This window comes from Peromyscus californicus, unplaced genomic scaffold (assembly GCF_007827085.1).
Source record: "Peromyscus californicus insignis strain IS unplaced genomic scaffold, ASM782708v3 Scaffold_7__1_contigs__length_154581171, whole genome shotgun sequence".
Taxonomy (NCBI): Eukaryota; Metazoa; Chordata; class Mammalia; order Rodentia; family Cricetidae; genus Peromyscus; species Peromyscus californicus.
This window is the reverse complement of record NW_026294595.1, coordinates 3,595,152-3,739,330: the sequence shown is the minus strand read 5'-3', so window position 1 is coordinate 3,739,330 and position 144,179 is coordinate 3,595,152. Positions and strand designations below refer to the sequence as shown.

Genomic DNA, 144,179 nt, shown 5'->3' with positions numbered 1-144,179 from the left:
ACGGTGTCTAACCAAAACCTTGTGTCTGGAGACAGCGCCCCACAATGTCTAACCAAAGCCTGTGTCTGGAGACAGTGCCCCATGGTGTCTAACCAAAGCCTGTGTCTGGAGACAGCGCCCCACTGTGTCTAACCAAAGCCTGTGTCTGTAGACAGCGCCCCACTGTGTCTAACCAAAGCCTGTGTCTGTAGACAGCGCCCCACTGTGTCTAACCAAAGCCTTGTGTCTGGAGACAGCGCCCCACAATGTCTAACCAAAGCCTGTGTCTGGAGACAGCGCCCCACGGTGTCTAACCCAAAGCCTTGACAGTTCTGATAAACCAGAGAAGCATCCTATTAGAAATGGCCACATCATCAGGAGGATGGAATAACCGTGAAGTCAAGGTCAGCATGGGTCATCCTCCTGATGACTTTTTATGTTAGTTTTCACTTTTCATGTAAAACCTGAATCTTTTAAGAAATTTTAGTTAGTCCTCTTACAAGCTTAGGAAACAGGATTAATGACAGTAAATGGGCTTATTATTTTACGTACAAGTGTGTTTCCTACACACAATAGCAGATGTGTCTATTTCAGTTGATGCAAACAGCTGTAGATGAGGGTTTAGGTAGAAAGACTGGCCGAAGTTGGGAGTGGGGCGATGGTTCAGTGGTTAGAGCACGTGAAGCTCTAGTGGAGGACTCCAGTTCTGTTATAATGCAGCACCACACGGTGGCTGGCGGCTCACAACCACCTGTCACTCCAGTTCCAGGAGACCCAGTGGCCCCTTCTTGCCTCCTAGGTACTAGGCACACATACTCCCAACAGGACTGCTGGCGCCACCTATCAACATTTATGAATTAACCACACAGATGCAAGGTTTGCATTCTTACGTGGAGTTAAACCAGTTTAGTAGCTGTAGTTCTGGCTCGTTTTTCAGAGACCTAAAAGAAAGATATAATAAGACATAAAATTCACAATGAGCAATACTGATGAGCTCCAATAGGCTTAGTATGGAAGCTGTGCAGCCCTGCAGCCTTCATGGGTTTCCACAGTGCTCCTGCACACTCATCTAGTTCAGGGAGAATTTGAAGTTCCCTCAGCTTCCTGCCATCTCACTTCCAAATTCACCCCTGGCTCTTAATTGTCTGGTTTGTCGTTTGTGTTGTTTGAGTCAGGGTCTTACTAGTAGCCCTGGCTGGCCTCTCAGAAATCGGGCTCCCTAGCCTGTCCTGCCTTCTTCTTGTTGTTTTTGTTGTTTTTAATGGTGGACAGAGATCCATTTCCTTTCCTCTCTGAGCCTTAAACATCTTGTTTGCTGAGGAGTCTTCATCTGAGACTTGACAGTAATATTCACGAGGGCTTCTCCGAGACCCTGTTTCCCCACACGACATTGTCTGGGCACTCGACTGCTGCTTCTGGTTTTTTACTTAGAACTTGAACTTCTCCATGAACTTAACACTTGAATATTCACCTGCCTTCTGGAGGTCTTGAGTGTTTTACACACCATCCAGTAAAGCGTTTACATCATCATCATCTCACCTCCAAGTTCCTCCTTTTCCAAGATTTCCATCTCATTAAACCTGTCTGCACTGGCAAGTCCTAACGGTGGGGTCGTTCCTGGAACCCACCATCAAATCCACCATCAAGTCCTGCGGTCAGCCACCTCCATCCCCTGCCACTGAGTCTTCAAGCCCTGGTTGTCTCTTTCTGAGCTATTGTGACAGCTTCTTTTTTTTTTTTTTTTTTTTTTTTTTTTTTTTTTTTTTTTGGTTTTTCGAGACAGGGTTTCTCTGTGTAGCTTTGCGCCTTTCCTGGGACTCACTTGGTAGCCCAGGCTGGCCTCGAACTCACAGAGATCCGCCTGGCTCTGCCTCCTGAGTGCTGGGATTAAAGGCGTGCGCCACCACCGCCCGGCTCTGTGACAGCTTCTTAATTGCCCCACTTTGTGTGTTTTAGTTATGGTTCGGGCAGCGTCCACGGCCTCATGCTTACTAAACAAGCACCCACCCGTGAGCTATAGCCCCAGCCCGGAAGACTTAAACATTTTCGTAGGATGAAAAAAAAAAAAAAACCCTCAAAGGAAGTAAATGTGAAGAGCAGAATACAATGATCTTCCATATGCCCATCTTGCAGAATCAGCAGGCTGCTCCCTCTCTGCCCTCCTTCCATTCAGTCCCCAGATTTCTGCTTGGCTTCTGCAGCCCCGAGTTCACCATGTCACTGTTCAGTTTCACAGTGTCAGTAGCTTCAGAGAGTTCATTTGAGCAGAGTTGGTGAAGGGATTGGGCAGCCATGGAGCTGGGTTGTGCCATAAGATTATATCAAAGGCAGTGTGTGACCAAGACATGGCACTCAACTCTAACTCTGACCACCATTGCCTTTGGGTGGTGTGTATTGGTGTGCTGGTTAAAGAATCCAACTCTAGGGAACTAATAGTAACAGAAGGAATTATTGTTGGAGCATATGAGAGTAAATACTTTGCCAGAGTGGGGCATGGTGGCTCACACAATCTCTGAGTTCAAGGCCAGCCTGGTCTACAGGGTGAGTTCCAGGACAGCCAGGACTACACAGAGAACCCCCCAACCTGTCTCAAAAAAAAAAAAAAAGAAAAAAAGGAAGAAAAGAAAGAAAGGAAAAAACAAAAACAATAATTTACATGCCAGGAACTCTATTAGCCCACTCCCTGTCCCACCTTCTTCTGAGTGGACACTCTTTGAACGTTCATATCTTTGCCAGGGGGAGGGTTCTGCTGCATTTGAGTAGCTGAAATACTGTCCTCCCTTAGCCCTTGCTGTCGAGAGAGGAAATATGCTTTCCTTTTTGTATATCCCAGGCTGGCCTTAAACTCACTTTGCAGCTAAGTAACATTGAACTCCTGATCTTGCCGCTGAGCAGCAACTCTATTCCTTCTTAGTATGTTGCTTCCATGCACGGACCAGGTGGACCTGGTCCTCTAAGGTGTTATAAGTCACAGAATCATCACGAGACACAGCACCCGGGCCCAGTAAGCATCAGAAAGTAAAGCTACTGCTCACTACTGTGGGTTCCCATGACAGTCCCCCCCAAATCCACGATTCTGTGGCTACTGCAATCTCCTGACAGCTCTTTATTATTATTAATTCTTTTATTTTTGAGATTATATCTAGCCGGACGGTATTGGCACATGTCATTAATCCCAGCACTCCGGAGGCAGTGGTAGGCAAACTCTGTGAGTTTGAGGCTAGCCTGGTCTACAGAGTGAGTTCCAAGGTGGCCAGGGCTACACAGAGAAACCCTGTCTCAGAGAGAGAGAGAGAGAGAGAGAGAGAGAGAGAGAGAGAGAGAGAGAGAGAGATTATATTCTATATCATTTTCCGTTTCTCCTTCCTCCCTATATACCCCCTTCCTGCTCTATTTCAAATTCATGGCCTCTTTTTTCATTAACTTTTGTTACATGCATATATATAGTCCTAAACATAACCTGTTTAGTCTGTATAATGTTACTTGTATGTATGTTTTCAGGGCCGACCAATTGATATCGGATAACCAATTGGTGTCCTCTTCCCTAGGGACTATTTCTCCCTCTCTCTCTCGGCATTTCTTATTTGTGTGTGGTTCTTTGCGGAGGGTTGAGGCCTTGTGGTAGCCACCCCACCCCCACCCCCCGCCATGTCTGTTGGTGTCGTCCATGCTTAGGCAGCCATGTTGGTGAGACTTCATGGCTGTGGCTCCTGGTGGTCTTAAATCAAGCCTTGTACCTGTGTGCTTGCCCAGAGCTTTCAAACAGACAAAGTTCCCAGGGCCTAAGTTCTGCCTCCTGCTGATATATTCCCCCAGCAATCCCAACCCTCCATCAGATAGGGCACTCCACCCATATGCTCATTCTTTGATATCACCAGCATGCATTTGTAAAATGGCTCTGCTTTAATCTGACTGAAGGAAACATGGATATATGGGTACTCCAAGCCTTTTAACCAACCTTTTCCTCAAAGGACAGGTCACACCATATTTTTAAATAAAGACTTACCAGCACTGATATGACATCTGCAGTTTCTTTGTACTTAGGAGAAATGAAAAGCACTGTATTATTTTGAAATACATACAAAGGGTTTCCACAAGTCTTATTAATTAATGTTGCAAAATATACTACTAGAAGTACATTATTGATTACATTATTGATTGACCAAATAATGTAGTAAACATAATAGGGATCTTTAAATTGGAGCCTCATGTCCTGTATATTCATTTTTTCCCTTGCCATGCTGGAGACTGGACTCAGAGCCTTGTTCATGCTAGGCAATGTCCCACCACCAAGCTAGAATTTCCTACATCTTAAGAAACAATGTGTCCACTACCTAAGAATTCTTAGAGACAAATAAATGAGATTAATTTCTGTCATTGGGAGAAACTTGTTAATTTGCTAGGAAGTCTTTTTATTTGTTTCACATTTATGGAGTGAATAAACATTTTGTATCTTACAAATGGCGATTCAGTCACCAAAAGTAGTATCTCTTTCTTTAAAGATGTCGCCTGTTTCCAAACAGCAGTTTCTCTTCAACTGTTTTTAGTGAACATCACACTGCCACAGTAGGTTGTAGCTTCACACTGCTTCTCCTTTTTTTTTTGAGACAGGGTTTCCTCTGTGTAGCCCTGACTAACCTGGAACTCACTCTGTAGACCAGGTTGGCCTCCAGCTCAGAGATCTGCCTGCCTCTGCCTTCCGAGTGCTGGGATTAAAGACATGTGCCACTATGCCTGGCTAACTGAGCATTTTAAAAAATCTTTGATATAATTAGAAACTAAGGATAGGGACAGAGGGCTCTATTTCTGCAGAGCCATTCAGGTATAATCTGTAATGTTTGGATTGATGCATTCGGCTGCTGATTTACTTAAGGGGCAATCCCATTAACTTTCTGACTTACCAGGTTCTTATCAAATAGAAGAATACAATATGAAGTTTTCACAGTTACCTGAAATGGTATTCTTTATACAGGGCATAAAGAAACATTAACATCAATAGCAACAGGATTAATATTTTGTATCTCATTCTTTTCCTGGAGGAAAAAGAAGATGAAAGTTGAATGAGTATAGTGCTGTCTAAAGAGTAGATACAGAGCAGTGATGAACCCTGTGTACACAGAGTAAGCCGTGGGGAACCCGTGTATGCAGAGTAAGCCGTGGAGAACCCGGTGTATGCAGGGTAAGCCGTGGGGAACCCCGTGTACGCAGGGTAAGCCATGGGAAACCCGTGTACGCAGAGTAAGCCGTGGGGAACCCGTGTACGCAGAGTAAGCCGTGGGGAGTGTTTAAGTTGGAAGCCTCTGCTTCAGCCTCACTCACTCCCATTCAAACCCGTCCCCTCTTAGAAAGCCCAACAAGTGGCTCCTCCCCCAGAGCTGCTCAACTGCCTACAGGGTATTTAAACTGCCCCCCAGAGAGTGGCCACGTGTTTCTTTCCCCATATCTTCTCCGGGCACCAGGAAAAATCACCCGGGAGGTTTTTTTTGCCAATAAACCTGGTTGTTCATTTTTAATACGACTTGATTTGGATTACTGCGTCAGCAGAGAGACTTAATATCGGGGTGCGGAAACCTTTCATCTTTGTACATTGAGTTTTCCCCATCAGCCCCAGGCCACATGGGAAAACCACTCCTCTCTTTACACCCACTCTCCACAGGACTAGGTCGGCTTTGGGCCTGGTAAGTTACAGTTCCAAGACACTGCCTCTAGGAGTCCAGGACCCCTCTCGACTTTCGGGGTACCCTGCCAGGGCAACCTGACCCATTTACAGAGCAAAGACCGACTTTGCTCAGTGGGACGTTTTGTGCAGAAGACGCTCTGCACAAAGGCACATCACACACCCACCCACAGGACCCAAAACCCAGTTGCAGTGGACACATTGTTTAGACTTTGGGTTCCGGCACAGCCTTGTGAAATAGGCAGCTGCGGGTCTAAGCCAGACCCCCAAACACTCTTTGGGTGTCTTTTACAAAAATCTGTTCAAATTGAGGCTATCTGATACCATACGTCCTGAGTGCCCAGTTTCCCTGTGCACTAAGTGTAAGGATTATGTCCTTAATTACATCACCAGCGTGTGACAGCATCCCAGCCTAAAAAGCGGGTGTGTCTTCTGTGCATTCTTTTTCTCTCTTTTCCTCACTCTCTCCTTCTGTATTCCCCCCTACACGCGGTCTTCTCTCTCTCTCTCCCTCTCTCCTCTCTCTCTCTCTCTCTCTCTCTCTCTCTCTCTCTCCCTTTCTCCCTCTCTCTCCCAACAGAGCTCTAGAAAGGTAACCATGGCTCGTGACTCTCCTCCAGCACTCTCCTCCGTTGGCATGGCCGCGTGGGCAGCGGCCAGCCACAAGCACCACCGCTTAACCAGCACTAAAGCTGGCCACAGTATGCTCTCGATAACCAATCAAGATGGCCACCGCAGGGAACTTTTGAGTTTACCATTGTCTGTGATCTTGAAAATTTTTGCTGGCATGGAGACAAGTGCTCAGAATTGCCCTTCATCCACAGTTTCTGGGTTCTAAGCTCCTGTCCTTCCTTCTCTAGCCAGTGTCCCACGGTCCAGGTCTTGTTGGCTAGGGTCATGGCACCTCCAGATTCCCACTCATCTGGGGACCAGGACCCTGAACATTCCACCCTGACCATGCTGCTGGAGACACTGGCTCCTCCCCCACTCTCCCCCCACCAACCCTGCCCACCCATCCCCCTCCTACACTGCCACAAGCTCTATTCAATGGCCAACATTCCTCCCTTTATCCACCCCTCCCCACTTTTTCCTCCTCCAGGACAAAGGTCAAGGACCTACTTCCTGCTCCTTACCCACTTTCCTCTCTTCCCCTCCTTCCCACTGCCCCTCCCTACCCTTCAATGTGACAGCCTATGCCCTGGTCCCCATCCACACACTGGCCACCCCCCCCCCCCCCCCAACCCCTCTCTGGTGTCTTCTCATACCAGGTCTCAGCAGACTCCTGCCCTCCTCAGCTGCCTCCAAGAGGTAGCTGGAAAGGAGGGAATTGTTCAAGTCCATGCCCCCTTCTCCCTTCAGGACCTCTCACAGATGGAGAAGCGGTTGGGTTCCTTCTCTGTTATCCTTCTGTTTATATCAAGGAGTTTTGTTATCTTTCCTCTATGTCATCCAGGCCTCCACTCTCACTCCTGAGGAGTGAGGTCCAGTTCAGGCAGCAGACAGTATGCAGACCAAACCCACCTAGTGGACAATACACTCCCTGGGTGACATGGCGACACCAGCTACAGAACCCTCCTGGGACTATCAGACAGGTCAAAACTGCCTCTAGAGGAGGGACTTCATGGTCTGCTGCTTCCTTTAGGGTATGGAAATGGTCTCAGACAAAATTGTTCATTTTGATAAACTCTAAGAGATTATGCACAGAGCTGACAAAAATCTAGCCATTTTTCTAAGTTGATTACAAGAGACCATGGTTCAATATACTCGCCTTGACCCAGCCTCCCCAGTGGGAGCCACGGTCCTGGCCGCCCATTTCATTTCTCAGTCAGCACTGGATATTAGAAAGAAATTAGAAAGGGTGAAGGAGGGTCCCCAAACCCCCAAACAGGAATTGGTGAAGATGGCTTTTAAGGTGTTTAACCTGCATGAGAGGAGGCAGCTGAGTCTTCCCCACGGGCTCGACTGCAACAGAAGGCTACTCTCCAAGCCCACACCTTGGCACCTGCCTTGAGGCCACTGGCGCCCCACAAGGGGGACGGACAAGGGAAGCCCATGAGGCTCCACCCCGCCAGAGCTCAGCCTAAGTCAACTCTACCAGGAGCCTGCTTTAAATGTGGCCAGGAAAGCCACTGGTCCTGGTACTTCCCGGATCCCTGGCTGCCAACAAGGCCATGCCCTGTCTGTTGGCAGCCTGAACACTGGAAATCAGAATGCCCCTATTGTTAGGATTCTGCTGCTCTCTAGCTGCATGACCACACATGCACAGTTTGGGAGTTAAGCAAAGGGTCTCGCATCTTACATCATCAGTGTACGCTGGTGACTACATGTGCACACGCTGTGTGGTCACACAATCAGCGTATGAGTGGTGTAGCTCCACAAGCCTGCCTGTGCATGTTCACCAGGAACCCTTAAAGAGCCGTGACTCAGACCTCACCCTCTCTCTGTTCTGTTCTGTCTCTTCCCCCCACCATCTTTCCTTCTCTCTGCACATGCTCCTTTCCCAGGCCCGGTTCTTTTGTCCCCCCCACCCCCACTTCCTCCTAATAAAGCTTTGAAACTGATACTGGGTTCTGTCATGACCGTGACCTTTCTGCACAGTAACAAGCACTGTAACTAGCGCCACTCATTTCCTTGGTGCCATGACTCAGGTTCCGGTGCTCTGCATCTGAAGCTCAGCGTTGGAAACCTATATTGCAGTTCCTGCGACTGCGGCTCTGCTTTTTCCATTTGCCCAGCTGCTGGACCACTCTGCACACACCACACATGCTGCCAAGATTGGTGAGTCCCCCGCCATTTCCAGAGACTGTAGCCTGAGCTATATTCCTTGTGCCAGACCCCCGGGGGGTCCCCGGCTGCGTATCACGACACATTCTATCCTGATGAAGTATTGGAATGCTGTCTGGGCTCCCAGGGGGTCCTCCGGTAGGTACGCCCCAGCCCTTACCCTTATCATGATGGCAGTTCAGGTAATTTGTGTTGTTAATGCCCGTCCACAGACTGCCTATTCTCAAGGAAGCTTGAAATAGGAGCCTGGGAATCCCGTTTGTTATTTTAATTTTTTATTTTTTCTCTCTTGGCTGCAGCTATGGGACATGGGGGCTTCCTTCTCGTGGTTCCATTCCTCCTCTGACAAGTGCCTTAAATATCCCCAGATACCAGTAAATTTGGCTGCATAACGGCTGCTTGAACCCTGATATTTCATGGGAATTATCTAACTTCTGCCAGCGAATGGGCAAATGAAAAGAGTTACCTTATCCCTAAGCTTTCTACCTAAGCTCCGAACCCTTCTCCATTTCTGATTCTTTCTTAACCTTAAATTATCACCTCTGTCTTTTGCCTCTGGGTTTTTCTCATTCTCTTACTTCTGTAAATCTTACTCTTACTCTGTGGCTTGCTATGTAGTTGGCGGGCCCCTGGAGTCCTCCTCCTTCCTCTCTCATTCCTAGATCTCTCCTCCCAGATTTCTCCTTCTGTATATCCTCTCTGCCTGCCAGCCCTGCCTATCCTTTCTCCTGCCTTGCTATTGGCTGTTCAGCCCTTTAGTAGACCATCAGGTGTTTTAGACAGGCACAGTAACACAGCTTCACAGAGTTAAACAAATGCAACATAAGCAAAAGTAACACATCTTAAAATAATATTCCCCAGCACCAAGCTCTCCATTGAACTCAGGTTATCTTGGCCCTCCCTCCCCCAATGGCCCACCTCCAGGCCACCCCACACTCTCCTACAGGACTAAGCCCTTTCGAGCTCCTTTATGGAAAGTCCTTCCTCTTCAATCACCACCTCCTACCCCAGATGCCTCGACTGGCCAGGCACCTACCCTACCTCTCCATTCCGAGGTCCTTTCTCTGTCCACATGCTGACAGGTATTTCCCAGCCTCCATGCCAACAAACCCAGCTGCTCCTGAGCCCACCCCACTCTCCTCAAGGGACTGAGTACTCCTCAAACTGCTATATCCTGAGTCTCTAGAGCCTGATGGACAGGACCCTACACCATAATCTTCACCACCCCTTCATCTGCCAAGCTCCTGAGACATTAATGCTGGTACCATCGCTCTAGGCTCAAGCGGTCACCTAATCTAGAGTACATGATCTGTTCAGCAACTGGGACCCTCCGCCCTCCAGTTTTCCAAATTGTCCCAATGAAGGCCTGTCTGCTCTTCTGCCTGGCTCATCCATCTTTGCCAGCACAGCCAGGGCACATCTCCATTCATTCCTACTGACAATCTCCACTCTTCCCATGGCTAGTCCCAGTCATAAGGCCGGTGACAACAAACAACGCTCCCGGGTGATTTTTCCTGGCCCTCAGAGATGAGACAGGGAGAGGAGAAACCACATGGCTGTTCTCTTGGAGGCAGTTTAAATACCTTGTAGGCATAGTCTTGAGCTGGTCTGAGGGAGGAGCTGCCACTTGGCAGACTTTCTGAGAGGGGGTGAGGTTTGAAATGGGAGAGAGTGAGGCTGAATCAGAGCTTCCAACTTAAACAGGGAACCCCGTTTATACAGAGTAACCCATGGGGAACCCTGTGTACACAGAGTAAGCTGTGGGGAGCACAGTGTATACAGAGTAAGCCGTGGGGAACCCGGTGTATACAGAGTAAGCCATGGGGAACCCGGTGTATACAGAGTAAGCCGTGGGGAACCCTGTGTATACAGAGTAAGCTGTGGAAAATCCTGCTTCTCTATGGCTTCATCCTAACGACGCTGACTAGTAGTTAAAGCACGGTGGCTCCTTGGATGTCTATCTACAGAAAAGCACAGTTGTATCAGTGGACATGCATACTGGTTGTTTCTGAGTTAGATACAAATTAACTGGTTTCATCCAGCCTCAATACATTTGTATTTTCTAAACTTCAAGAGCTTTATCTTAGAGAAAACAAAAGTTAAAATCCTACTTCTCAGCCTAAGTCACACTGTGGGGTATCAGTTCAAAGAACTATTTATGAAAATACTTAGGTACATTAGGTTTGGGCTAAGGGCTACTCAGGCCATGCTCACCTTCAGCAGCCTCTTTTTCTACTCTCTCAGCTTCTGTAAACGGAACAACAGAATACCCATATTGTGACTGTGAGTCTGTAATACTTACTGCATCAAAAGAGGTTTACCAAGTACACTTAGCTAAAAGGGGCTACTGGTGGTACCTACCGTATGATGGGTCCACATTAACCAAGAGGCCAACTCTTTTTCCTTCTCTTTCCATCCAGAAATCAGAGGCAACCTAACTACACCCACATATTATGAGCTACTCACATGTCATAGGACCTGTGAAGTCTACAGAAGGGTGTGGGCCTGAACTCTCTCAGAGTCCTTACTATGCTGTATTTCTCTGACACTTACAACTCCCCTAATGTCTTACCTCATTGTCCCCCTTGAGTCCTGAATACTGAGACTTTCCAACTTTGAATCTGTAGACTTGTACACTTATAAAGCAAACTGTTAATTCTTTTTAGTCATGGCATTGTGACAGTCACAGCAAGAAGGGTACAGGGACTGATGGCACTATACGACTTACGCTCCTTCTCAAGAGTAATTGAATATAAAACTGGTTTAGGGTGCTGCCTGGAGGCTCAATTATAATGTATGGTTATCTGTACATTCACCTTGGATTTTAGCCTGCAGTTTACAAAACCTAGCCAAGCATGGAAGGTATCCCTGTAACCTCAGTACTCATGGAGGCAGAGATGAGAGTATCAATGTAAGCTTGAGACCAGTCTAGAATCCACAGTGAGGTCCTAGCTCAAAAAACAAACAAAAAGGCCTAGACCCGAGTTCAGTCTCCAATACTCACATGGTAGAAGGGATAACCATTCTTCCATGTTGTCTTCTGACCTCCACATATGTATGTATACACATGCCCTCCCACATGCATAAAGAAATGTAATAAAATGCTCCTCCTTTTTAAAGACAGTCTCACTGTGTAGCCCTGGCTGGCCAGCAACCACTGTGTAGACCAGGATGCCTAGAACTCAGAGAGTTCCTGCCTCTGCCTCATGAGTGCTGGGATTAAAGGTGTGTGCCGTCATGACAAGTGTGAAGTCTTTCTTAAATGTTACAAAATTATCTTGTTTAATCTACCCCAAATAAAATTATCTGTGTACAGAAAAAAAGAGCTAGCTGTCACTCAGTTCAGTTGACATTAAGAACAACCTCTCAACAACTATTTTGCTCAGATCGTGAAATAATTCCATACAAGTTCTTCATCAGACCCTTCACTTTCATGGAGAAGACAGATGGAGAATCTTAAAAGAGAAGATGGTTTGAAGTGTTTGAAAGTTAACCCAGTGTGTTAGCTTGTCACTCCACGCTTTTGCATTTTGACTAGTCCAATCTTTGGAATGTGGAGGGTTTTGTTTATTCCAGGCTTTGTGGGTGATGATGTCATCAGTCTCTTGATGATGAAAGAATCAGGTGGTTGTGATCTTAACAATTCACGTGCTGGAGTTTATTTTTCATAACCAGAAGACTAGATTTTGACTGTTTTTATTTAAAGGTATTTGTTTGAGAATTTCATACATAACTACTGTGTTTACATTGTTCCACCCCTCTAATGCCTTCTGTCTCTCTCCACACTCCCTCTCAAATTTACAATCATCTCTTCTATAAATAAACATATATTTACATATGTACGTAAAAATCTACTGAGTCTACTTAGTGTTGCTTATATATACATGTGTTTATACATGTATAGGGATGACCAGCTGGAATTAGATAACCTAATCCCTGCAAAAAGACAGATCCCCCCTCTCAGCAGCTATCAATTGCCTCTGGCTCTTCTAGGGGAGAGATTTGTCACACTTTGGCCATCCATGGTGGAATGTTGACTGGTATTGTCATTATATAGATCCTGTTCAGGCAACCACACTATTGAGATTTCATGGGTGAACTTCCCGTCGTATCTAGAAGACATTTTTCTTGAAGCAGGCATCCCAGTCCTCTGTCTCTTATAATCTTTCTGTACATTCATCCATGAAGTTCCCTGAGTCTTGCGTAGAGCAGTTGGGGCTGGGCACCATGGTGTGTGTTTTGGCCCATTGTGCTTCTCTGTAATAACATCCGTCTGTTGAAGAAAGAAGCTTCTTCAATGGGTGGTGTGAGATGCATTTATCTGTGGGCATAAGGATACACATTGAGAATATAGTTAGAAATTAGATTGCCTTGGGGAAATAGCATTAGTAGGTTTTCCTAGAGGATCTATGACCTCTCCAGTCACAGACAGGTTTACAGAACAGGCATGAACGAGAGTTTTATTGAACAGGCCTTAAGTCCAATTAGACAGCTGTTGATCACCCACAAGGTAAAAGTGCTACTGTTATACCACCGGGAGTTGTTTATTGTCAAGGTTCTCTAAAGAAACAGAACTGATAGAACTGTGTGTGTGTTCATCCCATTGGTTCTGTTCCTGTAGCAAACCCTTATTGTCTAAGTCACTGTTCTATTGCTGTGAAGAGACACCATGACCACTGCAACTCTTATAAAGGAAAGCATTTAATTGGGGCTGGCTTACAGAAGTTTAGTCCATTATCATCAGGGCAGGAACATGGGGGTGTGCAGGCAGACACGGTGCTGCAGAAACAGCTGAGAGCTACATTCTGACTTGCAGGCAATGGGAAGGGTGACCCTGGGCCTGACTTGGGCTTTTGAAACCTCAAAGCCTGGCCTCAGTGACACACCTCCTCCAACAAGGCCACACCTCCTCATCCTTCTCAAATAATGCTACTCCCTGATCACTAAGCATCCAAATATACAAGCCTATGGGGGACATTCTTGTTTAAACCACTATACTGACTAATACACTTGTCTTTGTGCCTCTTTGAGTCAATGTGCTGTTTCATTCAGAAAACTGTAGATAAGATTTTAGAGGAGATAAACAAGGACTTTAAAAGATTTACTAGAAAACATTGTTAAAATGAATGAACAAGTAGAAATTCTTAGCCATGCAACAGAAATTACAAAACCGATTGACATTCTAGAACTTTAAAACATGTATTTAAGCTAGGCATAGTGGTACATGTCTATAATCCCAGCACTTGTGTGGCTGAGGCCTCTAGAGGATTACTATGGGTTCTTGGCCATCCCAAACTACAGAGTGAGTTTTAAGACCAGCCTGGGCTACATAGCAAGACCCCATCTCAAAAAGAAAACAAACAAACCAAAAGTGAAATAAAAATATTATTGGGTTGCTACAAGCCACAAAAATATACAAGTAGAATTTCGGCTGATTATGACAAAGCTAATACCTGGAAGTAGCCAAGAGCCTTCCAGAGCTCAAGCTGAGGCTGAAGGAGCCTTGGTGATATTTGGCTTTTGATTATCAGCCATTTTCTGCTATTTCTTGTGTGCTAGTGTAGCTTTTCCATCATTTATGGGGCACCATTTCCCCTTTACCAAAGGAATATTTAGATAACCTGTGCTAACAGCTATGCACAGCCAGAACCCCAGTTCAAGCCTCCCTGTAATTATTGTCATTGGCAATATCCAGCCAGGTCCATCCCCAGACAGAGGAAAGTACCTTATCAGAGATACCTCTGAACTCTCTAAGAACAGACTTAAGCATCCAGGCTACCCATTTAAGGCCTGGTGGATGTGCCAATTAAGCTTAACTTCCTCCTTTCCCAAATCTTACCTCTAGTTCCAGATCTCCCTTTAAGTATCACCAGAGGCATCTAGCTGTACACAGGTTGCCTAGTGACCAAGCACACTTTCCCCCACCCTGCAGAAAAATGGCAGATGGCTTGGACAGATAGGAGCCACAGGAAAAAAGAAGACAGTTTTATTTTCTCCCATTGACCTAGCAACTTATAGATTCTTAACATTTTCTACCAATCACGTTTAAGATTATAGTTGAGCACATAAGATCCCTCTTCTTAGATATTACCCGAATTTAGCCTTTAGTTAATTCATTTCCCCATTAGTTACTTTCCTTTTGGGTTGCAAATGATAATTGACAATTATTGCCTCTCTGTGTGATTCTTATCACCCCTCTGTTTGACCCTGGAAGCCTGGCTTTGTGCTGCCAAGGGATTACTGCTTGTAAGTGTATATATACTGGGATTCCCAGGGCACAGGAAGACGAATAAGAAGATTTGGAAGAATAAATGACTGAACTAAGAGCCCTGTGTGCTGAGATTCTATTTCCCGAAAATAGTCCTCGAAGTTTGCAGTTCTCTCTCCTGAGCCCCTGGGATGTATAATATTAAGACTGGTTCCTGTAATATTATACAAGACTGGGTAGAATTACCAACTGACTGAGCCACAAAGAATAAGAGATCAAATAAAAGGTCAATGCTAATCATCTTACATGAAAAAGAGGGAAATAATTGAGAAAATAACAAAACAGAATTCCTGATCTGAGATAATTTTTAAGAAATGTAGCATATATATATAACTGGTTTCCTAGAGAAAATGGAACGGGCCAGAGAGATGGCTCAGTTAGTATGGGTGCTTGCTGCTAAGCCTGAAGACCTAAGTTCAGTCCCTGGGACCTACATGGTGGAAGGAGAGAGCTGATTCCCCCAGGCTGTCCTCTGGCCTTACAGGCACCCACACAGATACATAATAAATATGATAAAACAATTGTTAATTAAAAAGAGAAAATAGAGCAGAAATCAAATTTAAGCACATTTTTTCCAAATTTATTTATTCTCTTTAATTGTACACTATTTATTAACATAATACTTTTATTTATTATTTGGGAATTTCACATCATGAACTCTGATCACACTCACTTCCCAGTCCTCCCAGGTCCACCCCACACTTGTGACCCACCCCCCCTCCAAAGCAAAAGAAGGAGGAGGAGGAGGAGGAGGAGGAGGAGGAGGAGGAGGAGGAGGAGAAGAAGAAGAAGAAGAAGAAGAAGAAGAAGAAGAAGAAGAAGAAGAAGAAGAAGAAGAAGAAGAAGAAGAAGAAGAAGAAGAAGAAGAAGCAGAAGCGTGGTCAAATGCCCAGTGGCCAGCCCCTTAAAGAACACTGAGCCCTTCCAGACCCACACCCACCAGAAGCTGTCAACCGTGAAGAGCTACACTTCAGCATCCCTATCACAATTTTGAAGAGTTTTTGTCAATAACTTTGTGTCTAGATTGTTTCTTTTGGGGGTTGGGGGTGAGGGAGAGGTCATCACCGAAGACTTCTGTTTTTCATTCTCAGCTGTGTCTGTCTTGTTGTGTGTGAGTCTGTGGAAGAATTAGGGTCACTCCAGGATGAATTCAGTTTAGCAGCAGCAAGGGAACTATCTTCCAGTGAACTGACTGCCGTTGCTTCCCAAAAGGCCTTTTTTAATTGTTTTATAATTTACACCTCTTAGCACATCAGTTTCTACGTATCTGAACCCCTTATCTTGAGTTGTGTGAAAGAACCAAATGCCCAAGCAATTCTCAGTCATGAGAACTCTTGGTGTTCCAAGTCCTCTGGTAACCAAGTTTTTAAAAGGCTCTGAACCCTTGGGAAGAACACAGATAAGAAGCAAACGCTTCAAACGTAAGGTAACAATCACAAAAGGTGACATCACAGAAGGCAGCTCAAAGCCCAGATGCTAACACTGCAGAATTCAAGCCAGATGCAATGCTCTGCAGGATCTCCTGCTGCATGTGAGCCTGCAGTCACCAATACCACTGCAAAAGAAGCTCCCGTGCTCTTTGCAGTCAGCAGCAGCATGGATCAGAAACTTCCACATGGTTTCTGGCTACGGCCATGGACATCCACATGACTTCTGATAGCAGCACAGACTACAGATATGTCCATGGCCTTTGGTGATAACCCCACAGCCCTCGACAGCAGCACAAACCATGGACATCAATGTGGCCTCTGGGGCAACATAGGTCATGGACACCAATATGGACCCATCAGCATGGCTTCAGGCAGCCACACAGACCACAGACATCCATGTGGCCTTTGGTGGTAACATGGGCCAGGGACATCAACACAGCCCCTGCTGCAGCAGGACCACAGACCCAACATGGTCCCTGGTGGTAGCTCAGGCCTCAGATCAACAAGGTCTCCTGTGGCAGCCACCCACACAAACTTCAGGCTTCAACTCGGCCTGGGGCAGCAGCATGGGCATAGATACCAGCATGGCCTCCAGGGGCAGCATGGACCATTAAGGTCTTTCAAAGGGGTCCAATCCAGAAAATGGAAGTTCTTCATTCTGGACATCCTGTCACTGCTCAGAACCAGGGCAATCATGTGGCTGGGCAGCGTGTTCGAGGGCTGAGTCTGCATAAGCTCCAGGCTGTACGGCATAGGGATATTGTATGCTCATCGTAAGTGGCTTGTACATTCCTGGCAGCAAAACATCCCTCACCGAGTATTTGATCTTGGGAGATCACAAAACCTCTGAGTTTACCTTGTTGTTCTAAATTTTTTGTCTCTTCTCTCAACCAGCTTTTCCACTGTAACTGCTGGCTATATTCTAGAAGAGCTGAAATTAACTGATGCCAGTCATCTGGAATGATTCTATGTGAGGTAGACCACGAATTTAACATCTGTTTTACGTATGTGGAGTGTATTCCATATGTAAATACTGCTTCCTTTATATTTTTAGTTCCTTGTTGAAATTGGTAGTAATGTATATGTATTATATGGCTCGGGGTGTGTGTCATCTGCTGGCTTCTCATTGTATGAGAGCCATTTGGAGATGTTACAACCTCTATGGTCTTGTCCTTCTGCTTATTAGGTCCCTTGTCATGTTTACTGAGAGTTTATTCCAGGGCTTGCAAACGAGCACCTAGGGTCTGTTCTATGGAGTGAACCTCCTTTCTGACAAGGGACTCCAGATTTCTCATGGAATCATGGAACTTTTTATGTTCCTCAGAAACACATGATTCCATGGACCTTATCTTATCAATTAATGATAATCTTTCTTCCTTATATAGTGTCTGGAGAGTTAGTGTTCTGTCCATTAAATATTCACATTTATTATCAATAAGATCAATTTTCGGTAAAAGCCTGTTTTGTAAATCCTGATCAGCAGATTCCAGAGAAAGAATCTTTTTCTGTAAGTTTTCATTGGTATTTTTAAAAGCAGATTCCAGAAAGAGAATCTTTTTCTGTAAGCTTTCATTGCTATTTTTTAAAGCCTGTATCAGTCCCAATAATGACTCGTCTTTGTTCTTGTTATTAAACCAGTGTTTGAACACTGTGTGAATTATTACAATGAATGCCAAAATGGTACAGGCCAGATATGCCTTAGGAAGATTGTATATTTCCAGGAAGATGTCATTCATCATACAGGCAAAAAGATTTTTAAATTCTTGTGAGGTAATGTTGTTGGCCATATTACAAGAATTACTCAAAATTTGTTAGTCAATTTTAAGGTGTAAAATTATCAAGTACTTTTACTTGAAACAATACGCTTGTTTGCCTCGCTTACCTTTCGTGGTTTTGGGGGGTGTAGTAGCACTTTTCAGCCAACAGGTAGTGTTGGTACAGCTCCAAAGCAGGGCCTGCTGGCGACCTTGGCTGACTGCAGCTGAAGGCAGGAGTCGATGGCGGGAGCCGGAGCCGGCACTCAGGGAGGAGGGGAATGCCGCACTCACAGCGGTTTTTCGCTGGTCTCGGGGCTAAACTGGGGAACTAAGACCGGACTAGCTGCTCCTTTTTTCGGGAATGGAACCGTGTAGGCGTTCCCTGGTTATATGGAACTTTGCAGGTGGGTTTAGGTACCCGCCAGCCGGGGAGGAGACTGAGGGTGGGAGCCACCCAGGCCTTTGGAATTTGCCCCACGTGAGCGCCAGATATTGGTGAAATTATTAAGGCCACTCCACGTAGTTAAAAGAAAGATTTATTTAGTGGGTAACTTACAAATGAAGGGATAGGTAGGTCGCAGGGTCTGGGGAAGGTGTATTGCAGTCCAGCGGTGTTCTCTGGAGCTCTGCTCAGTCAACCTCCACCTTCCAGGGTCCAGGAACAGAGAGAGAGCTGGCCCATCCCGATCTCGGGTCTCCAGGGTCCTCCCTTGGCCCCACCTTGTAGGCGTGACAGTTGCCGAAGCCTCAATGGGGGTTGGAACTTCCAGATTAAAGCTGGAATGGCTACCCACTACACTACACTATTTAAAGACAGCCCAAATTTGATTTATAAGAAGTTATTGGCTGAGAAGCTCAAGAATTTTAACAAATCTCAAGCAATAAAAATACAAAGCTTGAACCAAAACAATAAAACAAAACCAGAAACTGCACACAGAGAGCAATTGCTCTAATGTACAGGCAGTTCCTTTCCAAGCATCCCAGCATAAGGGAATCACACAGGAAGGTTTTAAAACTCCCGATGTTCAAGTCCCACCCCAAGGCAGCTGAATATCAATCTTTGGGGTGAGACCCAGATATGAATATTATCAATCCAGGAAATTCCAAGGTGCAGCCAAGATTGTAAACAAATGCTGAGGGTCCTCTTTCAGAAAGAAAGACAAAAACTCCCTTGGACTGTCTTTGGATTTTGGAGGTAGTGTTCCGCAGGTGTGAACGTCCAACTGCTTCCCATCCACCGATAAACATAAAAGGCATGGACAGGAGATCTCCAACTGACCCAGGCTACAGGCGAGTTACCTTGGCCCGGTGGATGCTGATGGCGAGCATGGCCTACATAGTTGAGTAGGTTTGAGGTCAATGGCACAGGTAGTTGAAGGCTATAGCTCACCTTGACAGAACACTTGAAGCAAGGGCCACTGAATTCCAGTTCACTTCTTTAGTGCTTGCTTGTTAGTGTGTGTTGCGTTGCTACCACACAATACTGGAGTCTGGGTGCTTTACAAAGGAAAAACTTTGTGGCCTCTAGTTCCAGAGGTCCAAGAGCGTGTCACTGGAATCTGCCGAGTTTCTGGTGAGAGCCTTGCAGCGGTTCAACTCACAACAGTAAATCAGATGAACTTTGTGTAGAAGAACATAGGTTTGAGAGATGGAGGGGAATTGGCAAGCTTGCTCGTTAACAACCCACCTCATAGAAACCGATCTCCAGAGCAATGGCTCACTCAGAGAAAGGCAATAATCCCCATTCAAGACCCAACACAACTCAACACTGCCCTATTGGGCTCAGACCTCAATGTGAGCTTTACCCTTGGAGCAGAAGACCAATGTGTCTCTCCTTTAAATCAGCATGGCTATGATGGTCTCCCCTTTCCTCCATGCCTTTTTATTAACTGTAGTATATTTAGAAGTTATTTAAGCTTACTGTTCATTTCACAAGCTGCAGAACACACCTGCAGCTGTCCAAGCAGGACACATGGGCCCTGCCTTTGACCATCAGACTTCTCAGACAGTGTACCCTAAGGAATTGGCACATCCTCCATAGGAATCTTGTGTTGAAAAAATTTAAAAAAAAGGCTGAAGACTGGTGCCCACCAGAGGAGGAACCATCTCCTGGAAAGAGATTTCCCATAGTTCCATAGCATATCAGACAGTCTTCAGGATGGACTGGAGTGGGGACGCTGATGACTGTAACACCTCACCTCAGCCAGGAACACCTAGTCATGCATACCCCTTACTTTCTCTTAAACATAAACCTCATGTCAGAACTCCTAAGAAGGGCTTGAGGGTGGCTGTCACTGGAACTCTTTATTTATTCCTCTTCCTAATGTGGCCACATTGAATAAATCTCCTTCCTGTGATTTTCACCATGACCTGTTCCCTCAGGGGAGGGGGTGAGAAGATGTGTCAATGACACAGACACTGGGAGTGGTTGAGAAGCAAACAGCAGACTCGTTTATTCAGTAACGGGAAAGACCTTACTTACATGACCTAGTTCTTTAATTAGGCTAGTGGGATGTGTGGCCAAGCTTAGCTAGCTGGAGCTGCCAGAGCCCAGACTCTGACCCTAGAAGCAGGTGTTAAACACTCTAAGAAACCCTGATTTATCCGTAGACACCCCGTATCCTCCTGTGCAAGGGGGCTGTGCTCAAGTGTTGCAGAATGACCTTGGATCATGGCTGGAGGGTGTCTGGGTTCACAGTCGGAAGTGGCAGCTACTTCTCCAGGGCAGACACCCAGTTACAGCCATAGAGCTGGTGGCCACACCTACGGCAGCTCTCTTAGGACAGCACCATTTTCAGCTTTGAGACCCTCTATGTCCTTGGTTCTTGCTCATGTCCTGGCTATGGAGATGTGATTAGGAAGCGTTCACAAGTGATACAAAAAAGAATGATACAAAAGAGAGAAGAGGGCAAAGGAGAAGAAAGGTGGCCTATGGACTTGCTGATTTCCATGAGGGCTTCAAACGCCACAGTGATGTCACCCATCACCGGCTCTCACAAGCATGCTAGTCACCTCTCCCTTGTCTTCCATAGATCACTGCACTAGCCCTCCAATCAGCTCCTGTGGGGCTTAAACAGATCAAGGCTGCTCCCGGTCTTCATAACCAAGCTGTTTAGCCAAGACCATAACCTCTTTCCCTCTGGACAGTTACAGCCAAGTCATTGTAAATGTTCTGACTTTTGCATACTTTTCACAGCGGCATCCCTTAAGCTTGTAGGGCTAGTTTCATTTACATGCAGAATTAACACCATTTCTATAAATTTGCCACCTTCAGCAGCACCAAACAGAGAGTGTTTCTAATCCCTTCAGAAACTGGTTATCTTTGGAACCCTGCCCTCTGGTGCCCACTAGAGGGCACTCCTCTGTCTGTGCTTTGGATTCCAGGGAGGAAGTGAGCGCTTCAAGTCCTGATGCTTAATCAGGCTATTCATTTCCCACACAAATGAGATGTTTCTGCTAGTGAAATCTGAGATTGGCACTAATGACATTTCTTGGGGTGGGGCTCACCATCCTGTGCATCTGTGCATTGTGAATCGTTTGCAGTGTTCCTTGTATCTACCCACTAAATGCCAGTAGTGCCCACACTCACACACCAGTTGTGACAAGCAAAAAAAAAAAAATGCAGATATTGCCACTGCCAAATGGCTGTGAGGGCAGGGAAAGGAGCAAGTCCCAAGCTGAGAGCCACTGATTTGCTGATGGGCAAATGCATGCCAGACCTACTGTCCCCAAATCGTCACCAAAACCTGTCAGCTCCAGCTTAGAGCCTCAGCCTGGACATGAGCCACAACCCTTGCGCTCCTCACCTTGGGAACCACAGGAAAAGGGTTCTGTCTGTCAGACTATGAAGGAGGAAGTTGTGGCAGCAGGGACATGAGGCAGCTGTCATGCTGTACCTACAGTCAGGGAGCTACTGGGACTGCACCTGCTTCCTTTCTGTGTCAGTCAGTCTTGGACCTCATATTGACAGGTGCCATCCAGTCAGAGTGGGTCTTGTTACTTCAGCCAACCCAATCTAGTAACTCCCTTATGGACAAGCCCAATGCCTTTTACACTGGGAGTGTGGGGGACAGGACATGCCTGGGCTGGGAAAACGGCTGAGTTATAAATTTGATTCCTGAGAGCCCACATAAAGTATCTGGGTGTGAGAACTGGCTTAAAAGATAGGGAGAACTGAGGAAGACATCAGTATCAACCCCTGGTTTCCAACACACACACACACACACACACACACACACACACACACACACACACACACACACAGACTTCTGAGGCATGATGGGATGTTGCTGCACTCACCCACACTTTTAGTAAATGCCTGTGTGCCTGTGAGATAGGTGACATAAGAGAGCTGGCTGGTGCAAAGGCACACAGCAGCCTGGACCTTGAGGAACTCACAATCCCGGAGGGGTCCAATAAGGAAATCTCATTTAGAAAAGAACGCCTTATTCCAGTTACAATTACCAGATCGCAGGCCTGCAAAGCCCATAGCCAGCGAAGACCTTAGGTAAGGCTGGAGCCAGTCAGGACTGTCCCCAGGGACTAGCTTCCCCTGGCGCCTTGCTCTTTCCCCTACTTTGCTTTACCCTAAAGGTGACTGCCCTAATGTAGCAGTTCCCGAATTTTTGGTAAAGCACCTGAAATTCACTGTTTGGAATACTTGGGTCACATTCCCATCCCTCAATCAGTCATTCCCACACACGAGCTGGAAAGAACAGATGAGCTTAGCCAAGATAATCCCCTCCAAACATAGCTCCCATATCCACAGACATGACGGGTTCCCTAGAGGCCAGACTTCTGGGGACAGGAGAGCCACAAACCCTGGCTGAACACAGGGCAGCCAAACAGTGCCCTCATGTACTCTGCCTCTTACCACATGGCTCTGCCAGGCAATTTCATATGCGCACACACACACACACACACACACACACACACACACAGAGCTTTATAACTTGGGAGTGACAGTCAAGCCTGCTATTTGTGGCTATCTCTGTAATAGGGCAAGTCCAGGAGGTCATGACGGCTTTTCTAAGCCTAAAGTCCTAAAATTCTGTGTCATTATAGACAACCATAATTGATACTTTTGAACATCTCTGGGAGAAAATGCATAATCCATGACCAGACCAGAATATACTGAGAAAATAATTTATTCAATTGTAAACCAGAATTTTTATTTTAAAAATGTTTAAAACATTACCTTTAATAACATTCTAAATTTACTCATTAAGGATTTAAATTTAGATGAATATTTAAAAATCATGAAATTCCCTCAAAATTTCTTCAGCCTTTTGCTACACTTTCAGAGCAGATCATTTCTTTGGTTCAGGACTTCACACATCAAACTCTCTTCAGTCTGGATCCAGCACAACCTGAACGACAGGGAGGTGGGGTTCTTAGCCAGTGTGCAGTCTCCACTTCCTTCTGCAAAGCCCACTCTTTCAGGAAATTTGTGAGGTTTTTTTTGTTGCTGCTGGGTATATGACTTTTTTTTTTTAACACCTGAAGAGTAAGAGGTGGTGTAATGTGGACAAAATGTAAGATGGTTTTTTTAATTGAAGCTCTTCACACTATACGTTGAGAGTGCAACGGCTTTTTAAATAAATTGCTTGAGAACAGAAACAGACGGCACAACTGGAAGACAAGCAAAATAAATATGCACACATGGAAATATGAATATGTGCATACATGGAAACATGAGCCAACAACCCCCTTATACCGATTTGCTTACATTACCATATAGAGCAGTGGTTCTCAACCTTCCTAATGCTGCCACCCTCTAATACAGTTCCTGCTGGGGGATGCCTTTCTGTATGCTGTGGTATATGTTGTTCCCATTGGTTAATAAATAAGCTGCTTTGGCCTATGGTAAGGCAGCTTAGAGGCAGGCGGGAAATCCAAGGAGAGAGACAGGAAAGAGAAAGGTGGAGTGGGAGAGACGCCAGCCTGCTGCCCAAGGAGCAACATGCCAGCAGACCAGTAAAGCCACAGAATATGTGGCAAAACACAGATTAATAGAAATGGTTAATTTAAGATATAAGATCTAGCCAGCAAGAGGCCTGCCATAGGCCATACAGTTTGTAAAAAATATTAAGCCTCTGAGTGATTATTTTATAAGCAGCTGCAGGACTGTGGGACCGGGTGGGACCAGAGAAACTTTTGACTACAAGTTTCTCATGTTGTGGTGGCCCCAACCATAAAATTATTCATTGGTACTTCATAATTATAAATTTTGCTGTTATAAATCAAAATATAAATATCTGATATGCGACCATTGTAAGGGTTGCGGCCCATAGTTTGAGAACCACTTACAGAGAAGTGAAGCTTCTCTCAGAGAAGGGAACTGAACGTTTAGCAGCTCAGTTATGGTGACTGGGTCTCCCATTGCTATAGTCAGTTACCCATGTTGTCCAGTACATCTGTCTGGCTATCACACTTGCATAGTGTAGACAGAGCAGGGGGAAGCAAGGTCACATGATGGAGGGCTTTCTCTTCATGTCAGCCCTCCAGACTGGAACATGATGGGCTGAGGAACCTTGAGGTTCAGAGCAGGTGGTAGGACCAGATGATGACCGAGTGTCTTCTGGCAGAAATCGGGTCCTCTCCTTCCGTAACGCCACCCACTCACCTTCTATTCCATTCCTGCTATTAGTCATTGTCAAGAATGGTGCCTGTATTTACACCTCAATTCAAGCACCAACTCCATGCCATGTCCCTCCAGCACAGCACAGTCTCTAGGTGGTCAGCCCCACATTTACTGGGACTCTGGACATGTGCCACCATGACACCTATCAGCGCTCTCGACCTTCCTTATGCACAGCCATACAATTAAGCCATTAAGCCAAACAATAGCTTAATGGGGTCTTGATGCCATCGGCTGTAAAAAGCCTTTGAGGACCATGTTGGTGTCCTTATACAGTTCTCTTCTGCAAAGTCTCTCTGTGTTGCTTTAGAATCCCCACAACCAGGAAGGCAATGAACCAAGGGGACAGCACCCCCCCCCCACTCCGATCTAGCCCATTTTGTTGCCAAACATTTCTCTTAGCACCCTGTTCTCCAATAGGCTATCTGGCATACTAGGTAGAATGTTCTGGCTTTTTCTTTACCTATGGCAAATCAATTTTGATTTCAGCCTATACAGTATTTCCCCCAAACCCAGAATATATAAGAAATCACTGAGAATTTACATCTGATTACTTACCATAGACTCTTTTTCACATATTACAAGGCTCAAAGTTATAAGGAGAAATAGTATGTGTTTGCCATGTTGGTGGGTTTTGGTTTTGATTTTCAAGTTAAAAATTAACTGTTACTACTTTTTTGAGGAATTAGCCAGAATAATTCTGTCAAATTTAGAAATCTACCAGCACAATTTGAAGTCAGACATTACTTCTAACCAAATTATACTCCTTTGTCTGCCAAGCTATCTTGACATTTTTAATTTCTGAAGGCAAGCCTATCTGATAGTCCCAACAGTACTCTGGGGATAAGACTTTAGTGGGTTTGTTGAAAAGGAAGTATTTGTTAAGGTGGCTTTCATCATGCCACTTGGCTTCTATGTTGTTTTCCTTGTCCTGGAGGATTCCCTCAAAGCACTCCCGGGTGAGGTTGAGAATGCGAGTGGGTGTTCCTCCAAAAATGGCTGCATGGTAATAAAAATCCCCCTGTCCAAATGGGATGTACGCTGCCGACAGCTCCCGCCTCTCATAGGTAAACTCGTCATGATCGGCCTTGTACCACCAGGCCTGGAGCTGAGCTACCAACTGACCCAGAGTCTCCACACCAAAGTTGTCTTGAAAGACCTGATCCACGTCCATGCAGAAGAGGAAGTCGACTTCGTGCTGTATGTGGGCCAGGATGTGCTCCCCGATGGTCTTCATGCGCATCATGCTGATGTCTTGCCACCTCTTCTCAGATTTGATCTCAAACACTTGTAAGGAATGCAGAGGACTCAGGTGTATAAAAGGCATTCTGGAGGTATCGTCTATCATGACATAAAATATGACCCTGTGGCCAACCATGAAGTGCCTGTTAGCAGACTCCAGAAAATCTTCCAAGTAATGCTCAATGTACCTGAAACAGAGAGGGACAAATTTAACCCCACGCTATGACACTCAGATGGTCTGTATTTTGTGTTTAGGAGGGGAATGACTTCTGCACACACCAGTTACGTGTTCTCATGTAGAGGACACATGTTTGTACAGCACCCTGGCTGTTCTCCACCAGCTCGTCTCCCTGTCCTTGAGGAGAGTGGAGCAACTTCTTCTACCACCAACTTTGTAAGAACACCTGGGCAGGCACAGCCCTGTCCTCTTGCTCTTGGAGGCCAGCCAGTCTGAGAGTGTGTTCTCAACTACTCCACTTTGCACTAAGCTCCATGCTAAGGCTCTGTTCTCCTATTTAGAAGCCTGCTGTCAAAGAAAGTGCAGCTCTTGAATAGCCCGAAATGTTGCTACTCCCAGGCCAAACACAAAGTATGTTGCTCAAGTTCACTGAGGATTCATAACATCTTATCTTCTCTGTGTTAGGTTAAGTCTAGCCACCAGCACTGTCCCATCCACTCTGTGGTACAGGGAATGGTGTGTCGAATGTAGATCTACACCCACACTGCGTGGTCATTCTACAAACCTCCCATTGGTTGCCCCAAATGCCAGGGTATCATCCAGACAAATATGATGCTATGAATCCTCCAAATACTTGAACAGTCTCTGATTTCACCTCCGTTTAACTTTTTTTTTTTTTTTTTGAGACAGGTTGTCATATATACCAGGCTAGCCTCAAGCTCACTATGCAGCCAAGGATGGCCTTGAACTTCTCATAGTCCTGCTAGGATTATGTGTCACAGCATCTGCAGTGTCTGGGATTAAACCCAGAGCTTCACGTACATCATGCAGTCAACCACCTAAGCTACAGTCTGGCTGTATTTTAACACTTCTGTCTTTTTATTTTTTTTTATTTTTTATTTTTTGGTTTTTCGAGACAAGGTTTCTCTGTGTAGCTTTGCACCTTTCCTGGAACTCACTTGGTAGCCCAGGCTGGCCTCGAACTCACAGAGATCCACCTGGCTCTGCCTCCCGAGTGCTGGGATTAAAGGCATGCGCCACCACCGCCCGGCTCACTTTTGTCTTTTTAAAAAAGCATTCTTGAGAGCAATTTTGAATTCTGAGCAAAACTGAGCTGAAAGTATTGGGAGTGTCCATATCCCTCCTGCCTAGATGCCCTTTCCTGCTAGGACCACCCACGTTCCAGGTGTTAGTCTGTGGCGGCTGTCACTTCCACACTGATGCATAGTTTATCCTAAGGTTCACTTTGGGAAATGCGCAAAAGCACAATGTCGAGTGTACCCACCGCTGTGGTATCATTCAGAATAGCTTCACTGCCTTAAGAATCTTCTGGGTTCTTCTTTTTCCCTTCTCTCTCCCCCAGCTCCTCAGTCACCAATTCTGTTCCTGACACTATAGTTTTGCCTCTTCCAGAATCATAAGCAGAAGCAGGTCAGAACGGACCTGTCCTAGGGTTATGTTGCTCTGGTGGAACACCAAGACCAAAAGCAAGTTCAGAAGGAAAGAGTTATTCAGATCACACCTTCACATGGTAGCCAACAGAAGTCAGGACAGGAACTCAAGCAGGGCAGGAACCTGGGGACAGGAGCTGATGCAGAGGCCATGGAGGGTGCTGATCACTGGCTTGCTCCTCATGGCTCGCTCAGTCTGCTTTTTTATAGAACCCAGGACCACCAGCCCAGGGATGGCACCACCCACAGTGTGCTGGGCCCTCCCCCATGGACCACTAATTAAGAAAATGCTGGAGTCGCCAAAGAGGAGGAGCCTCAGTTGAGAAGATGCCTCCTCAGATCCAGCTGTAGAGCATTTTCTGTGACAGGGACCAGCAGCGCCAGCACAGGAGCCTTTCCAGATCAGGTTCTTCACTTAGTGACAAGTGACAAAAATTCCTCCTTGCTTTCTGTGGCTTTATAGCTCACTTTTTAGCACTGAATAATATCCTATTGTCTGAATTGACCACAGTTCATTTTTACATTCACCTGTCAAAGGAAAACTTGTTTGCTTCCAAGTTTTAGCAATTATGAATAAAGCTCCTAAATATATCTATGTAGGTGTTTGTGTAGACATGTTTTCAACTCACTTGGGTCAATACCAAGGAATCTGATCACTAGATTATGATAAGAGCGTGTTCAGTTTTGCAAGCAACTGCCAAAATTTCCTCCAAATGGCTGCACTGTTTTGTATTCCCACTAGCAACAAACAAGGGTTCCGATTACTTCACATCTTTTCCAACATTTGGAACTGTCGGGGTTTTTTTCCATTCTAATAAATGAGACATGTCAATTTGACTATTTACTCATTTGAGTGACATTATAGTGATGCTCCTACAAGCTCAAGCTACTTCCCAAGTCATACCAAGGAGACCTCAGAGATGAGAGGCGTCACGTGGGCCTTTTCCAAACCTCGAACTTACACACAGAGAATACGGATCACAGTTAGTTACTGAGCACACAACTAGCCAATCACAACGTTCTGAATGCAGTAATGACTGGTATTTTCTGTTTTGTTTTGTTTTTCTTGATGCTTGGGCTGCTCTTTGCCATTGAAATAAACTGCACTTTTACTGTTGGCATTGGGAAGCCCCGGGTTTCTAGGACTGATTCTTTACATGAGGCAAACACAGCTCAGTGGTAAAAGAGGGCTCTGACATGACCCCATGGCTGGGGGTCAGGACAGACTTCTGTACTCTGAAATTTAGAAAACCAGTGTGCCCTGAAACTTGGGAAACAATACTTAGGGGTGTGTGGGGTGGAGTCAGTGTGACACCCAGTGACATTTAAGAGGTTAAAATACCACAGTTAGCTCCAGGCACTGAAATAAAAACAAAGCAAATCTCACACCTCCCTGAAGGTCCGGATGCATTTCCTCTGCAATTCACTGTTGCAGACTTGCCTAGCTGGGGAGCACGGATTTCACCAGGAGGTGGGAGGGACTCAAGGGGCTTTTTTGTTGTTTTGTTTTCCGTTTTTCTGCAAAGTTGTGGTGGGATGGTGGATAGTATCATAGGACAGTGGGTTCGTTCTGTTCTTTGGGGAACACCAGGCAGGATCAAATCAATGTGCAGTGTGGCTGTCTTATCCCTTCTGTGACGAGGGGAGTTTTGCTGAGTGGAGCCCTGAATCCCACCCCAAAACAACACAATTTTATTCTTCTAGTGAAATGTCCAAACTGCACACCACTGTTTCCCGATGGCATGCCATTAGGCTCGGGGACTCAGCACACTGAGCAATGTTGGAACTTCCCAAAGACAGTCATGGGCACTGGGGGTCCTGTGACAGCCTCACAGTGCCTTCTTTGAGGTCCTTGTCAAAGCCCAAGCTCAGGCCAACCTGCCCCTTCTGCTCCATTTGAACATGGCAGGGAGCTGGGCATCCTGCATATTTTGTGGCTTTTTTATAAGAGGCATCAACACAGAGGCCCAGAGGGCAGATAAAGAGGCACGTCCAGCAAGCGTTCCGGTACGTAGGGGTACTTGCTGCCAAACCCGAAGACTTGAGTTGGATCCCCAGAACCCACACTGTGGAAGAAGAGGGCTGACTCCGGACAACTGTCCTCTGACCTCCACACGCATGCTTTTTTTAAAAGCACACGGTGATTCTCTCAGAAGCCCACACTCTCCAGCATGTCTTACTTTGTTGGTAGCTCTCTCATAATCCTCACTCAGCCTTTCTTAAAACATCCTTAAAACTCGGGCGGTGGTGGCGCACGCCGCCTTTAATCCCAGCACTCGGGAGGTAGAGGCAGGTGGATCTCTGTGAGTTCAAGGCCAGCTTGGTCTACAAAGCAAGTTCCAGGACAGGCTTCAAAGCTACACAGAGAAACCCTGTCTCAAAAACAACAACAACAACAAAATCCTTAAAAATGAAACTCTGCCTCAAAAAAAGAAAAGAAAAAAATTAGAAATTAAACCTAATGTTTTATTTTAGGGGAAAACATTTTATTCACTAAGAAAAAACAAAATGGGTTATACTGTAAAACCAATGGCACAGCTCAAACTTTGGTAAGAATGATTACAATTTTCCTGCATCAAATGTTCTGAATAAGGAAACAGAAGCTGGGGCAGCCAGAACCTGTTTAGTCTTAGCAGGTTCTGCCCACCCAAACACCAGGATCAAATCCTCCAGGATGATCAGGTAGACAGGACCAGAGGAACCCACGAAGGAGCAACAGCCACACATCGGCATGGAGGTCATGGTGCACAGAGCACACTCCTGGAGCTTGTGTAAGCCCCTGTCCATGGCCCTGGGCGTGCCGAGCACAGGAGGAACACTCACATCCCAGCCAGCCAACAGCTGGCACTTGCTGCCTCCCTAGGAAAGCCCTGGAGGTCGGGGAGGAGGGAGCGGTAGGTATGCTGGTGGCTCTTGGATCCAGTGGCACTGAAGACAGTTTCCCTCCCCTCTGTGGTGGGAATGGGTGGACTTACCTACTATTGCTTTTGTTCCTCAGCCTTCATCAGAAAGGAGACAGAAGTCTCCTGTCTAGTAACTCGGACAAAGTAAGGCCTCCGTGTTGCTATGGGTCCCTCACAAACAAGACTTCGATGGTAGAACAAGAGAAAAAACGAAAGGCCAGTCTGCCAGTTTGCTTACTTTCCCACAGCAAAAACCGTCAGCCCCACGGTGATTCTCCGTCTGGCGTAATACTTTTCCAGCACCGCTCTGTCGTAAGTGCCTTCCCACACGATGGGCGCCTTCCACGGAGTCACTGACAAAACCTCCGGGCGGTTCCTGGACACAGAACATGCAGCACCGTGAGTCAGAACCTCTATGGACGGTAAGAGGATGGCCAAGGAAGAGGAGGCCAGCAAGATCCGTGGCAACCGGCCCTGAATCCCGAGTGAAGCTTCATCCCCAAGTGCCTGAATAGGTGTGACATGGGCGTGGGTAGCACTGGGCCCAGGCACCTCTGAAGGCTGCTCCGGCACCTTCTTGGATTCTCACTGTCTATTCATGTAACCAAGGCTGACCTCAAACTCCCTATGTAGCCAAGGATCACCCTGAACTACCAACTCTCCTTTTTCCATCTTCCAAGTGTGGGATTACAGGCATGGACCACCCCTTTAGGAGGTGCTGGGAACAGAACCTACATTCCGTGTGCTTGGTAGGCACTCTACCAACCGATCCACATCCCAGACACCTTTGCGTTTCTCTCCAGGCCCTAACTGACATGTTTGGCTTTTTATTTGTCCTTGGGAATATCATCAGAGCCTAAGAAGACCCTCAGATGTGATGCAGGGGGATGAGCGAAAGAAGTCGGAGCTGAGAGAGAAAGGCCAGGAAGGGCCCCAGACTCGGGGGATGCTGGTGTCACCGTCCTGCAGGATAGAGAGACTCTAGAGACTGCGTGTCCCCTCTCTTCAGCTGGCAGGCTATTGAGACGATGTTCTTTGAGGAACGGGGACTTCTCCAGCAGTCTCCTGCTGAGGGAAGAGAGAAGCCCAAGCCTGTACCAGTCAGAGGGGGAGCTTGTCTCCCTAGGAAGAGGTCTCACAATCCTAACCACTTGTGAAACCACGCCGAAGGACAGGCTGCTGTGGTGACAAGGACAGGTCAATGCTGGGCAGTTAGTTACGCACACCTCTGCCTAGTGCCTAAACCTAAAGGGCAGTCAGTGCCCCAAAGACAGAGCTGGGGGTCACTAGACCTCCTTATGGGCCCCTCTTCCCAATGGACACATCAAATGATCCCTTTCCTCTCATTTTCACTGTTCTCTCACTTTTTTAGAACTTTAAAAAACTGCGTGTGTGGGATGCATTTATGCATGCATGTTTGCATGCATGTTTGTATGTATGTAAGTACGGTGAAGGCACACTTAAGGTTGGTGTTGGAAGTCTTTGTTCACTGAGACAAGCCTCTCAAATGAACCTTGCTTGTCAGTGCAGACTAGTCTAACCAGTTAGCTTGTTCTGTGGAATCCGCTCTCCAGCTTCGAAGCGGTGGGATCACGGCCAGGCTGCCACACCCACCTGGCATTTTACATGGGTGCTGAGAATCTGAACTCATGCTTGCAGAGCAGACCGAGCTTATCCACAGGCCAGCTCTGCAGTCCCATTCTTGTCTCTCTAATTAGTGTATAGTCAGGGTTGCCCTGGGGTCACACTGGTGTTACCAATTTCATTTTATAGACAAGGACGCAGAAGTGCCCAGAAAGGAAGGGACTCTGTGGAGCACAGCACAGCCAAGGCTGGAAAGCAGGACTCTGGCAAAGTCCTTCCCCTGCCTGCATTGTGTCTTCACTAGGAACACAAGAGGCTTGTTCTCATTACTCAGAAAGCTTGATTGAGACCCAGCAGCACCAACACAGGCAGCCAGGCGACAGTGACTGAAGGCTGAGTGCAGGAAGGACAGAAAGCAGCAGCCTAGCAGGGCGGAGTCTAGGCAGGAGTGCAGTGTAGACTCATACTGGATCTCCAGTTCACTTGGGACAGACTGACACACCAGGAGGGTAGGCCCTGGCGGGGCGGGACACACTTTGACCAAACTTACTTAGCTTTGCACAGCGTTTGTCTGACATTTAAACCTAAAGCTCACTGGCTCCCATGCTGACATCCCGCCCGCCATGCGGCCCTGGCCCTTCCGCTTCACAGGGCGAAAGCCACCCAAGCCGGGGAGGTAAGTGGGTCTGCAGGGAGACTGCGACATTCTGATCCTCCCTGCGTGGAGCATGTGGCCCTGCTGCGAGCATGTGGTGGTGGTGGTGGTGGTGGTGGTGGTGGTGGTGGTGGTGGTGGTGGTGGTGGTAGGAGCCAAGAGGAACATCCCCTGCACCTTCCACAGTTGCTGGAGAGCAGAGTGTGCACATAGCTACCATCGGCTACACAGAGCTGATGGGCGGAGTGGAGAAGGCGCCCATCACCAGACTCTGCTCTCTGAGTCTTGAGGTGATCCTGCCCCCCACCCTGTGCTGCCTCTGGCTGGCCTCTTTCTTCCCCAGGACAGCTGGAAATATCTCCTCTTGGTGGAGTGGCAGGGTAGGAAAGACCTACCGGCCACCTGCTCTCCTGGCCACCTGGTGCCTTGGTGACAGCTTGCTTGGAGTCTCCGACTGAGACTCGGCTCCCTCTTTAGCACACCAGGTGTGTCCGCTCGGGCACACGTCAGTCATGAAAGGTGTCACAGTGGACTCTGTACCAACCCTAGCCGGGTTTGTCCTTTTCACGTGCCTGTGACATGTTGTATCCATTATCTAGGCATGAAAGCAAGGTTCAGGGAACTTATTAATTTGACCAAAGACATGTAACTGGTCACAGATGTTGACAATTACCTAAATGAACATGGAGCACTTCCTGTGAGTTTTGGAACCATGTGTTCTTCTGAGGCAGGGTCACATCTGAAGTCAACTGTACCCACTATCTCATTAAGCAATATTATCTGCCAATGGCCCGAACCAGAATCTACAGAGGGTTACATTATGTCAAAGTCATGTGCAAGTAACTAACTGATTCCTATCTAATCAATTAAGAACTTGTAACAGGAAGACTAAGTAGTTTGCCTGAAGTCACACAACTACTAAGTCAGGGACCCGAGACTCGAACCCAGAGAGGCTTTCTCTGGAGGCCAGTGCTTTGAGCCCCAGTCTCTGCTGCTCTTTAGATGGACACTTGCTGTGCTGATAAAATCAGGTTAAACCCCAGATTTGTCTTTGTCCCTTCAGTAGCTACTGTGGCATCTCGTCAGCACTGATGTGACGAGCCTTGTGTCACGGGTGTTAGGCGATCGCAGGGCCCAGCTTTGTGGGAGCTCACTTGTAGAGCCCTGCCCTGGAAGCACATTTAGTCCTGCTGCACTCTGGCTTTATTGAATGACAGGATTTCAAAACAAAAAGGGAAAACAAACATATACACATTCTATTTCTCAAAAGCAGCATTTGTGAACTCCACCTTCCTCATATATCGCAGCCTTGTTTGCTGGGCTGTTAGTTTTGGCTAAGGACATCTCAGTAGCTCTAACCAACCAACTTCCTCAGTCTTGCTGCTGTATACGAGCCACAGTATTACTTCTGCTGTATATGAGCCACAGTATTACTTCTGTTGTATATGAGCCACGGTATTACTTCTGCTGTATATGAGCCACGGTATTACTTCTGCTGTATATGAGCCACAGTATTACTTCTGCTGTACATGAGCCACAGTATTACTTCTGTTGTATATGAGCCACGGTATTATTTCTGTTGTATATGAGCCACGGTATTACTTCTGCTATATATGAGCCACAGTATTACTTGCTGCTGTATATGAGCCACAGTATTACTTCTGTTGTATATGAGCCATGGTATTACTTCTGCTGTATATGAGCCACAGTATTACTTGCTGCTGTATATGAGCCACAGTATTACTTCTGTTGTATACGAGCTACAGTATTACTTCTGCTGTATATGAGCCACAGTATTACTTCTGCTGTATATGAGCCACAGTATTACTTCTGTTGTATACGAGCTACAGTATTACTTCTGCTGTATATGAGCCACGGTATTACTTCTGCTGTATATGAGCATGCAGTATTACTCTCTTTTTAATGAAGAGAGGGAGCAGGCACATATTTAATGTTTCATGTACCAGGAGCTACATACAAGTCTTTCACTCCTACATTTAATCTCTGCCAGCACCTACTTTATGAGTCAAGTGAGGCGGGGAAGGAGAAGGGGACTGAGCCATCGGTGACTTAATTTATACAAAGAGCCAAGCTGAAGTTAAACAGAAATGACACCTAGTCCTTCCCCTTGAGAACCTCTGAGTCCCAGTGGGTGTTCAACCCGCCAGCACCTCTCAGCTGCATGGCCTCTCAGGCCCTGTCTTCTGGAAACCGAGTAAGAATCCCAGCGTCCACTTCGGTTACTTGAGCAGAAAGACAAAACAGCACTATTAAAAATTAATGCTAAATTAAAAATTGAAACATTCCATTTCCCAGCAGTTAATTGTTCAGCTCCATGGACAATCCCAGCATGTTGGCAACCCTTGACTGAGAAGCCAGAGGACAGCCTGGAGTGCAGGTGCAAGGAAGTGGGAGGAAGGCTGAGGAGGAGACCAGCTTCCAGAAGCAATCTGTGCCTGAAGCAACTGAGTCATCAAATCCCACCCCATCCCCCAAGGAAGCCGCTGTGATAGTCAGCTGCCTTAAAAGATCACCACGATAGAGCTCTAAAAGGAGGGAGGGAAACTGCCAGCAAAGCGCCACTCAAATGGCTTCCTTCTGAACGGGGCACGCAGCACTGTGTGACCTCTGGGCGCCGGATCCATCACACAGGACAAAAGCGTCCAGGAATCACAGACCTCCTGGAATAAAGCATTCGGGTCTCTAGGTTACTAGGGTTTGGTCTTCACTGGTATGTCTTTATGCACAGGCACATTAATGGTATCCAAGGGCGAGCTAGAGAAGTATTAAAATTCTGTGAATTAGGCCAGCAAGAGGGCTCAGCAGGCAAAGGCATTTGTGTGGAACCTGACACGTGAGTTGATCCCCAGGACCCACACAGTGGAGGGAGAGAACCAACACCCACAGGTTGTCCTCTGACTTCTACATGAGTGCCTGGTCACATGCACACAAATAAATGACTTAATACTTAAAATTTTTAATAACCACACCGTAGATGGAAGAAAAGATGTGGAACACACACCACCACCAAAGAGCTGATGGCAGCGTGAACGGGGTGGCAGCTGCGGAGTGGAGGAAGGATGTGGACAGGATTTGGGAGCAAGAATTGATAAAAGAATTAAGACCCGGCGGACAAAGGAAAAATTCTCCCAGACTGAGACTGAACTGTTTGCTGAGACTGGAAGTGAGAAAGAAGAGGGCGAGGAGGAATCGAGGAATCCGCGTGGGTCCTATGAAGCACGCAGGGATGTCAGGCAGGCGGGCACAGGTCAGGGCTCAGAAGAAGTGCGTGAGCGAGACTCACCTGGGAGAGTCAGCCTCTCCAGCTGTCCCACGGCAACGGACGGAGGCATGACAGAAAACAGAGCAAAAGAGGAGGTGCCGTGTGGAAATGGCCATCCCTGGCTGTCCAGCCCCGGACCTCATCTCCACAGCGGCCATCCCTGGCCATCCAGCCCTAGACCTCATCCCCACAGTGGCCATCCCTGGCTGTCCAGCCCCGGACCTCATCTCCACAGCGGCCATCCCTGGCCATCCAGCCCTAGACCTCATCCCCACAGTGGCCATCTCTGGCCATCCAGCCCTGGACCTCATCCCCACAGCGGCCATCCCTGGCTGTCCAGCCCTAGACCTCAGACCCATCTAAGAGACTTAGCAAAGAAGCCGTGCTCCCGACTTCCTACACTCACAGTGTCTCCCAGGCAGCTACCCCACTGCCCAGCCTATCAAAAGACACAGACAGGCTGGAATTCCCAGTCCTGCACAGTGGGAATTTCTCCTATTCCAAGAAATAAGTGGACTTGCCCAAACAAGCCCAAGATCCTTCCAGAGGACAAGGCAGCCTTCTCCCTTCCTCTGCAGCTCCTCATCCTGTTCTCCACCAGCTCCTCCAGTGTGAAGACAGAACAGATCTGGTCCCATTCCTCCCCCTGGATGACCTCAACTAGGACTGCAGGTCCCTGCCACCTGTACTCTGACAACACCTCATCCCTGTCTCCAGCTCACACCTTCAGCCAAACTCACCTGAGAGCACCTGAGAGTCTCCATCCAGATGCCCCTTGACACAAAGCATACAGCGCCACCTCTCAATTCCTAAGCCTGTGTCCCTTCACGTCCTTTCCTGGATGCCACCGTAACTGCTCACAAGTCTCCCAGGTCACCCTGGGCAGCTCTGTTCTTAGTCACTAAACGATATCTTTCCAGTCAGTTGATCACGTGACCTTAACAACTGTGGCAAATACTCGTTTTACATCTACTCCACCTTCTCCCCACTTCCTGCCCTTTCCCTCCCTCCTTTTAGTATCAGTACCTGGGATTGAACCCAGGGCCTCATGCATGCCAGGCATACGCTCTGCTACTGAGCTACAGAACCCCAGGCCCAACATCAGGAACTTCCTAATTGTACCATTATCCCAACACAATGCCTGCCACAGTGTTATTGTAAAGCCATAATTTATGGTGAGAAATACAGATTTGGTTGTGATCAAGTGAAGAAATAGTTTGTTATATCCAAACACATACATATATACACACAGAAACAAATTCCACTTATTAGTACTCATCTTTAGTGTGGTGCACTTTGATAGTCTATATCAGTCTTATGTGTACACGTCTGTGTGATATGTATGTACTACATGGGCATGCACACTGCACAGTACCCATGTGGAGACTGGAGGGCACCCCAGGTGCACACTGCACAGTACCCATGTGGAGACTGGAGGGTACCCCAGGTGCACACTACACACACCCATGTGGAGACTGGAGGGCACCCCAGGTGCACACGGCACCCATGTGGAGACTAGAGGGCACCCCCAGGTGCACACTGCACACACCCATGTGGAGACTGGAGGGCACCCCAAGTGCACACGGCACACACTCATGTGGAGACTGGAGGGTACCCCCAGGTGCACACTGCACGCACCCATGTGGAGGCTGGAGGGCACCCCAGGTGCCCACTGAACAGTACCCATGTGGAGACTGGAGGGCACCCCAGGTGCACACTGCACACACCCATGTGGAGACTGGAGGGCACCCCAGGTGCACACTGCACACACCCATGTGGAGACTGGAGGGTACCCCCAGGTGCACACGGCACAGTACCCATGTGGAGACTGGAGGGTACCCCCAGGTGCACACTGCATGCACCCATGTGGAGACTGGAGGGCACCCCAGGTGCACACTGCACACAACCATGTGGAGACTGGAGGGTACCCCCAGGTGCACACTGCACACACCCATGTGGAGACTGGAGGGTACCCCCAGGTGCACACTGCACACACCCATGTGGAGACTGGAGGGCACCCCAGGTGCACACTGCACACACCCATGTGGAGACTGGAGGGTACCCCCAGGTGCACACTGCACACACCCATGTGGAGACTGGAGGGCACCCCAGGTGCACACTGCACACACCCATGTGGAGACTGGAGGGTACCCTGGAGTCAGTCCTCACTCGCCCGTTTTTGAGGCAGGGTTTCTTGCGCTTCTTCCACCCAGCTGCTGGCCCATGTCCTCCCAGGAATTCTCTTGTCTGTGTTTCCCATCTCGATGCAGGGCACCGGCATCACACACACGCTACTGCATCTGGCTTTGCATGGACACCCGCACAGCAAGCACTTTATCCACGCCGACAACGCCTTAGTTCTTATTTTGTTTTAAAAGCCAGTTTAGGCTAGTTTCTGAAAACATGAGTAGGTAATGACCAGAAGTTTGGGAAATACCAGCTAACATATCTTAATTTCTGATAAACATTTGGTGTTTGCTTGTGTAACAAGTTCATTCACAGCCCTGACTCTCTTAGCTCCTCATTCCTACCTCACGGATGAGCTAGTTAACTGAAAATAAAGTTTTCTTGGCCCTCTCCACACCTTGCACATTTCCACAGATCCTATGTGGCCTGTGTGCTTTACCTGGCACTGGCCATTTCCTGTTGCAATTACCATAGTGCTCAGTCTGTTTGGTTCAAGGTACCCAGAGCTCAGTTTCTTAGCCAAAGCCCATTGATGAAGATCCAACAGATGCTAAGACACCCCTTTCCCACCAGTGCCACACTCAGCACTCCCCAGGGTGCCCATCTCCCCCAGCTCTGTGCTTGGTTTCTGTCCTTACTTTGGATTAAACCAGTCCCCTAGCCGAAGCTCCTCAATGCTGTCTCCATTTTGTTTCTTTTCTCTGCCTCTTCCTACGTCCTCTTCTCGGTAACTGTGGGACCTGTGTACAAAGAGAATAGAAGCTGAATGAGGCAGTGGCCGGGCAGGTGGCCGGGCAGTGGGGCTCTTTCACGACTCGTGTCTGGGGAGATGCATTCTCCGTTGCTTACAGCACTAAGCACCGATTCCACAAACTTCAGGTAAGGGCAGTATTTGTCTCTCTTGCCACTGTGCAGGTCAGCAGTTAGTCCAATGACCCTGTAACCGTCGGTTATTCCAGGACATTCCTCCGAGGAATATCCTGCTGAAATGTCTATTCTGAAATTTAAACTCCAGCTGAACTTCACCCTTAACTGGGGGAGGGCACAGGAAGGAGGAGGGAGACGGGGAGACTGACTCAGAATTCCACTTAGAGTCCTGTGAACTGGTGAGATGGCCCCTTCAGTGACACTGTCTGTCACGAAAGCCTCAGAATCTGAGTTTAATTTCTAGAACTCACAGTGGAAAGACAGAATTGTCTCCCGAAAGCTGTCTTCTGGCCTCATATGTATGCTGTGGCACACATGTATCTGCATGCATACACACATCCCACACACACATACATACACACACACACACACACTCATTCACATCCACAGCCACACACATATCACTCATACACTCACACACACACACTCATCACACATATATCACACAGACATATACACATCACACAACCACATACACACACATACCATATATACATATATCACATACTTATCACATATACACATTATACACACATACACACATCACACACATATCACACATACATACGTCACACACATCACACATACACACATCACACACATCACACACACAGAGTAATGGAATGTTCCCAAGTCACTGCCCTTAGAAAATTCCTCCAAGAGTCCTGGGGAAGATGCTACATCTGGCATGGGGTATCCAAGGGAAAAGAATCTATGCACATCATGCCCTTTGTCTGTTAATTTTATTCCTCTATGACAAAATTCTGTCAACACAGCTTCAGCTCATCTCTGTGCCGTTTTCCTGTCCTCATAGCTTTTTTAATTACCTAGTGGATCAGCATCTGAGAAGCTTACACTGTTTGCCAATACAGTCAGTAGTATATGGGCCCACAAGAACTTCACAGCAGAAGACAGCTGAAATATTAAAAGCTAAATAACACCAAATATTCCATGATAAATGGTTTCCTCTAGAAAAATACCTTGAAATTTCTAGGTATAGCTTTAATACATAGCTGAATCTCTATAATATATTCTTGTGGCCTGCAAGAACACAGTACACACAGCACACACACACATACACATCACACACAGACACACAGCACACACATACATCACACACACACATATACATCACACACACAGCACACACACATACACACCACACACACACAGCACACACACAGACACATAGCACACACATACATCACACACACCACACACACATACATACATCACACACACAGCACACACACATACACATCACACACACACACACACCACACACACCACACACACATATATCACACACACAGCACACAAACATACTTACACATCACACACAGACACACAGCATACACACAACACATATCACACACACAATAACAACAGAAATTAAAAACGACAACAAAAGAAACTCCTTGAATGAGTTCAGTGAGCCAGAAAGAGGGAGTGAGAAGGCCATGGCTCTGAGTGTCAGGGACAGATGAATCCGCCCCGACCCCTTACCTGTTGCTAAACCATCTTGGGAACCACCAGTCCTTCTGCCTGCTGCTGTCACCAACCTCTGGAATTCTAGGAAATGAAAAAGAATATAAACACTTCTAGAAAATGAGGCAGTCCCCAGGGGGAGGGAGGGAGTTTCCAATGCTTTTTAAGTGTCAGATATGACACTTAAAGTGAACCTCACGCTGCCAGTTCATAAAACAGGGAGAGGCAGAAGCCTGAGCTAAAAGGGGGCGGGCAGACCCGAGGAGCCTCAGTTGGCCCCTTCCAGGAAGCCTCCAACACCCACCTTGTCCCTGGACCCCTGAAAGATGAGGTGCAGGGAAAAAACAATGATGGGAGCCTTCGGACACATCAGCCTGTGGTCCAGAGCTCTGCTTGCTAATGGAGCGGCTGTGCTAATGACCAATGAGACAGCCGACACGTGAGAGTTTGGGGAACTGGACATGGCTGTAATGAGGGGTAATCCTAAGAAAACCAAAACCAAAACCAAACCATTCACCTTCCTGAGAACGATAGTGCAAGTGTGTGTGCGTGTGTATGTTACAAAGGCCAGTCTGAGAAAAATTTCGGTTGCCCAGTCATTGACAGCTTCGGGAAGTCTGAGGACTGCCAAAGGAGAATTAGAAAACTAGTTAGAGGCCATCTTAGGCCTGATTTGAGATAGTCTGCATACTCTGTCACTGTGAAAGTCTCTGGGATGAGAAGAAAGGGGGAAGTTGGATAAGGTGGCAAGGTAACCCTGAACAGGGATACAGTACTGGGGGGAGAGGGTCCTGCTATGTAGTTCAGGCTAACCCTCCCTCTTGGCCTTTGGCTGAGATGAGAGGCACACTCCACCACTCCTGGCTAAGAAACCCACTGCAGAATTCATCTGGAAGTGTCGTAGATGATTCATGAACCAAAGGCATGGTTATAATAAGTGGGAAACAACCTAAGAATAAAAATCACAGGAAATAGAAAGAAAGGCCAGCAAGATGTCTCAGTGGGTAAAGAGGGGCTTGCCACCAAGTCTGATGACCTGAGTTCAATTCCTGGAACCCATATGGTAGAAGGAAAGAACCAAATTATTCTTGGATCACCACATGTACACACACACACACACACACACACACACACACACACACACACACACATTTTTATAAAAGGAAATATTGGTGGCTGGGAATACCGCTCCCTAGGAAAAGTCCTTGTTTCAGAAGCATGAGGCCCTGAGTTCAGATCCCCAGCACTCACACAGACGTCAGGGAGAGTAGTGTACATCCAGAATCCCAGGACCTGGTGGGGAGGTGGAGACAGAGGATCCTGGGGCAGGCTGGCACTCTAGTGCAGCCAAAACTGACAACTCTGGGCTCAGTGGGAGACTTGGTCTCCAAAATTAAGGTAGAAAATAATAAGAAAGATACTCAAAGCTGCCTTCTGGCCCACACTGTACACACATAGGCAAGCATACTATAGATACACGTGCATATACCACACACACACACACACATACACACGCACGCACGCACGCACGCACACCAACCTCCCCCCTTACACACACTGATTTGGTAACCCAAGTATGTATTTTCACGTGACCTTGGCCATCCCGAATAAAAGTGTCATTTTTGTTCTCATTTTTACAGTTGAGGTAAGGGCTTGGTGGGTTTGAGCATGTGGCCAAGGTCCCTCAGCAGGTAAGGATACAATTCAGATGCAACACCTGGGAATGGATTACACTCAAACGAAGGCTAAGCATGTTACAAGCACTTAAGAAGAATTTGTTCTGAGCTTTCTGGCCACCACACCAAAGACAGGAAAACAGAGCTTAACCTAGCTCCTCCCCCAGCCCCTCCACCTGGATCACAGGTGTGTGCTCCTCCCTCAGCCCCTCCACCTGGATCACAGGTGTGTGCTCCTCCCTCAGCCCTTCCACCTGGATCACAGGTGTGTGCTCCTCCCCCAGCCCCTCCACCTGGATCACAGGTGTGTGCTCCTCCCTCAGCCCCTCCACCTGGATCACAGGTGTGTGCTCCTCCCCCAGCCCCTCCACCTGGATCACAGGTGTGTGCTCCTCCCTCAGCCCCTCCACCTGGATCACAGGTGTGTGCTCCTCCCCCAGCCCCTCCACCTGGATCACAGGTGATCACAGGTGTGTGCTCCTCCCTCAGCCCCTCCACCTGGATCACAGGTGTGTGCTCCTCCCCCAGCCCCTCCACCTGGATCACAGGTGTGTGCTCCTCCCTCAGCCCCTCCACCTGGATCACAGGTGTGTGCTCCTCCCTCAGCCCCTCCACCTGGATCATAGGTGTGTGCTCCTCCCTCCAACCCTCCACCTGGATCACAGGTGTGTGCTCCTCCCTCAGCCCTTCCACTTGGATCACAGGTGTGTGCTCCTCCCTCAGCCCTTCCACCTGGATCACAGGTGTGTGCTCCTCCCTCAGCCCCTCCACCTGGATCACAGGTGTGTGCTCCTCCCTCCAACCCTCCACCTGGATCACAGGTGTGTGCTCCTCCCTCAGCCCCTCCACCTGGATCACAGGTGTGTGATACAACACCCAGCTTCCCCATCAGTCAGGCAAGAATGATTCTCAGATGACACTATTTGAAAAGAGTCCCCTGATCAGACATGAGGGCAAAGCATGTTACTATTCTATAAAGACCAGTCTGGGCACTGGCAGAGTACAGCCCTGACCCCAGGACCCTAGGCATCTGCCTCCCTCTCCTTGCCTCTCTCCTCCCCGCCCCCACACTGTGGCCTGAGCACTCCAGTGGCTGGCACGTAGAGAATCAACTGCAGGTAGGAGACATCTGGTAGATATGAGGAGTTCAGACCACTTACTTTGTGTGACATATCCACAAGAAGGAGCCGTCAGGGCTAAGAGCAAACAAGAAACAAAAACATTTCACTTTATGTTTAATTCTCAGAGAGACTGTCGTGGTTCTAACTCTTCCCAGGCTCCACCTTCCCTTGAGACCAGCGACAAAGGCCCTGGGGTTCCCACAAGCAATGCCAAGGAAGGGAAGGGACATCTGACAATCTCAATTTCTGGTTTTTTTTGTTTTGTTTTGTTTTGGGGATTTCCCCCTCTTTTTGTCTCTTTTAAGGTTGGTCAGCTGTTATGGACAGGAAGGTCCTCTTCTACCACATTCTCAGATGCTGGGCAATGAGGAAGGTGGGAGCATCCAGGCCAGCCATCCCACGCTGAGGATTTATCTTCCCCCAGGAAACAGAGCCTGGGACATTCACCCCAGATCCCTTCTGCAGAGCAGACCCCAAGGGCGCTGCTTTAACCAGCCAAAGCAGTGAGGCTAACTTGATGCCACGAAGGCTAGACCAGGGACTGTAGAGTGTGACCTCTATTCAGTCACTCTCTAAGTACTTGCTGGGCATGTCCTCCACACCCAGTGAAGGGACTCTCTGCAGGCCAGGGCAGATACCGTCCTTACCCATGAGGGCTACACAATGTAACAGAGAAGGCAGGCCAATCACACAGCTACCCGCTGTGGCTGGTCTGGAAGTCACTATGTAGACAATCTTGGCCTCAAACTTGTAGGATCCTCTTGTCTCTGCCTTCCAAGTACAAGAATCCAAGTACAAGTCCCTAGCCAAGGCGTGCAAGAGAGAGCATACGAAGGATAGGCCCTTCTCCGGAGGACCTGGCAAGCTTCCTGGAGAAGGCAATGTATTCTGAAGGATGAAGAGAGGTTCACCAAGGTGAAAAGACACGAGAGAAGAATGTGTGAGAGAAGAGTGTTTCAGAATGAAGTAGCAGAACATCCTAGAAGTGGTTACATGTCTGTCACACTTTGAAACTCACTATCTTTTGCATTCTGACTGGAGGTTGCCCCGCCTATGCCTGTACCTAAGGATACAGTTTCTTTTTTGTAGCCAAGACAGGTTTGCTGGCTCATCCAACTTTAAAATTCAAAATTCTGGAAGAGATAAATCTAGGGGCTGGAGAGATGGCTCAGAGGCTAAGAGCACTGGCTGTTCTTCCAGAGGTCCTGAGTTCAATTCCCAGCACTCACATGGTGGCTCCCAACCATCTGTAATGAGATCTGGTGCCCTCTTCTGTGTACATAATAAATAAATAAATAAATCTTTTAAAAAGAGAGAGAGAGAGAGACAAATCTGATGTTAACCCAGCCCACCAGAACTCCTGGGCCATTAAAACATTCCCACTGTGAAAACAGTCGTCTTCGAGACAGCTCCTATAGTTAGCTGTACAATGCACTTGTTGAAGCTGAACAGAGTTCAGCCAATGTCCCTTCTTAGGGACCTGCTGGGGCTGTGCTACGGAGCTGTATCTCCCTCTGAGGCCATTGACACTGGAGCTTCCAGAAGCAGAGGCGGCGGCACAATAGATTTTAATTCACAGATGAGTTTGATGACTGAGAAACATTTAATTCATCCTGCTCTCCAAAGCCAAGGGGGGCAAGGGAGGGAGAGCGTGTTTCATCCAGGCACAAATGAATCACTAGTAAAACTTAGTATTTTTGCACCAAAGCCAACCACTTGGATGGCTCCTTTAAACCCTAGAAATATTTTAGGATTGCAGGACTTAGGGCTGGTTTCTTGTGGAATTCCTATTTGAATTTTATTTATTTCTCTTTTGTCCTTTATTTTTGTTATTTTTAAATTTTACGTGCATGAGTGTTTTGCCTGTGTGTACTGGTGTGCACCATTTGTGTGTCTGGTGCCCATGGAGGCCAGAAAACAATGTAGGATCTCCTGGAACTGGATTAGAGGTGTTGTAAGTCACCATGTGGGTGCTGGGAATCAAACCCGGGTCCTCTGAAAGAGCAGCCAGTGCTCTTAACTGCTGAGCCACCTCTCCTGCCCTTTCTTTTTTTGAATCAGGGTCTCCCTATAAAGCTGTGGCTGGTCTGGAAGTCACTATGTAGACAATCTTGGCCTCAGACTTGTAGGATCCTCTTGTCTCTGCCTTCCAAGTACAAGAATTCCATGCATGCACCCCTGCCTGGCTTGAAATTTCTTGTATCTGCTTACATAAATTACTTGAGACTGTTTTTGGCTTAATGTGCCTTCTCTCTGGGTTTAGCCTACAGAAAAGCAAGGTACTAGGAACATGGCAAGAAGGAAGAGAATTACTTAGGCAGAAGTTACCTGGATGGTCTGTGGTTTTAACAACCATCCAGGGCTGGGGAGTACAGGAAGGGTGGAATCCTGTTTACAGCTCAGTTCTTCATCTTCACCCTGCTTGGTCACTCAGCTGGCACCAGTCACACAGAATGAAAACAGCCTTTCCATCATCACAAGTCTAGCTGGTTTCATAATTACCTGTTGACATATTCCCAAAACACGACAACCACAGTTGAGACCACCAGCATCATCAGGACTACTTTTCCTTTGACATTCATTCTTTTCTCCTGGGGAGCGGGAAGAAAGAGGGGAAATGAATGAAATAAATCTGGAGTGAGAGACGGCTCCCGGGGCTGGAGAAGCAGCTCAGTGGTTAAGTACACTTGCTGGGTTCAGTTCCCAGCATGCAAATGGTGCTCACAGCCGTCGGTAACTCAGGTTCCAGAGGATCTGATGCCCTTCCTCTTCTGGCCTCCATGAGCACCAGACACACATGTATGAGTGGTGTACATACATACACAAGGTAAAACACTCGTACACATAAAATATTTTAAATAATAAAAATAACACAAGGCCTCTGCCCACATCGTTTCTAACAAGATACATTTATGTGTAATTCACTAGAGCTGAGACATGTGTCCCTGCTCAAGGGCACAAACTAGTCACAGCAAATTAGGCCAACGTAGTTAATGAGACTGCATGCTCTGGGAATAATGCTGGAGCTGCAGTCCCAGCCCCACCCCTGCCCCTGCCCCCGCCCCTGCCCCAGCCATATGGGCGTCCGCAAGTGAGGAGGTAGGTGTTAGAACTGTTAACTGTTAGTTCCACAGAACTCCAGTTACCTCAGCTTCAGAACACCTCTGACTCTGGGGGATGCGTCCCCACTCCCCAGCTCTGTTGTCCCTGGAGTACTGACTACACATTCCGATGCCTCTTTATAACCCAGGCCTTGCCCACTTTCCAGCCCCACCCAGTTCACTCCACCACACACCCACAAGCAAGCAAGCAACTGGAACTACGGGAGGAAAATTGTGAAGAAAGGGAAGCGGTGCTGGCCAGAAAACAACAGGCTGGGAAGTACTTCCGTGTGGAGGTGAGGACCGGCGACGAGGGGGCGGGGGCGTGAAAGGTGAGTGTTGGAGATGAAGACAAGGGGTGCCCCTAAAGAGGTGAGGGCCTCTGCGGAGCGACATCCATAATAGGCTAGCCAGAGAGGAAGCTTTAGAACATAAAACTGCACCTCCAAAATGCTGCATGAGAAAGAAGAGGGTGAGCAGGGGCGGCCGGGGCTCTCGGATGTCCACCAGGAGTTTGGGAGGTACCAGCCTTTGGGGTGGTGAAGAAGAATTGGATCTACGCCCAGAGGACCTGTTCACCTGCTGAGGGGTCGGGGGAGGGTACCAGAACCTTGGCATTAGTGGGGAAAGTCACGGACTATTCTAATGGCCAAATAGAGGGAGCAATTGTATTGTCCATCTGCATGTTGCTGTCCCTATATCAGGACATTCTGACATAACACTTTTAATACCTTACAACACTTGCCTGTGTCGGGAGAAATCGTTCCCGGAGACTTGCCGGCTATCTGAGACTCCAAGAGCTCAGACAGGATGTGCCTTTGACCCACAAATGAGCCAGCCACTCGGGAGCCAGGCCTCTGGCCCATGCACCTCACAAGGCAGTAGGACCTGGCCTTATCACCCAGCGTATCAGACCCCTAACTAGTCCCGCCAAAAGCACTCTGAGTAGATCTTAGCTGCTTTCTCTGCTCTCCTGGCTGTTCCTGTAAACCCCAATTTCCAACTCTCAGTATCACTGTGGTGGGTGGTGCTCCAGAGACCCCAGGAAGAAAGGCTAGGCAGGAAACCTGTAAGAAGGCAGGCTGAGCAAGCCATGGAGACCAAGCCAGAGCAGTACCCCTCCACGGCCTCTGCATCAGTTCCTGCCTCCAGGTTCCTGCCTTGAGTTCCTTCCCTGACTTCCCTCAGTGATGGAGTGTGACCTGAGAGTTGGTTTCCTTGGTTTGACAATGGGGATCACAGTGATGGGGGAGGATGCAAATTTAAGGCCAGCCTGGGCTACACACAGCAAGACTACCTCAAATCACAAATAAGGGCCAGTGAGATGGCTTTATGTGTACACCAGCTGAGAAAGCCTGTGACCTCAGCCTGATACCCAAAATGTACCATGGAAGGAGAGAACTGGCTACGCACATGGACACAAATGTACCGTGGAAGGAGAGAACTGGCTACACACATGGACACAAATGTACTGTGGAAGCAGAAAACTGGCTAAGTGTTTTCCTCTGACCACTACATGTGCATTCTGGCATACAAGCCACTACACACACACACACACACACACACACACACACACACACACACACACGTGCGCGCGCGCGCACATGCCCACATGCACTCACATACACCTGTAATCCCAGAACTCAGGAAGCAGAAGCAGGCAGATCACTGTGAGTTCCCGGGCCACATAGTGAGACCCTCCCTCAGGAGAGAGAGATGAACCTAGCAATGACTTCAGAGCAGTGCCATAGCACAGGACAAATGCTTTTCCACATGTCAGTCTTCACCACTGACGTCCATAAAGCGGGCGGCAGGGAGGCTCTGCTGAAAATGGCAGCTGAGACGGAGAAAGTACTCAGACGCGCGGAGGAGGGGGAACTCTGGAATGAGAACGGCTTATACAAACGGATGCAACCCAAGGTTTCACCACCTATCCCAGCGCAGCCTGAGTGAGAGCTGCTCCAAAAGGAGACCAACTTCCGTTTTCTCTCATCAAGACCTAGGACGCCTGTGCTTGCTGAGAGGCAAGGGCGAGCGTTGGCTTCGAGGCTCAGCTGTGCCAACCCCACTTACCAAGGGTCAAATGCGAAGCCTCTCCCGACCGGAAGGGGCAGGGCACAGCGACAGGGTCACCTGTGCCACCAGAGGCAGTCCAGACCAGCACACCTCCCAGTGCCCACCACCAACATCCTGGTGGATGTGGGTAGTTTTTTTAGACTCCAGGAATTCACATCAAAAGTGACTCTTGAAGCACACTTCTTCGTGGGCTTCACCAATGACTTGAAACCACCTGCCTACAGGCTGTGGCTAATCCCCCCGCTGGCGAGAGCCTTGGAAACTGAAAGGCTGTGCAATGCTAGAAATGGGCACAACATGCTTCCTAGAATCTTCCTAGAAACCCAAGTCCCCAGGGAGGGAAGGGCTGGCTGGCTGGCTGGCCAATTAGTCTTTTAAAACCATTCTGTATTTCTCTCTGGACCAAAATGAGACATTTGGCAGACAATGTGGCCTACAAATCTGTCTCTGTCCCTCAGAACTTTCAAAACTACACTTCTGAAGAGTGGTGGGTGGCAGTGTTCCCTGCCAGGTAAGAAATGAGTTTAACTTCTTTCAGGTCTTGACTCCAAGATGACCAAAATGAAGGAAGAGGAGGAGGAGGGAGAGAAGGAAGAGAGGAAGGGAGGGGTGGAGGGATGGATGGAGGGAGGAAGGGAGAGAGAGAGAGAGAGAGAGAGTGAGAGAGAGAGAGAGAGAGAGAGAGAGAGAGAGAGAGAGAGAGAGAGAGAGAGAAGAAAGGAAAGATTGAACCAAAAAGGGTCTCAGGTGTGTGCAGCCAAGTTACCACACAACTACGCCCGGTGTGTGCCCAAGGACAGGCCATTAAGAAGTTCGTCACTCGGAACACTGTAGAGGCTGCTGCCGTCAGGGACATTTCCTAAGCAAGAGTCTTCGATGCGTATGTGCTTCCCAAACTCCATGTCAAGTGCATTACTATGAGAGCTGTGCCAGCCACAGCAAGGGGGTCAGGAACTGACCTCGTGAAGCCAGCCTGGAGAACCAAACACTGCCACCATGATTCAGACCTGCTGGTGCTGCCCCTCAACCTCCACCAAAGCCTATGTAGTGGCTTCAGATAGGCAGAAGAAAAAGCATCCGAGAAGAATAAAAATGGAAGTTATACTTAAAAAAAAGAAAGAAAGAAAATAAATGAGTTTGAATCATGTAGGAGACCCCTGGGTGATCTTAGCTGGCCCAGTGGTCCAGTCTGTGATGGCATGGGTCCCTCCTGCCACCTCTGAGACCATCTGACTCAATGCTCTTGTCATCTGTGGCTAACTCCATCCTCTGGCCACTCCCAGACTCAACCCTGCAGAGCATTGCTCCCGCATGGGTTCTCGGATGAGCACCTGCACCCCAACTCCTGGAACATATGCTGATGCTGGTGGCATTTCACAAGGCAGAGCCACACTGTGAAGCCTCCACCTTCCTGGCTCCACCTCACGGTTCAGTGAACACCCCTCAGAGAACCTCACAGAGCCACACCAACCAAATAAAAACATTCCTTCCAAACAATTCCTCTCTGGAGTGGATGCTGGGCAATTCTGTTTTCTCCATCTCATATCAGGGTGAAAGGTGAACCTCAGCTGGAAGCTGGATGCAGAAGAACCCTGGAAAAGCCATTATCATTATTGTGGAGAGCAGGGGACAGGCAGAGAGAAAGCACTTGCCAAAGAAACCAAACCTCCTAGGAAGCACTCGCCTCCCTGCCTGCAACCCTGCCACCATGGCCTGGAACCTGCTCTTCTTCCCCAAAGAACAGCCAGGCATGATGAGTCCAGGTTAGCACAGGCCCGGCAGGGTACTTGGTAGATGCACCCATATGTTTGTGAAGTGAATAAACCAATGAGAGCCACCCAGACCCATTAACCACCATGGACTAGGCTACTGGGGACTAGTGGGTTCTTGAATCAGAGACACATCAATAAACAAGGCCACCATGGAGCTTCCACTCCAGAGGCGGAGGTTATAGAGTGCCTAGTAGCAACCAGTGCTACAAAGGCAAACAAAGCAATAAAGTAACAAACTGGATATTGCCTATTGACTGTACAAGCGCCGCGCACGCATACATACACACACACACACACACACACACACACACACACACACACACACACACACACGTTGCTGGTGACAGGACCCCACACTTCACCACTGTATAATCCTCTGCTTAAGACACCATCCTCTGGTTCCCCCAAGCCTTCAGTTATAACCAAAAGTATTAATCCAGCACTATAGGTAAAAAAATTAGATGAGGTGAAGACTGACCCTGGCAAGGTCCCAGACATATCCCCTGGGAAGTTGTTTTAACCAGAGGTTCTATCTCATGTATAATATGGAGACACAACATCTTCGCTGAGGCTTTGCAAAGGTCAGAAGTAGACCATGCCTACAAAGCTCCCTGGGCCAGGCAATCAGCAAGACTCCACAAATGGCGGCCGTAACCATGACAATGTTCTTTAGGGAGAGGTTCCAGCCATGGATGCAGAGCTGTGTTTTCACCAGAGACAAGAATTAGGCCCATATAACAACCCCTCACAGAGCAGTTGGGATGAACCCAAGACCCCAGTGCAAGCTAAGGGAAACCTTGCTATGCCCAGTCTGGGGCAAGGTTGCAGCCAAACATCCCTGCTGATTCTCATGAGTTCCCACATTAGGCATTTGCCAAGATCAGGCAGGAGAAGTGGCCAAGGCCCATCCTTTCCAAAGACCAAGGGAGGCAGAGTTTCACAGTCGATAAAGAAGTCTTTGGACTGGCCTTCTCCTCCAGGCTTTCCCCTCTCACCCAGGCCTGGATGAGAAGCCAGTCCCAGGGCACATCCCTTAGGCACAAGAGCTCACCCTGCTGCCTTGGTCCATGTGCTTTGCCTAGACCGACCAGATGATCGGATGATAGACTCCTTGGCCAACCAATATATCTGAAGTACAGAGGCGGGCTTACCAGGCCTCATGAAGCTTAGGTCTCCGGGTCCCCTCACAAGATGGAGCTTTATTCCTATCAGAGTACAGGTAGGCGAAAACCCAAGCACTTCCTAGAGTAGGAAGAATCCCCTGGAGTCTGGAGGAGTCCCTGGCTAGCTCTGGCAGCTGTTGGAGGCTGCAGGAGGTGGCAAGGAGCTGCCCCCATTCACTTACCCACTGAGGTCCCAGAACCTTGGATAGCACCCAGGAGCCACTTTCTCCCTGCTCAGGGGTCATGACAGGCCAAGCCTCAGTGCTTCCCCGAACCGGCACCCAGACCTAGCTGCCCTACTGCACTGTCAATCAAAGAACAAAGGACTACACTCTCTGGGATCTGCCTGAAGCCACCCCAGGAAGCTGCCCAGACCATCCCAGGTGTGGCACCGCTAACAAACTATGGAGTCAAAAGCAGTTCTGCCCCATGCTTAGTAGTGAGCAATGATCACTCGTGAACTATGATGGAAACCAAATGAACTAATCTGTCTTTTAGTTTTCTTTCTTTTTTTTCTTTTTCTCTTTGGCCTCTCTACTGAGTTCTATCCCCGGGGCAGTAAAGAGTGCACACTGCTCTTTCAGAGGACAGAGTTTGGTTCCCAGAACCCACATCGGGCCATTCACAATCACTGTGACTCCAGGGATCCAACACCTCTGGCTTCGGAAGGCACCTGGACTCATGTACGTGAAACTCACATGCATGGGCATTATTAAAAGTAATAAAAATATCTTTACATTTGCAACCAAATAGAGCAAGTGTGTCATGCAGCTCCACACATCCATTTTCCAGTTTTTCTACTGTTTTATTATTGTTTTCTAAATGTCATGTTTGAAGGACTGGCCTTTTTTACCTACTGTGATATCCCTTCTCATAGTCTACACATTCGCTTCCCTACCTAATACTGTATCTACAACTTTAAATCCTTTTTCTTAAAGCGCCCTGCCCCCCATCGAGTCAGCTTCTAGACTACAGAAACCTGCATCCTTCCTGAGCCAGGCCAGGCCAAGCTGGGCTAAACCATTCTCCAGCTGTCTTTCAATTCCGCCTCAACGAGCCTGTCATGTAACTCTATTATTAATCCCATTTTGCAGAAAAGAAACCAGGCTCAGGAAAGTCAAGCAACCTGCTCCTGTGCTCAACACACAGTGCTCGGGCTGGGCACCTGCCTCCGAGGCCCTGTCAGTCATCTCGGAAAGACTCGAGTCTCTTTAGGCCACTCAGGATCACCACGTTGTGACTGACCCCAAACTGGCCAAACACCAGCTAGGGTCGGCTTCTCCTCAGATCAGCTGGGGGGCCTGACTGGACCCCTCTTCTGCCACTAGCCAGGGATCTCCTGTGTGTTCCTGGTGTGGGGGCGTCCTCACTTGTCCTACCTCTCCACTTCATGGTGGCCAGTGGTCACTGTGGTGACAGAGGCTCTCTGGCTGAGACCAAACCTGAGCGGAGGGGTAACCGGCGCAAGGGCGCTGGACATGCTCAGAAGCCATGGATCTTAATTAAGGTCACAGCGTCTGCCCCCAGGCCTTGTTCTCGGCTGTGGGGAAGTGTCAGGGTTGGGGGGGCATTTTATTATAAAGTCCCCCACGGGGAGAAACACAATATTCTTGGTTCCCAGCACCCACATCACAACTACCTATCCATGGTCAATTGTTACTCCAGCCAGCACACACCATCACAGGCAACACAACCTTTCTAAGATGTGTGCATCTCACTGACTCCACCCCAGTCTCCTTCAGGAAGCCTAAAGCCAGGATCCAGCTACCATTTTTCCTGGCTACCCCAATCACTCTTCAAAGCTTTTCTACAGCAGGAGACATGTTAGGGGAGTGCTGTGCTGTCCCAAGAAGGCTCAGCACTGTTCCACAGTGCCCTGCCCCCACACAAGGCTCAGCTCCTGCCCTGCACTATCAACTCGAACCCCACACAGAGAACTCCGGGCTACAGCCTTGATTGGCACAGCACTGAGCCCTGCCAAGAGAAGCGGATGAAATGGAACTTGCAGCCAAGTCCCTGAGCCCCGTTCCACCAACCCCTGCTTCCAGCCACTGACAAAATGACAACCAAGCTACACAGGGGGCCAGGGAAGGGTCAGGGAGAGAGCGAGGATCCCCCCTTGGTGGCCATTTGGTGGCCGGACAGTAGCTCCTGGCAGCCCAAGGCTGGCAGACAAAAATCCTTTCAACAAAGCACATACCTCATCGTCCACTGTGTTCCCTCCGGAGCGAATGGCAAAGTTCTATTGAGCTCCGGCCTGCGGGAGGCAGGGCCAGAGGAAGGGAAGGTGCAGGGTTCCAGCTCCTGTCAAAAGAATAAACAGCTGTTTCAGGAAGGGGGGGTGGGCAGACAGATCCCGCAGGAGCAGCCATTGGCTTTGTTCCCTCAGCCCCGGGAAATGGGCTGTTGACTCAGAGCGACATGCCAAGGCAGAGCTGGTGCTCTGGGCCGTCCTGACTCCCTCAACGGGAGAGAAACTACAGGGACCAAACCAGGCCAGGACTCACAGGAGAGGAGGTCACCACCCTCCACCTCGTCCACTCCGGGAAAACCGGGAGCCGTGGGGAGTGCAAACATCCTCAGGTCCCACCTCCCAGGGACAGCCAAGGACAGCGTATGAGACAGCCCAGAGCAGAGGCCCGTGAGCGGACATTTGATGAGATGTCTAAAAGTGATTCTGAGAAATTCTGAGAAAGCTCTTCGTCCACAGCCTGACTCTGGAAGCCGAACTGTTTTGTGGAACCGTGCTTCAGAAAATGACATGAATCTCCATATAGAAGTCCTTACTATATAACCTTGGAAAGACCACAGAGGCCCACACCTGCTCCTGAAGGGACAAGGCTTGTCCCTTCCCACCCCACTGGAGGCAATTTAAGGAGGGGGATTTCTGGCTAGGGCCTTTTTCTTTCTTATTTTCCCCTTCTTTTCGAGACAGGGTCTCAAGTAGCCCATGAACCCACTGTGCAGCCAAGGATGGGACTGCTGGCCCTCTTGCCTGTCTGTCCATAGTACTAGGGTGATAGGTGTGCACCCCCACATCCAGTTACGTGATTTGAGGGATGGAACGCAGGGCTGTGTGCATGCTGGGCAAGCCCCATCAGCTGAGCTGCAGATGGCACACACTGGCTCAAGCAGAGAGGTGACACTCAAGGCCCCTGCCTCATTCCCTCCCCAAGTGGCGGGGACACTGCCGGGAAGCCTGGGAACCCCAGATGATGGGAAGGGACCAATGCCAGACAGGAAGGAGTCAAGGCCTGGCTCCAGGTCACTCAGCCTCCTCCTCCTCTTCTCAAAAGGAAGTGTCACGGCTTCCTCCTCTGAGGGCAGGAGCCAGTTGACCCCCACCTTCAGGGACTGGAAGTTCTTCCAAACAGCTGCCTTAAGTCCTTCTGATGACGTCCATTAGACCCACAGGCACACAGGCCTGCGACAGTCATTCTGCTCTCAAATCTACTCCCAAGAGATGAGCATCAGAACATAACACATCCCACACCAGACCCAAGGCCCATCAGAAAGGGTAAGTTACCACCAAGTGCCACAACGGCATCCTATCTGTAACAATGAGAATCAGCAAGCTGCAGCCACGTCCCATCAACAGAAAGACCTCAACACTCGGTACGCAGTGAAAGGAACTGACCCATAAGGACGCACCCAGGGTCGGGCATGGCGGTGCATGTCCATGATCCCAGCACTTGGGAGGGTAGGGCAGGGGGGCAGGGTTCCAAGGCCAATCTTGGCTACATGGTGTGTTTGAGGCCTGTAAGCATCGCAGCTCAGGCGGAAAGGGGTCCTGGCAGCCAGGAGCCAAGGAATACTACAATCACACCACACAACAAACCTCACACAAGAGATTTATTGGGAGGGAATAAAACCAGGAAGGTGGCTGCCTCTGTTTGGGCGAGAAACAGCAGCATACTGAACAGGATACAGAGCTTATATAGAGTTTCTTGGGAAGGGGGTGGAACTTTTCAGGGTAGAGTTTTCCAGGGTGGAGATTGGTGGGATTTCATGTTCAGAGACTGGGCTTTTTACTCTGTAGGGTGGGGAGGGTCCAGCAGTTAGAGCATTCTATGGGTGGAACTTGGCAGTTGAGGTCCTTGGGGAGGGGCCTAGACACTCATGTGGCTCCAGGGGCTTACATTCCCCCCTTTTTTGTTTATTATTGATAAACAACTAGGTCACAGGAAAGGGGGTTGATATTATCATTAGACTACTTCCTAATCAGTGAACTGGATCTTTACCATTGGTATAATCAGAAGTCACTGGCCTCTGGTTCTGGAGCTAGGGGATGGTCATCCTGTAACAGCAACTGATTAAAAGTCTGGTTAGAGATCTTTAGAGTCTGTTGCTGAAATCTAGACAAGAAGTTTATAAGGCAGGGTGCAACAAGCAGGATTAAGAAAAGCAGAGAAAGGAGGTCAAGAAGGGTAGTGTCCAATTCCATACTGGACTGTCCATAAGCCGGTGGCCAGAGCTGTTTCTTACATTTTTGGAGATCCAACTGGAATTGTCGGATCTTGCCTTTTAATACACCTGACTTGGTTGATATAGAAGCAACATTCCTCCCTAAGGAGGAGACCAAGACTACCTCTCTCTGCTGTTAGTGAATCTAATCCTCGCCAATTTTGTAAGAGCATGGTGGCCAGTGAGTCTACTTGGCCCTGGAGGGTAAGAATGGTCTGGTCCACCCGTTGGAGATGCTGGATGAACTGAGAGGAAACCAATGGTAAATAGCAGGGAAGTGGTCAGCCCTGAGTATAGGCACCTAAGGGTAAGTGTTAGCGCTGGAGGGAAAGGTATCTTCTCACACCTGTGTGGCTTTCGTAGTAAAAGTAAAAAAAGCAGAGGGGGGGGGTCCGTAGTGACACTTACCCATTAGAAGGGGAGAGACAAGTGGTTAGAGCAGGTAGAGGAGAAAATAGTTGGGGAAGTGCAGGTGTTTTAGTAAGTAGAACTGCACAGTGCTGGGCCCTAAGAGCTGCTGTGGGAGCATGCCCAAAGGGCATAGAAGATTCTTTTTCAAAAGTTAGGAGATAAGAGGCTTAAGTCCCCTGAGGCTATGGAGGGAGGGTTGGTATTGATCCCGGGTGATATGTTTAGTGGGATTTGACGAGGCTGGTAAAGCTGTCACCCTACACTGACAATAGGGGAACAAGAAGATGTGAGTCCCTAAAACTCTGTCAGGACTGAATAGGTGGCCCCAGTGTCTAGAAGGAGGGAGATGGATCTCCCTGATACTGTGATGTCTATCCGAGGCTCCCAGTGAGAGATGGCAATGGTCAGGCCAAGGGAGCCCGGGCCCCTCAGTCATCCATGGCCAGATCTAGGTCAGCTGAAGGGCCACCTGGGCAATCAACACCCCAATGTCCTTCTTGATGGCACCTTGTATGTGGTCTGGGTGGTTTATGAAGGATCAGACAGGCCCGGGCCCAGTGACCCTCCTGACTGCATTTGAAACAGGGACCTGGAGGTTCTTGGGTGTAGGGAGGCCGGGGAGCCTGGGCAGGTGCTGTGGCCGGTCGAAAGGCCTTTGCTAGCACCAGGTATTTTTGTTTTCAGGCTTTTTCATCTCTCCCATGGTACATCTTAAAAGCCATTGCTAAGACCTGTGCCTGAGGAGTCAGGGGTCCTTTCTCTAGACATTTAAGTTTGGCCCTGGGAGAAGAAGTAGGTCATAAAGAGTTGTTTCCATCTGGGGTCTCAGGATCCAGGTTGGTATACTGTAAGAGGGCCTTTGTAAGGCAGTCTAGGAATTGAGATGGGCTGTCATGCTTGTCCTGGATGATCCCTTGGATTTTTTCATAATTTACTTCTGTAAGGGTGGCCAGGCAGGAGGCAACTTACAAGTTGAAACCTAGCATGGATGCCCTCTGGGGTACTGTAATTCCATTCAGGGTCCTGGTCAGAGACTGCCTCAGTCCTGACTGGGTGGGCAGCCTGTCACTGAGAAGGAAAGGAAACCAGAGAGGCTGGACAGGAAGAGAAGGGACTGTGGGTTGAGGCTTGTTAGTGTGACCAAAAATAGTAAAAGAATCATCTGCTTTGGGCCTCACAGCTAGGAAGAGCTGTTTTTCCTTGGATGGCTTATGTCATATGGTCACTTTTATCAGGATGGGAGTGAGGTCACACGGCAAAGTCCACCCTTTCCAACCCCAGCGAAGATGGTTTTCAGCCACATGGCTGCCTCCATCCCAGTGTAGGGAAAGCAGCTACGATGGCAGAGAGCCACATGTTTCCTTTAAGATTACCTATGTAGAGATTTTTATTTATCAAGCCTGGTGTTACAACTTTAACTCTTTTGTTACAGATTTTACAGATTTTTAATCATACTCAGTATGCTTACAAATCTGGAGGTAAGATTTATACCTTAGCAAAAGTTTTAGAGAGTTAAACCAAAGCCAAAGGTGTAAGAGATGAGCAGCAATGGTCCCCGGTGGGAAGAGTCTGTCCCTTGATTTTGTTTTGCTCTCCTTTCTCTGTCACACAGCAGGTGGCTCTCCTGATATGGGACAGAGGTTTTGGAAGAAACCTTTAACAGTCTAGAGGAAGAGGAGCCATACCCTAACTCTAGAGCTAGATTTTAATGCAAGTGGGACAGCATAAAACAGTCTAATGCCACTCATCCCTAAAAGACAGTCGAGTCCCTGTAAAACAGAATCCAGTAAACTGAGAACAAAGAAGGCTTGGAGACAGGTGATTTCTGAGCTCTGGCTATAGACAGAGGATGCTGCAAGAGGGAGCTGAAGCCCCAGGCAGTGTGTGCCTGGTGTGTGCGGGGTGTGTGCCGGGTGTGTGCACGCTGCTGCTGGCCTACTCCTTTGCTTTCTCCCCCTCATGCTAGGTCTGGTTCCTGGCTCCCACTCCGCGACAAACCTACAGATCCATCTATGGTAATGTAAAAGACAGGGCACTGCCGGGCAGTGGTAGTAGTGTACGCCTTTAATCCCAGCACTTGGGAGGCAGAGGCAGGCGGATCTCTGTGAGTTCGAGGCCAGCCTGGTCTACAGTGTGAGTTCTGGGACAGCCAAAGCTACACAGAAAAACCCTGTCTTGAAAAACCAAAACAAAGAAAAGGAAAAAGACAGGGCATTTACACAGTGTGTGGGTGTGTGTTGGGGGAGACCAAACAAAACAAACAGGCTTGAAGCTGAGAAATAGGGAATGGGGAATCTCTTTCCATTTCCCGATCACTCACAGTATTTGTAAAAGTCTCAAATATTAGGACCTAAGGTGCCATCGAGCAGCCTTCCGGATTGATTATCTAAGGGGTATTGAAGCCAAATTTGATTGCAAAAGTGAATAAATTTAGGGCCCTTCAGGCTGGGCGTTGGGGGAGAGGCTGGAAGTTTTCTAAGAGGGGGAATGAGAGGGTATGGAATACACCGTTCCCATGAAGGAGAGAGAGAGAAGGAAGATGTCACTGCAACATTGTGGGTGTCCCCAGGACTCAGGGAGGACTGAAGGAAGACCAAGCCGTTCAGTGGGTCATCACCACTCAATGGGAGTCAGGGGCTTAGCCTGGCTAAGCCAGTGGAGAGACTCGGTGCCTGGTACCAGACCTTTTGTGGAGGCAAGAAGGCGAGAATGAAAACCAAGCTCTAGAAGCTCTCATTGACAGGAAAGAGTCGGGGGATAGGGTCACAAAAGCCATGAGGGCCTAGAGGAGCTGTGGCCTTACAGCCATGAGGGCCTAGAGGAGCTGTGCCCTTACAGCCATGAGGGCCTAGAGGAGCTGTGCCCTTACAGCCATGAGGGCCTAGAGGAGCTGTGGCATTACAGGCAGCTCCAGGGGGAAGGTGGGAGAAGGCAGGAAGGGCACAACAGCCTGGTTTGGCCTAAGTTAACTGCAGGATTGCAGCTCCAGGGGTGGTGAGATGCGGTCAGGTGAAGAGGGCCAGCTGCAGCCTTAAAGACTGTGGCTGGGGGGACCTATGCCTCCAAGAGCACCACGGGGTGCTGGACACTCAATGGTTACTTCCTCAGACTCAGGGAAACGTTTAACTAATTGCTGCTGCTGCTGGATGGGGTGCTGAGTGATCCCTGAGCCAGAAGGTGAGTCTGTTTCAGGTGGACTGGAGATGAGGGATAGGGTCCCGATGCAGCTGAGACCATGAGGGGAAATGCAGGCACTAGGAGAGCCTATCTGAGTCACAACACCAAATGTAAGCATCACAGCTAGGATGGAAAGGTGTCCCGGCAGCCAGGAGTACCACAAAGTCACACCGCACAACAAACCTAACAACGAACCTCACACAAGAGATTTATTGGAAGGAAAAAAACCAGGAGGGAGGCCGCCTCTGCTAGGGTGAGAAACAGCAGCACCCTGAACAGGATACAGGGCTTTTACAGAACTTCTTGGGAAGGGGGTGAAACTTCTCAGGGTGGAGCTTTCCAGGGTGGAGATTGGTAGGACTTCATGTCCAGAGATTGGGCTTTTTACTCTGTAGGGTGGGGGAAGGGTCCAGCAGTTAGAGTATTCTGTGGGTGGAGTCTGGGAGTTAGAGGTCCTTGGGAAAGGGCTTGACCACTGATGTGGCTCAAGGGGCTTACAAGGCCAGCCTTGGCTACATGAAACCTTGTCTCAAAAGCGGGGGAAAGGTAGGGCCAGGGCATGAACTGTATGCTTCCACTTAAAGTTCTATGCAAGTAAAATTAACCTGCTGTTAGAAATGGGTATGGTGGGCTTCCAGGGGTGGCAAGTTTGATCTGGGTAGTGCTTACACAGACCTGCCCACCCGATGAGGACACACAGTGGGCCTCATTAACAGGCTTTTTCCATGTGTATGTTAAGGATAGAAAATTCCAGAAAGCTCCCTCATGGAAGCTGTGTGCACTCTCGGGCACCATCCCCCTGCCTCACCCCTGAGAGCCCTGAGATCATGGGTAGGCCCTGCCTCTTCCTCTTCCTGGATTCCTCATGCAGACTGAGCCCCTTAAGAGGATGCAGCTATGGTCTGCTATGGGGCCAAGGCCGCTGGGGTAGGGAGAGGCAGCAGGGTGGAGGTGAAGGGCTGTGCTAAAATAAGCAGGGTCTCTTTAAATGTTTGCAGCGCTGGGGATGGAATCCCAGCAGAGCTTTGTACGAGCTAGGCAAGCTCCTCACCAACTGAGCTACACCCCAACTCCTCATGGAGGTCCCAGAGGATCCCAATTCCCCTACACCCCACAACGTTGCAAGCAGCCTCCCTCCTATACCTCAGTGAACCCTCACCACCACCCTCCATGTGGCCTGCAAGATATTCCCCACCATTTTCATAGATGAAGGGAGAAATTCTGAGGGTCAGGGTACCCAGCTGGGATACTTCCTTCCTGGGGCCTCCTGGGCATGCTCTCCAGGTCAGCTGGTGTGCTCAGTGTGGCTGGCAGATGCTACTCTGGGGGAGGGGTGAGAAGTCTTGCCATGCCACACTGTCCCTCTTGAGAGGTCGGCAGCTGCTACCCCAGAGTGGGGAGCCCTAGCTTTGTTCCAATTCACTTCTGGCCAGGAAACATGAAGGCTGATTCCCACCCACTTACCTCTGTGGGAATGTGGGGATTAAGTGTTCTTGGCGGAGAGCACCACTAACACAAGGCTTGCTAGCTGTCATTTGTATAATCCCAAATCTCCTTGGGACAGTCACAGAAGACAAGTTTGCTGAACAAGGAGGGTGACGTGATTTGGTGGGTTTCTTGTCTTGTGTGATGGGGACATCGACTGAGGGGCTGTACCATGCCAACCGTGGCTCTGCCCCGTGGGCCACGCTATCCAGGGAGACTCAAACCCCTGTGCATGTACTGTCTGTAAAATGGGAACGGTAAAGCTGGAAGGAAGCCTCACCTAGTGAGGGCCACAGACACACAACATCACCAACTGAATGGGTTTGTCCTTGTGAAGGGCACGGCTTTGTCTCAACGCCATCATGGTGACCCTGCAGTGAGCAGTGAGTGCCACCACTCTGTTTTACATTGGTAAAGGCATGCTGACCTTTCAGTCTCGGGAAGAGACTTCTAGAATGATACTCCCAAGGCTATTAGAACTGTCGCTCCCCTGAAGTGTACTGGGTAGTCTTTGTCAACTTGATACAAACCAAAGTCACCCAGGAGGTAGGAACCTCGATTAAGAAATTGTCTCCACTAGCATGGTCTGAAGGCACTGATTACTGATCAATGTGGGAGGGCCCAGCCCACTGTGGACGGCGCCATCACTGGCATGTGGGCCTGAATGTATAAGAAAGGTAGCCGATGTACCAAGCTTTGCCCTTACCCTTTTGGAGGAGGGGATGGAGGGTGGGTTTGAGGGGAGAAACTGAGGGGCAGTGGGAGAAGGGATGGGAGGGGGATCTGTGGTTGATATGTAAAATGAGTGGAAATTTTTCTTAAATAAAAAAAGGAAGGAGCCAGGCAGTGGTGGCGCACGCCTTTAATCCCAGCACTCAGGAGGCAGAGCCAGGCGGATCTCTGTGAGTTCGAGGCCAGCCTGGACTACCAAGTGAGTTCCAGGAAAGGTGCAAAGCTACACAGAGAAACCCAGTTTCGGAAAAAAAAAAAAAAAAAAAAAAAAAAAAAAAAAAAAAAGGAAGGAAAGAAGCGGGGGAAGGAGGGGAGGAAGGAAGGAAGCTGAGCAAGCCAGGGACAGCGGGTCAGCCAGTGAGCAGCACTCCCCCATGGTCTCTACTTCAGCTCCGACCTCCAGTTCCTGCCCTGACTCCCCTTAGTGATGGGCTACAAATCATAAGATGAAATAAACCCTTCTCCCCAAAACTGCTTTTGGTCATGGCTTTTATCATAGCAACATCTCTGAAACGATGAAAGTGGCATCCTCAAATAGCACTGTGGTCAAGGGCATTTGCTCCCATGAGTAGAGACTCAGAAAGGATACTCAGCCCTCGCCGAGAAAATGGAATTATTGTCTTTTTTTCTTTCAGTTTTTAAAAATTACATGTATTTGTTAATTTTTGTCTGTATATTTGGGGGGCACATGCCACAGCACATGTGATTGAAGGGCAACTTTTGATTGAAGGACTGTTCTTTCCATCTACTGTGTGAGACCCAGGGATCAAACTCCGGTCAGCAGGCTTGGCAGCAAGCTCCCTCACCCACTGAGCCATTACACTGGCCCCACTGCTGAGTCTTCCCAAGCAATACACAGTCACACATCTTGTGCTACCTAGCTCCAAGACAGACCTCCCTCTGTGGCCCAAGGTTAATCTAATCCCTGGTGCTGTAAATGAGGAAGGGGCCAGTCCTGTTGACACCTTGGAAGCTATGAATGCTGTGCTCCACAGGGTAGGACTGGCAGGTCTGTCCCAGCTCTGACTTCCACTCCACTCAGTAACCTGTGTGTAGTGTGCCTCCTCAATTCCTCCTTCAACTCTTCCAGATGCAAAGGGTGAACCAGCTTTTCTCTCTGAATATCTGTGATGCAGCCCTGGGAGTCCCTGGCGCCTGGAACATACAACTAGGCTCCAGGTGAAGGTTCTGGGCTTTGGAACCACCAGTTTCTTCAGAGCCAGAAGACATGCTATAGCCCCAGAGCCTCTCAGGAGAGTTACTTACCAATGATGGGAAAACAGCAGCCTTTGGGCAGAGGGTAGGCAGTCCACCCAGGCAGGTAGGAGCAGAGAACATGCTCTCCCCATGCAAGGAGAGCAGCAGGTGCACTTTTCTGGGCTCTGTTTATTTGGTCAGAGGCACAGCTGTGCTATGGGATGCCTTTCTGTATGCTGTGAATGTGCTGCTCTGATTGGTTGATAAATAAAGCTGCATTGACCTATGGCAAGGCAGCTTAGAGGCAGGCAGGAAAATCCAAGCAGATATGTGGAGAGAAGGGTGGAGTTGATGAGAGATGCCAGCCATCGCCTAAGGAGCAGCAAGATGCCATCAGACTGGCAATGCCACAGCCACGTGGCAACTTATAGATGAATAGAAATGGGTTAAGTTGTAAGAGCTAGCTAGGGAGAAGCCTGAGCCATTAGGCCATACAGTTTGCAAGTAATATAAGCCTCTGTGTATTTATTGGGTCTGAGCAGCCGCGGACTGGGTGGGACACAGGAAAACTATACAACTGCCGAGAATTGGAGGCACCAGGAGAGCAGGAGTTTGGCAGACTGGCCTCTGCCTGTTTCTTAGTCTCCCAGCAGACACCATGTCTCCAGGGCCAGTTCCTATATCTTGGTCTTGCTGTCTGAGTGATGGACCATCAGCTGGCCAGCAGTATGGCCTTCTGGATGACCTGAAGGGAATACGCCACGTTCACCTTTCCAGCTTTAAGTCTCCCAGGCTTTTAACTTGTCAGTCCTCCCAGGCTTCCGCTAACCTTCTCTCCCAACCCCGCTTTAAGCCTTCTAGGGATAGGGAACTTGCCAGTCAGCTGCATACCTGTTTTGACCCTGACTATTTGATTTGTAAGACATACATCTCAGTGTGAGGTCAAGCTCATTCTTACAAGATTCATGAAGAAGAAGAAGAAGAAGAAGAAGAAGAAGAAGAAGGAGGAGGAGGAGGAGGAGGAGGAGGAGGAGGAGGAGGAGGAGGAGAAGGAGAAGAAGAAGCAGCAGCCAGGTAATGGTGAAACACATCCTTAATCCCAGAACTAAGAAGGCAAAAGGAAGCCAATCTCTGTAAGTTCAAGGCCACCCTAGTCTACACAGCAAGTTCCAGGCCAGCCAGAGTGACAGGGTGAGACCTTGTCTCAAATACTTTATGCATGAGTGGTTTGCATTTTGTGTTATATCCATGAGTGCAGAACCTGCAGAGCCCAGAAGCGGTCATCAGATGCCCCGGAACTGAAGTTACAGATGGTTGTGAGCTGCCATGTTGGGGCTGGGAAGCAAACATAGTTCTCTGCAAGAACAGCAAGTGCTTTCCATCTCTGACCTCTCTCTGGCCCCAAGATAGCCCGAATAACGGTCTCCCTCCATCTTCACTGCAGCCAGTGGGCAACCTGCCTGGTTCCCCAGGAGGAGAAACTGCAGCTCAAGGTCGGGTAACATTGGTAAGACCCCAGAGCCAACAACTCCTCATATCCATGTGAGTGCCTCCCTTCCACTGGATATAACAGCTCCTTTCAAACAAACAGCTCCTTCCAGACATACTTCAGGGACACCTGCAGTGCTGGCCAGTTTTATGTCAACTTGACACAAGCTAGAGTCATCTTAAATCAGGGAGCCTCAATTGAGAAAAATTGAAAAAATGTCTCCATAAGGTCCAGCTATAAGGCATTTTCTTATTTAATGATTGATGGGGAGGGCCCAGCCCATTGTGGGTGGGGTAATATTTGATCTGGTGGTTCTGGGTTCTAGAAGAAAGCAGGCTGAGCAAGCCAGTAAGCAGCACTCCTCCATGGCCTCTGCATCAGCTCCTGTCTCCAGGTTCCTGCTCTGTTTAAGTTCCTGTCCTAACTTCCTTCAGTGATGGAAGTGCGGAAGTTGTAAGCCAAATAAACCCTTTCCTTCCCAACTTTCTTTTGGACATGGTGCTTCATCACAGCAATAGAAACCCTGACTAAGACACTTATCCACCAGAACCAAGTCCATCCACAGACATGAGGTACTTTCCCAGACACTGGGTGGTATCTGAGTGGGACAGACCCAGAGTCCTTCTCACTCTCTGCCTGCTTTCAGTGTGGACTGGCGAAAGTATTCTGTGTGCACAGGGATGCTAAAGGTATTCGTAGGCCTCTGTTCCCACCAACCACTGCCCAAGCAGAGTGTGGCCAGTGGGGGATGGAGGGCTCCCCCAGTACCCACTGATGGGCTCAGGACTCATCTCCTGTGCTTTGCCTGTGGGGCCCTGCCTCTCTGCAGTGACCCTCCAGTGTGGACAGTCTACCTTTGCTTTATAGATGCAAGACTGGGGCTCAGGGTAACCCCAAAAATCAGGATGATTGCATGTCCAGAAAGGCTCCAGCTAACTGCACAGGCTGTTCTTGCCTATCTTGTGACTTCTGTAACTTGCCTGATTTGATGCCTGAACAGGGGAGACAAATAAACTCAAAGGAAGCTGTGCACGGCCCAGGGGTATTTAAATCTAAGGATTTACTGGAAAATCCTGAGATTGTTCTGCATTGGATTTTTTCTTCCCTCCTATTAGATTTTTCTCAATCTCTTATAATAAATTGATAAAAAACACTTTCAGGAATTTGTGTCTAATATAAGAGGCTCTATCAGGAAGTTAAAAAAAAAAAACCAACGAAACCTCCAAAACCAACCAACAAACAGAATAACTCTAATTCAGGTCATGGAGAAATGTTTTCTCTGTCTGTCCTTGGAATGAGACAGCTCTTGTTCAAATACCAGAGAGCCTCTCATTTCTTCCCCTGTGACCCCGGACATCAACCTCCCAGAGCCTCAGTTTACCCTTCCATAAACAGGGATGATAGAGTGTGGAGAGACGTTTACTAGCCTGGCATGAGTGAGGTCCTGAGGTGGACCCCTACACTACAGAAGAAGCACGAAGAGGGTGATGGAGGAGGAGGGCCGTGGCCTCGGCCCGGCTCTATGGCTCACATCTCTAAACACAACAGCTAAGGAAAATGATGTGTTGACCCCAGGGATTCAAGGCCACGTGGGCAAAGACCCCACATCCAATTTTTTTAAATTATTTAGTTGTTGAATTATCAAGAACAACAAATCCGTTCATGAAACCTAGAATGTACTTAGGAAATAGTTGTGTTACAGTCCCTAGTGCCTAAGGAACCAACTGTCTCCAGCTCTCCGCAGCCCAAAGACAGAGCCTCATCTACAGGAGAGTCTTGGGGGACTGACTGACTGAGTGACCTTGGGCAAGTTGGGCTTCTAAAGACTTGCTTTCTCCTGCTTGTACAATGAGAACAGCAAAGCCTCTCTCTCAGGCATCACAAAGAGATGGTACCCATGAAGTGTGTGGCAGAGTGCCCGTGTTAACAAATCCCCAGTAAGTAACAGTTTCTCAGTTCACGGTGATGATTATTCCAGAACTCTCCTCACAGGCTCTGGCACCATTTGCTCTGTATAGCCAGAGTCCACCATGTACTCGTGGCCTGAAAACAGCTAGCTGTGCCTTGGCATGGATGGAGCAATTCCCAGAACACTTCTGAATCACCTTTCCTACCAGGGCCCTGACCACAGCCTTGGAGGCAGGGCCATGGTACCCTCAGCAGGGTGGCTTGTCTCAAGTGACTTTCTTACCTCCTCATATCCCATAAGAAGTGTGCAAACAGGGGCAGTGAAACGGGTTAGTGGGTCAGGGCATTTGCTGCTATACCCGATGACGTACATGGTAGAAGGGGAAAGCCACCTCCCACAGGATTTCCCCTGAACTACACATAAGGCCACACCCACACCCAAATATATTCAGTCTGCAAGAAGGCTAGCGATAGAGCGCCGTGGTAGAGCACTTTCCAGCAGGTGATAATTTTTTTAAAAAAATCTGTAAGCCACTGGTCCAAACCAGAGGAAGCGAGCTGTTCATATGTTTATGCATTTGTTAGGTACTTAGAGGGTGCCAGGCATTATGTGGGTCTACAGTGGTACTGTACGGCTTCCGTCCGGGTATCTCAGCGCCCAGTGGAAGACGGGCCTCGAAGTCAGCCATCTCCCTACTAAGGTGGGTGTCCTGAGACAGCGGCAAGCAAGGTCCCATTGCTGGCACCTTTGGTCACCAGTTTACTTTGAGCCCCATGGATTTCTAGAGGATTCTGAGGCTACCTCTGAAAGCCTCTACTGTGGATTCCTTCCCTCTCAAGCTAGCCCCAGTCTTCTGAGCTACATACACTATTTTCCAGGTGAGGAAACCGGGCATCAGGGAAGGGAAGTGGCGTATCCAGTGCAACGCAGCATGAGGTAAAGAAGCTGGCTTCCATCCAGGCATCCAACAAACCTCCCCCGAGACAGTGAAGGAAACTACAGAAATCAAGGACGGGCTGGGCGTGTCCTCAGCCGTCTTCCTAAACATGCTTGACTGTGTCTAAAAACACTCCGGAAACAGCCACATTGCTCTGCTCCACCCAGCGCCCTATTCAAGAACGGTTCTGGAACATATCACATTGCTCTGCTTCACCCATGCCCTGTGAAAGAATGGTCCTGGGCTCCCTGATGAGGTACAGGCAGGCCGCTGCAAAAGTGAGCTTCACCGCCAGGGAAACTTGGACAAGGCAGGTGAGGCACTGTAGTGGGAGAACAGTCAGCCCATGCAAACAGAACACAGCTTAGACACACAAGAACCCTGAAGAGGTGCTCCATTCACCAACCACAGCACAGCTGGGTCTACAGAACCATCTAGAAACCCAGCTCCATCTCCTTGCTTCTACCTTCCCCACAGGCCCCTCAAGGGGCATCAAGCTCTTAGCAGGTACCATTGCCCACTTCGTGGTCACCTCTTTCTCCCTCCAGCTTCAGGCTTCTGTTCCTCCAGAGACGCCAGCTGACAGTCCTTGAACACCCTTCCTTTCTCTGCTGAGTGGTGTCTTCAGAGTAGAAAGCCCACAGGCTGCTGTGTGTGGGACCCAAGGCGGTATTAGCTTCCTCAGCTGTTGTCAGCAAATTTGACAGGAAGGGAACACACAACCTGAGATCGTTTTTTTAATGCTGTTTGACTAGGGATTTCCAGCTCTCTGCTTCCATGGTGAGATTTCAATCCCTGGCCCTTTGGAGTTGGTTGGTAATGGCATGTGGCTAATCTGACCAATAAGATGGGAGTGGGCTGGAGCACTTGACTGCTTGCACAGACCTTACTGACTGCTCACACAGATCTTACTGACTGCTCACACAGACCTTACTGACTGCTTACAAGACCTTACTGGACTCTCTTTGTGCCACGGAGCAGATTCAAGAAGACTCTTCACTGGCTCCTGTGAAGTGAGCACAGCCCCCAGCTGGTCCAGGATGACCTTGCTGATTTAACCTGCTGATGGGGGCGGGGGCACCTAATGCCCCTGAGAAGCCCGTTCTGTCAGCCCCATCTTACAGAGAGGAACAAGTCCAGAGTTCACTTGCCCACACTCAGGGTCAACGCCAGAACCAATCCAAGCCTGGTCACACAGAGGCTTCACCCCTACACAGTTTTCTTCCAGTCAAGAAGCAACTTCCCTCTCTGGGCACTTCCGCTGCCTTTGTCTGGGCATCTGTGCCTTTGTCTGGGCATCAGCATCTGTGTGTCTTCCCTCAGGGACTACCATGCCGATCTGTCTCCTCCCCCAGTTCATGTTGTGAACATCTTAGCACTGAGGATCTGTAGCCCATATAATCCCATTAATTTTGATGATAATAACTGCCACTGCAAATGTTTTCTCACTGAAGACACAAATGTTGCCAGGCAGGGTCCTGGGCACATGACTCTCACTTCCTTCCACTCCTATTTTCTGTGAAGCATTGAGATCACCCCATTTTACAGGTGGGGACCCAGCTCAGTTCTACCAAGCTGAGAGACAACCTCGAGAATCAGAATCGATTGCTCTTTCGTTTTCTGTTCAGTATGCCTCGGCTCCTCTCTTGGCCTGCCTACTTTATCTTTATACGTAAAAGCAATCTCAGATGAGGCCTGCCAGCGGAGCCCAAGGCCACAGAGGACTCTGTCCTCTTTCAGTCCCACAGAATCCAGAGTCTCTGGCTGCTCCAAGGTAAATGATTCTTCGGTCATCTCGACACAGGAGTGGAGAGTGGGGTCAGCTAGCCGGCTCAGTGGGTAAAGGCACTTGCTGTCCCTGTCAACCTGAGCTCTGCACCTGGACCCACACAGTGGAAGGAGAGAACCAACCCCTGCAAGCTGTCTTCCAGTCTCCATGTGCATGCATGCATTCATGGTGCCTGCATTTGTGGACATGCGTACACACATACACACACATGCAAAGAGGAAAAAAGTGTTTTCCCTACCATGGGGTCATATGACAATTATAATTAGATTTTACAAGTAAAAAGACTCATATACACACAAATAAAAAAATTCAACTTTTTAAAACTTTTTTTCTTTTTCCTAGCTGGCCTGGAACTCACTATACAGACTAGGCTGACCTCAAACTCACAGCCTACTTCTGCCTCCTAAGTACTGGGATCAAAGGCAATTTTATAAAGAGCAGAGACTCCTACTCTAGCCCATCCACACATCAGGCTGACCTTGAACTTAAGCAACGTATTCCATTTGTAACATTCATCATAATTAACACATTCCATGTTTCCCCAATTAAAAACAAAACAAAACAAAAAAACCTCCAGCATTCAGTGAGTTCACTGGCAAAGCACCAGTTGCTGAGTCAAAGCAGGGGTAAGGCGGTGGCTTCCAGCAGCCACCGCGCTACACAACACTAGCAGGGCCCATCTGGAGTGGGCATCCTTGCAGACAGGAAGGTGACCTTTGTCTTAGCATCCGTGTGCTGGCTCACCTCTGGTGGCACTCACATATTAACTGTCCCATGTCCTTTATACTGAACTTACATAAACTGCAGGTGCCCAGACAGAAATACTGAATCTCAGGCCAACAGCACCCTATGGATATTAGGAAACCCCTGGCTGGGGCCAGCTGTTTCGAGATAATCTCAGGACAGTGGTCCCCAGTCTCACCAGACAGCTGAGTGCTGACCAGTGCTGACAGCTGAGTCCCATGACCCTCAGGTACCTGAGGGGCCATGTGACCTCCACACCTGCCTATCTGGGCGATCCTATCCTCCAAATACTGGAAATGTACCAGATCCTGTTCCAATCAACAAACAATTTTAAAACACCTACTGTGTGCCTGGCGCTGTGGGAGATGCAGAGATTGGACAAACCCCTCATGTCTTCCCCTAAAATGCTAACATTGTAGCCGGACAGCAAGGCCTGGAAACTAAAGAGACTGAAGGAAAGGGGGTGAAGGGTAAGTTTTGAGAGCACAGCGGAAGGGGTGAGTCTCAGCCTGTGGGAAGACGGCACACTTCCGCCTGACCTCTGCACTTGCTGTTCTACAGTGAGAATGTATGACTTCTGTGACCAGACAAAAATGTATTAATTAAGTTAGGTGGTTCTCCGACACTCAAAAAGTAAAAATAAAAATAAATTAAAAATAACAGACGAATGTTGACTTTGCATAAACGTAAGCCATATTTTCTGTTGTTCATTTGCAAAAGGAGCCAAGTTCAAGGACGCCACTTGAAACACAGTCCAGGCTGGTCTACCAACAGAAACGATTGGCAGGCAACATGGTCTTCGTTTATAAGAATCCGGTTCTTGCCGGGCGGTGGTGGCGCACGCCTTTAATCCCAGCACTCGGGAGGCAGAGCCAGGCGGATCTCTGTGAGTTCAAGGCCAGCCTGGTCTCCAAAGCGAGTTCCAGGAAAGGCGCAAAGCTACACAGAAAAACCCTGTCTCGAAAAAAACCAAAAAAAAAAAAAAAAAAAGAATCCGGTTCTTGTCTACATTTTAAATAAATTTCAAATAAAAATGGAACCAAAATAAATCTTCTGAGGAGCCACCCCAGAAGCCATCTAGCTTGGAAAGTTCAACCACAAACCCAAGAGAAAAGGCTGAATGAAGGACAGGGACTGGGTGCCGGGGGTTCCTTTTCCTCTTCCTCTTCAGGACAAAACTCACTGCGGCTTGGAAAGCATCTCTGTCAGTCACTTTCTGTCCCTTCTGCTTCTGCAAAGGTCCTTGTGTGGGGTGGGACCCCGGGAACCAGAGCAGACCCCACCCCCTCCAGCTGGCTTCACGCCACATAAACTATGAGCAAATGTTTAGAGTATTGATCTGAAGGCCAGCCAGCATGTCTGCTTGCCAGGGTGGCCTTGGTTCCCAACTCCAGGGGTCCACCTCGCATACTTCCTCCATGGCCTGCTCTAGGGAGGCTCAAGGACAGACAGGAGAATGAGGAAGGGTTTTGGGGTGCTGCAGTAAACCACACTTATCTCCCCACTCCATTGTGTGGCAGTGTCCTCGAGCTCCAAGGAGAAGAGGGGTGCCACTCTGCTGGACTGCAGTGAGGACTAAACCCAGTGGTACTCCTTTGAAACAGTCTTCACGGGTGACCAGGGGAAAGGGAAGCTGTAGTCAGTGACAGGTGACAGAAAGTAAAACAAGGGGGCAGAGAGGAGACCCACATACACACTCCTTGAGACTTGGCTCAAGGAGAGGGGCCTCTGTCCATCAGCCAATTCATGGAGGGCTCAACTACTTGTTTAAGGCCACAATTAAGAGACAGCCAGCCTTAGGGACTCCTGACACATGCGTGTGTGTGTGTGTGTGTGTGTGTGTGTGTGTGTGTGTGTGTGTGTGTGTGTTGCTAGTGCAGGACACCACTTTACATGAGCTCTATATCTGAGCTATCTCTCTCACTGGCTTTAGGGTTTTCTAACCCTATTTTGGCATGAGGAAAGAGCATTATTTTTTAGTACCCCACGCCTTCTGGCAGCACCTCTTTAGTTATGTGATTACCTCCGGCCTCTTGCCTTAAATCAAAGCAAGGGAAGCCAGGAGAGGACCAAAGTTGGCCCTGGCCAGGCCACTGTTTGGACATGTGTAATTGATTGCTTGATAGATTTCCACCCCCAGTGGCAGATATAAACTGCTCCTCAGTCAGCAGCCAGCAAAGGAGGCTTCCGGTGTGTTTGCTGTGTGTTGATTTGAAAATAATTTGTTCTCTTGGCTCAATGTGAAAATCTTCTCCAGCCCAGACCAGACACTGCCAGTCTCAACTCCTGAGCTATGGGATGCGGGGAAGTGGGCTACTCTGATGGTTTTAGACTCTCATCATACTCCTAATTCATGACTCCCGGCAGACTATGGGAGCAGGGACAGGTTCTCACATGCTTTTCCTCAGTTTCTCTCCGTTTCCCTATCTACACAAGGAAAGTTTAGCTCATTTTAGGCTCTTTCTACCTCCAACTAGTACAGTTTTGGTAAGAAGGCTCCACCCACCCCCTTGCCTTTCACCCAAGGTCCCACTTGGGTCCCAAAGGCAAACAGGAAATGTGACCTGAGCAGCAAGCCAGCAGCATGTGACTGGAAAGGGAGTTTCTGAACTACCTCTCTGCCCCAACCATGTGGAACCCAAGTTCCTTTAGGGCTGAGAGTGCCTCTGTCTGGAGGGAGCTAGGCCTTACCTCTAGGGCATGGGAGGTGAAGAGCAGTAACCCTGCTTCTCTGCTTCTCAAAAAAAGTGTCTGCAACTGGGCTGGACCTCTGCTTCTCCCCTCAGACTGCGGAGCCTCCATTCCAGAAGCTTCTGGACTTAACGATGGTTGACTTAAAATTTTCAACTTTCTGATGCTGGAAATGCCATCCGTGTGCTGTTGAGACCACACTTTGCATTTTGGATTTTGATCATTTTCAGGTTAATAACATGCAGTAAGATAGTCCTGCCATGACACTGGGCAGTGGTGGGACCCCAATCCCGAAGCAAAAACCCAAGACCCTACATATACTATACACCTTACAGTAAGCCAGGACATTCCTCTAGCTAGGTGCACTCACTGAAATTTTGATTTGTGATATTTCGAGTCACTGTGGATTTATCCCAGCACAGCCCCACCGTAAGTCAGGCTGGATCCCCACCGTAAGTCAGGCTGGATCCCCACCGTAAGTCAGGCTGGATCCCCACCGTAAGTCAGGCTGGATCCCCACTGTAAGTCAGGCTGGATCCCCACCGTAAGTCAGGCTGGATCTCCACCGTAAGTCAGGCTGGATCCCCACCGTAAGTCAGGCTGGATCCCCACTGTAAGTCAGGCTGGATCCCCACTGTAAGTCAGGCTGGATCTGTTATGCCCGCGGATGAGAAAATGAAAGCGAAAGGCAGTGTGGAGTCTCCCAGGGCAGTGGCTCTCACCACACAGCCCACAGAACCCTGAAATTTTTGAGTCATTTTACTGTATATGACCAAAATACCAGTCCCCTGAGTCCCGGCGGGGGTGGGGGTGGAGGGTGGGGCAGAACTGTGCCAAGATGTAAGGTGGGGTATGCAAATGAGGAGTAGGAGTATGTTCCCACTCTTGGTGACACCCCACTGGGTCCCACCAGGCACCCAGGCTGTTCACCCTTCCCCTGACCCTAACACATCCTACCTAGAAACAAAGGAACATCCACACACTTTCAGCTGGCTCTGAGGAAGGTGTGCTCAGCACTGTTCAGAGGGTCGGCTTCCTCTGCATGTAGCTCAAAAAGCCAGGCCAGGACTACCCATGGGCACCAGAGCGAAGCCTCTGGTAATGACAGATGAAAATGGACAGTCCTGAGAACCAGCACATCCCTGCTCCTTGAAGTCACTCAGCTGTGGACCTCTACCTCTATCACATTGTGTGGGAGAGTGTAAGGATACCCATTTTCCCCTGGGGCACTGGACAGGTGTTACACACTGTTCAAAGAACCCACCAAAAGTCACAGTGCTGCTAAGTGCTTTCTGCCACACTGCAGGCATTTCTTCCGATCTCCTGTTCCTGAAGAGAAACAAAGACCTTGATTCCCTAATTCCCGGCTGTCAGACGCTTGCTGCCCTGGCTACTGTGAGCATTAACCAGCTAGACTACCCGTATCCAGCAGCCATCATCTTCAACACTCCATGGAATCCTGGAGACAACTCCACGGTGAAGACTGCAGTTGACTGGTTCCTGGAAGTACAGCCTCAGCCAGGGGTGTTTGCAGCAGCCTGTACCGGACCTTTTGCAAGCACAAGCCTTGATGAACTCTAGCTAACCCTGCAACCATTTCCTGGTAGGCCAGATGTGGAGCATGTCCCACAGTGGTTTAGCACACGGCTTCTTAAGCTGTGGTTTTCGGCTCCACATATTGGCACGTTACAGAATGAATGAGTCAAAAACCTTTGCAACAATGAAAGGCTAGGAACATGAAATGACCAAAACCCAACTTAAAAATCAAACATGGAGTGAATCTGAGGTGCTCATCCATGTTGCATCTCCACTCTGGCCTGTTCTGAACACACAACACACAGTTTGCAGTGGTCACGATCACACCTCTTGCCCCACTGACCCTGACTACTGTGGCTGCTCAGCTGTCAAACCCTGGAGTAAATAAAGGTCCGAAAGCACACCACCAAAGAGCTGCTCCTGGCAGGCCCTCAGCCGGTGACTGGTGACAACCAGGCATAGGGGCATTTCACAGCTGAAGGAAGCCCAAAGGTCAATTCTCGAACTCTTCTCTTTTACAGATAAACTACGGCTCAAGGAAAGATACACCATACAGCAAAGGTGGGAAGGATGGGAAGTCCAGAAGGCTCCTTACATCAGTCAACCATATTTTGAGTGCCTGTGAGGTACAGGGCAGGACCGGGCTAAGCATGGGATTCAGTGGTGAGGCCAGCAGGCCAGCTGTCTGTCCTCAAGGCACTCACACCCAACTTGGCAAGTGTTAGCTTTCTAACTGCAACAGTAATTGAGATATTCAGCTTATAAAGAGAATGCTTGCTGGGTGTTGGGGGCATTCGTCTTTAATCCCAGCACTAGGGAGGCAGAGGCAAGTGGATATCTGTGAGTTCCAGGCCAGCCTGCTCTATAGAGCGAGTTCCAGGACAGACTCCAAAACTACACAGAGAAACCCTGTCTTGGAGGGAGAGAGAGAGAGAGAGAGAGAGAGAGAGAGAGAGAGAGAGAGAGAGAGAATGCTTTTTGGGTTTCAATACAGAGTTGATGGCCTCTGGGGATACAGCCGTTATGACGCTTTGGGGACATGGCAGTACTGTATGTCAGAAAGGAATACCGATTCCCTCATGGCCAGGAAGCGAAAGAAGAAAGAAGAGGAAGAGGAGGAAGAGGAGAAGCTGGTCCTGGTAGCATATATGTATGTTCCTAGCATGGAGGAAATGGAGTCAGGCGTACAGGAGATTAATACCAGCCTTGGCTATCTAGGGGGGGTTGGGGCAAGCCTGGGCTATGAGAAAAAGAAAAAGGTCTGGAGAGACAGCTCAGGGCTTGAAAGTATTTGCTGCTCCTGCCAAATTCTGTTCCCAGCACCCACACCCACTACCACCCGTAACTCCAGCTCCAGGGGATCTGATGCCCTTTTCTGGCCTCCATGGCACTCTCGCACACATGCATACAGTTAACTAAATTTCTTTTCATCTAAAACAGAGGAGGACAGAGAAAGGGGGTCTACAGGAACCCACTGCCCCCTTGAGTGCATGCTTCCTGTAACCTAAGACTTCTGTCTGGGCCCCACTCCTTAAAGTTCTCACCTCCAAACAGCATCACTGTGGAAATTGAGCCTTTAACGCGTGGGCTTTTAGGTCCATGGTTCTCAACCTTCCTAATGCTGCGACCCTCTCACGCTGTGGCAGCCCCCAACCATAAAATTACTTTCATTGCTACTTTGTAACTGTACTTTTGCTACTGTTACGAATCGTAATGTAAGTATCTGTGTTTTCCGATGGTCTTAGGTGACCCCACCTTTGAAGGAAAGGGGTTGTGACCCATGCATGGGTTGAGAGGGATGCTTTAGGAGCCAACCTAAAGCTGTAAACAAAGGATAAAGAGAGGGAGACAGGTGTCAGGAAGAGTTACAGAGCAAATGAAAGGGAGGGGTGTGTGCGTGTGCATGTGTGTGTGTGTGTGTGTGTGTGTGTAGGTGGGGGTATGAGTGTGTGTGTGTGTGTGTGTGTGTGTGTGTGTGTGTGTGTGTGTTTAGATGTGGGGGGCATGAGTGTGTTTGTATAAGTGTAGTGTGTGTGTGAGTGTGTGTGTGTGTGTGTGTGTGTGTATGTGTGTGTGTGTGTGTGTGTGTGTGTGTGTGTGTGTGTGTGTGTGTGTTTAGACAGGGCCCCCTAGCCCAGGCTGGCCTCTAATTTAACGTTGGCTTTGGACTCCTGATCGTCCTTTCTCCTGCCTCCCGAGTGCTGGGATTACATGTGTGTTCACCACTCAGCTCCCACCCCAGGCTCAAACAGAAGCTCTTGACTAAGGACAAGGGAGGGTCTGACCTGGAGCTCTCAACAGTCCCTTCAGTCAGAGGATGCCCCAGACAGGTGATCCCACCCAAGCAATCATCCACAAACACGCACACTAATGAACTCGGTAGGTTGTTTTCATAAATGTATACATAAGTGGGTGACAATAATCAAGACTAAGAGACCATGGAAAATAAAGTTCAGCTAGACACATTCACAAGTCTTACCAGTCAACGGGCCACACTAAGAGGGAAGGAAGTGGCAACACCATCCTTCCTGACCATCGTGTTAGCTATCCTCTGGGTTTGCGTTATCAACTGAATGTAGGCAGAGTGGAAAATGCCATCCACTCTGGGCTCCCTGCACCTTTCTTTCGTCCTTCAGGCAGCAACTGGAAATGGACAGGGTGGAAATATTTACACTGTGGAAACTGGGAAACATCACACAGCAAAGTGCTGTGTTTGGAAGAACCAGTCACCACATATCTGCTAACACCATCATCTTCCAGCTGCCTGCGACTGTGAGAGGCTGTGTTTTCCTGTGGATGAGGAGGAGTCCTTAGTCCCCACCCCAGGGAAGGTGGTAGCTGCTGCAAGACGAGAGAATTAAGATAGAACTTAGAGGGGACAGCACATAAATGTACAGAGAACTCAGGCAAGAAAGGAGCTAGGCATGAGAACCAAACTGAAGCTGTGTAGATAGGATTTTATCCCAGAGGAATAAAATAGATCTTGGTGTACTTAGATTCATTTCCCGAAAATAATTCTCGTCGTTCGTAGTTTCTCTTCTGGACTCCTGGGAAGAATATTATTAAGGCTGGTCCTTAATAATATTTGAGACCTAGCCCTTAACATGTGGGCATTTAAGGTGATTTGGTAGATCTATTTGCTTAAAAAAATATGGTTCTTTTTGATGGAAGTGGTGGCCCACACCTTTAATCCGAGCACTCATGAGGCAGACAGACAGATCTCTGAGTTCAAGGCTAGCCTGGGCTATACAATGAAATCTCATGGGGGGGGGTGGTCTTTAACAGTGTCCAGGTCTCTAGTATCCCAGGACAGCTATGTAGCCAATGCTGACTTTCCAATCCTCCTGCTTCCACCTTCCAAGTGCTTAGATGGCAGGCCTGCACCACCATGCATTTATGCTGTGCTGGCAGCAAAACCCATGTCTTTGTGCATGCTAGGCAAGTACTCAACCAACCGAGCTACATCCTGGCCTTTTTCTTTTTGATAAATTAACCCTCCGTATTCCGAGGTTGGGAACATAGCTCAATGGTAGAGTTTTTACCAGCAAACATAAAGCCCTGAGTTCCTTTCCCAGAACCAGGCCAGGACTGAAGGCGGAGGTGGTCCTCTTTTTAAGCACATCAGAGAGGTTACAATTGGAAGGATCCTCGGAGACTCTTAGCATAAGGCTGCACGGAAAACTCTAGTTCCTCCAGGTCAGCAGTTCTCAACCTGTGTGTGGGTCATGATTCTGAGCAAGTCCCTGTGTGTTGTCCAGACCTGACTGGTTCTGTCCAGACCTGACTGGTTCAGTAGCAGCACATATCCTTCCTGGCATTCCTCATCTGCCCATCATTTGGTGCTGGCATCTCCCTCTGCTGTCTACACCCACCATCTCTGCAGATCCACCTTCTGGGGGGACACTGAGCACCTCCCTAGTGATTGAAGATGTAGTATTAAAGATGGCATCCCAAACTCTCAGTCCAGTTGGCATTTCAAAATATTATTTACCCTTCCTTTGCATGGTACTGGCTAACACACAAACCAGATGTTCCTAAGGATCTACAGGCATCCATCAGCAACCCCAGACTGTCTCCTACCCTTGGGAGCCAAGTCACCCCAACCTCGTTGCTACTTTTGTGAGTGTTGTGGCTTCTCCCCAACCAATGGCAGTTCCTCCTAAGGGACAGCTGGCCCGCCACATATGCACTCATGGACTTCTAGAAGCCGGAAGAAGGCAGGCAGCTGCTCCCTGGGTGTGACTAACATTAATTTACCCCTCTGGGCATCCGAGTGGGTACTAGGCTCGCTCCCTCCTCTGGCTTCCTTTTTGCCTCCAGCCAACACTGCTCTCAGCATTCTGGGGCAGCTGCAGGGAGGATGGGAGGGTTGGTTCTCACCAAGGGTTCCTCTGCCTCAGACACTTCCCTCTTCACTCTCAATGCAAAGGTCACATCTTTCACTGTCAATGCAAAGGTCACATCTGTGGGAAGCATTCACGAGTCACCTCAGCCAAGATTCAGGCTTGTCTCTCATGCGGAGACTCTCCGTGCACACTCAGATGTCTAACCACTGTCTCCCAAGGGAGATTTCCACCTCTCCACGGGCTGGTGTACAGTCTTAGTAAGAGCTCCATCAATCCTGAATGAATTAACAAACCTAAGAATGGATTGAGGGCCGGGCGGTGGTGGTGCACACCTTCGATCTCAGCACTTGTGAGGCAGAGGCAGGTGGATCTCTGGGAGTTCAAGGCCAGCCTGGTCTACAGAGTGAGTTCCAGGACAGTCAGGGCTACACGGAGAAACCCTGCCTTGAAAAGAACGGATGGTGGGCAGTTGTGCAAATGCTGCACAACTGGCAGAGTCCCGGCGAGTCTCCAGGCAGGCACATCTGGAAAGCCACTTCCTGGCGTCTAAACCGTCAAGAGAGACCTGACAACTTGGGATTCCTCTGGGAATAGCAGGCACCTCCTCTCTTCGGGTTTTACTTTGAGAATTCCTGTGGGTTTGGATCCTTCCTTTTGGGTAGCTGTGGATATTCAGGCAGGTTATCTGATCAACCTGGGTCCGTGCTGTCTGACTGTCAAGGAAACTGAGGCTCACCCACCACCGCAGCCAGAAGCACTAAACTAGGTGGGACATGGCCACCTCTCTTTCAGCCCACAGCCCTTTCCAGTGGCCTAGCCTCAGAAGAGCCCAGACCAAAGCATCGAAATCAGTGGTTCTCAACCTTCCTAATGCTGGTGACCCCGACCATAAATTCATAACTGTAATTTTGCTACTGTTATGAATTGTAATGGAAATATTTGCTTTTTTCCGATGGTCTTAGGCAACCCCTGTGAAAGGGTCATTCGACACCCTCCTGAGAAGGGGCCCACAGACTCCAATGAAATAGCCTTGTTACTAGCAAACCCTAGGGTCAGGGCTGTAGCTGAATTGGTAGAGTGTTTGCCCAACCTCCAGGAGGCTCTGGGTTTGGTCCCCAGCATCTGATAAACTGGGTGTGGTGGCTATAATCAGGCAAGAACATGAGGCCTTGTGGGGGATGGGGGGCAGTGACAAGATTAGTCCTAATGCCTCGCCCCGCCCCCCAGCGTTTCCAGCAGCTGCCTTTCTCACCACTTTCTCTCTGTCTCTCTGTCTGTCTCTGTCTCTGTCTGTCTGTCTCTCTCTGTCTCTCTGTCTCTGAATCTGTCTATCTCTCTGTCTCTCTCTGTCTCTGTCTCTCTCTGTCTCTCTGTCTCTCTCTGTCTCTGTCTCTCTGTCTCTGTCTCTGTCTCTGTCTCTGTCTCTCTCTCTCTCTCTCTCTCTCTCTCTCTCTCTCTCTCTGCTTCTCTGATTCCCTAGGACCCAGCAGCTGCCTCCAGAACACTTTCCCTAGTCGCTCCCAGGACTCGCAGCCACACTGCTGGAGTCTAGTATCTAGCTTACATAACTCAGCTCTCCCATTTCACTCTTCCTTCCTGGCCAAGCCTCAGTTTGCCTGCGGGTAAAACAGAGAAACAATTCCTATCCAGCTGTCCTCCCAGGATCACACAATCTCGCTTCTCGAGCTATCCACTGTGTAGACAATTCTGGTCATATCAATTCTGTGACTCCTTCCCGCTTTCCCCCAGAATCCTGTGATTACCCCACAGTCAGGTGAGTTCATTCTTCCAGGACCCGTCTCCCTCCCCAGCCTGTAAGAAGTGCCAAGCCCTCCCTTCCCTCTGCTTCCCGCCTGTCTGTCTACATGCTCCTTCTCCATCTTACTCACTCTGTGTGGGGCCTTGCTTCCACAGGAAATTTCCACAGCTTCTCTCAATTTCACGTCCCAAAGCCCTACAGCCTTCTCGTGGAGACTGGGCACTAAGATAAGATCAGCCCTGGCCGGAGACCTAGACGATCCATTGTTACTTCCTCTTTTTAGATCGGAAGGATTCTCAAAAGTAATTCTGGGTAAGTATGCTAAGTGATGACTTCTGCCTACAGTCTGGCCTAAAACTCTCAACTGCTCTTTCACTTTCCAAATGCCTCCGCCAGCCTCCTCTCAGGAGGGAAGGCAATGTTCCCAGGAGCCCATCAATGGAGCAGGACTCAAGTGTGATAGCCGTTAAGGACTGAAGCCTGGGACTGGAGAGATGGCTCTGAGGTTGGGAGCACTTGTTCTGAAGGGCTAGGTTTGTTCCCCACACTCACATGGTGGCTCACAACTCCAGTTCCAAGGGATCCAATGCCCTGTTCAGATGTCTACAGACACCAGGCACACACACAGTGCACATACACACATGTGGGAAACACACTTATACTCAAAATCTAAAGAAAGAGAGAGAAGGAAGGAAGGAAGGAGAAGGGAAGGGAAGGGAAGGAAGGAGCAAAGAGAAAAGAAGAAAGGAAGAGAGAGAAAGAAAGGAAGAGAGAGAAAGAAAGGAAGAGAGAGAAAGAAAGGAAGAGGGGAAGGAAGGAGAGAATAGGGAAGGAGTGGGGTGGGGAAGGGAAGGAAGGAAAAAAGGAAGAAAGAAAAAGGAAGCTCTTGCGCACGCGTGCTTTCCCAACAGCAATTCCCTCTTCTTGGGATCTCTTCCCCTTTAAGGGCCCAGCTCATTCCTTCACCCTTGACCCCGGCAACCTGGAGACCCCTGGTCTGAATCCAACCACTGCTTTGGCAAATTAACCGACAAAAATGCCTGGAACTGACCGGGCAGTGGTGGCGCACGCCTTTAATCCCAGCACTCGGGAGGCAGAGCCAGGCGGATCTCTGTGAGTTCGAGGCCAGCCTGGGCTACAGAGTGAGTTCCAGGAAAGGCGCAAAGCTACACAGAGAAACCCTGTCTCGAAAAAACCCAAAAAAAAAAAAAAAAATTGCCTGGAACTGGACATGACCTGCAGAGGCCTGCTATCCCAGCACTGGGGAGGCTGAGACAGGAAGATCATGAGTTCAAGGCCAGCCTGTGCTACATATCAAGACCCTGTCTCAAAAACAAAAACAAAAAAAGGATAGGCAAGATGGTTCTGTGAGTAAAGGTGCTTGCTGACAAGCCTCATGACCTGAGTTTGATTCCTAAGCTCCACGTGGTGAAAGATGAGGACAGGTTCCTGCAAGTTGTCCTCTGGCTGTTGGAGAATATTATTTTAAGATGTGTTACCTTTGTTTATGCCATGGAACATTTGTTTAATGATGCAAAGATGTGATGCATTCTTTTATGTTGCATTTGGTTAACTCTGTGAAGCTCTGTTACTTTGTCTGCCTAAAATGCCTGATTGGTCTAATAAAGAGCTGAACGGCCAATAGTGAGGCAGGTGAGGGATAGGCAGGGCTGGCAGGCAGAGGATAAATAGAAGGAGAAATCCGGGAAGAAAAGAAGAAATGAGAGAGAAGGAGGAGGACACAAGGGGCCAGCCACCCAGCTACACAACCAGCAATGGAGTAAGAAAGAAATATATCCAGAAATAAGAAAATGGTAAAAGCTCAGAGGCAAAAGGTAGACGGGCTAATTTAGGTTAAGAAAAGCTGGCAAGAAACAAGCCAAGCTGAGGCTGGGCTTTATAAACAATAAAAAAAAAAAAAAGAAAGAAAGAAAAAGGAAGAGCAAAGGACCCCAGGCAGTGTTCCCCACCGGCCAAATCAGCTACCAGTGTGTGCCAACCAGAGAACTCTGGGGTCTATAAAGCCAACTGTGAACTCTCCAGCTCCATCAGGTCCCAGAAGGAAAGAAATAACAGCACCTGGTGGCCATGCAGCTGAGGCTCACGCTGCAGGATGCCCAGGGGACTGGTGGAGAGGGAAGGAATGCCTAACCCACCTAGGACACAATGAAGAGACTGACTTCAGAGAAAGGGCAGTGGCCCGATGGGCCTTGAAGGATGAGTAGGAGTCTGTATAGGCCAGACTTGGGAGGGAGTGTGTGTGGGGGCGGGGGGTTCTAAGCAGGGATAAGAGGGTCCCAGGAATTGCAGTAATTTCTGAGGCTGGAATAGAGATTGAGGTATGTGGGGATGAGGTCAAGGCCAAGGCCAAAGTGCAACCCTTGCAGCGTCCTGGATGTCACATAAAGGAACATGTGCTTGGAAAGATCAAAACACCCCATCAGCTTGCTATCTGGTGAGAGGGCTTTGACTGCAGTGTTGTTAACAGTACAACAGAAGCAAAAGCTAACGGTTACACACTGTAGACATGAGCTAACAAGTCAGGTCGTGAAGACGCGTGAAGATAAGGAGTTGTGAGCAATGGAGACTCAACAAAGCTTCCCTTATCTTCTACACCTAGATTTGGGGGGTGGGGGTCTCACTATGTAGCCCTTGGCCTAGAACTCACAGAGATCCACCTGCCTCAGCCTCCTGAGTTGCTGGGGTTAAAGATGCGCACCACCAAACCCAGCATGAACCTAGATTTCACTAATCATTTCCACTCTCAAACTCACCTCCCTGTAGCTCCTTATGGTTTAATCTCTTTCCTGGGTCTTCTCAAGTAAACATCTTTCAAATCTCAGGCTTAAGAAGATTGAATCATCTTAAACATACCAAAAACAATGAGACTGAGGCAGTAATTAATTAAGTCTCCTGGTAGGCCTTACAGCCATGAGGGCCTAGAGGAGCTGTGCCCTTACAGCCATGAGGGCCTAGAGGAGCTGTGGCATTACAGGCAGCTCCAGGGGGAAGGTGGGAGAAGGCAGGAAGGGTACAACAGCCTGGTTTGGCCTAAGTTAACTGCAGGATTGCAGCTCCAGGGGTGGTGAGATGCGGTCAGGCGAAGAGGGCCAGCTGCAGCCTTAAAGACTGTGGCTGGGGGGACCTATGCCTCCAAGAGCACCACGGGGTGCCGGACACTCAATGGTTACTTCCTCAGACTCAGAGAAACGTTTAACTAATTGCTGCTGCTGCTGGATGGGGTGCTGAGTGATCCCTGAGCCAGAAGGTGAGTCTGTTTCAGGTGGACTGGAGATGAGGGATAGGGTCCCAGTCAGCTTAGACCATGAGGGGAAATGCAGGCACTAGGAGAGCCTATCTGAGTCACAACACCAAATGTAAGCATCACAGCTAGGATGGAAAGGTGTCCCGGCAGCCCAGAGCCAAGGAATACCACAAAGTCACACAAACTTCTCACAAGAGATTTACTGGGAGGGAAAAAACCAGGAGGGAGGCTGCCTCTGCTAGGGTGAGAAACAGCAGCACCCTGAACAGGATACAGGGCTTTTATAGAACTTCTTGGGAAGGGGGTGTAACTTTTCAGGGTGGAGATTGGTAGGACTTCATGTCCAGATATTGGGCTTTTTACTCTGTAGGGTGAGGGTAGGGTCCAGCAGTTAGAGTATTCTGTGGGTGGAACTTGGTTGTTAGAGGTCCTTGGGGAAGGGCCTGGCCACTGGTATAGCTCGAGGGGCTTACACTCCTCACAATGAAAAACCCAGGACCATACAGATTCATTGCTGGATTCCAAACTTACTTTTAAACAATGTTTTTATTGTCTTAATTTAATTTATTTGATTTGATGTCCATGAGTGTTTCTGCCTGAATATATGTGTACCACGTGCATGCAGTACCTACGGTAGCCAGAAGAGGGCATCAGATCATCTGGGATCCTCTTCAATCCCCTGGGGCTGGTGTTACAGATGATTGTGAGCTGCCAAGTGAGTGCTGGGAATCGAACTCTGGTCCTCTGGGAGAGCAGCCATCTCTCAGCCCCAGATTTCACTCTTTAAGGAAGATCTAGCCACACCTCTCAAACTGTTCACAAAACAGGACAGGAAGAGACACTGCCAAATTCACTCTATCCAGTCAACATTACTGATACCAGAGCAGAAAAACTATGGCTCAATTTCCCTGATGAACATAGATGCAAGAACTCTTAACAAAACCCAAGAACACACCAAAGGAGCTGGAGAATTTTCCTGCAGAGGGCACAGGTTTGCTTCCCAGCACCCACAAGGCAGCTAACAACTCCAAGGGTCTGATACACTCTTCCATCCTCCAGAGGCACCAGACACACACGTGGTGCATATACATTCATGCGGGCAAACAACTCATACACGTAAGTTTTTAAGTCTTAAGATTAAAATAAAAAATCAAAACATCATGATCAATCCGTTTCATCCCAGGGATGAAAGGTTGGTTCAACATATGCAAACCAGTAACTATGACCCTTCACATAAACAGACATAAGGGCGAAAATCACATGTTCACCTTGATACACAAAGACACTTGAAAGTTCAATATTCCTCATGATAAAAAGTATGCTAGAAACTAGGAACCAAAAAAACATATTTCAACATAAAGAAGGCTTATGTAATAAACCTAAAGCAAAGATCAGACGGGAAAATTGAGCATTTCCTCTAGACTCTGGAGGGACACAAAGATGCCCACTTTCTCCACTCACATGCAGTATACAGCTCAAAGTCTCAGAGCTCTCAGACAACAGGAAGATGTGAATGGAAGCGTAGGAAAAGAAGCCAAATGGTTCCATGCTGTGAATAACATGATTCTACACTTAAGACCTTACAGACTCCACCAGAGAACATTTAAATCGGATAAACATTTCCAGTAAAGTTGTGAGAAAGAAAAATTTATATATATATATAAAAGAGCCATTAGGTTTTATATGTACCAAAAATGAACTCATTAAGGAAAAAAGTTAGGAAAAATATTCCATTCTCAATAGCTTCAGGATAAATAAATAAACAAACAACAATGCCTAGAAGTAAGCCTAAGAAAGGAGGTGAAAACCTCTACAATGAAACTTTAAGACATTGAAAAAATAAATTGAAGAATAAAAATAGATAATGGAAAGACCTTCCGTGCTCATAGTTTGGCAGTATTGAGAGTGTAAAAATATCTATACTGATATTAGAAGTATAGAATTAATCTACAAATTCAGTGCAATCCCTATCAAAATTTTAATGATATTCTGTGTGTGTGTGTGTGTGTGTGTGTGTGTGTGTGTCTGTGTGTCTGTGTGTGTGTGTGTGTGTGTCTGTGTGTGTTTCGAGACAGGGTTTCTCTGTGTAGTTTTGGTGCCTGTCCTGGATTTTGCTCTGCAGACCAGGCTGGCCTCGAACTCACAGAGATCCGCCTGGCTCTGCCTCCTGAGTGCTGGGATTAAAGGCATGCGCCACCACCGCCCGGCAGAAGGTTATTTCTGATCATTGTTTTACATGTCAGTATTTACAGTTTTGACATGCTGTCTTTGTCACTGTGGCTCAATGGTATAGTTCAGGAATTGTCTTCAAATTAAAAAGAAAGAAAAAAAACAGAAGGATGAAAATATGCCAAAATTCTGCCCACCAACAAGTGGGCCAATGAGCTGAACAGTCCTCAAAAAAAGAAACTCAACTGGCCACTGTTTTGTTTTTTTAAACGTGTTCAACATCCTCCACCATCAGGGAAATGCAAATTAAACTGGCTTTGAGACTCCATCTCGCCCTAGTTGGAACAGCTATCGTCAAGAAAACAAATGACAACAAACGCTGGCAAGGATGTGAGGCAAGAGGAGTCCTTCTTCACCACTGGCGGGAGTGTAAACCGGTGCAGCCACTACGGAAACCTGTGCAGAGGTTTCTCACAAAGCTAAAAACTGAACTGCCCTATGACCCAGCTCCACCATTCCTGGACTCTATCCTACCACAGAGATCCTGGCCTGTCCATGTTGACTGCTGATCTAGTCCTAATAGCAAAGAAATGCAATCAGCCTTGCTGTCCATCCACTGGTGAGTGAATATAAAAATGCAGTATATATAAATACACAGGGGAATCTTTTTAAGCCACAAGTAAAAATGAAATGTGCAGTAAAATGGATGAAACTGGAGGATATTATATTGAGGTAACCCAAGTTCATAAAGATAAATATCCCACGTTCTCTCTCATTAGCTGACCCTAGCCTTATTTACATATGTGTAGTTATGTGAGTGTGAGCATACGTTATGAAATTAGAAAGTGGACTATGAGAGGAGAAAGGATTTCAGGAAAGGGAATGGGGAGGTATTGGCGGTATGAAAGAAAAAGGCCCCCATAGGCCCATAGGGAGTAGCATTATTAGGAGGTGTGACTTTGTTATATCACTGTGGAAGTGGGCTTTGAGGTCTTATATGCTCCTTTATAAGAGTTTGGTGTTTCTTTACAGCAATAGAAACCCTAACTAAGATGGAAGTTGGTACCAGAGACTGGGGTATTGCTGTGATAGGCCTGACCATGCTTTTCTTTGGAGGAATGTAGACTTGGGAGTTTTGGTTAGGAAAGCAGTGGAAGGCTTTAAGCACTGCTTAGTAGGCCATCCTAGTGGGGGTACAGAAGACAAGGGTGCTGGGAGGGATTTGAACCGAAGGGGCTCAAGAGGTTTCAAAGGAGAAGAATTTTAGCATGTGGCCTAGAGACTGTTCTTGTGATATTTTGGCAAAGAAGGTGGTGCTGTTTTGCCCTTGTCCCAAGACTGCCAGAGACTACAGTGAGGAGTTTTGGATTAATTCCGTTGGCAGAAGAAATCTCAAAACAGTCTAGCATAGAATCTGCCATGTGGTTATATGTTATGAAATATTACTTTAACTATGTAAAGGTGTGTTACATTTGTTTATGCTTCATTTGTTCAATTATGTAAAGATGTGTTGCTTTGCCTGTCTAAGGCAACTGATTGGTCTAATAAAATGCTGAATGGCCAATAGCTGGGCAGTAGAGTGATAGGAGGGGCTGGTGGGCAGAGAGAATAGTAGAAGGAAGAATCTAGGCTTGGGAGAGTGAGGAGAATGAAGGAGAAAGAGAGGGAGATGCCCAGGGCCAGTCAGGCAGCCGCCAGACAGACAGACATGGAGTAGAACATACAGAATGAAAGAATGAAATGAAAAGCCCTGAGACAAACCATCGATGAGGAGAAACAGGTTAAATTAAGTTATAAGAGCTAGCTAGAAATAAGGCCAAGCATTCATAACTAATAATAAGTCTCCAGGTCATGAATTGGGAGCTGGTTGGTAGCCCAAAAGAAAGCCTGCTACAGTTATAAGTTTTCACACATATGAAGACCTATAATGAAAAGGAGCAAGCTGAACAATGAAAAATACAAAACATACAATTTGAGGAGAAAAGGGACAACAGGAAGTGGAATGGAGCTAAGTTCTGTGTTCAAGGAGATAAAAAAGGTTTAAGAAAAGTGGGTATAAAATGGAATAAAGGAGTGGTGACCTCAGGGCAAGATCCCATCTAGCTAAGCTTCCAACTCAAAAGGAATTAAAGAAAAGCTTGAGGCCAGGCATGGTGGTGCATATCTTGAATCCCAGCACTCCGAAGGCAGAAGCTGGTGAATCTCTGAGTTTGAGGCCAGCCTGGTCTATAGAGCAAGTTCCAAAATAGCCAAGCTTAGGCAGTGAAGGAACCATCAAAAACAGAAAGCTGATAAAGATGTAATTGAATGAGAGGGCCATGTTCCAGCCCCAGCAAGCAGCAGAACTTAGCAGCTTCAGCCATGTGGTTCTGGCTTTAGAATCAAGGATACAAGAAAGGGGTCATGGAATCTCCCTCCACGACTATGGAAAGCTGCTGAGGCCAGGCATGTGCCAGGGGTGTCCCTGTGTGGAGGCTGAGAGAGGCCATTATGTGAAGCTGTGAAGGTGAAACCTGGATTGCCTTGGAGACCCCAAAATGTTGAAGCTACCAGAGCTGTGAGATTCCTGCCAAGAAGAGCTGGCAACAGGGAGTGGAACCAGCCCAATAGAAAGAAGTGTATTGCAGTCAACAAAGCTGAAAGGAGTTGGAGATCTGACATGAGATGCAGAGTTTGGAGTTTGCCCTGCTGACAGTTTCAGAGGTTTAGTCCATTATCAGCATGGCAGGAAGCATGGCAGCATACAGCCAGACACAGTGCTGGAGAAGGAGCTGAGAGTTTCATTCTTGCTTTGGTCCAGTATTTCCTCACTAGGCTCCCTTTCCTCCCTTTTGGAATGGTAATGTACATTCTGTGCCATTGTATGTCAGAAATGTGCCATCTATAACAGGGCCCCAGACCTGAGTAGGCCCCAAGACCTTAGCATAACTGACTCCATGATGGAAGTGCCATTCAGGCTGTAAAACTCAGCACATAGACAGCACCACCTGCCAAAAACAAAAACACCTCAATGAAATGAAAACATCACGTCCACAGTTCTGGGAAAGTCTTAACGTACTAACCTTGGTTTTTGGCTTCTGTAGTTCCTCTTCTGGCTAACTGTTCTTGTTAACGGAAGCATGTCAACCTAGAACATGGTTTTTGTGCTTAAAAGCTCACCCTGAGAAAATCCCAAACACTCAGCATAGTCATGTTATAGGTAGACAATAAAGACTTTCTATTGGCTTAAACCCAAGTCCAAACAGTCTTCTCTGGTAAATACCCCACAACATGAACAGCTTTTTTATTTTGATTTTACAGGGGGCTATAGCTAAGAGATTGCCTTGATTCTCACAAGAGACTTTGAACTTGGACTTTTAAACAGTGTTGAGGCTGTTATATAGAGTATGGGGACTTTTGAAGTTGGATTCAATGCATTTTTGCATTATGATATGGCCATAAACCTATGGTGGTGGTCTGAATAGAAATGACTGATACAGGCTTGTAGATTTGAATGCCTGGTCACCAGGGAGCGGCACTATTTGAAAGGATTAGGAACTGTGGCCTTATTGGAGGATGTGTGTCAGTGGGGGTAGGTTTTGAGGTTTCAGAAGCCCATGCCAAGCCTAGAATTTCTTTCTTCCTGCTGCCTGAAGATCCAGAGGTAGAACTCTCAGGTCTTTCCCAGCACCATGTCTGCCATGCCCCCCACCATGATAATGACATCAGACATGGAGATGCAGAATTTGCAGTTTGCCCAACTCATTTTTAGTTTTGCTTTGGTCCAGTATTTCCTCGCTATGCTCCCTTTCCTACATTTTGGAACAGTAGTGTATATTCTGTGCCATTGTATGTTGCAAGTATGGAACCTGTTTTTTATTTTGATTTTACAGGGGGTTACAGGTAAGAGATTGCATCAGTCTCAAAAGAGACTCTGAACTTTGGACTTTTAAACAAGTTTAAGACTGTTGTAGACTATGGGGACTTCTGAAGTTGGACTAAATGCATTTTGCATTATGATATGGCCACAAGCCTATGGGGGCCACAGAGTGGAATGTGGTGGTTTGAAAGAAAATGGCCCCCACAGGCCCATAGGGAGTGGCATTGGGAGGTGTGGCCTTGTTGGAGTAGATGTGGCCTTGTTGGAGAAAGTGTGTTACTGGGAGTGGGCTTTAAGGTTTCATATGCTCAAGCTACGTTCAGTGTGCCTCACAGTTCACTTCCTGTTGCCTGTGGATACAGATGTAGAATTCTCAGTTCCTTCTCCAGAACCATGTCTGCCTGCATGCCACCATGTCCCGCCAGGTTGATAATGAACTAAACCTCTGAAACTGTAAGCTGACCCCTCAGTTAAATGTTTTCCTTTATAAGAGTTTCTGTGGTCATGTTGTCTCTTCACAGCAATAGAACCCTAACTAAGACAGGAGGGTGACGAACACAGGTGGCATGTGAGAAGGGGTTCTACTGGGGGCAGAAGTGGGGGGCACAGGGAGAGGGCAAGTGAAGCTCAGCATGAAAACACCTCAAATCGTGCTGCTCTGTGTGCTCATTCAAAAATAAGGGAGGTACAAACTGCCCACTGACCTCCACACATGCATCATGGCATGCACGTACCTGCACACACACACATACAACAAATAACATTGTAATAAAAAATGTCAATGCTTCTTGCTGGCTCAGCTTCCGTGACTCTGGCTTGCTCCCCTCCTCTCCACCCTCTGCTCTTGGCGTATCTTGTTAATTTATTTGCCCAGTGGAACCTCTGAGTCCCATCCTGTCCTGCCCCCATGCCCCACCAGCACTGTTCTGCATCAGTGAACTCAATTCACGCCCTTCCCTGCCGCAGACATTCTTCCTGTTCTCTCAGCCACCAACACCATCATTCATTAGTGATACGGACAGAAGGACACCATAAGAAAATGATTCCCTCCTGGACTTGTTGAGATTTGCAGTGCCTGATACAAGCCCAAGAAGAAATGTCCAAACAGTTAAAAGTCGGGACCAAGGAACCAACATTGAGGATAAGGCAAATGCTATAGATGTCACACTTAAAGTCAGGAACATTCTTGAATTTGCCTGGATTATTGACTACAAGAACCAAGTCTGAAAATCCCAGTTGACAACAGAGAACACACTGGAGGCCGGAAGTCTCTGTGGAAAGCCACTATGAGGCAGGCAAGCACGCAAGACAGCTCGTAATCAACAATGCATTTGGCAGCCTAGCTCCTTCACCTACACATACTACACACACAGCCCTCTGCAACGCACCTGGCAGCCTCGGAAACCCTCAACCCTCCCCCTGCATTAGGGGACACACACACACACACACACACACACACACACACACACACACACACACACACCTGTAACAATCAGCTTTCGACAACTTCCATTCCAGTGCAGGAATAGAACCACCACAGTTGATTATCCAGCTCAAGCTGGTGTTGGATAAGTGAGCAATACAGCAAAACTATGACCTTTAGTAACCTTTGGGGAGAATCCCCTAGGTGTACATATGACTAAAATCAGATATATTATAGGAAAGGACATGTGCAATAAGAAAAATGAATATGATCTAATTTGTCAGTCGATAAAGAGACACCCATCGGTAACCTGGCCCTCCTCATGAAGGCTATAAAAGGAAGCCCTGGAGAAAAATAGGGCCTTTGGCTTTGCCCACTCATGTGGCCTGTTATCAGTTTTTTCTAATGTTTTATTTTTGTTTTTAATTAAGTATACATGTGCATGGGTGTGTGTGGGGGGGGTGCGTACAAATGCAGATACCCAAGGAGGCCAGGAGAGGGCAGTGCGCCCCTGAAGCTAGAGCTATAGGCAGTTGTGAGCCACCTAATGTGGGGGTGGGAACTGAACTCTGGTCCTCTGCAGGAGCAGCAAGCACTCTCCAAAGCTGAGCCATCTCTCCAGATGCCTCCTGCCACCCCATCCCCACTGTCAATTTTATCTCAATAAAATTACCCTGACTCTTTCGTAAATGTCAACTCTTTCCATTCATTTGCATTGTTTTTAACAGGGTCTTACCATGCAACCCTGGTTTGCCTGAAACACTCAGTGATCAGCCTCCCCCACCCCCCACCTTGCCCCAAGTGCTGGGATTAAAGGTGCATGCCACTGTGCCAAGCAAAAGGCAGGGGTTTTGATGTGGTTTTGTTTGTCTGTTGGTTTGCTTTTTGCCTGTATTTTATTTGTTTATTTTTGAGACAAGGTCTTACTATGTAGGCCTGGCTAGCCTGGAACTTACTATATAGGCCAGGCTGGCTTCAAACTCACAGAGATCCACTTGTGATTCCTAGTTTTCAATTCTTTGGATGAGTTGTCAAGAACCTGAAAATAGCCGGGCGGTGGTAGCATACGCCTTTAATCCTAGCACTTGGGAGGCAGAGCCAGGCGGATCTCTGTGAGTTCGAGGCCAGCCGGGTCTACAGAGTGAAATCCAGGACAGACTCCAAAGCTACACAGAGAAACCCTGTCTCGGAAAAACAAAAAACAAAAAACCAAAAAAACAAACAAACAAAAAAAAGAACCTGAAAACACCCAGCCTGGACCCGGACCACCAGCAACAACTAGTTAACCACCACTTCCCCCCAAACCATGGCCGCAGTGGGCCTGCACATCACCAGCTTTCCAAACCATGGCCACAGTGGGCCTGCACATCACCAGCTTTCCAAACCATGGCCGCAGTGGGCCTGCACATCACCAGCTTGTTTTATATCTTGTCCCTGCTCATGTTCTCATCTCCAAATCCAAAATTCAACAGTTAAAAAAAAAAAAAAAAGGCAGTGACACTATCAATCAGTCACTCAAATGGCAAAAATCAGAAAGACCATCAGCACTGAATACTGTCCACAGCAGTCGGCCAGAGATGGCTCAGTGGGTAACCGCTTGCTGGGCAAGCATGGCGAGCTAAGTCTAACGTCAGGGATGACGGTGCATGTCTGGAAGCCCAGTGCTGGGGACCAGGCAGACAGCAGGGAGGGTCCTGGGGCTTGCTGGCCACTCAGTCTAGCCAAGGTGGGAACTATGAGACCCTGTCACCAAAAAAGTAGGTGGAGAGTGAGGCGGAGGAGGACACCTGACATCTCCTTCTGTACTCCATATGTGCATGAATGGACCAGCACAACCACACATGCAGGGGTGTGTGCTCGCATGTATGCACACACACACACACACACACACACACACACACACTCAATAACTCCAGTTCTCATTCACTGCTGTGGGAACATACAGTGACCCAACAATCTCACATTTCACTCCTGACTGAACACCAACGTTCTAAAAAGGTTTGAACAAGAATGCCTGCATGCTAGCCTCACCCGCAAGGGACTAACCTGGTCTTTAATGAGAGAAGACATAAACAAATTGTAGCTGACAAACAGAATACGACTTAACAATAGCAACAACCAAATAACTCATTAGCACACACAATTGAATCTCAACACACTGTGTGAGTGAAATCAACCAGATATGTTTGATTCTGTTTACTGAAGTCCAGAAACAGGCAAAATTAATCAGTGAGCAACAAACTCAGGAAATGGTTGCATGGGGGGGGGGGGGGGGGGGGTTGAGTATCTTCTAGCATAATGACAGTTTTTTAAGATTTATTATTGTTAATGATGTGCAAGTGTATCTGTCTGCATGGGGTGTGGCACATGCATGCGGGGCACTTGGAGGCCAGAGGAAGGTATCAGATCCCCTGGAGCTGGAGTCACAGGCATTTAGGAGCCATGTGACTTACCCTGAGTGCTGGAAATAAAACTCAGGTCCTCTGCAAGAGAACGCACTCTTCAGCTGCTGAGCAATCCCACGAGGCCTGATGAAAATATTTTGTCTCATTTTGGGTACTTTCTTACACAGGGGATGGAGCTCAGCTGCTAGCATCCTTGCTTGGCATACACCAAGTCCCAGGTTCAGTCCCCAGAGATCACACAAGCTTGGTACAGCAGTGCACCCTACACTCCTAGCCCTCAAGAGCAGAGGCAAGAAGTCAGAAATCCAAGATCATTCTTAGCTACATAGAATCTAGATCTGCATGGGCTGAATGAGACTCTGTCTCAAAAAATTAAAATAAATAATAAGAGGCAGTTGCTTACATTTTCGTCTTCTTGCTCTTCGGAGTTCTAATACAAAACGTCTAACCGTTCCTTTCTCCTCGCTCTATCTCCTCTTTGGGAAGCATGCTCGTTCTGACCCCCTCCGTGCATCAGTGTTCCTCTGTAGAACCTCCCTCCCGGTACAGCTGCTTGCAGACCTCCACCACTGAGCCCATCTCTCTCCCACTTATGGGCTCCTTCCTCCCAGCTGCTAACAAGACTTATTGCTTGTCTGCCCTGTTGCTGTTCTTGCAAATTTTCATAAAATGGTTCCTGAGTTTCCTTCTGAGTCTGTTTTAGAATTCTTTTACCAACAAGACTAAGCCCCTGCAGAAGAGAGCCCTGATTCTTGGGTAACATATTTGGTCACCTATGGGGGGCCGTAAACAAGGAGAGCCCAGATGAGCACACTAGCAGCTCAGGGAAGCTCCTGCTGATGGCCCACCAGCAGCTACCCTTTGGCTATGCTCTGAATTTGACCTCCAGGCTTTATCTCTCTGTCACCATGGGTCTTAAGGCCTCTGCTTTGGTGGCAGTTGGCACTTCTCCAAGAGAATATATCCATCACACCATGAGGTGATTTTTTAGGTCTTTTTACCTAAATGTACCATCTGGGTCCTAAGAGAACAGAGACTCCCCTGGAGCCATAAGCCACCAACACTCAGTAGCTAGGATAAAGGCTTTTAGGATTGCCTCCTGATCATGCTGGGTTCTCCCAGGAAGGAAATCAAAGGCATATATATCTAAGAGGCAATTACATCTTTACTGTGTGTGTGTGACTGTGTGTTTGTGTGAGTGTCTATATGAATCAGTAGTATCTGTGTGTCTAAGTGTCTCTGTGTGCGACAGTGTGTGTGTGACAGTGTGTGAGAGAGAGTCTGTGAGTGTGAGAGAGTCTGTGTGTGTTTTTGTACATGAGAGTATGTGTAAGTGTGAGTGTGTGTGTGTGTGTGTGTGTGTGTGTGTGTGTGTGTGTAAAGCTTGGTCCCCACCAATCAAAGCAACTTGTGGATTCTGACCATCACCAGTTGGGGAACTTAGACCCTGATAACTAAAGTAATTTCAGGACTCGGGGGAGCATGTACCCTAGTTCCCAGTAAACTTTGGGCCTTTATTCTCAGCAGCCAGTGCAGCTCTGGAATTAGCAGTGCATGCTCCTGACAGCTCCCGCTTCCCTACCTTTGTTCTTCTTTGCACACTAGTTCTCACCAAATTCAGTCCCTAAGATTAAGTCACATTTGATCCCCAAGAAAGAAGCAAACTTGTCCCTGCACAATGTCCCTCGAGTGTAAGTCAGCTTGTTAGAGAGAGTGACCAAAATTTAAGCTTTAATATCAAAATAAATAATAATAGTAACTGTAAATATTTATCATCCTCCTCCTAGATCTGTCTTATAAAAGGTAAAAAGTGATCAGATGTGCCCCATGTCCAACCTTCTCTTCAAGGCCGTCTGGGGTGGGGGTAGGTGTAGGGGTGGGGGGGGTGAGGGGAGGGGAGGGGGGAGTGGTCAACAACCAAACCTGGACTTGAGCCAATGAAGATACAGGGGATAAAGGAACAGCCGTTATTTTACATCCTACCCCTGGGTCAACCAGGCCCCAAGGGATGATGGGACAGTTCTCCAAGGGTCCTGACAGCTCTTGCAAGTCATCTGTCCTCTGGATTCGAGGAGCCCTGAAGAGGCAGAGGTTGGACCTAACTCTTGTACGTTCTTCAAAGAGGAGGGTCAACACAGAGAGAGGCCCTCAGGACGCCCAAGGGAAACAACATGGTCAACAAGCCCCCGACTTACCCCAGCAGATGGCAAAGCTGGCAGGGAAAGACAAGAGACCCAAGGGGCTCCTGTAAGAGCCGGGAGTCACCCCTGAGGAACGCCAACAGACCTTAACAATAAAAAGAAAATTGAATACATCTTCGGGTACCTACATGGTCTTAAGCACCCAGCAGCAAAGTACGGCCAGGAGTCCAATGACTAGTAAAAATACACAATCAAAGAGGTGAGTGGACGTAAAAGGGGCGAATCAGGCCTTCGGGCCTCCCGAGGGCTGCTGACGCACCAGGGGGAGCACTCGGAGCAAAGGCCTCTCATGCTTTTCCTAACCGTAAACGACACGCTGTTTGTGCATCCTGACAATTCTGATAAATGAGTCATCTCATCTGCTTTACACAATCTACTAAATCAGATTCAGGCCACGAAGACCATGTCCAGATTTCTGTGGCGGAAATGAGGTGTGTCTGCCATAACCGTAGTACTGACCTGTCCATCTCAGAAGCCACACTACTGTACTTCCTGTCGTTTACACTGGGTCCATTCTCTGACAGACTTTCTCCTATCTAGGTCCCCCGGATTACCTTCCCAGGGCCTAAAGTCAGCAGGAGTGGAGACGCTAAACCCTTCTGTACCTCCTTTTCAGATGGAAGTACCCAGATCCACTAGGCAGCCATCTCCTAGATGCTGGGTAGCTTGACAGTCCATTAACAAGCATGGAAGCCATTGAAGATGGCCTTTCCCATAGATGGGACTTTATCAGGACTTTGATGAGATCCATTAAGGAGAAGCTCCTTTCTCTGGGTCAATGGAATCTGAGTCCTATCTATGATCTTAGGAGACATGGCTTTTTTTTTTTTTTTTTCTTTGAGACAGGGCTTCTCTATGTAGCCCTGGCTGTCCTGGAACTCACACTGTAGACCAGGATACCCTCAAACTCAGAGATCTGCCTGCCTCTGCCACGCTGCACCACCACACCCAGCCACATTCTAATCAGTCCCAAAGATAATATTACACACTATTGTCCTGTCCCTTAAAATTAATCCAACTGGGCCTGTCAATCACCTGGCCAGGAGACCCACCTGAATTAAAGCTGACACACCTGAATATATGTTAAGGCCACAGAAGGGAGCAATTATCCCCTTAACGAGATCATACACTCCCCAGGAAGACCACTCCTCAGGAAGACCACTCCTTGTGAAGTTACTTACCCATCTTCACTACTAACCCACTTTCTGAGTTCTCACTCAAAAAGCAGGACTTTTCCTTTCATCTCTTTTGGTCTCTTCTTTGGACAGCAGTATGTGGGTGGCTGTCTGTGCTTTACCCCTGAATCACTGCCCCAGTAGGCAGCAGGTAACTGCTAGGTACCTGCCCCCCCCCCGACCCGGCCAGGTGTGGCTGAAGGGGGACCCCTTAAGACCTGGAATGCATATGTGCTCACTCGCTTGGCTATCTTGTGGTCTTGGATGCTAGAGCTGCAGACAAAGGCAGAGTTCTCCAGAGAACCGTGTTGGACTGCGCCCCACCCCTCCTGGATCCAGCAACCAACTCCCTATGTTATTGTGAGTTAACCCAGAATAAATAAATCCCTTTTACTATCAGACAGACTCCGTGGAATTGCCTCATTTCACCAGCTGAAAACCTAAGCATGTCTGCCCTGATCTCTGGGATTCTGTTTCTCCAAAGATGAGAAGTTCACACAGACAGGCAGGCAGGCAGGCACGTACGTATTCCAAAAGCTTCCAGACTTCCATGAGCCTGCCCTTGGACTACAACTCAAAAAACTCCTCCCAGTCTCTGCCAAGATTTGTGCTTGCCTATCTTGCCATTTTCTTCAAATTCTAATAAAATGGCCCTGAGACTTAAAACACAAAATCGAAAACCAATCTGCACGGAAGTGTGCGAGGTGAGGTGCAGTAGGGCACACCTGTGACTCCAACACCCAGGAAGCTGAGCGGAGGGGGGGGGGGGGGACACGACACGGAGAGAGCCCAAGCTAAAAAGCAAGACCCTGACAGATCAAAGGGGCTAGGGGATATTGTTCAGAGGTAGAATAACTGCAGGGTCTTAGGGTACAGCTCAGTGGATAACAACACCCCGGACTGGGTGTAGAAAAGTCCTAGGTTCAAATGTCCTCATCAACTAGTTTGCCCCACCTCAAGCACAGCTCAAGACTGTTGTCCAGTCTCTCCTCCTACATTAAAACATTACACCCTGCAGGAAAGTTCCTTAAGCAGGGAAGTAAACGACAACAAAAAAGAGCTTCACGGCTCCCTGAAACTGACCAGATTCACCAGGCCCCTCCCTTCCAGAGTAAGCAATAGAAGCCGAGAGACCCTCTCAGCCAAGGAATTTGGGGCTGCAAAGAAGACTGAGACCAGAGCAGCTGTCTAGGAATAGTAGAAACTAGCTGAGCTGCCGGGAAGAGGTGTAGACCAGTCACATAGAAAGGACACTCTCCAACCTGTTGAGCTGCCTGCAGGCTGTGCAGTGTGCTCCAGGTTCCCAGCTTTTGTGAGCTGTCATCTGTGCTCGGGTGGGCATTAGTGATATGGCTGTCTGTGAGTCATTTCTGCTCCTGTAAGGGACCCCTCACCCACATTCCTGAAAAGGATCCCTCACCCACATTCCTGTAAGTGACCCCTCACCCACATTCCTGTAAGTGACCCCTCACCCACATTCCTGTAAGTGACCACAATGAAACGCATTGGTTCACCAAGCTGGACTTTGGTGGTATCCGACTTTGGTGGTTTGTCACATATGAGTGACATGTGTTGCGTCTCCCCAAGAAAAGTTTTGTCACACAAGACCTCAGCCACTCCACCAAAAATGACCAGCGTGGACCAAGGACTGTCCCTCCAAAAACCTTCCAACTCATTGAACCAAAAATGTTTATGACTTGTGGATTTTAGTGTGTGTAAATTACAGTGTAATTAAAAATTAGAAAATAAAATTTAAGTATCTAAAATAAGCAGAAAGCACAGAGCAGAAAGCATATCCACTTCAAATGAAATACTATTTATACCTGACTGTACCTGTTTAAATGCTCAGCCCCCACCCAAGGCACCGTTCCTCCCACTCTCCCCTAGCCCTTCCCCCACAGCCACGGCATCTGTCCTTTAGCCATTTTCTAGCCAGGGTGGGCGATGCTGAAAGCCCACAAGCTCTAGAGACCAACAGGAACGCATTCACACCTCAGCTCTGATTTAATTACTGAGAGCCCTAAGCCAGTGACTTGGCATCTCTGAACTCTGATTTCCTTCTCTATAATTCAGGCCAATGGTGCCTAGCCAGGCTAGGGAACCTGAGAGACCCATTTACACTAGAAGTCCCACTAAAGACTCAGAAGTGCCCAGGGAGTAAGTAAGACTCATGGTCAGCCCCTGGCCCAGATGTGTCACAGAGCTGGGGAAATGGCTGCTCAGAGCCAGTATGGCCAGAGAAAGGCCACTCCTGGTAAAAGTTCAGCCACTGGGGGAACAGATTGTAATCAATTGATCTCCTTACACCCTCTGATCTCAGGCATTCCACTGAAAACTGGCTCTATCACAGGGCTGGGGATGGGAGGACTCCCCCCAAAACATACTTTGGGGAGTTCTTAGCAGACAAAGCAGAAGCGAACTGAATTGGTTCTATCTGGGAAGCTTGGAGGAGCAGGAGCCGGGGTCTCCAGGTACCCCTCCTCAGCTACTGGGGCCTGAGCCAACATATCTCAAGGCCTCCGGAACCAGGTAATCCCGAGGGAAGCTTCCAATCCTGCCTTATTTAGGTACCGGGCACCTGTTAATTGCATCAGATACAGCCAGACCAGCATCTGGCTCCCACTAGGGAGGAAGCAACTACTCCCAAAAATAACTGTGGTAGAAAATAAAGGAAGGTAGAAAGAGTCTAGTGCCACCAAAAGGCAGATGCTCCCATAGTCCCGATACCTCAAGCCCTACACACCCTAGCCATGGGCGAGCTCCTCGCCTTTGCCTACCGAGAGCCTGAGAGCGAGGTCTCCAGCAGGATCCTTATCTGCATTCCAAGAAGAGTCTGCCAGGGAAGGTGTCGCCCAGCTAAGCAAAGGCAAGACCAGGGCTCCACCCAGAATCTGCCTCCTGAGACACACCTATCGACCTTCAGGCCAATGAAAGAGGCAATCACATCTGTTCTGAGCCCATACTGCCAGACAAGCAAAACCACAAAAATAAGAGTCCCTGGGTCGCGGGTCCTTCCTGGGGGAGGAGCAAGTGTAGCTGACACACCGCCCTCCTCGCCTTGCTCCAGGCCCCTGCCGCAGGGAAGACAGCAATCCTCCAGTCTCTGCTCTCCCTCCTCTGCTCCCCAGCCCCGAGCGCCTGACATAGTCCCGGCTTTGCTGTTTCTTGGATGCTTTTCAAGAGTTTGTGTAATCGCATATATATGAAAATACCATAAGAAATGCATTACTTTGTATGCTAACGTAAAATTAATATAAAATAGTAAAATGTGTGTGCGCGCGCTTCTGTTCTGTTGAGCAGTTGTGTGTATGTGTGCGTGTGTGTGTGCTTCTGTTCTGTCGAGCAGTTGTGTGCATGTGTGTGTGTGTGTGTGTGCTTCTGTTCTGTTGAGCAGTTGTGTGTATGTGTGCGTGTGTGTGTGCTTCTGTTCTGTCGAGCAGTTGTGTGCATGTGTGTGTGTGTGTGTGTGCTTCTGTTCTGTTGAGCAGTTGTGTGTGTGTGTGTGTGTGCTTCTGTCCTGTTGAGCAGTTGTGTGTGTGTGTGTGTGTGTGTGTGTGTTCTTCTGTTCTGTTGAGCAGTTTCCTGCCATCTTCAAATGCTGGATGGTGTCTCTTTGTAGTGGGAATGAGGTGGTTTGAAAAGTTGGACGGGATTACCTCCCATCACCACCCGCAGCAAAGTTAGCGCCGCCGAAGACTTTGCCCAGGCTTGGTTTTGGCTTTGTCCTTCCTCAGCTGTCAAGAGTGTCTATCTGTCTGTCTCTTGAATTCGGGAGCCCCTCACTTTACCCCTACCTGCGCCCCTTTCCCATTGTGTCCGGAGGAAGGGCCATCCCGCCCTGTCCTACCCTCCAGCAGGAAAAACACCTCCTGCCTTTCAAGACTCACTGGTTGGTACTGGTGGTCCCGAGATTCTCTGCCCTGCCCAGTCCAGCCCGGCCCTGCTTCTCGGATACAGAGGGAAGGGGACGGTCCCCGCCCGCAGCCCAGCAGGCCCCGGTCTGCAGCGACGCGGTACAGGGTGGGACAGAGCCTGGAGTTCAGACCTGGACACAGGAAATGATCAAGCGACCAGGACAAAAACAAGGACCATAGTAGGGCTAGGCCGGAGCAGGGGCGCTCCCCGCTCGCTCACACCGCTTCCCCACGCGCGGCTCGTGGCTTCAGTGTCGCGCCCCGCGGGACCCACCTGATCCGCAGAACCAGGCCGGGCGGGTGCGGTCGGCCGCGCCGGGAGCAGGACCGTGCTCGCCTGGCGGCGCCCTGCCTTGCAGGAAACCCGGCCGCTGCTCCGCCGGGATGTGCCCGGGTGTGCCGGGCGGGGTGCGCGCCTCCGTCCCCCGCGGACGCCTCCTCGGGGCAGCGCGGCAGGGCCGGGGTCGCGAGCGGGAGGCGTGTGCCGACCCGGGAGTGGAAGCCCAGCTCGTCCCTGCCCCTGACACAGCGCTGGGCGCGAGTGCACGTGTGTCTGGCTGAGGGAGGGGCGATGTTTGTTTCATCTCCACTCAAGCAGAAAAAAGCCTGAAACCAGCAAAAAAAAAAAAAGCCCCGGGTCAAGGCTGCCTCTGTCTCCTCTGACCTGCACGAGGTGGCGTGGGGGATGTCACCCTATACGACGAGGAAGGGCCTCAGGATTTACAGCCAGACACCTAGAAGCCTAGAAGGTCTTTCCCTCTGTATGTTTCAGCTGCCCACTGCAATGGATGGCTGCTAGTCGGTGGGTCTCCCAGTCCTGAGATCCCGGGGTGAAAGGCTGGCTGGTCATGAGGCACCTAGAGCACGGCTTGCTTGCTTGCTTGTGGTCTTCCAGCCCTGAGTGTTCTCTGACAGGGTTATACAGGGATGTCTGCTGTAATTATTTAGAAAAGAGTGCAAAGCAATTGTGGCAGTTTGTGCCTCTGCGGCCAACAGGCACATCTGTCCTCATCTGGTTTGCTCCACCCTCAGGCTGTATTTCATCCTGAGGAAAAGTTAAGTTTTCCTTTGGCTAAAATATTCACCACTGAACATAGTTTTCTTTGTGTGTGTGTGTGTGTGTGTGTGTGTGTGTGTGTGTGTGTGTGTGAGAGAGAGAGAGAGAGAGAGAGAGAGAGAGAGAGAGGAGAGATTTGTTTGTTTATGTTTAAAGTTTTGGTTTTTTTAAATTTTATATGTATGGGTGTCTTGCCTGCATGTATGTAAATGTACCATGTGTGTGCCTGGGTGCCCCAGGAGTTCAGAAGAGGTTATTTGGATCCCCTAGATCTGGAGTACAGGATAGTTTGAGTCACTTTGTGTCCTCTGTGTAAGCCCCTTGAGGCACAGGGCCAGACCCTTCCCCTGAGGACTTCCAAAAACCAGGTTCCAAGACAGTACACTCTAACTACCCTAAGGGCAGAGCCAGCCCCGCCCTACAGAGTAAAGACCAAGCTCAGGACTTGAAAACCCACCATTCCCCATCCTGGAAACGCTATATAAACTTCTGCCCAGTTCTAGGCTGCTTCTTGCCCTAGCAGAGGCAGCCACCCTCCCAATAGATTTTTCCTGTGAGGTTTGTTGTGCGGTGTGACTATGGTATTCCTTGGCTCGGGACTGCCAGGATGCTTACTGTTCCTTTCAAAACTGTAACAATTTGGGGAAAGCTTTCCCAGTGGGAGCTGTAACACTTGCAGTGGGGAAACCTTCCCCCATCCCAGAGCAGAACTGTAACACTTCCATTAGGGAAGCATTTCCCCTCAGAGCTGTGACTCCAATAGGCTCTTCTGGTGCCTGTGCTCCCCTTGGGAGGCAGGATCTGAACTGCACTGGGACCCTGTCCCTCATCTCCAGTACACCAGCAGCAGACCCACCTTCCAGCTCACTGTTTGCTCAGCACCCTCTCCACCAGCAGCACTAAATTAGGTAAGTTTTCCCTTTGGCCAGTGTAAACGGTTCCCTGAGTCTGAAGAAGTACAGTTGAGTGTCTGACACCCTTCCGGTACTCTTGGAGGCGGAGGTACCCCCATCTTTAAGGCTACAGCTGACCCTCTTCACCTGACCCCACCCCCCAACTGCTGGAGCTACAATCCTGCAGTTTCCTTTTTTTTTTTTTTTTGGTCTTATCTGGTGTATATTCTCAGCAGCTTCTTTTTTTAAAAACAAACATTTATAATCATTATTTTATACAGATATAGATATGTAAATACAACTCTGAGTTCAGTGGTCCTTCAGCATTTTCCACTTAAATTTTTTTAAACATAAAAACAGGCCGGGCGGTGGTGGCGCACGCCTTTAATCCCAGCACTCGGGAGGCAGAGGCAGGTGGATCTCTGTGAGTTCGAGGCCAGCCTGGTCTCCAAAGCGAGTTCCAGGAAAGGCGCAAAGCTACACAGAGAAACCCTGTCTCGAAAAAACAAAAAAACCAAAAAAAAAAAAAAAAAAAAAAAAAAAAAACAGGTTATAATTCCAAAGACCAGAGTTATTTGAAACTGGAAAATATTTTCTCTGTAGAAAATAGTAAAAATGATAACATTTCCCAATAAGCCCTTTTAAGCCAAATAATAGTTGAATTATACATGTAAATATTGATTAGATTCTGGGATACAGAAGAGGCCTATCTTCATCTGTTCAGAGAGCTATGTTTTACTTAAGTTGTGGAATGAGATTCCTATTCATCTTCCCCTTCACTGTTTGATTTACGGCAGACATTTTTCTATAGGCTAATCCATAATCTAAAAAGATTTTAGCCTCCCCTCCTGAAAGTACAGCCAGAATATCCTTTCATCAGCTTGATACGGTACAAATTCTTATCTTAATAGTGAATTGTTTTACTAAAGCATGCCCAGTAATTGGATGAAACTAAAACTTATTATAAGCCACAGTCATCCTAGGGTCCCCCATGCTAGGTAGCCTCACTGGATCTGTGGGTTGCAGTCTGATTGTCCTTTGCTTTATATATATCATCCACTTATGAGTGAGTACATGCCATGTTTGTCCTTCTGGGTCTGGGTTACCTCACTCAGGATGATGTTTTCTAATTCCATCCATTTGCCTGCAAATTTCATGCTGTCATTGTTTTTCTCTGCTGAGTAGTACTCCATTGTGTATATGTACCACATTTTTTCAATCCATTCTTCAGTTGATGGGCATCTAGGTTGTGTTCCAGGTTCTGGCTATTACGAATAGTGCTGCTATGAACATAGTTGAGCATGTATCTTTGTGGTATGAGCATATGCCCAAAAGTGGTATGGCTGGGTCTTGAGGTAGATCGATTCCCAATTTTCTGAGAAACTGCCATACTGATTTCCACAGTGGTTGTACAAGCATGCATTCCCACCAACAGTGGAGGAGTGTTCCCCTTGCTCCACATCCTCTCCAACATTGACTGTCATTAGTGTTTTTGATCATAGCCATTCTGACAGGTGTAAGATGGTATCTCAGAGTCATTTTGATTTGCATTTTCCTGATGATTAAGGATGTTGAGCATTTCTTTAAATGTCTTTCAGCCATTTGAGATTCTTCTTTTGAGAATTCTCTGTTTAGTGCTGTAGCCCATTTTTTAATTGGATTGTTCAGTATTTTGATGTCTAGTTTCTTGAGTTCTTTATATATTCTGGATATCAGTCCTCTGTCAGATGTGGGGTTGGTGAAGGTCTTTTCCCATTCTGTAGGCTGTCTTTTTGTCTTATTGACCATGTCCTTTGCTCTACCAAAGGTTCTAGTTTCAGGAGGTTCCATTTATTAATTGTTGCTCTCAGTGTCTGTGGTACTGGTGTTATATTTAGGAAGTGGTCTCCTGGGCCAATTCCTGCAGTTTCCTTAGGCCCTCTTGGCTTTTGTGACTCCATTCCATTCTCCAACCCTTTCCTGTGGATCACACACACACACACACACACACACACACACACACACACACCCCGACTCAGTTTTTGTCCTGTCCTTACCTTCTGACTTTCATAAAGCCCCAGTACCAGGTGCTAAGTTTCTCCTCAGACTAAGCCCCTGACCCCCATCAAGTGAGGTGATTGCCCACTGAACTGCTTGGGTCTCCTCTGGTCTTCCCTGAGTCCTGGGGACACTTTAGGCTGTGGAGACAGTTTTCCTCCTGGTTCCTTCTCTCATCCATGGTAACAGTGTCTTCCATACCCTCTCACTCCCCCTTGGGATGCCTTTTAGAAAACCTTCAGTCTCTCCAACTGACACCCGACCTGAAGGGCCCTAAATTTTTTTCTCTTTTGCAATCAAATTTGGCCTCAGTGCACCTTAGATATCTGATCCAAAGGGCCGCCTAATGACACCCTATATCCCAATATTTGGGACCTTTACAAATACTTCGAGCTATAGGGAAAATGGAAAGAGACCCCCATTCCCCATTTCTCTTTTTTCTTCTCCAAGCTCTGTTTGTTTTTGTTTGGTCTACCCCAAACAAACTGTATGAATGTCCTGTTTTTTAAGTTTTGGTTGATGGATCTGTAACTTTGTTACACAGTGGGAGCGGGAAGCTGGACCTCTCATGAGTGGGAGAACACAAGGTAGGCCAGCAGCAGCGTGCACACACCCAGCACACACCCCGCACACACCCGGCACACACTCCCTGGGGCTTCAGCTCCCTCCTACAGCATCCTCTGTCTATAGCCAGAGCTCAGAAATCACCTGTCTCCAAGCCTTCTTTGTTCTCAGTTTACTGGATTCTGTTTTACAGGAACTCAGGTGTCTTTTAGGGATGAGTGGCATTAGACTGTTTTATGCTGTCCCACTTGCATTAAAATCTGGCTCTAGAGTTAGGGTATGGCTCCTCCTCCTCTAGACTGTTAAAGGTTTCTTCCAAAACCTCTGTCCCATATCAGGAGAGCCACCTGCTGTGTGACAGAGAAAGGAGAGCAAAACAAAATCAAGGGACAGACTCTTCCCACCGGGGACCATTGCTGCTCATCTCTTACACCTTTGGCTTTGGTTTAACTCTCTAAAACTTTTGCTAAGGTATAAATCTTACCTCCAGATTTGTAAGCATACTGAGTATGATTAAAAATCTGTAAAATCTGTAACAAAAGAGTTAAAATTGTAACACCAGGCTTGATAAATAAAAATCTCTACATAGGTAATCTTAAAGGAAACATGTGGCTCTCTGCCATCGTAGCTGCTTTTTCTACACTGGGATGGAGGCAGCCATGTGGCTGACAACCATCTTCGCTAGGGATGGAAAGGATGGGCTTTACTATATGACTTCATTCTCATCTTGATTAAAAGTGACCACATGGCATAAGCCAACCAAGGAAAAAACTACTCCTCCTAGCTATGAAGCCCAAACCAGATGATTGCTCCATGATTTTCGATCATGCTCATGAGCCTCCTCACTGGCCTCAACCCACGGTCTCTTCTTACCCTTTCTCTCTCCTCAGCCATAGGCTGCCCAAATCAACCGTCTCCGGTGCCCACTCTGGCAGCCCTTAGCCCTCCTGCTCTGCCATGGGACCCCGTTACCTCCCCCTACCCGGCCTAACCCAGTTCTCCCTTTGAGGGAGGGTCACAGGGTGAACGTCCCCTTCTTATGAAACGAACTCTCTCAAATAGAGAAGAGATCGGGGTCCTACACTGCTACTTCTTCCACCTTTATTAAAGAATTCCAGTATATTACCCAATCTTAAACCTCACCTTGATGTTTATATGATTCTCACCAACAATCCTCTCCCCAAGGAGTGCGCGCAAGGGTGGAACCAGGCACATGCAGAGGAAATCCACCAAACTTACGCCACCCACCCAGTAGGGCTGTGGCAGTTCCTAACTAGACCCCTGAATGGAATTACAATACCCCAGGGGGCATCCTTGCTAGGGATCAGTTTATAACTTGTCTTCTGGCTGGTCTCCACAGGCTACCCTTAAAGTGGTAAATTGTGAAAAAATCCAAGAGGTCATCCAGGATAAACATGATTAAACATCTCAATTCCTAGACCCCCTCACAAAGCTCTTTTACAATATACCAATATGGATCCTGAGACCCCAGATGGAGAACAACTCTTTATGACCTACTTCTCCTCCCAGAGTTTCCCTGTAACAAGGAGTCTGAGTCTACACTAAGCCTAGGAGACTTTAAAGCCCGCCTCCACAGTGACACACTTCCTCCAACAAGGCCACACCTCCTAATAATGTCACTCCCTCTGAGCTTATGGAGGCAATTACATTTAAACTACCACAACTTCCATCTGAGACAAAAGACAAGATGTAGCCTGCCTATCTGGTTCTGATTGTTTGGAAAGTTTTGTCCGTTTTCTATGTGCAGATGGGTCTATGTTTTCTGGTGTATCAGTAAATTTCATTGTATAACATGGGAACTGAGATGGAAATTGGTCAGGCTGAGTCGAATGCATGAGTGATGGTGGCCACCACATGTTTTGCTTCTATTGGGTCTTTTTTGAGTGTGTGAGCTTTTTATGTCTGTGTTTATTGGTTTGGGTTTTGGTTTCTCTGCGGCTGCCAGGCGCCAGCCACCACTGCTAACGCCACTTGTTATGGCTGCTTTGATGGCCAGAGCTCAGGATTTCTCTCTGGACTTTCTGGTCACTGGATTCAGTTTATGAAAGATAGGATTTAAAAACAGTGCTTGTTTTTAACTTAAACACAATGCTTGCATTAAAGCTGCACCTCCATGTGTTCCTACTCAAGAATGCACCTCTGGCAGCAACTGAACTTAAACTCGAACCAAAGAAGCTACCCTTCGGGTCACCTATCACTGTCTTTTCTACAGTCTTCTCTCCTCACCGCCTGACCCACCTAACACACCGGGGGCTCCAAACACTACCCCTTCCCGAATCCTCTCTCTTCAGGCAGCATTGGTAGAGGATGCCACACTACCTTTCAGCCATGCCCATGTCTCAACATTTCAAGCTGACTCAAGTTGCTGGTTTGATTCTCTAAAGGTGTGTACTGATCATTTGTTTCTGCTGGCTTCTGCCGCCCAGCACATTTAGTTCCAAATTCTAGGGTTCACCTCTTCAACCACCCCTTCCCTCCACCTGGTACTCCTTGGCTCCAGACTGCCAGGGTACCTTTTTTCCAGAGCTCTAACACTTTGGGGAAACTTCCCCCAGCCCCATCCCAGAGCAGAGCTGTAACACTTCCGCTGGGGAAGCCTTTCCCCCCAGAGCCGTAACATTTACATTCTGCAGGAGCAGCAAGTGCTCTTCACTGCTCAGTCGTCTCTCCAGCCCTTGAACATCATTTTCATGGACTAAGAAATAAACTTTCTAAGTATAGCCGAGTTGTAACCCGAAGATGACCCACACTGTTGAGTGTCCTTTGCTAAAGGAAAAGGAACAGAGGACTGCGTAGATTCCTGACGGTGCACAGAGCCTACACACTCACAAGCGCTGTTGCGGAACTTGGGAAACCCCGTGGAATCAGGGCCCCACACATCAGCTCAGGGATGAGGAGTGTAGGCAGTTGTGCGATCTCCTTTCATGTCAGTTTGACGCAAGCTAAAGTCATCTGAGAGGAGGGAACCTCAACAATTAAGAAAACGCCTCCATAAGATCAGACTGTAGGCAAGCCTGTAAGGAGTGGTGATTGATGGAGGAGGGCCCAGCCTCTTGTGGTGCCATCTCTGGGCTGGTGGTCCTGGGTTCTATAAGAAAGCAGGCTGAGCAAGCCATGAGGGGCAAGTCAGTAAGCAGCACCCTCCATGGCTTCTGCCTCAGCTCCTGCCTCCAGGTTCCAGCCCTGCTTGAGTTCCTGTCCTGACTTCCTTTAGTGAAGTGTAAGCAAACAAACCGTTTTCTTCCCAGCTTGCTGGTGGGCATGGTATTTTATCACAGCAATGGTAACCCTAGCAGGGAGAGCAGCCATTACAAGGGGCCCTTTACTGGAGATCAATCTTGGCATTATTGTCTTGCAAATGTACTCACAGGAGCTCATTAGTAGCCACAGTTAAATCAGCAAACTGAGTTGCCAAGTGCATTATTTTCCACTTCTCAGTATCACGTTGGAGAATATACTGTTTGGATTGTTCCATCCACTATATGGGATGCGATTTTGTTGCTGTTGTTTTTTTTTTATTAAAATAATGTTTTTCGCCGGGCGGTGGTGGCGCACGCCTTTAATCCCAGCACTCGGGAGGCAGAGCCAGCCGGATCTCTGTGAGTTCGAGGCCAGCCTGGACTACCAAGTGAGTTCCAGGAAAGGCGCAAAGCTACACAGAGAAACCCTGTCTCGAAAAACCAAAAAAAAAAAAATAAATAATGTTTTTCATACACTATATTCTGATCATGGTTTCCTCTCTCTGAGATCCTCCCTACCAAAGCCTTTTGGTTTGTTTGAGATTATCTTGTGTAGCTCTGGTTGGCTTTGAACTTGTTATTAACTACAGCTGCCCCTGAACTCCTGTCTCCATCTCCCAAGCACTTAGAATTACAGGTGAGCCCCATGACACCCTGCTTGAGGATTTTTTGAGGGCCAGACATGGTGGTACACATCTATAATCCCAGCATTCAGGGAGGACTGCACCAGGTTCCACGTTAGCCCGATCTACACAACTAGGGACCCTGGCTCAAAATCAGAAAACAAGGGCTGGCCAGGTGGTGCAGTGAGTAGGTTTACTTGCTACTGAGCCTGAGGGCCTGAGTTCAATCCCCAGAACTTGCATGGTAGAAGGAGAGGCCTAACTGTAGCTAGTTGTTCTCTGACTCCACACATGAGCCCCTTCCCATCACACTAAATAAATAACGGTTAAGAAAACAGTTAATAGTTTTATCAGAAATTTGAGGGAGTCCCAAAGGAATTACCACATGTTAAAGGGGAAATTGAAGTCCCTTTGTGGGCTCTTACTCTAGTTAATAAAAGAGTTTAAGAACAGACTCAAAAGGAAACTTGAGGACATTTTGTTAGAGTTTTTAAAAAACTCCAGGACATGTGTCTCAGTCACTGTTCTATTGCTTTGAAGAGACACCATGATCAAGGCAACTCTTTTTTTTTTTTTTTGGTTTTTCGAGACAGGGTTTCTCTGTAGTTTTGCGCCTTTCCTGGAACTCACTTGGTAGACCAGGCTGGCCTCGAACTCACAGAGATCCGCCTGCCTCTGCCTCCCAAGTGCTGGGATTAAAGGTGTGCGCCACCACCGCCCGGCCCCCCTCAAGGCAACTCTTAAAAAAGAAAGCATTTGTCTGGGCATGGTGGTGCGCACCTTTAATCCCAGCACTACACACACACCCACACACACACACACACACACACACACACACACACACACACACACACAGGTGGAGGGGTGGGCAGAGGGAAGGTGGATCTCTGTAAGTTCAAGGGCAGCCTGGTCTACAAAGTGAGTTCCAGGACAGTCAGAGCCATACAGAGAAATCCTTTCTCAAAAACCAAAAAGAAAAAAGAAAGCATTTAACTAGGGGCTTTCTTGCAATTTCAGAGGGTTAGTCCATTATCATCATGGCAGTCAGCATGGCAGCAGACAAGCACTGAAGCAGTAGCTAAGAACTATATCCTGATGTGTAGGCAGGGAGAGAGACTCCAGGCTTGGCAGGGGCTGTGGAATAATCCTTCTGAACACTGTGTAAATAGATGTTGCTATGTTTTGTTTAATAAACAAGCTGACCAGCCAATAGCTGAACAGGATAAAGTTAGGCAGGAAAGTCAAACAGAATGATGGGATGAGGAAGGGTGGAGTCAGAGGAGTTGCCAGCCAGCTGCCAAGGAAGCAGGACATATAGAAAACGGGGTAACAAGCCATGAGCCACACGGCAAGGCATAGATAAGAAATATGGGTTAATTTAAATGTAAGCGTTAGGTAGTAACAAGCCTAAGCTATTGGCCAAGCATTTATAATTAATATAACCCTCTGTGTTGGTTATTTGGGAACTGATAGTCAGTCGGAACAGGAAAACTCTGCCTACAGAAACTCAAAAGCTCACCCTCAGTAACACACTTCCTCCAACAAGCATTCAAATATATGAGCCTTTAGAGACAGTTCTTATTCAAACCACCATAACAGAAATCTGTGAATCTGTGCATCTGCCCAGATGAAGAAGGGGGAAGAGAGGACTTCTGTCATCTGAAGTTGGGATGGTGAGGGGGTTAGCCATCCAGCAGACAAACAGCCATATAGCAAAGAGGGAACTTTAGGGAAAAGTGAAGCCCAAAGAACTAGGGAAAACATGTTCAGAAAACAGGTGGATGGAAAGGAAAAGTCATGGAGTTTGGAGTAATTCAGAGACATGGACTTCACAATGGCTGCATATCTGCAGCTCTGTGCAGCTGCACAAGGGGGCAGGAATTCTGGGTAAGAAAAGGACACTATCTCGTTAAAGGGATAATTACTCCTCCTATTACTTGAGCACCAATTAAGGTGGATCTGCCTTCCACCTTAAGGTTCCTGGGCCGGGGGATTGATCTGCTCACCTGTAATGTTAGGTCTCCCCCAGGGCTAGAGATTCTTTTCTCTTTATTGAAGAGGAGTTTACCTCCTCATGGGCCTGTGTTTTTATTGCATTTTATTTTTATATAATACTGAGTATGATTGTTAGGGCCAAAGTGGTCCCCGAAAATGGCAGTACTAGTGCCAATGTCTCCTCTTTGTTTACTTCCTTAGCTTAACAGAGCAGCTTTGTTGCAGAATGAAATGCTTTACTTCTCCTGAGAACACTCAGTAGCTCCCCTCCAAAACAGAGGGGAGGGTGTGGATCTTAGGGGACATTGCTTTTGATGAGTCATCACACCCTTCACAGACTTCTTTGCTTTGTATATAAATTTGGGGTAGAACTAGATGAGTTGGAGAGAAGAGATGGACCTGACCAACACTGGCCACCAGGTAGAAATGGTTCCAGGTGCCTTTCACAGATGTCAACTTGTCTAACTCACTTGCTCGGGCACTAATCACAGCCGGTTTCCCAGGGGAGAGAGGAGGAGGTAAAAGGCAGGCACAGTGATGTCTGCCATCCCTGCAGATGATGTGGACCTTTGCCCTGGACAGGAAGATCTTCCCTGGGTGCTCACTTCATTCTGTCAACAAATATTTATTGGGACCACACATGGAGGAGACCAGGCCAGACAGTGTCACAGCCGGAAGGAGGTGGCATCCCAGCAGGAGGCAGATGGTAAACTACAAACCACTTAGTCCATCATGCCAGGACAGCTGCAGTCAATGTTGAGAGCGAGAGCTTTGGGGACACGGGTCTCCTGATGAGAAAACTGAAACCCAAGGAGGTGCAGGTCAACAGTCTAAGCAGAACTTAGGCAGAGGAAAAAAACAAACAAACAAAACAACTTCTGGCAACACAGCAGTGGGAGGGGAAAAGCTCCTCACTCCTGCTACCTGAGAATCCAGAAAAATCTCAAATAAGATAACGAGCCCTGTTTATGTCAAAATACACACTTTCAGTAGGGCGGTGGTGGCACACGCCTTTAATCCCAGCACTCGGGAGGCAGAGGCAGGCAGATCTTTGTGAGTTCGAGGCCAGCCTGGTCTACAGAGTGAGTTCCAGGAAAGGCGCAAAGCTACACAGAGAAACCCTGTCTCAAAAAACAAAAAACAAAAAACAAAAAATACACACTTTGACTATGAGCGTCTTTCAGAAATACTGGATGAAGGAAAGCCCACCCTTCTGTGGAGCCAGAAAGCCCTAGATCCCCAAAAATGGCCAGGCTTGCCCTCATAGACAGATATAGAAGTGAGATCTAGGTGGGGATCTAACTTCATGAAAACTGCAGGCTTGGGGTTTCCAGAACTAGATTTTGTTCCTGGGGCCTTTCCATGCCCCTTAGCCAGGGACAGGTGGGGAAACTCCCAGGTCCGGCGTGCGTCAGGAGGTGTTTCAATAAAGATGCAAAAGGGATGGTGTTACTCCATAGAAGTCCATGGTAAATGTGAGACCCATACTAGGAAGAAGTGGGGTGAGCAGAGCATTGGAAAAGGGTTCCAGGCAAGGGATACTTAGCCATGGTACCGTGGAGGTGGCCTAGGTCCCTGTAGGCGACAGTGGGGTGCAGCACAGCTGAGGGGTCCCGGTGGAGACATTTACAGAAAAGACCAGGGACTCACATGTTAGCCCATCCTTGTTAGGGCATCCCCAAGAGGGGAAGGTGGCATGGTGGAGGTTCTGTTCAACAGGATACTGTCGTCCTAACCACCAACCATCGCTGGAAAATGACATCAGAAGGGAAGAGATCAGAGGGACATAAGAAGACAGAGAAAGGGGGGGAGGCCAGACGGAGGATGGGTGTGAAGGAACGATGAGAAACTGAAAAGGGAGAGAATATGATGCATCAGGCTGGGTAAGCGCTAAGTTCCGCCATGTTGCATAGCAGAGTCACCTACAGGCTGGCCTTGCCCCGAGTGGCCCTCTGTAGCAGCAGCTTGCTCCATTTGGGGTGCCAGTGCTGAGGCAGAATAAGTCTACATCTTACTTGTGCCAATTCTGGGCCTGTAGGATGGCTCGGCAGGTAAAGGTGCTTGCCACCAAGCCCAAGGACCTGAGTTCAATCTCTGGAACCCACACAGTGGAAGGAACAAGCTATGACAAGTTGTCCTCCAACCCTACATGCCTGTGTCATATTATCCATCCAGAGCAAGTCACGAGGTACTGAGTAAGCTACTTATTTAAGCAAATGAAATATTGCCTCTGATGAACTTATCAATTGAAATCAGGAACACATGCACACATGGGTGTATCAAAACCACACCAGACAGCCCACCACAAAGTCCCCCAAACCAACAGATCAATGAACGACGTGATTCCCCTGACATGAGTGATAGAAAATGAAGGGAAGTGTATTAGTCAGGGTTCTCTGAAGGAACAGAACTGAATTAAGAGAGACAGAGAGAGAGAGAGAGAAAGAGAGAGAGAGAGACAGAGACAGAGACAGAGACAGAGAATGTATATATGTGTGTATGGTGTGTGTGTTTCTGTGTGCCTGGGTGTGTGTATGTGGGGTGTGTGTGCATGTGTGTGTATGTGTGTGTGTGTGTGTGTGTGTGTGTGTGTGTGTGTGTGTGTGTGTGTATTAAAAGGAGGTTCATTAGAGTCACCTACAAGCTGTGGCTGTGGTCCAGGTAGTGAAACCATGATTATCTTCCAATAGAAAGGCAAAGAGCTGTTCAGTCTCTGAGACTGGATATCTCAGAAGTCTCAACTGGTACAGGAATGCCAGGGGATTCCTAGAGAGCTGCTGGTCTTCAGTCTACATTGGAATCCTGAAGGAGCAGGTTCTAACCTCAGCAAAAGAGTGCATTAGCAACAGAATAGATGAACTTGCTATTGAGAGTGAAGGCAAGCAAGCAAAAAGCAAAAGCTTCCTTCTTTCATGGCCTTTTATGTGGGCTGTCACCAGAAGATGTAGGATGAGTCTTCCCATTCCAAATGATTTGATGAAGAAAATCCCACACAGGTGTGCCCAGCTGCTTGGGTTTTAGTTGATTCCAGAAGTAGTCAAGTTGACAACCAAATTAGCCATCACTGGGGATAACCATCTACCAACCTTCATCAGGCTGTCTGGTGCACACAGCATGGGGTTCACAGATGAGGACCTTATGACTCTGTCCCCTGGGTATGGGAGTCACCCACTTGACTTACTGTTATCCATCTGGATCCAGGAAGCCTGGAACCAGTCCTCTGCCTTGAATCTGTGCTGGCCTTTGGCAGGCTGATGCCACAGCATGTCTGTGACCACATTGTTATGTCAATATTGCGACCCATGGGGACTCTGCTTCTTCATCAGCGCTCTGATCTTGTCTTTATAAGGCACCCTTGAGCCCTTCAGCCTCCTTAGCCCTTTCTCAGTCATTCTGTAGCATACATCATTTGTGCAAGTGTTACGTGTGACCCGAGAGTTAATAGGAGCCACTGAATTGAGACAGGAGAGCCTGCGATTGCCAGTGGCTGTGAATACCAAGTGAAATCATAGTACTTGGTTAAGCAAAGCCAATGCAATGGACCTAGTTTGTAAATTTATTATGTGCGATAAACTTTGACATCATGGAGAGACACAAACACATCTATCTAGCTACTGGACAGTTCACTCACAACAGTTAATGGTGCTGGCAGGATTCCATCCATTCAAGAAGGAAGCCGATGAGTAAACACACTACTGGCAAAAATAATTGGCAATACATGAAGATTTATTTTGTTTTTTCAAGTAAAATAAACCATTTGGTGATAGAGATTAAATTGAAACCCTACCAGATTCACAAAAACAGACTCAAAGCATGTAACTGTTACTTAAAGAGAAAGAAGTTAGGATAAAGAGAAAAGAGCAGTCACAGTTCCAAAAAACATAAAATCAGATTTAAAGGATCCTAATAATGTAAACAGAAGCCAAGAGAAGAGGCACATGGAATACGGTTTAAAAGGTGCCACAAATTGATCACGGCAGTCACAAGGACAAACAGCACTGAAACAGTCTCAGAACTGTAAATGGATGTCTCCTGTCCTGACCACCCACCCAGTCCCAAATACCGACTCAGAGGCTGAATATGAATTATAAATGCTCGGCCAATAGCTCAGGCTTAGTACTAGCTAACTCTTACACTTAAATTAACGCATATTTTTATGTATGCTTTGCCATGTGTTTCATGGCTTGTTACCTCATTTTTTTACATTCTTGCTCAGAGGCTGGCTGGTGTCTGTCCTGACTCCGCCCTCCTTCTTCCTATCAACCTCAGTTTGGCTTTCCTGCCTAACTTCCTGCCAGCCTGTCAGCTTTTTATTAACCAATGAAAGCAATACATATTCATAGTGTAGAAAAGGATTGTTCCGCCAGGCAGTGGTAGTGCATGCCTTTAATCCCAGCACTCAGGAGGCAGAAGCAGGCAGATCTCTGTGAGTTCGAGGCCAGCCTGGGCTACCAAGTAAGTTCCAGGAAAGGCACAAAGCTACACAGAGAAACCTTGTCTCGAAAAACCAAAAAAAAAAAAAAAAAGAAAAAAAAAGAAAAAGAAAAAAGAAAGAAAAAAAGAGAAAAGAAAGAAAGAAAAGGATTGTTCCATAACACAGAACACCCCCTCCCCATGTTTGGTGACTTGCACCCCCACATAACATAAAAACTGTGAACAGTGAATGCAATGAGATGCTGCTGGGGCCACAAGGGACCTATCCTGAGGACCTGTGGATTTTAATGGTCCCTGTAGAAGAAATATCTGATATGTTAAGTGACTTACCAAGTCCTCGTAGAACAGTATCAATCCGAGGGAATTTCAAAACAGCCACCTAGTGTCTGAGGTGTGAATTCAGAGAGAGAGAGAGAGAGAGAGAGAGAGAGAGAGAGAGAGAGAGAGAGAGAACACGCAAGAACCATAGCCGCAAGTTCTGCCTAAGAGCTTGAATCCAGCCACGTGTTCCCGCTTGAGCCTAGTCAAGCCTTGGTTCTGGCTACCTTAAGCTCCAACCACGTGCGTTGGCTTTACAGGCAGGGGCCCTGTTCGGCAGGGCAGGCCTGAGTTGTTTGTAGCACCGGCTTTAAGCAAGTAGCTCAAGGTTAGTCCGGCCTGAGGCCAAGTTGCCCTGGGCCCGGGCTAGGGAGCCGGCCGCCCTGGCGGGAAACAGGACCTGCCGCCAAGCCAAGTTAAGCAATTTTTAATGGATTCTTGTCACATTGGGCGCCAAATGTAGATGTAACCAACCGTCTTATTAAATAAGAAACACAGAGCCGATTCAGAGAAGAAAGCCAAGAGGTCAGAGCTAAGAGCCTCACCCTTCCTGCTTCAGCGATCCTCTTCAGTCAAGAGAGCTCTCCAAAAGGGACCTACTTCCTGTGTGTATGTCTTTATATAGTCTAGCTGTTCTGTCTTCTCATTGGTTGTAAACCTAAACACGTGACTGCCTCGTCACTGCCTGAATGTACCGCCCTCCAGGTCCTTAAAGGCGTGCGCCACCGCCGCCACGCACTTGCTATGGCTCTAATAGCTCTGAACCCCAGGCAACTTTATTTATTAACATACAATTAAAATCACATTTCAGTACAAATAAAATACCACCACAGAAGTCCTTTGTGGCATGACCAACTAAAACTAGAAAAACAGCAATAGATTATAACCATGGACAGACAGCAGAAGACAGAGGAGGGATGAACTTCAAACCTCTTCGATAGATATTGTCTTGTGCAGAAAAAGACCACAGATGTTTTAGTGGCTTTGACACAGGGATGGAGACTCAGATATTGTAGTTTTAAGTATCTTCAGAATGAATCAAACATCCTTTTTTAACCAAAAACCGAAGTCTAAAGCACAAGCTACTAAGTAAGTCTCACAATTAATCATCCAAACAGAGCTCACTCTCTACAGGACTAAAGTGTGAAGAATTGGGGCGAGGAGATGGCTCAGTGGTAAGCGATCGCCATCCACGCATGAAGGTTGGAGGTTGGGTCTCCAGAACCCGTAAAAAGCCGGAAGGGCATGTTGGCCCATCTGTCATCCCAATCTGTGGGAAACAGAGACAAATGATCCCTAGGGCAAGCTAGCTAGTCAGACTAGTCAAATGTGGGGAGGGAGGGCTAGGTTCATCAAGAGACCTTGCCTCAGTATACAAGGTGGAGAAGGAGCCAACATCACTGTCTTCACATATACCCACACCAGTGCACCCCACACACATGCTCTAGTACATATGTGCACATATCCACATCACACACACACACACACACACAAATTCTGGAGAGCAACAAATCCTTACTGTGAACCCACAAAATTTAGAGGTAACTTAAAACGGATGACTCTAGATCAAGCCATTAAAAACACCAGAAAGTGAGTCATAGCAATAGTGGCGTATAACCCAACAAAAGCATTGTTCAGGGTATCACAACATATTCGTTAAGCACCGTGTCATTAGCCAAAAGTGGTTCACACCTGCGGTCCAGCACTTGGAAGGTGGGGGCAGCAGAATCAGGGGATCGAGGTCACCCTTAGCTTCATAATGAGTCTGAGGCAGCTGGACCGAAAAAGACCTTGTCTCCAAGGAGGAGGGGTGAGGAGGGAGGAGGAGGACGAGGAAGAGGGGGAGAAGGAAAGGAGGAGGAAGAGGAAGAGGGGAGAAAAGGACACTCTGCTAACAGACTACAGCCGCACCAGAACATCCAAGTCTCACTCATGAATGTATAAGCCAGCTACCAGACCACGCACGACGTATTACAAACATTTACATTGTCGTCAGCTGTCTGTCTGGCTCACACAAGACAACTCATGACAAGACTTCTTCCAAATCAGGGCCACATACATGTAGGTCAAATTTTTTTTCACATCTAACACTGAGATATGTCTAACACAAAGAGCCTACCAAGATGAAAATTACTCAGCACAGTAGATTGATAGCACACATTAAACAGGACCAAACCACCCAGACTATTCTAGGAATGTAACCCATGAGACGGAGATGGCTTCTGGGGAAGATCTCTCTTCCCGTGAAATCAACAAAGAAACTTGCCAAATGACACAGTTAGAAATAACTTTTCCTGCGGCTCACTGGAATCCCAGAACTCAGGAGGCTTAGGCAGGAGGCCTTCCCAGAGTTCCATGCCAGCCTGAGCTACACAGTGAGTTCAAAGCCGGCCTGGGCTAGAGAGGGAGATCATGTCATTTGGAAGAAAGAAAAAAAGAAAGATTATCTTTGGGGAAGAGGCTCACAAGGCCCCGCCATCTCTGAGGATCTGTAGGCAGTTAATGGTGCCAGTGGAGGAAGGAACACGTTATTCCTCGGTGTGGCCACTGGTAAGGCACACGTGATCCTATAAGAAACCGTGCTTAAACTCACCGCTACACCAAAACAAAAGAAAAGGCAATATGAACATAGGATGGGGACAAGTCGGGAAGAGAAAGGAAATGGGTGGGAAGCTACATGGTTAAGAGCACTGGCTGCTCTTCAGAGGACTGGAGGGTTCAGTTCCCAGCACCCACATGATGGTTCACAATCATCTGTAACTCCAGGTCGGGGGGATCGTAAGCTCTCTTCTGGCTTCCTTTGGTATCAGGCACATACATGGCACAAAGGTAAACATCCATATATATAAAAAAAAATAATTAAAAAAATTGAACTATAGACTGGGCATGGTGGCACATGCCTTTAATCCTGAGCAGAAAGGCAGAAGCGGGAGGATTTCTGTGAGTTAGAGCATGCGAACCTTTGTGCCCGGAAGAAACCAAGAATTTTAATCACTCAGGAGTGTCTCCTCAATGGAGGAAATAAACTCCTGTTTTCCACCCAAAAGGCTAGGAGTGGATGTTGTGAATTACCCAGTGACCTTTGCAATCTGTCGAGGCAGACCTCACCCAAATCCCCCAGAATAGACTCTCCCTCAATAAACCTTTATGCTCTCAGTCAATGGAACCCATCCTTGAGGAAGATGTCACTTGTAACTTATAGCCTGCTGACCTCTATGCTATTTTCAGATCCCAGGCCCTTAAGCTATAGAACCCACCCTCATGGTCACATGCACTTTTGTGAGAGCCAAAGTTACATTTAAGTTTTAATTACTATGCCTTAGAGCCCCTTGCCCAAAGACTGGTAGTTCCTGAAATGCTAGAGGCTATTGTTTATGGGAGACAACAAGCCACATGTTTTCACTCCCCTAAATGGCGGGAGGTTCACAGGCAGGAAATATGACAATGTATGCTTGCCCTAACTAGACCTGATGGGAAATATTTAAGCCCCTGTAAACCCTGGTTCGGGGCCATCTTCTGGAAACCTAGAGCTGGACCTGGCCAGAGCCCATCCACCTGGCCAGCATTTGATTAAAGGTTGGTTTTCAAGTGTGGTGGTTGCGAGGATTCTGTCCTTCATTATGTCATCGGCGTCCCAGCCTAAAAAGCGGGTGGGCCCTCTGTGCATCCTTCTCTTTCCTTTCCGCTCCTTCCATCTGGACCTCCTTCTTCTCTTTCCTCTCTCTCTCTCTCTCTCTCTCTCTCTCTCTCTCTCTCTCTCTCTCTCTCTCCCTCTCCCCCTCTCTCCCTCTCTCCCTCTCTCTCCCTCTCCCCCTCTCCCCCTCTCTCCCTCTCTCCCTCTCTCCCTCTCTCCCTCTCTCCCTCTCTCCCTCTCTCCCCCTCTCTCTCAATAAAGCTCTAAAAAGGTAACTATGGCCTGTGATTCTTCCGACCAGCACTCTCCTCCGCCGGCATGGCCAGTCATGAGCAACGCCCCGTTTAACCAACAGTGGTGGTCTATCCTCCATCGGTGGGGTTAACCTTTTGTAAAGGAGTTCTTTACTATTGCGCACCTGGGACTGGATGACGGTTGCCTGGAAACTTTCTTTTTCCAAATTATACTGTGTTTAAGTATTCTTACGATAAACTTCCTGGTATTAGACTCTAGAACAGTGCTTCATGACCCTGTCACTAACCTGTAGGTCATAACCCTGTTGGGGTCAAATGACCCTTTCATGGGGGTCATCTCAGACCATCAGAAACACAGTTATTTACATTACAAATTCATAGCAGCAGCAAAATTATAGTTATGAAGTAGCAACAAAAATAATTTTGTGTTTGGGGTATCCACACCATGAGGAACTGTGCTAAAGGGTCGCAGCGTTAGGAAGGTTGAGAACCACGGCTCTAGGAGTTTGATCCAGAACAACTAAGCAGGCTAAACCAAGTTTTCATGCTCACCTCTTTTTTTGGTTTTTTGGTTTTTTCGAGACAGGGTTTCTCTGTGTAGCTTTGTGCCTTTCCTGGAACTCGCTTTGGAGACCAGGCTGACCTCATTCTCACCTCTTTACAGTTCGTTCCTACCAGCTGTGACATTTGCAGGGAAACCTCACCCCCCACACCCACCCCATATACATAGCAAGTTCCAGAAGAGCCAAGACAGAGAGACCTTGCAAAAGAAAAAAAGAAAGAAAGGAAGGAAGGAAGGAAGGAAGGAAGGAAGGAAGGAAGGAAGGAAGGAAGGTAAAGAAATATAGAAAGAAAGGGAGCAGAAAATCAGTAGTCTCTGCCCCGTAACTAGGAGTATAAAAGAATGTACTGTATAGACTCTACTAGTGTCTTGAATGTGGAAGCAGTAACAGCCTTGGTGAGGTTGTTATGCCCAGATCACGGGGACCCCCAAAAGACCACCACAGAGACTGAATCCCGCATGTAAAAGCAAAGAGCCTTTATTTCAAGCTCCAGAGCTTGGTCCCTCTGTCTGTCCAACACAGTGGTGAGAGCAGAGAGCCCTGAGCTGAGGTGGGGCAGAGTTTTTATCATAGCAGAGGTTGGGGTGAGGGGATTTCCAGGGTCCAGGACCTTGATTGGCTGACAATTGTCTAGGGGTATCCGTAAAACAAAAAATAGGTGTGTGCTAGACTCAAGGACATCTGGCCACCTTATCTAAGGGTTGGAATGTTTGGGATGTCAGGTACTTCACCCCTGGGTGGATCCCTGGGTGGTATCAGCTTAAGACTTTTCCTGGATCTGGGTGTTGCCTGCCAGTAAGCCTGTCACAGAAACTGTGTCTAGGCCCCTAAGCCTGTCATGGTTGCTGTGTGGTCAAGCTATTTTGGGGCCCCTTCACAAGGTCAAAACCTGTACCCAGTAGAAAAGCTAATCTTTCACCTGTGGTCTTGCCTGCAATTGTGACATTCCTGTAAGCATTGATATCCAGTCTCAGACAAAATGTAATGAACCTGTTCGTCAGGTAGCCTCTGATACATACTCATATCCTAACCCTGTGTGGCACCATAACTATCATATCCTGTGACCAGTTATGCCCAGAGGTGTTGTTACTGACCATCCACTGGCCACGAACCTGTGTTTGATGCTGGCATGATCAATGACTGCAGAATAGATGCACACCTCTGCCAGAGCACATTAACCCTTAGCAAAGCAGAAACATTGAGATGCAATGTCTTAGCCATTAAGGAAGGTTTCTATCACTGTGATAAACACCATGACCAAAAGCAACTTGGAAAGGAAAAGGTTTATTTCAGCTTACAGTTCCATATCACAGTCCATCACTGAGGGAAGTCATGGCAGAAACTCAAGGCAGGAACCAGGAGGCAGGAACTGATGCAGAGGCCATGGAGGATAGATGCTTAGTGCCTTGCAACCATCAATCAAGAAATTGCCCCAAAGGCTTGCCCACAAGTCAGTTTGGTTAGGGGCATTTTCTCACTTAACTTTCCCTCCTTCCAGATGACTCTAGCTTGTGTAAAATTGACACAAAACTAGCCAGCACACCAAGCTTGATGGCTTATAACCTATCACCCCAGAGCTTGAGGGGTGGAGGCAGGAGGATTCCCATTAGTTCAAGGCTAGCCTGAACTACTGTGTGAGATCCAGTCTCAAAACAAACAAAGGAAGCCCTATAAAGAGATATGATATCTAATGAACATGTAATAAAAAAATAAAACAGTACACACGATCATATAACATCATGTTTCAGTTTTTGGTTTATTTTTATTTCATGTTTATACATGTTTGCCTCTGTGTGTACAATTGCACTATGTGCGTGCAGTGCCTATGGAGGTCAGAAGAGGGTGCTGCCTTGGTCATGGTGTCTCTTCATAGAAAAGTAACTAAGACAGGAATATTGAAAAGTTTGAATGGTTACCATATTATAAGTCAAACACTGAGATACAGCATTACAATCATACCTAGGGTACAATGCTTTGATTGTTATAAACTCAGAATGTTTAAACCTGATGTATGTTGTAGTGGTTTGAGTAAGAATGGCCCTCATAGGCTCATAGATTTGAATGCTCAGTTACCAGAGAGTGATATTATTGGAAATGATTAGGAAGTATAGTCTTGTTGGAAGACATGTGTCAGTGGGTGTAGGCTTTGTTTGAGGTTTCAAAAGCCTATGCTGAATCCAAAATCTCTCTCTTCCTGCTGTCTATGAATCCGGATCTAGAATTCTCAGCTCCTTCTCCAGCACCGTGTCTGCCTGAATGCTGCCATGCTTCCTGTCCTGCTGATAATGGACTAAACCTCCGAAACTGTGAGCAGGTCCTGATTAAATGCTTCCTTTTATAAGAGTTGCCATGGTTAGCTGGGCGGTGGTGGCACATGCCTTTAATCCCAGCACTCGGGGAGACAGAGCCAGACAGATCTCTATGAGTTCAAGGCCAGCTTGGTCTACAAAGTGAGATCCAGGACAGGCACCAAAACTACAGAGAGACCCTGTCTCAAAAAAGAAGAAGAAGAAGGAGAAGAAGAAGAAGAAGAAGAAGAAGAAGAAGAAGAAGAAGAAGAAGAAGAAGAAGGAGAAGAAGAGTTGCCATGGCCATGGTGTCTCTGCACAGCAGCAGAACAGAAGTTGGTACCAGGACTGGGGTATTGCTATGACAGCCTGGCTGTGCTGCTTGTTGGAGGAATACAGACTTTGGGACTTTGGATTAGGAAAGCAATTGAGCACATTAAGCAGGGCTTAATGAACTATACTATAGGAGCCTGGAAGACAGTGCTGAGGGCTATTTGAACTGGGGTGACCCAGATCAAGAAGTTTCAGAGGGAAAAATATTAATAAGTGGCCTAGAGACCATTCTTATGACATTTTGTCAAAAAAAACCCATGTAGCTGCTTTTGCCTTTGTCCAAAAAAATTTGCCTGAGGCTAAATTGAAGAGTTGTGGATTATGGCCTTGACAGAGGAGATTTCAAGACAGCCTAGTATTGACTGTGTCACTGGCAACAAGAGACCTGGTTACTAGTGATCACTCTTTTGTAGATCTACAATGAAAAGGAGCAAGTGGAAAAAGAAAGATACAAAATGTCTTGTCTGAGGAGAAAAGGATCACCAGGAAGAATAATGGAACTAAGTCCAGTGCTCAAGGAGATAAAGAAAAGCCTGATGCTAAATGGAATAAAGGGAGTGGTGACCTCTGGGCAAGACCCCACCCAGCTAAGCTTCCAACTCGTGAAAAGGAATTATAGAAAAGCTTATGAAGTAAAAGAAACCATCAATAACAAAAAGGTGATATGCAATTGAAGAGGGGGGCGTGTTCCAACTCCAGCAAGCAGCAGAACTTGGCAGTTCCAGCCATGTGGTTCTGGCTTTAGAGTCAAGGATACAAGAAAGGGTTGTAGAATCTCCCTCTGCAGCTAAGGAAAGCTGCTGAGGCCAGGCATGTGCCAGGGGTGTCCCTGTGTGGAGGCCAAGAGAGGCCGTGTGTGAAGCCGTGAAAGTGAGTCCTGGATTGCCTTGGAAATCCCAAGATGTTGAACATAACAGAGTTGTGGGATATCTGCCAAGGAGAGCTACTACAGAGTGTGGAACCAGCCCAAGAGAGAGATGTGTGTTGCAGTCAACAAAGCTGAAAGGAGTTGGAGATCTGACATGAGATGCAGAGTTTGGAGTTTGCCCTGCTGACAGTCTCAGAGGTTTAGTCCATTATCAGCATGGCAGGAAGCATGGCAGCATGCAGCCAGACACAGTGCTGGAGAAGGAGCTGAGAGTTTCATTCTTGCTTTGGTCCAGTATTTCCTCACTAGGCTCCCTTTCCTCCCTTTTGGAATGGTAATGTACATTCTGTGCCATTGTATGTCAGAAATGTGCCATCTATAACAGGGCCCCAGACCTGAGTAGGTTCCAAGACCTTAGCACAACTGACTCCATGATGGAAGTGCCATTCAGGCTGTAAAACTCAGCACATAGACAGCACCACCTGCCAAAAACGAAAACACCTCAATGAAATGAAAACATCACAGTCCACAGTTCTGGGAAAGTCTTAACGTACTAACCTTGGTTTTTGGCTTCTGTAGTTCCTCTTTTGGCTAACTGTTCTTGTTAATGGAAGTATGTCAACCTAGAACATGGTTTTTGTGCTTAAAAGCTCACCCTGAGAAAATCCCGAACACTCAGCATAGTCATGTTATAGATAGACAATAAAGACTTTCTATTGGCTTAAACCCAAGTCCAAGCAGTCTTCTCTGGTAAATACCGCACACCATGAACAGCTTTTTTATTTTGATTTTACAGGGGGCTATAGCTAAGAGATTGCCTTGATTCTCACAAGAAGAGACTTTGAACTTGGACTTTTAAACAGTGTTGAGGCTGTTATATAGAGTATGGGGACTTTTGAAGTTGGATTCAATGCATTTTTGCATTATGATATGGCCATAAACCTATGGTGGTGGTCTGAATAGAAATGACTGATACAGGCTTGTAGATTTGAATGCCTGGTCACCAGGGAGCGGCACTATTTGAAAGGATTAGGAACTGTGGCCTTGTTGGAGGATGTGTGTCAGTGGGGGTAGGTTTTGAGGTTTCAGAAGCCCATGCCAAGCCTAGAATTTCTTTCTTCCTGCTGCCTGAAGATCCAGAGGTAGAACTCTCAGGTCTTTCCCAGCACCATGTCTGCCGTGCCCCCCACCATGATAATGAACTAAACCTCTGAAACTGTAAGCAAACCCTAGTGAAATGCTCTCTTTTATGAGTTGCTGTGGTCATGGTGTCTATTCATAGCAAAAGAACACCAACTAAGACACATGTCGACAGTGTTGCCATGAATGCAAAGATCTTACCTTGTAGCTAGAGTTTTCCTGCCTGGCCCACAGTCAGGACAAATCTCTGTCACCCGCCAGTCCCACAGCTGCTCAGACCCGACCAAGTAAACACAGAGACTTCTATTGCTTACAAACTGTATGGCGGTGGCAGGCTTCTTGATAACTGTTCTTATATCTTAAATTAATCCATTTCTATATATCTATACTTTGCCACGTGGCTCATGGCTTACCGGTATCTTCACATGCTGCTTGTCATGGCGGCAGCTGGCAGTGACACCTTCTGCCTTCCTGTTCTTTCTTTTCTCCTCTCTGTTAGTCCCACTTATACTTCCTGCCTAGCCATTGGCCAATCAGTGTTTTATTTATTGACCAATCAGAGCAATTTGACATACAGACCATCCCACAGCATTACCTCACTCATACTCAGGCATTGTCTGGTAAGGACTTGCCTCAAGTCTGGCCTGGGAAAATTCCAGAACTGTGGATTGACACACATGGACACTGTCATTGAAACAAACCAGGGGGAGCTCAACATGTATGTAAAGCAAATGTGCTGTTCATTTAGACACCAGGCATGATGCTGCACTCCTGTTATCCCAGCAGGAGGAAGAGGAGATGTTCAAGGTCATCCTTTGCTACCTCGTGAGTTTGAGGCCAGGCTAGGTTACAGGAAACTCTGCCTCAATTTTAAAAAGAGACACTGGTTGGTGTAACCTGTGTTAGTATTCTGATTCATGCCTTGGAGACCTGCCCAGCATCCTGAAGTCATCTTACATTAGTTAAAGCCCCCTTAAGAGGAAAAAAAACCCTCCTGCCTTCCTCCCTCTCTTCAGAGGTAGTACACACCTTTCTCTCTCTCCTCCTTCCCTCTTCCCTCCATTGCCTCTACCCTCCCCCACAAAATAAACTTGCCATGTGGACACTTTGCACTGTCTGCCATGGCCGCATAGTATGTCTCACCCACTGCGGGGCACCTAGGTACAAAACCCACCAAGGCCTCATGTGCACCAGATCATTACAACCCGACCAGTACAGTTTGGTCCCATCTAAAAAGGAACACTGGGCTGGGCAGGGTGCTGCACAACTTTAATCCCAGCACTCAGGAGACAGAGGCAGGTGAATCAGTTTGGTCTACATAGCAAGTTCCAGGCCAGCCAGGGCTACATCGTGACAGAGACCATTCTCAAAGCAAAACAAAATCAGAAACACAAACAGTAAATGTTCTTATTACCAGCACTTACATTTGGATCCTACTTACTTAAACTATAAAGCCTCTACTGTGTTGTAAAAAGAACAATGCTGATTGCTCTTGCTGTGACTCACCAGGCTCTCGCCCTCAGGAATCAGGAGGTGGACTGGGAAAAGCCCTGCCCTGTGCTGTCACCCCAAATTGCATAGAACAGTTGCTTTCAGGCTTGGCCTTGCCCTAGGGGCCTCCATTTTTATATGACATCAGAGAGCTCCACTGTGAGTGCAGACTCTGAGGCAGAGTGACCTCACATGTCTTTTGTGCTACTAAACAACTGCTGTCTGCCTAAAACAGATGGAAGCACAGACAGGAGGCATCTTGAGGACAGACTAACGTACAACTTTTTCTACAAATAAGATATTACCAGCTATGAACTTGTCAATGAACACAGAGGTGTAGCAAATCCACATCAGAATAAAACATCACAAACTTACTCAACACACTTTGATCCCATAAAATGAGGTACTGCAACACCGGTGAAGGACCACAGGATCCTCCGGGACAAACTGACAAAGCTGTGATTCTGTCACTAGGTCTGCAGCTTAGCATGATCACTATATTCACACATTTGCCATTTGTTTGGATCCGGTGAACCTGGAGCCCAGACAGTCAACCTGTCCGGTGATCTGAGATCCTCATGCCTGAAGAGCACTGACTGGGTTATAATGACTCTCTTTAGCTCTATCAGCTCGCCCGCCTTGCTTTCACATGGTGCCTTTGAGCCTTTTAGTCCCTTTAACTCTGCCGGGCAGTGGTGGCACAAGCCTTTAATCTCAGCACTCAGGAGGCAGAGGCAGGCGAATCTCTGTGAGTTCCAGGCCAGCCTAGGCTACAGAGTGAGTTCCAGGACAGGCTCCAAAGCTACACAGAGAAACCCTGTCTCAAAAAACCAAATAAATAAATAAATAAATAAATAAATAAATAAATAAATAAATAAATAAATAAATAAATAGATAGATAAATAAATAAATAAATAAATAAATAAATAAGACAGATGTGTAGGAAGATAAGATCTTCGGTCACCAATGAGGGGTCCCGTCCACATGGTGTAGATGCTAGTGATACGGGATTTGCATGATCTTAGAAGTAAAAACAGCAGATTTCTAGCTCTCGAGAGACAGAGGCAGGAGGAGCAGGAATTCAAGGTCACCTTGGCTACATAGCAAGTTCAAGGCCAGCCTAGGATACATGAACTCCTCTTTCTTGTTTGTCAAATGCCGCTACCACCAGGATCTCACTCTATAATTGAGGATGTCCTTGAACTTCTGATACTCCTGTCTCTGCCTCCCAGCCTTTGGCATTACAGGTCTGTATCACCATGACTGGTGTGTGTGGTGCCGGGGGTTGAACTTGGGTCCTTCCTCTTCCTCGTAGTCACTGTCAATTCCTATTCATTCTGGAATCATCAGTTATCAAGTTTGTGTAACCAGTCACAAGGCTGCTCTGTGCAAAGGGCCAAGATCAGAGTGGGTGAGAATCACTAACCAATATCTCAATCTTCAGGGCTTGGGTGGTTATAGACACTGTAAAAGAAATGAGAAAACAGAGCTGGGTGTGGCTGCTCCCGTCTGTAATGCCGGCCATGGGAGGGTTAGTGTGAGTTTGAAGCCAGCCTGGCCTGCACAGTGAGACTCTTTCTTTTTTTCTTTTTCTTTTTTGGTTTTTTGAGACAGGGTTTCTCTGTAGCTTTGGAGCCTGTCCCGGACTAGCTCTGTAGACCAGGCTGGCCTCGAACTCACAGAGATCCACCTGCCTCTGCCTCTTGAGTGCTGGGATTACAGGCGTGTGCCACCACCGCCCGGCAAGACTCTTTCTAAAGGATAACTAGAGGAGGAGGAGGCTCTGGAGAGAACAGCAGGGATTCCCCCAGAATTCCATACTCTGCATACTGAAGACCCCTGAAGAGCCCAAACTGCCCGCATCTGTGCAGGGAATTCAACCAAGTGGGTGACTAGAAGTCCCACAGCTACTGAGAGTTGAAATGTTGCAGATAGAAAGATAAAGTTATTCTGGGCTGTCATCAGTCCATCGCAGTCTACCAGCAACATCCTTTGACATTCCAGTGACATTTTTGGAATGAATTCCTAGCAATTACTGGACTCTGCCAAGCCCAGAGCTAAGAATGTCGCCAGACAGCCTCTGGAACCTATAGCAACAGTCTCCCACTTGGCTAATGTCCCCAACAGTGTACTTAGTAAATGAATTCATCTGCATTTTGTTTCCTTCTGTGACTATAAAAGTTCTGATAACCACTCCTATGTGGACAATGTTATTTGGGGTAACCTGAGCCTGTGTTCTGGTGCCATGGTCAGTCATATTTGGTCCATCATAAACTGTCTCCTATTCTCTCTGGAGCAAGAGCTGTGTTTTGCAATGACAACAACTTTTATGGTTCTTCCTGGTTGTCACGGCCATTGTCAACTGATATGGAGCTGAGAGGAGTGCCATCAAGCACATGGATGGGATCATAACGAAGTTTGGAGGTTTCACTTCAACAGCCATCATCCATCCAACAGGTCTGGAGAAGAACTTCAAGTCTTCAGTCATCCTGTGTTCCAAGATAAACAGGGTCAGAGCAGGGCAGAATTTCTGTGAGGTATAGGCAACAGATGCAGGCAAACAGTCACGGTGAGGTTCTGGTAGAACAGTGTTGGGTTGCTCATACTGAGAGCAAGCTTACACACTCCACATGCACCCTAGACCTCAGGACACATCCCTGAAAAGTGGATGTAACTCTTTTCCATTTACACAGCAGAAGTGAGGACTCATAAAAATGATTTCCCCCAAGCTGTACAGCCTCCAGCTCCAGGGATGGCTTTGCCTAGGTCTGCAAGAGCCCCAAGACCCAGGGAGGATGGCTTCTCCTGCCACAGCAAGCAGGCGGTGTTTGTGTCTCCTGGGCCTGCTACCCTGCCCCTAAACTGGGTTCTTTGTCCCTCTCAGAATTGTGAGGGGAAAACAGGACCACGTGCCAATCAAGCAGTGAAGGGGACTTTTTATTCTTGGCCAAGAATAGGAGAAAGGAGACAACAAATGTGAAAAACCACTTCTCAGCCCGAGGGCTTGAATGCTACAGTTGTGGGGTTAAAGAAAGGGGCAGAGTGAGGCTGATAAGTGGGTGGAGTGCTCGTGTGTTTTCTAGAAATGGGCAGGACTTTTTCTGGGAATTTGGGCACTGCCTCTTTTTGACCTTTTATACTTCTTTTTCCAGTTGTTGTCAAGGCAATTGTCAACTGACATGGCCCTGAGGGTTACACCATTTTACACGCAGAAGGAATTATAAATTAGAGAGTGTTTGATGGTGGTCATCTTCCTCAATCTAACGAGTCTAGGCTAACTCACCTGACGAAAGGCTTCAAGCATCTGTCCTCAGAGATAAACACAGTTAGGGTGGGTGAAGGTTCAGATCTCCTAGGCCGTATTCAGGGGAGCATACCCTGCTCCCTCAAATCCTGGGATTGGCTTATTTATTTATTTGGGGCAGGGCACAATGTGCTTATGGAAGTCCACAGACAGTTTTCAGAAGTTGGTTCTCTTCTTCCACCATGCAGATTCCAGGGATGAAGCTCAGGCCAACAGGCATGGTGGCCATCATCTTTGCCAGTTGAGCCGCCTTGCTGGCCTACGGGAGGTTCACAGGCAGGAAATACGTCAGGATGTATGCCAGCCCCTGGTTGCCCCTGATGGGAAATGCAATGAATTACGGGTTTTCCTTTTTAGGCACTTGCCATACTTGATTCTGGGCCATTTCCCAGGAACCAGAGCCCATCCACCTGGCCAGTATTTAATTAAAGCTTGCTTCAAATTCGGCTCTAAACTGTGGTGGTGGTATTCTCAGTCGGTGGGATTAACAGGCCCCACCATCAACATGGTCAAGAGGTCAAGGGGATTGTTCTGGCCCCAGTTGGCCATGGGCCTTGTTCTCTACACAGCTGTCTTATTCTAGGGTCATTTCTGTTTTTGTTTGTGTTTTTGAGATAGAGTCTCCTATAGCCCAGGCTGACTCCAAACTAACTGTGTAGCCTGGGCTAACCTTCAATTTGCTGATCCTACTCCTAAACATTGGGATGTTAGTGTTTGACACCATGCCTGATTTGTATATGAATGGGGATCTAATCCAGGGCACGGTACATGTTGGACAAGCACCCCACAATTGGGTTTCATCCCTATCCTCAGGAAAGGTTTTTGTTTTTTGTTTTTTTTTTTAAATCTTTTAAAAATTAGTGTGAGCCGGGCGGTGGTGGCGCACGCCTTTAATCCCAGCACTTGGGAGGCACAGGCAGGTGGATCTCTGTGAGTTTGAGGCCAGCCTGGGCTACCAAGTGAGTCCCAGGAAAGGTGCAAAGCTACACAGAGAAACCTTGTCTCGAAAAAACAAACAAACAAATAAAAATTAGTGTGTGTACCAGGCTTTTTCTTTTAGGCCACCAACCAGTTCCCAAAATCACGTCACAGAGACTTAATATTAGTTATGAATGCTTGGCCTTATCTCAGCTCTTATTTTACTCTTTTCTCTTTACCTATGTTCTGCTTCGGGTTTTGTTTTTTTTTTTTTTTTTTTGGTTTTTCGAGACAGGGTTTCTCTGTGTAGCTTTGCGCCTTTCCTGGAACTCACTCTGTAGCCCAGGCTGGCCTTGAACTCACAGAGATCCGCCTGTCTCTGCCTCCTGAGTGCTGGGATTAAAGGCATGTGCCACTACTGCCTGGTGTGTTGCATTCTTTTATGCAGCATTTGTTTAACGCTGTGAAGCTGTGCTACTTTGCCTGCCTAAAACACCTGATTGGTCCAATAAAGAGCTGAACGGCCAATAGCTAGGCATGAGAGAGAAACAGGCAGGACTGGTGGGCAGAAAGAAGAAATAGGAGAGAAAGGAATGAGAAAAGCAGAAGGAGAGGGGGATGCTAGGGGCCAGTCACACAGCCAACCACAGACTAAGAAGAAAAAATATCAGAGATAGAGTGCTTGCAGATAGAGTGACATCCTGGGTTCCATTCCCAGCACTGCCAAAAGAAGATGAAGGCAGGGCACCAAGATGACTTACTGGACAAAAGGTGCTTCTTGCCAAACCTGATAACATGAACTCCATTCCCAGAACCCAGGGTGGAAGAAAGAACCAATTCCTAAAAGTTGCCCTCTGGTCTCCACATGCGAGCTGGGAGTGCAGGCATGTACCGCCAAGGGACCATATGTATTCATCAAAAACATTTTTTTTTAATTGAAAACAAATAAAAAATCTTGGTCAGTATTCGGTCTGGCCTTCAGTCTGTGGGCTGTCACATGCCAAAAGCCCAGTCTGTAGATTCATCAGGAGGTCCCTACAAAGTCGCAGTGAGCTGGGTCTCTGTCTCCCCTGAGACAGGTTTTGTGGCTCCTTGTCTGCAAGCTTTGCTCTTTCTCCCCACAGAGCGCCCTTAGGCCCCTGAGGCCATCTCACTCCCGGAGGCATACATCACAGCCTGAACGAGTTGAGAATTGTGGGTAGAAACCACTCAAAGAGAGTCCCTGATTCTAAGAGGGCCACCTCCTGCTCTGCTTCATCTTCTCTAGCTGGGAGCTTTGAACAGGTGGCACCAGGCAGAGGCTCAGTGCCTGCTGGGGGTCTTGGCACAGCCACTAATCCCAGTAGGGAGGTGGAGATACAAGGGTCAGGATATCAAGGCCAGCCTTGGCTAAATAGTGAGTTCAAGGACAGCCTGTGCTACATAAAATCTTGTCTTTAAAAAAAAAAAAAAAAAAGGCTATGTGGCCTTATTTGCTGTACTGGTCAGTTTTTGTCAGTTCAACACAAACTAAAGTGACCTGAGAAGCGGAACCTTCAATGGAGGGATTGTCTTCATGGATTGGCCCGTGACTGGTCTGCACAGCACTTCCTTGTTGTTTTTCCAGACAGGGTTTCTGTGTAGCCCTGGCTGTCCTGGAACTCACCCTGTAGACCAGGCTGGCCTCGAACTCACAGAGATCTGCCTGCCCCTGCCTCCTGAGTGCTGGGATTAAAGGTGCGCTATCACCACCACCGGGCTGTGCAGCATTTCTTAATTGCTAAATGATGTAGGAGGGACCAGTCTACTCTGGGTGCGTCATCCCTGGTAATGAGCCTGGCTATTAGAAAAGTAACAGCGGAAGCCAGAGGAAGTACGCCAGTAAGCAGCACTCATCTGTGTTGCTTTGGTTTTTGCTTCAAGCACCAGTCTTGAGTTCCTGCCTTGACTTCCCTCCCTGATGGACTGTAACTTGTAAGATGAAGTGAACCCTTTCCTCCCGAAGTTGCTTCTGGCCAGTGTTTTATCACAGCCACATAAAAGTATTTAGAATGTGTAGATAGGCAGAAGAGGAACCGGCAGGAGACACGTGAGACTGCTGGAAGTACAGGACACCTGTGACTGTGATCAGGACACTGAGGAGTGAACTCTAAGGTGGACCCTCAGGACTTCTAACCAGCCACTGGGAAGGTACAATGGGTAGACACGCAGCATCTCTGATTGGCAACGGCCAACGCCTCATACCCAGGAATCTGGCCTTGAGTTTCTCACACAGGAAGATGTGGGACAACCTTCATCTTGAATGTTACAGTAGGGTAAGTCTTTCCCTGCTGTCTATTGTCTAAGACAGAACTGGGCTGTTCCCTGAACCCTAGTTATTTCGGGAAGATCTTAGAGATTTAGTCTTGCTATGTAGCCTCAGCTCTGACTCTAACTGTGATCCTCCTACCTCTGCTTCCTGAATGCTGGGATGACAGGAGTGTGCTAGCACTCCTGCTGTGGTTTCTATCCCTCCAGGAGTATGTGAGTGCTGCACGCTGACTCGGTGCAAATTCCACTCTTTCCTGACCCCCTTTCACAGGTTGGTGCCTTGTGATGGAGTAGTGTGGGCGGGTCTATGTTGTGTGTTCCATGTATGAGCGTCAGTGGCTGAGTTGACACATTTGATGGGTGAGGACAGGTTTGGGGGGTGTGCCTGCAGGCTGGTGTGCAGGCCAGGGTGTTGCATATAGTTACAAATCTGCCTTCTAGAGTATACCTCAGCTCATTTCTGGATTCATGTTTGTGTGCATGCATGCATCCATGCTGTGTGTGTAGGGGGTGCAGTCTGAGGAACTCGATGTACAGGGAGCAAGCAGCAAGCAGGCTCTGGGTTTGTTTTTCCTGCTGAGTTGGGAAACCTCTCCCTAGCGGGTGCCCCAGCAGCCTAGCAACTGCTTCATCCATCCAGTTGTTTCTGCTGCCTTTCTGGGACCCAGAGGTGCATATCCACAGGAGTCTAGCTGAAGCTTGTCAGCATCCCTGATGCTGTTGGGAGTCTTGGGGCAGCGCGGAGACACAGTTCCACAGATGGTTCTCGGTTCTGTCTCTGCCACCATTTTGAAAAGTTCTTCCATCTTGGTTAAATGGTGACAATTCCTCCAAACCATGTGGATTAGCCGTCCTAGATTCCTGCCACTGGTCCACCGCAGAACCCGATGACGCTGGCCCTAGGAAATGTCTAACAATCATTTGATATTCCTTTACTCATTACTCACCCTTCTTTGTCACTCCTAGCAAGTCCAATGTCAGGCCAAAAAGGAAAATGTCCACCTTCCTCCCTGGCCCTGCTTTCTGCCCTATAACTATTCCACTTGTAACTGGATGGGCCCTGATTCTTACAGACTCCCTCTTAAGTTTTTCCCTAAATAAAGGCCGACACTGTGCTTAGACGAAGTTCCCCGTCTTTCCTTCTTGATGGCTGTTCACTCCCACAGCCCAGGTCTCCTGCTGCACAGCAGGGTGAGGACACTTCTGAGCCCCGTGAGCTTGGAGGTGAGAGACCCTGAGGCAAACCAACCGCCCTACAAGGAGGCTTTGGGAAGCCACTGGATGACTCTTCCATCAAGCTGGGCAAGCCACAGCTTAGCTCTTGCGTGCTCCCACTAGATGCTGCTGGGGCCTATCCAAGTGGATCTCCATGGTGACCGGTACACTTGCTGCCAGCCTCCATGAGCACTGGTTGCTACAGTCACAGCTTTCTAGCTAAATCCACTCTACTCTACCCTCCTTTTTTGAGCTAGGGCCTTGATATAGAGCCAGGCTAGCCTTGAACTCAGTCTCCTAGAGTACTGGGATTACAGGCATGTAATTACAGGCATGTGCCACCATTCCCAATTCAACAATACTTCTGTGCTGGCAAAATGGCTCACCAAATAAGAGCACCAACCACCAAGCTTGCCAACCACAACTGTAGAAGGAGAAGCTGAGTCTTCCAAATTGTCCTCTGACCTCCACATTGCATACCATGGCACATGCATGCCTATATGCTCAAGCACACATGTACACACACACACACACACACACACACACACGTGCGCATTAATGTATTTTTTTAAAAGTTTTTTTGTTTTGTTTTGAAACAGGATCTCACTATGCAGTCCTGAATGGCCTGCAACTCACAGAGATCCTCCTGCCTCTGCCTTCTAAGTGCTGGGATTAAAGGTGTGGGTCAGCTTTTTCAAAGTTTTTAAAAGTAAATATTCTTTACTTACTTACTGTGTTCCAGGCGCTGCGTAAAGCCAGAGAGAGGAAGAGGGATGGGAAAGACAAACAAACACCAAGAACCAGCCTTGGAAATGTCAAAATGCAACTCTGAGCAGTGCTGAGAGGCAGGAGTGGGAGCCTGGGGGGCAGGCGAGTGAGGAAAAGCAGGTTCGAGAGCACAGGTCCTTGCTGGGGGCCTGATGACTCAGTTGATTTCCGAAGGATAAGGAAAATGTCGCAGAGAGAAGCACTGAAGAGAGCAGGGACACGTGAACAAAGGTCTGTGGCAGGCAGCAGTGGAGAAGGGTGGCCTGTGGAGCTGAGGAGAGAGAGGGCCCAGGTGGGAAGCTGGACGCTGTCCCCTCCATCAGCCGAGCAGTGAAGGCTGATGAGGGTTTCAGAGTCCCCTCTTCATGTCTGGCATCCGTCATGATGGAGTGACCGTTCCCGCCTGGCTGTGACATCCCCTGGCTCCCAGCATTCTTGGGCTTGTCCCAGCAGGCATGCCAGGTGACTCAGAGAGACACCCACGGGTGCGGCTGATTCTGCAAACTGCAATGCCCAGGGTCTCATTCACAGCATGTGATGGCTGATTCTTTTAAAACTTAATTCAATAATGAATTCATTCGTGTATATGTGTTCCCAGGAGGTGCACCATGGCGCACACCGGTGGAAGTCTGAGAACAGCTTGCAGGAGTCAGTTCTCTCCTCCTACCTCGTGAGTTCCAGGATTCTTCACCCAGTCTCTCGGGCTTGGTGGCAGTCGCCATGCCCTCGCATGCTGAGCCATTTCCCACCTCCCTGATGGTTAATCTTGATTGTCAACTTGACTCAGTTTGGAATCAACATGGAAACACACCTCTGGGCATGTCCAGAAAGGTTTACAAAAAGAGGACAGAGCCACCCTGAGTGTGAATAGCACCACCCTATTGGCTGGAATTCCCGGCTGAGTACAAAGGGGAAAGTTAGGGGAGTGCCGGCATTCATCTACTAATGATGTGACCGTGTGCTCCCGCCTTGCCCCACCTTGACAGAATCTCCCCTCCTTAACTAATGATGTGACCGTGTGCTCCTGCCTTTCCCCACCTCGACAGAATCTCCCCTCCTTAAGTTGCTTCTAGACAGCTAGCTAAGAGCTGGAGAGATAGCTTGGTGGTTAAGAGCACTGGCTGCTCTTCCAGAGGACCCGGGTTCAATTCCCAGCACCCACATGGCGGCTCACAGCTTTCAGTTCCGGGGAATCCAGCAGCTTCTCTGGAGTATCAAGGACACAGTGGTGCACAGATATGTGTGCAGGCAAAATATGCATACACACAAAATAAATTTTAAAAAAAGAAGTAACTAAAACACAGGAAGGTGGCAGGGTAGCCAGGGGACAGAAAAGCACATTTCTAACAGGATCTTCTCTTGGTCACCCTTGCTGCCTCTCCAGCCCCACCTGCCATCTGCACAGGCACTCACACTTGGGGAGTGTGGTCTGTTCAGGGGGAGGGGTGGGAGGCAGCGGGGAGAGTGGTTCTGCTTCCTCGGGAGGAGGAAGAGAAACAGCTGCTGGGGCTGAGGGGAAGGAGGCTCTTGAAGGCAAATGGGTCTGTGGGGAGCAGACCAGGGAATGCTTACCTCAGCTCTACCTGCCTTGCCTTCTCCCCACTTCCTGTCTGGGGCTGGCGGGGGTGGGGGAAACAGGGGGTGAACTCCCAGAATGCCTTGCAGCCAAACCTGCTGGATAATGAGATTTTGTCTGATGACTAAGGCATGTTAACACAGCAGATTCTAAGACCCAGTTCCAACACTCTATATATGTGCTTGCACACACACAGACACTGAACAAATTCACACTCAGACTGTGTGGCAAACACATGTGAACATACATACATAGACTGCTTAGGATTTTGGCTCCAAACTAATCTTCAGAATTATCAGAGGAGCTTGTAAAATGCAGACTCCTGGACCACAGAAATTGATGAGCCTTATGTCTTCAGAGAAGCCCAGGATTCTGTACTGGAGCAGTGGGGTGTGTGTGTGTGTGTGTGTGTGTGTGTGTGTGTGTTGTTTTGTTTTTAGAGACAGGGTTTCTCTGTATAACAGCCCTAGCTGTCCTGGAACTCTGTCGATCAGGCTGGCTGGCCTCCAACTCACAGACATCCACCTGCCTCTGTCTCCCAAGTGCTAGGATTAAAGGTGTGCACCACCACCGCCCAGCAGATATCCACATTTTTGTTTGTTTTTTGTTTTTTGGGACAGGGTTTCTCTGTGTAGTTTTGGTGCCTGTCCTGGAACTTGCTCTGTAGCCCAGGCTGGCCTTGAACTCACAGAGATCCGCCTGCCTGTGCCTCCCGAGTGCTGGGATTAAAGACTCGCGCCACCGCTGGACGGCAGATATCCACATTTTAACCCCCAGTCCCAAGACAGTTTTATGTTACATGCCAAGGAGGAACTGAGGCCCTATGTGGAGCGAAGGTTGCTACTTAAGTAACTTTAAAAGGAAACTTTAGGACTAGGGTAGAGCTCTGCAGCAGAGCCCTTCCCCAGTGTATACAAGGCCTGGGATTCTAGCCCCACCATCAGAATAACAATACATAAAACAAAGCTTCTTGGGTGAAATGGACTGAACGAGTCTTTCTACAGTATATAAGGTTAAAACCTTAAGTCCCCACGTGATCAATGGTCTTAGGCTGCAAAGACTTGGGAAAGTAATCAGGACATGGTGGCCCCTCATACTCTAGATCTCAGCCAAAAGTGGCTGAGGTGTAATGTAAGTAGGACCACAGCCCTTCTGAGAGGGAGGAGATAAAGGAAGAAGGTAGTTTGTTTGGAGGAGCATCCTGCCAGGATGCACCCCATGGGTACCCAGGTCTGGACTTTATAGAACCCAGAGAAGAGCTGCCTCTAAGCCCTGAGTCTTGGGTGCGTTGTGCCCCCTGCTGTGGGTCCACTAGAGCAGCCTTACCCACCAGGACTCAGGGTAAAGCTGAGGCAGCAGAGGGAAGCAGAAGGTCCGCTGGAGAAGGAAGCCGGGGTTGCCATCATGCAAAGTCAGGCTCAACCAATGATTCCTAGACCCGAGGATGGAAGGAGGCCACAGGTCAGGGATGCTGGAAGCTTCTAGAAGCCAGAAAAGGCAGAGAAACACACTGGCCCCTAGAACTGAAAAGGATACAGCCCTGTGACAGCTTGGCAGACTGAAGAACCCTAAGGTAACAAATGAGTGTTTTAAGTGCTACCTATTTGGTGATGGCTACAGCAGCTATAGGAAATGAACAGCCATGTGTATTGTTTCTGAGGACCACTGGGCTGCTCCAGACAGCCCCCTATGCCTGTAAGAATGGACTCCTAGCCAGGTGGAGACAGGCGATGGGAACAGAAACTCTGGTTATAAGGATACCCCTAGGGAACTTGGAATGGACACAGACGTTTCCAGGACTGCATGGTGTCCTGTCCTAGGGCACTGTCCTTACCAACCACTGCTGGAAGGCATGGTGAATGCGCTGAGGATCCTAGGGATACACACAGCAACAACTAAGCCGGGCACTAAAAAGGTTAATGGGGAGGAAAAGCAGTAAGCAGGGGACAAGTCTGGATACAAAAGTCGCCATGACTCGGAATAACAACACCCTTATGGCAGACACAGGGCAGGGACAGTGGCTGCACAGGAGGCCGTCATGATTCCTCATGAACCACATGGTCTTCTTGGTGACCGAATGACCTGGCCCCACCTTATCCCTGAGCAGACACAGGATGCAGGCAGCCGCTTCCTTCCTGGGGTCTGCATTTCCCTGTGTAGAGGACAGCCACCTTCCTTTTCCTGCCGTCCTCCTGCCTCCAAGCCTGGAGATGGAGAGGACAGATGGACTGTCGGACAGTTAGTCACCCTCACATGCCTCTGAGCACCTACTGCATGCTGACACTGGCTGGGACTGTCATCCACACATTCTTCAAGTCCTCCTGAAGTAGGTCATGCCCAGGGCGGGGCGGGATGGATAGCTTATGATTCGCCTCACTTGAGGTGCTTAGGAAAGACAGGAAGAGAGCCAGGACAGATGCAGGGGCAGAGGGAAAAGTGAGCGGGTGCTGGTGTTTGGAGAGTGGACCGTGGTGATCAGCAGACCGAGTGTGTGGGACTGACACTAAAAGCAGTTTGGTGTCACACCTATGTTATCCTCTAAAGACTCTTTGAATTAGCACTTATTCATTTACCATGTGTACACGCGGAGGTCACAGAACGGCCTTTAAGAGTCGGTTCTCAGGGCTGGAGAGATGGCTCAGAGGTTAAGAGTACTGACTGCTCTTCCAGAGGTCCTGAAAGACCCAGCAATTCCCAGCAACCACATGGTGGCTCACAACCATCTGTAATGAGATCTGGTGCCCTCTTCTGACCTACAGTCATACATGCTGTATACATAATAAATAAATCTTTTAAAAAAAAAAAAAGAGTCGGTTCTCTCCTTCCGCATGTATTTCTGGGCCGGAACTGAAGCCATCAGGTTTGGCTATAAGTACTTTCCCCTTCAGTCAGCTTGCCAACCGCTCCCCCCCAAATTTTAAGCACCCTCAAATGGCATGACTGAATGAAAATGTTCTGCAGGGATTCTCATCAGTAGCTGCTGATACTATTGTTTTGGAAGGACGTGAGGCTTGGCTGGCAGCAGGTCACTAGGGTGGGCCTTGGAGGGTATGCCCTCTCATCTAATGCTTGCTCTCTGCTTCTTGGTCTTCCATGACCCAAACAGCCCGCCACACACCCCCCACATACATACACGCACACCACATATACCACATACACACACACACACCATACACACCACATACACACACAGACCACATATACACATGCCATATATACATACCACATACACACCACAGACATACAACATACACATACATATAAACACACTACATACACCACATACATACACACACATACCACATACACACACACACACACCACATACACATCACATACACACAACATACCACATACGCACTACATACACACACACACACACACACACACACACACACACACACACTACCACCAGGAACAGAGACATTAAACTCTGTCTTCCTCACCACTGTGGACTGAAACTTCCATCATGAGCCAACAAGTCTTTTTTACCTTAGGTCGCTCCTGTCAGGCATCTGGCCATTTCGAGAAATCAAGACTTTTTCATTGTTTTGAGACAGGGTTTCTGTGTAGTCCTGGCTGTCCTGGATCTTGCTCTGTAGACCAGGCTGGCTTTGAACTCACAGAGATCTCCTGCCTCTGCCCCCCAAACCCTGGGATTAAAGGTGTTTAATCTGAAAGAAAGCATCTAACAGAAACAAGATTTTCAACATCTTTTTTTCTTTTTCTTTTTCTTTTTAGTTTTTCGAGACAGGGTTTCTCTGTGTAGTTTTGCGCCTTTCCTGGAACTCGCTTTGGAGACCAGGCTGGCCTCGAACTCACAGAGATCCGCCTGCCTCTGCCTCCCAAGTGCTGGGATTAAAGGCATGCGCCACCACTGCCCGGCAATTTTCAACATCTTAAAACAGAGGTGCTCCGTTCCCCTTGCAGATGAGAAAAAGAAAGCTCAGATGCTGAACAGACTTTTCCCAGCATCTCATAGCACAGAACAGCAGAACTGGATTTGAACCCCAAATCCAGATTCGTTTCTCCGTATTCCTCTGAGTACAGCAGAAGTGGGATTCAGAGGAGGTGTCCAGAGAGTTAAGAAGAGGCTAAGCTCTGACGTCCTGAGAGGCCACCTGCGGAGGATGGGGCCAGGCATTTCACCTCCCCCACCCCCAGACAGGCTGCTTCGCTGGGTTTCCCTTGACAACCCTTGTTTTCCACGATGACATTGGAAGCCGCTGGCCCAAGAGTGCAGTGAAGCAGGGCAGAGGAATTAAGACATCTGCTGTTCTCTGTAGCAACTGTACTAGCATGCTAGCAATCTGCCATCCAGAGGCAGGGGACAAGCCAGTGTCTATCAGGGTTACCCCACAAACCTGCAGAGGCTTTCAGAATTAGTGGGATGCCCCAGAGTCCAAGGCTAACACTGAAAAGACAAGGGGTCCAATGTGACAGGCAGGTCTGTCTCTACACAGGGGGAGCCCAGAACACAGGACAGGTGGGCTGGTTAGTTTTTTGTCAACTTGACACAAGCCAGAGTTTTCCTAAAAGGACACCTCGATTGAGAAAATGCCCCCATCAGGCAAGGTTGGTGTGGGCGGGTCCATCTCACTGTGGGTGGGGCCACCCTGGACAGGTGGTCTTGGATGTGTAAGAAAGCAGGCTGAACAGGTCATGGGGAGCAAGCCAGTAAGCAGTGTTCCTCCATGGCCTCCACATCAGTCCTGTTTCCAGGTTCCTGCCTTGGGTTCCTGCCCTGCTTCTTTTCAGTGATCAACTGTGATTGGAACATATAAGCCAAACAAACCCTCTCTTTGGTCGAGGTGTTTATCAGAACAGGAACTGGGACAACAGGTATCTAGAGAACAGACCTACTGGCCACAAGCAAAGCAGAGGACAGAAGCCTTGGGAGGGATGTGACCTCTCCTGGTGACTCTCACATCAGCACGAAGAACACCAAAGTGATGGCATCAGTTTTCTGTGACCATGTCACAGATTGTGGCTTAAAACCACAATCGTTAAAGACCTCAGTTTCCAGGGGCAGAAAGCTGGGGCAGTAGCTGAGTTCCCTGGGAAATGGGGCAATAATGGAAAGACCTGGGGTGAGAAGACATGTGTCACACGTATGAAGTCACAAGGCATTGTCACGAAACAGATGCCCACACATGCACCGCTAGATTTAAGTCTTGATGTAAGTAACCACTTCTGCCACAGTGCCTGGGTGTTCCTCGTCCCCTGCCCCCACATCGCTCCAACTAGCCATGTTTCAGAGACCCTGGCTTTCCTGGCAGCTGTGCCACAGACAGACACCTCCAACCACTATTGTTTTGTCTTTTTTGTTGGTTTGTTTTTGTTATTCGAGACATGGTTTCTCCATGTAGTTTTGGTGCCTGTCCTGGATCTTGCTCTGTAGACCAGGCTGGCCTCGAACTCACAGAGAGCCACCTGGCTCTGCCTCCCGAGTGCTGGGATTAAAGGTGTGTATCACCGCAGCCCGGCTCGTCTTGTTTTTATCTTGAAACTGGCACACGCATCGCATTGTGGTTGGATGCCTTCTGGAACTTTCAACCACACTCTTGCTTCTGGTTTCACTTCTTCATTTTCATTGCTGCCGTAGCCATGGTGTGAACCGGAACTAGGTACATAAATTGCAACGTAGTCGTTTGAGGTTTGAGGTGTTTTTTTTTTCTTTGTATGCAAATTGAGGAGGGCAGTCTTCAGTAAGTCCTTCCTTGTGTCTGGAGCTAAACCCACGTGGATGCCAGAATGAGTTCTCTAGTCTCACAGCAATCCCACCAGGTAAGCACACCTCCTCTGGGAGTGGACCTGTGAGGGAGACCAGGTACTCAGTATTCCCTGAAGGGCATGAACCCTAGGATTGTTCTTCCATGAACTGTCTTCCTGGCCCCTGAACGTCTCCCTTCCTTTCCTTGTGAATGGTAACAGCCATATAGAAATTGGTCATGGCTCTACCCCAGCCTGCACCCTCCCTATTTATACTGAAGTTGCCTCCTCTCCCCGTCTGCCTTCTCAGAGCCTACATTTCTACACCCCACCCCAGGAATAAGACATCCAACTCTCCCACCCCATGTGATCACTGCATCACAGCCGCTGGGCCTTGCTTGGGATAACTGCTTTCTCCACCATGCTTATGGAAAAATGTCAATCGACAGCCAGCCCTCAACTCTCCTCGGAGGCTCCCACCCACCCCCACAGGGACTCCAAACCTAAGGTACATTATACAAGTCACTCATGGGTCAGTCCTGGCTGCTGCTCTTCTTGACCACAGCCAAGAAGGTCGTGACTGATACCGATGCCAGCTTCACTGCTAGTGGCACAGCTGTCCCCGAGCCTCCCTGAGGCTCTGCCACCAAGTTTACCCTGTTTCTCTGTCAACCTGCACTGAGCCATCACAGACTGCCACAGAAGAAACTACTCCTCCTGGGCTCCCCTCTGCCGCATGGCCCAGCAGGAGCTAGTGTCCCGATATGTGCCCCAGTTCCCACCAGGGCCACTAGGATGAGGGCAGATTCCAGGATCTGCTAGCTACCCTGAACCCTGCCCAGCCCTGTGGCTGGTCTGCTCCACCAGGAGGGATCCCCGTCCCTTTGGAGGAAACCCGAGTGCCTTGACAGCTGTTCTGCCTGTTCCCATCTGCCGCAGGGCAGGTATGCCACATGGTACTTTGACTATAGATAACAGTCTCCAGCGAGTTACCCCACAGCCCTAGGTGAGGCAGTGGGTACCGAAACCAAAGGCAGGACTTGGAGGACAGCATTGACTGAACGTGTTCAAGATAACTAAATACAGGACTTCAGGATGTAAGGGTGATGGCCTCTGGGCTCCCACCTCCCGACGATAACCAGACTCTCCTGAGATGGATATATATATATATATATATATATATCTTGCGTGTGCCCGTGTGTGTGCATGATGGTAGAGGGGAGCTCACGCTACAGTGCACAGGTCAGAGGACAACTTCATCAGTTCCCTCTGTCCATGTTTACACGAGTCCCAGAGATTGATTCAAACGGTGGTCAGCTTACTCAGCAAGCACTTTTAGCAGCCGAGTCATCTGGCCTACCATTTTTATGTAAGTGAAGGCAACAGATGAAAAGGGGGCATTTGAAATCTCTATTGGTTCCTTATAAGCCCCAAGAGTTTTTGCCCTCATCTGAAGAGAATTTGGATGTTTTCAAGTTCATGTGACAGCTGCTTTGTGTGCTCAGCCTCAAGAGAGGGCACACAGAATGCTGTTGCCCAGCTGAGGGCACGTGCTGTGTTGCCAGCTCTCCTGTGGTCATGACTGTTGTGTGACAAAACCTGTCTTGGGGAGACACAACACACGTGTCTACTCACCCCAGATACAGATCCCAAAATAGACCAAAGTACAGATACTGCCGAAGTCCAGCTTGTTGAACCAATAAGTGTTTACTGGGGTCACTTACAGAAATATGGGCGAGGGGTCACTTACAGGAGCAGAAATGACTCACAGACAGCTGTTTAAAACCCACCCCGGCACAAAGCTGGGAACCTGGAGCACACCGCACAGCCTGCAGGCAGCTCAACAGGCTGGAGAGTGTCCTTTCCAAGTGACTCTGGTCTACACCTCTTCTAGGCAGCTCAGCTGGGTTCTGCTTCTTACAGGCTGCAGGGCTGGTCTCAGTCGTCTTTGAAGCTCAGCTTCCATCTGTCTGAGAGGACTCTCAGCTTTTATTGTTTACTCACACCCCCCCGCCCCGCCCCCCGCCCCCCCCTAATGAATCTGGTCAGTTTCAGGGACTTCCTGCAACTGTTTTGAGTTGTTACCTTTCTGTTTAAAGAGCTTCCCTGCAGGATGGAATGTTTCAATCTCAGAGGAAACTGTTACAGAACAACGACGGCTCTCAGAGCCGCCCTGGAGTCCTTTGTGTAAAAGCTAATTCCTATGAGGCCCTTAGGATCAGGGTA

General features: G+C 48.1%; 2 protein-coding genes across 7 annotated transcripts in view; both read right to left on the bottom strand.

The window, feature by feature from the left end:
- Nucleotides 1-5,005, bottom strand: part of LOC128102487 (N-acetyllactosaminide alpha-1,3-galactosyltransferase-like) — an 11,404-nt gene extending 6,399 nt beyond the window's left edge. The window contains exons 1-3 of the mRNA XM_052726290.1: nt 4,929-5,005; nt 3,986-4,018; nt 870-920 (exon numbers count right to left, since the gene is read on the bottom strand). Coding sequence (XP_052582250.1) covers nt 870-920; nt 3,986-4,018; nt 4,929-5,005 — 161 coding nt within the window. The remainder of the gene's footprint in view (nt 1-869; nt 921-3,985; nt 4,019-4,928) is intronic.
- An 18,021-nt stretch (nt 5,006-23,026) lies between these two features.
- On the bottom strand, nt 23,027-136,311 carry Ggta1 (glycoprotein alpha-galactosyltransferase 1 (inactive)). Of its 6 annotated transcripts, XM_052724240.1 has the most exons (9): nt 136,238-136,311; nt 134,626-134,936; nt 53,543-53,646; nt 45,733-45,821; nt 43,270-43,305; nt 40,452-40,517; nt 38,657-38,758; nt 30,548-30,685; nt 23,027-25,965 (listed from the first exon to the last, which is right to left on the bottom strand). In XM_052724240.1, exons 4-9 carry the CDS (start codon nt 45,810-45,812, stop codon nt 25,272-25,274), a joined length of 1,116 nt encoding a protein of 371 aa, XP_052580200.1. In that variant the 5' UTR covers nt 45,813-45,821; nt 53,543-53,646; nt 134,626-134,936; nt 136,238-136,311; the 3' UTR covers nt 23,027-25,271. The 6 variants fall into 6 exon arrangements, with proteins under 6 accessions (XP_052580200.1, XP_052580199.1, XP_052580196.1 ...); XM_052724239.1 differs by lacking the exon at nt 136,238-136,311 and having other exon boundaries at nt 134,626-136,197; XM_052724236.1 differs by lacking the exons at nt 134,626-134,936; nt 136,238-136,311 and adding an exon at nt 100,694-100,948.
- Nucleotides 136,312-144,179: the final 7,868 nt, after the last annotated feature.

Coding starts and splice junctions, on each gene's coding strand:
- Ggta1 (XM_052724240.1), bottom strand. CDS start 45,812: ATGAATGTCAAAGGAAAAGTAGTCCTGATGATGCTGGTGGTCTCAACT. Junction 43,306..45,732: donor TTTTGGGAATATGTCAACAG/GTAATTATGAAA, acceptor GTTTGCTCTTAG/CCCTGACGGCTCCTTCTTGT. Junction 40,518..43,269: donor TTGTGGATATGTCACACAAA/GTAAGTGGTCTG, acceptor TTCATTTCCTAG/AATTCCAGAGGTTGGTGACA.